Genomic DNA, 121,896 nt, shown 5'->3' with positions numbered 1-121,896 from the left:
ACATTTGGTGTCGTTTTGAGAACAGACAAACAAAATAGCGTAACATAAATAAACATTTGTAATATGGAGATAGAAGACATCGTTGGAGTCCCACAGACACATTAGAGGGCTACAGCAACTTTTCATCTGTCTTCACTGGCATCATTGAGCTGAAATGTTTATTTTAACCTCGTAGATGCAAGGGTACGAGATTTATAGGTTTAGATTAAATATAGTTTAGACTTTAGTTTGTCATGTAAAATTCGTATGTATGATCACTCAACATAAATGTCTTTGATCAGCTCTAAAAAGCCAGTCCAGTTCACCCCTTACAATAAAACGTCTACAGTCATGCTGGAAGAAATAATACGATTTTTAAATGCTTCACTAATGATCTACAATAGTGTGTCTCAGTAATACTGTATTAGAGTAATGTATTATAGTTGCTTAGTGTCCTGAAATAAACTATAATACTGTTTAAATTTACCATAAGATTCATATTGGAATCCTGTGGTTCGCTCGTTATAATAGAAGTATAGCAAAAGTAAACAAATTAATGTTTTCTGACTTGTTTTCTGTGTGTGTGTGTGTGTGTGTGTGTGGGTACACACACATGTATATATATATGCGTCAGAAAACATGAATTGTAAAACAATAAAATAAAGGAAAAAAATATGGACTATGTTGTCATAACCACACCATAACCATAATTACATAGCTTAATTTTTCTTGCAACGAATTTATTTTAAATACACTACAACGACTTCATTGCTAAAAATGTTAACTTTTTTAGCGTATGTAGCGCAACACCTGCATTAGTACCCTAATTAGGGTTTCACTGTATCCAGAGAACCTGGAGAACCGTCATTCCCCTGCGGCTGTTTTTTTTCTCTCTCCAGGTTTCAGATACAGTCGCCACGTGTTCCTCTCCTGTGTGCTCTTCCATTCAGTCCACACACATTATTGTTGATGTCCAGGAAAACGTGACTATCATTTGAGGATGGACACAGACAGCTTATTAAAAGACAATGGAAATTACGCAGAGAATAAGGCTGCCGTTTGCACAGGGAACTAGGTTGGGAAGCGTTGAGAGCTAATTATAGTTTAGCCTTTGCTCTGGGAAAACGTATGTCCTATATAGACCATGTCTCCGGCAAGCCTATGTCATTTCTGTACTGCACCCTGAATGTGTCTATTACACTGAGTCAAGTAGACGTATTGAGTTCACTTTTTAATAAAGAAAATCATCTTCCACTTCCCATAAACAAGATGATGGTCTCTCATTATGTTTTTCTTAGCACCCTGAATGCTGTGCAGTTAGGCCTGTACTCAGCCTGCTGTAGCCTAGCATCCACACCATTTCTAAACACGCCTGGGTCTCCGTGTTCCTCATTTTTTTCTCATCGTTATGCAGTTGGGAGGTTTTGACTTTAAACATGCTATTAGATGAATCTTGCTAATTTTATAAGACACTTTTTCCCACTTAGCAAACCCTAAATGTCCATGTTTAACCAATACAGGTTAAAATGTAGCATATAGACTGAAATGCTGCAAGTGGTATGAACATATAGGCTAAAATGCTATAAAAGATATAAATGTAGCCTACAGAAAATGCTACAGTGGCTATAAATGAAGCAGATAGACTGAAATGCTATAAATGTCATAAATATAGTTCATAGATTAAAAGGATCAAAGCACTATAAAGGAAGCCTACCGACTTAAATGCTACAAATGGCATAAAAGTAGCCTATAGATCAAAATGCTGTTAGCTTTATATATAGAGCCTGTAGATTGAAATGTTATACATTGCATAAATGCAGCCTACAGGTTAAAATGCTGTAAGTGCTTTAAATTAAACCTATAGGCTACAATACTATAAATGAAGCCTAAAGACTGAAACGTTGTAAATGGCATGAATATAGCCTTCACATGAATATTCTACAGGCCATATAAATAAACCTATCGACTGAAATGCTAAGAATGGTATAAATGTAATGTTTAGATAAATGCTGTAAGTACTCTATATGAAGCCAACAGATTAAAATGCTCTAAGTGTTATATGTAGCTTATATACCTAAGTGCTTAAAATGGTAGAAATGTAGCATATAGACTGAAATGCTGCAAGTGGTATAAACATATAGACTAAAATGCCATAAAAGACATAAATGTAGGCTACAGAAAAAATACTACAATCACTATAAATGAAGCAGATAGATTGAAATGCTATAAATGTCGTAAATGTAGTTCATAGATTAAAATGCTCAATGTGCTTTAAATGAAGCCCATAGACTGAAACACTATAAATGGCGTAAATGTAACCTAGAGATTAAAATGTTATCCATACTATAAATGAAGCCTACAGACTGAAATGGCTGAATGCGGACAGCAGGTGTTTTGTAAGGTGTTAAGTGTGTTTTGTCTCTTGTGGCTGACGCTTCTAAGCCTATACACAGAATTAATAAACCCACAGACTGCAGGACACTTGCTAGATTAGAACCATAGAGGTGTTCTCTCACAGGTCGTCTTGAATAACCCAGTTACAGCGGAAAGCAGTGTGTGAGCTAATCATGGCTACAAGAAATACCCCTAAACCAAATGTTAGATGCCAGCAGGCTACAAAAAACAAGCCTAGAATTGTTAGGCTAAAAAAAACAGAGAGGGCCAAAAGATCTGAAGAATGATCTGGCAACAACTAAAGCCGTGAGATTTTTTTAAGTAAAGATTTTGGTGATGTGTATCAGGTTACTTCAGCTGAATTACAGCTAAATGGCACTTACAGATACTTGGAGGTTACTTCTCATGGGTGTAGCACAGAAAAAGCATTCATAATGTTATCTAAATAGCCAAAAGCAGGTAAATTTAACAATCCAAAATTTTAGATGGTCTAACGGTTTTTATCATAACTTTCATGTAAAGGTGGTTTAATCCTATTTTTGAAATCTCAGTAGGAAGTGCCTTTAAAAATTGGCCACACATTTTAACTCTTGACCTCCGGACAGGTCACGGTGCAAGAGAACAATGTTTTAAAACCCCCTTCCCAACACACAAACCAACACCCACCCACAACTCAAACACTGACACTGTTTTTTCCTTCTTCTCCTCCAAGCTCATTAGCATTTGTATTATTGTTAGGCTGCTATTCTTCTCCACTTTGCCGTTGCGGCAGGTTTGTGGGCCGCAGGCCTGGGCCAACCCCCCATCGCCATCCTGCACGGCCACCCTAATGAATATTCGAGGGTGGTGAACCCCAGGACGAGGAAATGGGCCTCAAAGTATGAGCACATCAATCTCTGCCAAAAAAGGACCATACACTGATCTCCAAAGGGCGCTATTGCTTCTGTAGGACATGTAGATGAAGACCAGGCATGCCAAACAAACCCTAAAAGAGACATGTAAATGCAGTGTGGTGAAGATATAAGACTAGGCCTTTGGACTGCTACAAAGCAAAGGTTCATGTTCATAATCCAATGGATCAGGGCAAGAGGTGCTAGTAAGCAGCCTGAAGCGGAAAATGCTAACCCACCACCTTCTTCTAAAAAAGGAGATGAAATGACAGTAAGACTTGAGAACTGGAGCCAGAAATCGAAGCTACAAGACAGTGAACTGAACTGTATTTGATTTAAGTCTTTACATTTGACTTTTCTTTGGGCCTCAAGTCAATAAAGCAGGTAATAGCTTTTTTTATACTCCCAAAAAACTGATATCAGTAAAACACATTTTTTATATATATATATATATATATATATATATATACATACACACACACACATACATACATACATACACATAAAAAAATCATATTTATTTATTCAAAACAAAAGGAGAAAAAGGCCCGAAATGATAAACATCCGCACAAATTAGGGTGTCCAAGCATGAACTAATAAAAATGATAATTCGAACGTTCGAGATGGGAGTGATTGGCGGGCCACGTCTCTGGAGAATCCATCTGGACACTGGCTAGACAGAATGACCTCTGAACGCGCCCAGTCTGACCCCATCCATCTAAAGCAGGACAGGTAATACAGGGACTAGTGGACAAACCGCTTGCTTCTGAGCCCACTCTCCAGCAAGAGCCCATCTCAGTGGCTTACGAATCAAAATAAGTCAGGACCAGCTCTCTGGATTGGTTGAGAGGGCTGCTGCTGGATGGAGGATGGGTGGCGTAGAGCTTTGACAGTGAAGCGGTGTGGATATGTGCATAGTGTTCTTTAGAGTCAGTTAACCTCCATGAAGCGTCGAGATGAACACAATGTTGTCCTGGTCCTGAAGCTGGTACTCTAGCTCACCCTGCAGAGTGCACAAAAAAGGCACGAGTTATTTACCGTTAAAAATATATACATACACCACTATCAGCTTTAATGATCCAAGCTGAATATTCCTTAGAAGGCCTTAAAAAGAGAAGCGCTTGTTCAATGTTTATTGCTGGCTGTACAAAAACAAGAGAGAAAAGAAAAGGGGAGGTCAGCCTAAAAGCTATTACAAATTAGATTTACGTCAAGCCATAAATGAGCAGACCGATCCGAACGGACACTCAACTTTAAATCAACGCTTGATTTGTGGGTTTTAGTCGTCATTGACAGTCGTCAAGACATTGACTTTTTCCTCATTGATTGTGTTTCTTTAAATTACAAGCTGATGCCAATACATGTTTTCCTGAAAGAACAACCCAGCCCGACCTTTGCGCATCAGATGAATGGAGAAGGAACCGAACAAAAAGAGATAGTGGAGTGATTCAGGAGGTACAAACACACACACACACACTCATGCATGTGGATATAGGCACACACACTGCTCACCATTAGCTCCCAGTCTGCATCGTTGATCAATACGAGAATACCAGGTCTCCTGTGTAAGGGGGAAAAGAGAGAGAGAGAGAGAGAAAGAGAGAGTCATTTACCTGATGTGGTCTATACTGATAACACTGACATAAAGCAGCTCCCTGACAATGAATAAGAAATGCCAATAGAGAGTGAGATAGGGAGAAAAAAATTACAGTTCCTGTAGTCTGGAATGCTGTATTGGCACATTTAATAGATGATGTAAAGAATTAGTGCTGAACAATTTCTGAAAATCTAAAGGAATATCTAATGGCGATTTTTCTTACCAATATTATGACTGTGATTTAAATTGCGATTATTTTCTAAGTCTGTTCTTTTAGGCCATGAAGACCAGCTTGTCCACGTTTTCAGGTCTGAGGCTTGAATGTTGAATGTGGTCTACACACGCTAGGGTGTCTGTTTGCTTCTGATCGATCTAGCTCATCTACAGGCAGTTCTCAAGCTCCATGTTGTTCGGTAAAATTTCCCCTTGTTAAAAGTTCCCTCACAGAAAGTTATCACATGAAATGATTACGAATACGCTGCCTGAGGCCTGAGACATTGTTTTATGATTATTCTGTGTTAAAAATATATATTTTAACATACGTGCTGGGTGGAGAGGTACTTGCAGGGTATAATGAGGCAATATAGTCCCTAAAGAGAACTAGTATTTTAGTTTCCACCACTATCAACATTACATGTAATATCTTAGATGATGTATAGGTTAATTATTTATTTTGGATGGTAAATGAAATGGCTATATTAGACACCTAATATAAAGACATCTGGGGCGTTAAGGTTCTCTAGAATATATCATTTCAAATAAAAACACTCTGAATGACACTGTTTACAAGTCAACAACTGAAATATGCAGAACATTTGGGGAAAAAATAAAAGAGTTTTCCTTTAAGACAATGTTAATAATATAGGCTATAATTAAAATGGCAGCTCTTGTGATTCTTGTGTAGAATATTGCAATTTTGAAACAAAAACAATTCATTTTCAGCCCAGCAGGATTCACAGATATTGTGTCTGGTTCCCAGATGTGGATTAAGCCTGGTCTAGAACTGAACCACAGTGTCAATGGTAAACTGCGATTCATTTTTTTAATCTGGGCTTTGGCTTCATTTAGGTCTGAGAAACTGGCTCTATATGTCTTGTTTGACTGTAAATGCCACCACATAGTCAAAGACAATTCAAATACATCTACGATAAAGGCACCAGATCCACAGTATACATTATAATACAGCTAGATCACATTCAATATAATGCTGTGGTTAAACTGAGGATTGTCCATTTTGAAATGTCACTAGTTTAGTGATTTGATGCTTCGTCATGCATGGAAAGCCCATGAAAGAAGAAAACCTACGCAGAGGGGAATCCCACCCCTTGCATTGCTCAAGCAATGGGACACAAAGCGCTGAGTGCAGAGTACACTTTACATCAGCTAGGAGAAGCTGAGACTTCTCTCCTCTGTGTAGGAGCAGTGCTTGGCCGAAGGTTACGCATCACATTATAGGACTAAATGGCAACCCTCCACAAAAATGTACAAGTAAGCAAATAGAACCATGCTCCTTGCACTTGTGATATAGGCATTAATTATGGTAAACAATAAATAACAGCTGATTGTAATGCAGTGTTCTTATGCTAATGCATCAAAAAAAAGCGCACACACACACACACACACACACACACACACACACACACATTAGGAATGCACAATGATATTGGAATCATATCAGTATCAGCACATATTTGCTCAAAAAAATATTGGTATCAGATGTTCAAACATTTTAACCCAATATTTGATGATGGATGCAGAACGTTTAGACAATGCTCAGTTACTGTACTAAAATGCCTGCATTTTATTTATTTTACCACATTTGTCACGCTTTAGAAAAAAGAGTAACACTAATTCAAGTTGATCAAGTCCCATTTTTTACATTCTATAAATATTTATGTACTGGCATTGGCAGATATGTACGTGTAAATACTGGATATCAGCATTTGCCCACAGTTCCCATACCAGTGTATCCATAACAAACATATAATTTAATCTTTAGTAATTAGCTAGAAATCTTCAGACACCCTGCCCATATATCTGGAATAAAAGAACACAAACAAAAAAACAAACAAACATACCAAAATGTCAACACTCCACCAAAATTCCACCTGTTCTTCAACTTATTGATAAAATTCAGTACTTCTTTAGGTTAAAGTATAGATACCAGGTGCATCACACATCAACTGTAAATGTGTGTACAGTAATGTTCAAAAGTCAGAGAACAGCCTCTTCCAGTCAAAACCACCAGTAAGTTATTCATTTTTCAGACATTTTTCTGTAGAGATTAGATACAAGATAATCCACTTGACTAAAGAAATGGAAAGTCAAAGGAAACAAAGTACCATTCAAGACCTGGTAGACCACCAAAGGAATCACCTCAGCATTACTGAATGTGTTTGGGATTGGTTGGATTAGGAGAAGCAAAAAATACAACAAACTTCTAAGACTGAACTTTGTAGGTGTGGGAAAATACCCCTGCAGATTTCTTTGAAAAACTGAAAGCGAGTGTCCTGAAAAGAACAGACACTATAATCAAGGTAAAGAGTGGACGCACTAAATACTGAAAAAATGCTCTTTTTTCAGTATTTAGTTACTGATGCCTCTGTGTAATTTTCTGTTAAATATATGTTTTTTACTTTTTCCTAAATGCCTTGTATTTAATGGCAGTTCTGACCGGAAATTAAATAAATGAATGGTGGTCTCTGACTTTTGCCTAGTACTGTATTCATTCAGACATATTTCCGTTGTCAGACATTGACAGTGTGTATTTCCTAATCATGCATGTGCGTGAGTGTATGTGTGTATGTGTGTATTTATACTCACACAGTGTCTCCCTGCACAAAAAGCTCGGGCCTCTCCTTCAGCAGGTTCCCTCGAATCCACGCCAGCAGCTGCTTCATGTCCCCTGCAAGAGTGCCACCGGAGGTCAAAGGTTAGAGGTCAGAGTTCATAGAGACAGCCCTGCGGTCGAAGTGGCGCGACAGAGCTTCGGCCGGGTGGAGGTTAAGGAAAGGCGCGGCGCAGGACGACTGCGGCACTAACGTTCAGCACTGACGCTGTCCAAACACAACTGAAGTCGGGAGGCCTTTGGTTACCGTGGCTTTGTAGCAACAAAGCATTAAAAACATGTGAGCGGTGCTGAAATCAGCGTTTTTAAGAGAACGGGGCGAGAGCAAGGCGGCCCTAGCTGCCCGCTGGTGTGGAGGAGGGCAAGAATGATTGATGGATACAAACCCAACGGCTCCCCATGTTGAAATTCAAATGAAATGGAGGACGTCTGCGACCCTCCACCCAAAACGTGACGGCCACTGTGGAAGCTGAGGTTCATGACCTTTACGGTGAAAGAGCAGCGCGTCGGCCGTCTCCTCCCATTTCGGCGGGAGGTGAAATTACAAGGTTTTTCGATTTGAGGATGGAAACGGTCAAAGAATATGGTCATTTGTAGAAATGCGCTAGACAAGCACTGATTCTGTAGTCACATCAAAAAACGGGTATACCATCACTGTCAGAATTAAAACTTTTTAAAGACAAGAAAAAAATTAATTTCTAATCTGCATTAATGTAACCAACATTATATTCCAAGTCACTTTGGATCATTCTGTCCATTCACAACAAATTGTTCCCACAATGTTAAAGAAAGCTGGCATTTCCAAATGATGTAAAATGACATAAAAAGGAGTGAGGTTTTGTATCAGAACAACAAAATACAAAACCACAATCACACTGTACTGCACTGCGTCAGTGGTAAGCAGTGCGGTGGTAATGTAAACATCACAAAATGGAGCGTATGTGCTTTGACGATGCTGACTTGTGATGGAGAACGAGCGTGTGTGTGCGCTCAGGCTATTCCACTAACAATGGCGGAACAGTCGGTAAGTCTGTGGTCCAGCATCAAGCTCACCATCAACACAGCATCATCAGCCATCTCCGGATTGAACCACTTTCCTCCACAAAAGAGGGGTGAGGGCGATGCAGGAGGAGTAATAGAGCAAGGGAGTGCAGTAGAGAGAGAGAGAGAGAGAGAGAGAGAGAGAGAGAGAGAGAGAGAGAGAGAGAGAGAGAGAGAGAGAGAGAGAGAGAGAGAGAGAGAGAGAGAGAGAGGAAGGTGGGGTGGAGAGAAGAAAAAAGAACCTATAGAACAGAATTAGTTATACGTTACAAATTAATTTGCTTTCATTAGATGACAGAAGGAAGTGTGGTAAGCCAGCAAGCTTGCAGTGACTAACATTATTTGTCCATAAAGGTGACTATACTGTGTGTATACGTTTGTGTGTGTGTGTGTGTGCGTGCGTGCGTGCTCTAAAAAGGACGGACTCTGTGCTTCTGATCTAAGGGTCCTCCATATGAAAAGCAATTAGTCTTATCAGGAGGGTGACAACAGAACCTAAGCTTTGAAACACAGATCAGTCAGCAGTCAAATAGCAGCACCTTTAACACGCACCACAGTGGTTAGCTGTTCTCCTACGTATGTGCAACCAAACAGAACCCCTACTATGATATTATCACATTATCACTACTACATTATTAGAGCTATTGAAACCCACAGTGTCAAAGAATTGTATTATTACATTATTACTATGCTATTACAGTAAATAGAACACAATATTAAAAACTGTATTATTACATTATTACTACTACTCTACATCTACTAGAACCCACACTATCTAAAACTGTATTATTACAGCAAATAGAACCCTCACTGCATTTTTACTACTACATTACAGCAAATAGAATCCACACTTTCAATCATTATGTGACTATATTACTACTACATTAGTAAAGCAACTGGAACCTACACAAAAAAATAATTTACACATTATTACTACTACATTATTATTTAACAATTAGTGCAGACAGCACAATCTGATTGGCTGAGAAGTGTTCTACACTTGCTGTTATTTGTGATAAACGCATTTTTAAAATAATAACTATAATGACAATAAGCACAGGCTACTAGGTAATGACTCCTTTTATGCTGTAGCTAACTTTCTGTTAATTTCTACACTCTTAAAAAAAGAGCCTTTTTAAAAATGGTTCTACATAGCACCAAAAAGTGTTCTGCTATTGTTGTGAGCTTGATATCCTAACAATAGAAGAACGCTTTTTGGTGCAACATAGAACCATTTCTAAGAAGGATCTATATAGAAGAATTTTTCCACCCTGCAAAGAACCATTTAAGCATTTAATGGTCTTATATAGAGCTCATTCTAAACAGAACCATTCCCTTTACTAAAGAACCCTTGAAGAACCATCATTAAAAGTGAATTTTAGCTCATTAAGAAAACAATACATTTGCTAACTAAAAATAGTCTCTGAACATGTCCCTGACCATAAGCAAGGGCTTCGGTCAGCAGCTGTGAGGGCAAAACAACTGAACAGACTAGAATTAGCCAGAAAATCATAGCACCGTTTGGCAAACAAGACTGGCTGTGAAATGTTTTACTGACTGAAAAAAACATCCAGGTTAATCTGGCAAATACTGAAAAAACTGAGCTGAATCTGATATTGTGAGAGTTTTACGGTTCTATCTTAAACACAAATGACTGCTACCTTTTGGCCAGAAGGAAGTGCCGATTTCAAGAACATTTGATACATAATTCAAGGCTTTCCTGCTTTACTTTGTTGTTGTATAAAAGCAATAAAACACTTGAGGTTGTGTGTTATTGTGAACAACATCACAGCTAGGATGATCTCTTATGTTCTCATCTTTGGTTTGGGCCTGCAACCGAATCAGAGCCATGATGTTATTTTCGATAACACACTTCCTCTTGTGTTCTACTGCTTAATTAGATCATGTTGAAATAGTAAAACATCTTGTTGGATGAAGCCTTTTTATATCATCTCACTGTTCCGCCCTGCAATTCTGTTTTGCTCCAGTAACTGAGAAACTATTTTGTGATGAACTTGAACTATACTGAATTCAAGGTATGCCAAAGAAGGCATTATAACACCTTGCCCTTTCAGCTAAAACCCATCATGGGACTATGCAACACCCACACATTCTGTACCACACACAAATGGCTGGACGAAACCATGCTTGTGCATGCAGCGTCCAGCACTAGCCGCCAGACTGTCAGGCTCATGTAGCCGGAGAAGAAGGGGGACAGCTCCAGTCTCTGGTGGGCTCTGCAGTGGCTGAGAGACCAGGAGAACACGAGCGAGGGGGAGGGGGGGTGCTGGGAAGCCCTCATGTGTTTGAGGAGACATGATGACGTGCCACTGCTTCAACACAGCAGCCGCCATTGATGCTGTAGTTTGCGTGATAAACCTTTTGTCAGGGTGCGCTGTCTAGTAAACAATATATAGGCTAATAAGTGAATGAATAAGTTGATCGTGGTTAACCATTTTGGAAAACTGTGCACAGCTACCAACTCGTGCGTCTGATTTGTTACGGTACCTCCCTCTGTGTTCCTAATGATACACAAGACTAATGTGCAGTGGCTAGTAGGTGTTGATATTTACACTGTTGCTGTAGACATTAGGGGAGGGCAAAGCAAAACTAACATCAGTATGTTTGAATTTTAGAAGTATAATGATACTAATATCAATTATTTTTCATAAATATGCTGTCAGGGACACTCTAGCAGCTTTGTCTTCATGTACAGACAGGGTTTTCACATGGTCAAAAAGGATGCTGGTGCTTCTACGTATAGTTATATGTCTTTTCAACAAAAAATGTACAGTATTCTTTGTAATTTAAGCTCAGAAACAAAACAGTTTGTGCAATTTGTTGTTCATTTTTGGGCTTAATTCAGTTGTTGAGATGTAAACAAAGTAATTCAGAGCGGTTTTATGTGGAATTGTGTATTGTAAAGAAACTGACAGGCTCAGATGTCTTACAGTGAAGGTGTCAGGAACCAGGGGTAGCAATGTCTACAACACAAATATAGCCACTTTGGTGCTATATAGAACCATTTTAAATGACCGTATATAACCCTTTTTTATTGTTAGGGATGGACTATTTGATGCTGCAAAAAAACAGTCAAATTGTTCTGTTCATGTTCCATATACAAGCACTGCCTTTATTAAAGAGCTCTTGAAGACCCATTTTTAGGAGTGTATTGTAAGACAATGTCTTGTAACTATGTGTTGTTAATGCTTCAGACGTCTGGTTCTTAACACCACCACTGCAAACAATTCTGACTTGATAAGCTTCTCTAGAATGGATCATTTCACATCAAACCACTCTGAATGTTTACATCAGACAGAATCACACAGAAATTATGAAAAAAAACAGGAATTCCCTTTTAACACAATATCAGCTTATGAAAATTGTAATGTATAACAAAAGGCACTGAAAACTATACATTAATGAATATTACTCATGAGATCACAACAGGACAAGAAGAGGATGTAGTGTAGTAAAGGCACCAGTGCAGTTCTATTCAGTGGGCAGCTGTACTGGAGATGGAGCTTTTAGGACTGTCAGCACTAGTGTGTGTGAGAGGAGTATATATGTGTGCGTGTGCCTTGCTTAGCTGCGAAAGGCAGGGGGCGAGCAATAGAGGCTGTTTCAGGTTAATTGGATCGCTGTCAGCCTCCTCAGTTGTGTAACGATCGCTGTACCTTGCAGGCCGGCTAGCCCCACACTCCGGCACCTATAAAGAAGAGTGATGCTCACCCCAGCGCAATGTCCAGGCAATGAATATTGACCCGCACCAAAAATCAGGGGGCTAAAAACAGAAGCAATCACTTCTGCCCTCATCGTTCCTCCGCTGGAGCAACTTTTAATAACAAATGTAATAAAAACCATGCGCTAGAACCTGCCTTCCACAGAAAAGAAAAATGTTTGAAAATTTGCAGGTTCCATTGGGCAGAGCTAATGGTGGACAGGATGTCCAACATCTTAATCAATCTTTTATCCAACGCTGAGAGGAGAACGCATTGGAGGAGTGAGGGACGGAATGGAAGGGAGGAGGTGGTCTGCGTCACCGCGCTAAGGTGCATGCTGGGATATCGGCTGTGAGGGAGGGAGAAGGCGCGTAGCGTAGCGTAGTGCAGTATAGCGTAGCGGCTAAGCTAGCATTTGCTTTCTCTCCTTTTTTGTATCCCAAGCATTATCACCATTATTATCTGTGGGTGGGAGGGGATGAAGTTATTCATCATGGCAGCGATATGAGAGACGCCTTCGTTTCTATGACAACTGTGGTGCGTATGTGTGTGTGTGTCCAGCACCACAGGACTCGGCCTTACTCATCAATCACAGGGATTTGGAGCATAAGACAGAAATTTAGGATGGGATGGGATGGGGAGGGGTGGGATTACGACGGACCCCCAATGTCAGTCTGAGAAATCGCAGCCAGTCATCCATGACACAGGCAAATATCTCTTACTCACACAGACACGGACACAGGAGTTACAAGGTCATCCCCTGGCCCCAGTAAGGTCTCTCTGGCCACATTCCCCCCTTCAGTCCACTTTTGTGGACAGGTTGTCGTGGAGACTCCAGTGCCATGGAGATGACCCCACCGTTGTTAGTGCTGCTGTTGTTTTATGGAGGTGAAGACACAGAGTAAAGCACAACCATTTCTGAGTGTTCACTAATGCAGAAAAGGTTCTGATCACTACGGTTGTAGTTTAATACAGTTGCATGCAAAAGTTTGAATACCCCGGTCAAACTGTGTGTTATGTTCTCTTAGAAAATCAACAAATGTTTGTACAGGGAACTTAAATATGACATTATTCAGCAGACTTTGACACACTTGATAAGTGTAAGATATTTGAAAAGAAACTACTAAAGAAATAAAATATGAATTGTGTCATATCAAATATGATAAAATATGATTTGAAAATAAAGTATGTTTTCTGAACATTAAATTCAGAAAATAAAAGGTAATTGGGCCTTAAAATGTGCGGTTCTCTGTAAAGGATGTGTACAAACATGTAATTTACCCAGGGGTGCCTAAACTTTTGCACCCAACTGTACTACAGGCGCTTATGCATGCTTACATGTCAGGCTTGTTTTTGTTATTAATCTTAAAGGGCCCATATCTTACATTTTTCTTGCTTTTTGTATTTTCCCTGAGATCCACTTATAACGTTTGTGTGGTTTTACATGACCATTTTCCTATCTCTCTTTATCTGTGGCTTTAGAACTGATATATACATATATATATATATATATATATATATATATATATATATATATATATATATATATATATATATATATATATATATATATACATACACACACACACACAAATAAATGACCTCTGTTCTGACTGGCTGGCTTCTATTGTTCCTCATTCAAAATTCTGTTCGGAACGAAATGCTCCTTATAACTTCAGTGTGAATGGGTGGAAATGAACTGCTTTAGGCTGAATAGATGGATATGTAAATGTGTTGGATTTCGTGAGGTCACAAAAAAATGTATTTAAGATAGTTTTGTTTTTGCTGATTAGTTTCCATATACGGATTGTATGGATTGGGGCTTGAACATTAACTTTTGTTCACATCCGATCATTGTCGACTGGTACTCAAGGTTTCACTAACGGCATCTGAAAAAAAAAGAGTGGTATCATGCCATCACTACTTATAGTCAGCTCTGACTTATTACTCAGTAAGCACTTTAAAATGAATGTGCAAATTATGTAGTTATGCGAGTGAGGAACCAAAGTGTGCACTTACATAAGTTTAAGAGGTTAAACACTATTTTACTGATGTAGAACCAGACTACTGAGTGACCAAACATGAGGCTCTACCAAGCAGGGGGAGATCTCTAAAGAACTATCCAGCAGTGGGTAGTAACTAGTTACAATTTCTCAGATATCAAGAAAAATTGGACTGGATGGATTCATACTTTCCAATTTTCAAATGACTTTTACTTTGTATTTTGTGCAAACTTGTGAGGAAACTAATCTACTTCTTATTCAGTTACATTTCAGTCTTTAACATTTAGCTACAACTTGTTTAAATTTGTTTCATTTCTTAAAGTTAGTGACAGTGTCTATACTGCCTTGTGATTGGTCACACCTCTGATTTTTTGAGGTTTATTAATTTATTTTTAAAAAGTGCATCAGAAAGAGTAGAATAAGTTGAACAAACTTTCTATGCTGATAGATGCTGGACGCATCACAGCAGTTCTACGGGTCCCTGCTACTTTAGTACTTTTGCTCATGCTATTATTTTTTACTTGAGTCATTATTTCACAGAAGTAACGGTACTTTCACTCAAGTACGGCTTCAGGCTCCCCACCTCTGGGAATCCGTCTCAGCTCTAAGGCAGAATTTGCTGGCCACTCTCACCCTCGGCACCACTTTCACCCCGATGCCCCACCAGGAAGCCTGTAGGAATCTGAAAAGGGAGGGGGCAGTGAGGCATTCGTCCTGCCACCCCCCCCCAAAAAATGATTGCACACAAAAAAAAGGCCTTGGTGCTTTGTCACCACCATCCCTCCCTTCTTTGCTAGGCCTCCTAGTGCCCCTACCCCGCTCCATACCTTTCCAGTGACCCTGGCGCTGGGCATAAAAGACCCATCAACAGTATCACTGGCTGCATTTACAAGTGAAAGAGGCTCAATAATGGAGCAGTTAGAGAGAGAATGGGCGAGCCTGAGGAGGCTCACAGATGTTGGTGGTGTACGGAGGGGGAGGAAGAGGGAGGTGGATGGAGACAGAGGGCTGAACTCTATTGTTGCTGAGCGAGAGAGAGAGAGAGAGAGAGAGAGGAAGAAAAAGAAAGAAAGAAAGAAAGAAAAAGAAAGAAAGAAAGAAAGAATATAGGATATATATATATATATATATATAAGGATATTAGAAAAGGGAGAGAAAGACAAATGAGGAAGTGCGGGAGGGAAAGAGAAGGAAAGAGTAAGACAACTTGACAGAAAGAAAGAAAAAAAGCCAGAAAAAAAAGAAAGTAAAAAAGGAACAAAGAAAGAAAGAAAAAAAAAGACAGAAAAAAACAGAGAGACAGAAAAAGAAAACGAGAGCAAAAAAAACTGAGAGAAAAATGAAAGAGAGAGAGACAGAAAGAGAGGAAAGGAAAATGATGGGGAAAAGAGAGAGAGAGAGAGAGAGAGAGAGAGAGAGAGAGAGAGAGAGAGAGAGAGAGAGGGGAGAAAGTGAAGGAGACAAAAGAAGAGGAATGGGGTGATTATTTTTCAAACCCATGTTTGATGAGAGCAAACCAACACTGGGCCAACGTTGGCTCAGCAAAGAGGCCGAGGAGGCAGGGCTGGGCTGGAGAGCAGGTGTCCAGGGGAGCGTGTGAACCAGGGCTTGTGGAGGTCAGAGAGAGAGAGAAAGAGAAGATAGAGAAATGGAGGGAGGGAAAGAAGCACCGTTTGGGATAGAAGGAGGACTGAAAAAAGATGGGTGTATGCATTGGCCACATGATAGAATGTGTTTTGTGCTTTGGTAAAAGGCGTAAAAAAGGCTTTCTTCGGCTGCAGCAGGGACGAGGGCAGCGCTGACATTCCACTACCCTTTCTTCCGCCTCCAGGAGAGACAGGGGTCGAGATGTATGGAACTAATTAAGTGATCAATACTGGGAATTGTCAGGAATTGATTTGTTGGCGAGAGAGAGAAAGGGGTGAAGTCCCTTCTGAAGTTATGAGGAGGTCCAATCATTTCTAATAGTTTCACTGAGGAATTTATGCCATGCTAATTTGAGGTTATTTTCAAGTCAGCGTGATTGAGTTCACTCGTATAAATCATTTTTTCCTTTCTATTTCAGTAAAACATCATGAGCCATCTGGTAGTGTGACATTTTAACACAAGCCTTGAGAAGAAGAATGTGTTGATGTACTTTTGACTGTACTCACAGGGATCTGATTGGCCAGGCAGTGTCACATGGTGGTCCTTCACTCCATCAAACAGGAGTTCAGCCCCTCCTCTGAAAAGAAGAACACAATGGAAGAATTATAATTTGAAAAATTAGGACATGGCAACTGTTTAAATCAATCAGATGGACATCAGAGGTTAAAAAGTATTCTACCTGAGGACCATGGAGCTTTCTTTTTTTCGCTTCTTAACAGAAAATCATCAGCAAGAAGACCCAATTCCACCAATTTCTTATGCCTTATACACAAAGTACTTGCTTTATAGCATTGCCATTGGAATAACATTTTTTTTCATTTTAGTACATGAAAACTCCAGCTGCCATTTCATGATGAATAGACCAATAGAAATAGTCCAAAATTACTTGAACAAAAATCTTTATACTTTAAAGTCCATTATAGTAATTTTATTTTGAACTATCTCCTGAAAAGTTACTGTTTTAGAGGTTTTGTTCCAACAGCAATGACATACAATACCTGCAATACAGTTGCACATGATCACTTTGTGATCATGCTGACAGCAGGTAATAAGTTAAGGAGCTTTAGATAAAGAGAAAGTTGCAAATGAAAGCATCTCTGGTTCCCCTACAGAGAGAGGTCATTGAGATTCATTGGAAGAAGTGATCGTCCAACAAAAGGATGAGTTCCTCTTGTCCCCGGTCGATTCAGTCATTAGGATGACTAGCTCTGGCTATTGTTACCCAACAGGAAGCTCCATCTGCTCCAACAAGAGACCCTGAAGATGCCTTCACTAAAGCAATGGTCACTAACTCTCCTCCTGTATCTGCCATCCTGCAGAATTTATTTATAAGTAACAATTATCTCTATAATCACTTAACCTGTCAACTATTCTCCAGTTAACTGACTAATCAAGCTTTGGTTGCTCTCCCATTGCTGATGTCCAGATGGCCAAAGCACTGTTTATGTGACAAGAAACCTTTTTGGTGCAAAAAAGCAGACGCTACATCGCCCCCTAAACTTTTGCAGTCTACTGCAATCTGCTGGAATGACCTTATCGCTGTTGTCGGAAGAAAACCTCGTATCTCCAAAATGATAACTTTAGGAGAAGAAAAAACCTACTTTACTTTTAATGTAAGTCAGTGGAACCAGACTTTTTTCATTTTAGGTCATTTCTTTTATACCATTCATCATGAAATTTACATACAATGTAATGGGTAACAGGTATCTTCAAATAATGTAAAAAACTGAAAAACGTAAAAATGGAGATTCGAGGTTTTCTTTCAACAACAGCGATATGTATTATTTCATGTAATCCTTGTCCTGGTGACCCCATGCTCAGCACATTTTTGTGTTTTCCCTTCTCTACACGCATGGCCCAAACACTGCTTGCTTGCTAATTAGTTAATGAGATGAACTAAGTCTGCTATCTAAAGACAAAGCACAAAAATCTGCAGTGTGGGGTCACCAGGACTGGGATTGGGAACCTCTGATTTAAAGCACGAGCGCCTGTATTCCATCCTGGTGATCTACTGCCTTGGTAAGTTTATTGCCAACAAACCTGATGGAAAACTACACCAACATGAACCTAGCAGCCGAGGTAGGAGAGACTTTGCTAGCACTGGTATACGAAGGCTTCTTCTCAGTTCTCACTCACACACAATCAAGATGGCGAGCACGCTGTACTGACACAACGTGGCTTACTGATATAAACAAATGTTTAAAAACTTTTAAACTCATATAGTTACAATTTGTATTACATCATTCCTCTGGTGCCTCTGGTATCCTTAGCTTTAAGGCACAGTTTATGGTAACTATATAAGAATTCAATTAAAATTGACTTTAATAGTGCTTTTTACAGCTGTCAGGGTCACAAGGCAGCTTTCCAGAAATCAAGATCCAAGCCAGGACTAGGATTGGGAACCTCTGATTTACAGCAGGAGTGCCTGTACCTAGTCCTGCTGATCTACCGCCCTGGAGAGTTTAGCGCCAACAAACCTGATGGAAAATTACACAAACCTAGTCTCGTGGGGCCAGGCGAGAACAAGCATGATAGATTTTGGCCAACTATGTGTTATTAGGGTGTAAAATTCCTCAACAAACCCAATGCTTGGTGAAAGCAGAGCTCCAAGTCGGAAGCAACAGTGTGCTCATCAACACTGTCCAACAGACAACAGGCCTGTCGTTAGCACATGGATGTAATGTAAGTTGGTGTGACTAAAAACTAACCCAAAAAACTCCAATTATGTATGTAGATGTGTGTCGCAAGAGAAACATCAGCTCTTGCTAGACAAAGTTTTTATTAGTTGATGTTAGCTAGTAGAATTTGGGGGTGGATTTTAGAAAGGGGCTTACATCCAGCACCAAAAGTCTAAGTTGTTCCTAGATGTGTTTTCTCATCACAAGACTACATCCGGCCCAAAAGACACCAGTAGCCTATATCTTTATATACAATATAACATCCCACAACCAGCGAGGTCAAGTTTATTTAATAATTGTTGCAAGATTAGTGTTAACCCTAATCCACCACACCTGATCGACTATTTGAGGTCCCAATATTTGAACACTGAAATCACCATTCGGGTCTTTGTTACATTTCATCACAAGAACACAAAGAAATCCTAATAGCGAAACACAGTGGTTTTGATGGTATTTGCAAGTATGTTATGTTACACTTTGCTACTCTGAAAAGTGTGTTCATGCATGTTGTTAAGGACGTGACTGAAAAGGCAGCGATAACATGGCTGTATCATTAACTACATTAGCTACTTAAGCTAAAGTAAGCTATGAAAATACAAATAACATGTTGGCAAAACATTTACAGAGACAAGTCCTCATCAGCATCCAGCATGACACTAGTTTTCTCTGTTAGCTCATAAGCTCATCTGAGGAGACCTTTGTTTCTCACCCAACACAAAAACCTACCGATTTCCCGCAGCTGTTTTTGAATAATAACATGTTTTTGAGTGTATTTTGTGTGCTTCTGTATTGTTGTGCAACACCAGAGCAGTCACCTAAAAAAGGTAACTGTTTTTTTCCCTTAAAAGATATTCATTTATGAAATTAGGTGGAATGCACATCCCACGTCTCAGCGGGAATGCTGCAGTTGAGATAGAAGAGACCTTGCGAGCAGTGGTACATGAAAGCTCCTCCTCAGTTCTCACTGACACACATTACTGACACATCATGGCTTACTGACATAAACAAACGTTTTAAAAACTTTTCATTTCACAATTTGTTTTACATCTTTGCTCTGGTGCCACAGCATCTGACCATTTATAGTTGCTTTTTTGAGCATAAAGGCCACTTTCAAAGGATCTTGACAACCTTCAGTGACGTGACGGCTGAGAAACACAGCCTTTCTCTGCTGTATCCTTAGTTTTGAGACACAGCTTATGACAACTACATTTCACTTCGATTAAAATTTGTTTTCATAGTGCTTTTTACAGCTGCCACGGTCACAAGGCAGCTTTCCAGAAATCGAGGTCCAAACCCCAAGTGAAGCAAACCTTGAGAAGAACAGAGACTTAAAAGGGCAACCCATCCTCCTCTGATCAATACCGGGTATCAAAGCAGTAACAGAACAAAACAGAAATTTTGCATTGGACTTGAACATGGAAGGCACAGTTTAAAAAAAACAAAAACAAACCATGTTCACCATAGCTATTGACCAAAGACTTAAGATGGTGGTATAAATTAGAAACCTCTACATGATGTCTGAGATCAAAGCCTTAATCAGAAATTGCCGAAACTGCTCTACAACCACCTCGGGTCTGGTGAATATGATAACAAAGAGCATGGCAGACCAGTTTAAATTCCACAAGATCGAACTGTGTTTGGTCTTCAGCTGGGAAAAGAGCGAGTGAAGGAAAGCAAATAAGCGACTGAGAAAAAGAGAGTAACTGCAGACATTCGAAGAAAGATTCACATATTTGGGCCTCCTTCCATCTTTGCTGATATATATCATTGCTGTCAGTCAAAAACCTTGCATAGCCAAAATAGCAACTTTTCAAGAGAAGGACAAAACATTCTAAACTTTCAATGTAAGTTAATATAAAAATAAATATTCTAGCAATTTTGAATCACTTCTGTTGGTCCACTCATCATGAATCTTAAGCAGAGTGTAAGGAACAGCTTCAGATTATGCCCAACCTGACAAAAAAATGGAGATGCAAGGTTTTGTTCCATCAGAGACGACATACATATTTACAGTCAATAAAGGCTCAAATATGAGGTTTAACGAATCCAGCAAACGGTGGTCTATGAAAGCGAGATGGTGTTGATGTTAGTGAAGCAGCACGTCAGCGAGAGATGCAGCGAGCGAGAGACTCATGTAGCAGGTGCAGGCTCCATAAAGAGCGCTCACATCTCTTGGAGAATGCACAGTTGTCCTCCAGATCCTCAGGGTTGGCCGGCCGCCCGCGTTCGAGCCGTCCAGAGAGACACTGCCACATCAAGCCTGCATGCCAGGGTCAGTAAGGCTACTCTCAAACACCATCTCTCTTTTTTCCGTAGAGAATGACAGAGGATTCTGTGATGACTTAAATGCTGGGAGGTCTTTTATATGGTGCCAAATGTTAACTTTTTACTTCATGCTTGACCTCAATCTATGGTTTGTTCTGAGGGTAACAAGCAGTGGCTAGCATCTCTGGCCGTCATGGTCAAAACGAATGCTAAATGTTGTACACCGAATGAAGACAAATGGTAGGATGATGCAGTCCCTGTTTTTTTGAGGACAGTTTCTGATTTAAAACACACTGCACAATCAAAACGTCTGCCTGGAACAGTCCAACAGTCTGCCCTTCAAGTAAAATTAAAATGTGTCACATAAAAATGAATAAATAAGGTGATTTCTAAAGGTCAAAACAGAAAAAAAACACTGTCCACCAAAAATGACATTTTTCAATTCTTACAGCTTGCCATATGCGATCATCTACTGGTCCAACTAGGCTACAAATACATAAATATATTTAATACAGGTATTTGTTTATTTAAAAACCTGTTTATATTTCTAAATATAATTGAAACTCAAGCTAACAACACATTTTGCAGAGCTGATTGTAAAAACAAATACTCTCGCTTAAAAGTCAGAGTAAGTCTAGACTATTAAAGCAGCTAACCTGGCAGCGCTGTGCTCCAAGCTGGATAACACTACGTTATTCATTACCCTACTGTAATAACTGATGCCCTGGTAGACAATGATAAGAAAAAAAGAAAATTAAAATATCAAACTGGCTTAAAGCATGTGACAAGTACGACTCAGTTTAGTACAGAGACGAAAAACACAGGACAGATAATACAGTATGGAAATTCATACACGGAAAGATTTTTATATGGAAAAGGCAACAAAATGCTTTATGCCTGTATTCTTTTCACAATTTTCACAACATTTTAGGCTTGTTCTTAATTCTTATGTTTGTTCTGTTTTCTTAGGCTCATTCTTAAGTCTTTTACTCATTTCTTAGGTGTCTTCATTTGTTTGGGCACTGTTCGTGTTACTTAAACTTATTCTCGAATGGAGAGTTGGCTGTCCAGTGAGCTATGAGTCTGAACACCAACACAAAACACATAAAAATATAGCTGCTTTCACATCTGCTCAAGCTTTTACATACTGCATAACATACTCCAACTTTTCAAGTACAGCATAGTCGTATGTAGACATTTGAACACCTCTGGTGTTTTGTTGATTTTCTAAGTGAAAAAAGTTAACACCTCCTCTACAGGGAACACACTTGAATATTGCATTATTCTGCAAATTTTAGTGCACCATTTTTATTTATTTGCAAATTTTTGCATATTGGAAAAAATAAAACATCTAATATACAACATGTCTTAACTTTTGCACAGCCTACAGTTTGTTTTATTTTTTCCCCAATATTTAAATACAGCAAATAAACAGTAATTGTGCATTAAAATGTACAGAAGTGTGTTCTCTGTAGACGATGTGTTTTGTTATTTGACCATATCATGTTTGAAATAAGCATGCTGCACGGCAGTGAAAGCAACATGTATGAAAGACAAAACAAATTCATTTTGGACTGAAAAAGGTGTTTAAGTAATGCAGGGCACAGCAAAAAACACACTACTGATTATTATGTAACACTATGTAACTCACTACATAATCTGTTTGTAGAACATTATTCAAAGTGACTGTCACATGTTCTGTTTTCTATGTTCATACAATGCTTTGGCAAATGAAAGATATTCTGATCCTGGTTATTGACATTCTGTGGAGAAGGAGTTTTCTTAAGTATGAAGGCGCTCAAAGAAGCATTTACTTGTATTCTCTGCAGCTCAAATCAAGCTGGTATTGTTCTCTCTCTAGTGTACGCCTCAGAGCATTAAACCTTATAAAATGACACCTGCATTCACTTAAGACAGTGAAGTAAATGGTTAGGATAAATAGAATAATGACTAAATTAAATGTTTTGACTTTTTTGAAGTTAAGGCAGTGTGCAAACTGAGTAGTCTCTGTCATTTACCCACAGATATCTTATCCTGTGCCAATCAGCCACAAACATTACAGACATCCTGTGGTAAAATTACCCCATATCCCCATGGAAAAACTAGTCTTGTCCAAATAGTACTAAAGTTCTAAAAAGGTACCACTTACTGTCCATATATGGAAACAGACCATTTGTAATTCACTGTTTTTGTGATATTGCAAAAACAAACACACTGAATTCAGAATACAGCAGTTTAGTCTTGCCCACTCACACTGAAGGTATGTAGACTGCTTTCTAAATGAGGCACAATACAGGACAGTCAACCAGAACTGGACTGACATTTATCAGTCATAAAGGCACAAAAACAAACAACCTGTTAAATTCTAAAAGATAAAAAGAGGTCGTAAGTTTTTGGTACATGCAAAAGTTTCCACCAATAGAAAATAACTTACATAGCCATTTAGTAATCATAATAATGAGAAAGTTTTCTATAATTACAAGGTAGTATCTCATAATAATGAGGTTCAATCTCATATTTATGACTTAGCATCTCATAATTATGACTTAGCATCTCATAATTATGACTTAGCATCTCATAATTATGACTTACTTTCTCATAACTATGAGATGGTTTTCTCATTATTATGAGATGGTATGTAATGAGTATGAGTCATAATTATGAGATAGAATCTCAATTTATGAGACAGTCATGAGCAAGCCATAATTATCAGATGCTGTCATAATTATGCAAAACATTTTCATTATTATGACTCATTAAATAGCTAAACATTTTTAACTAGTGGCAGAAATAATACATTCAGGCAGAAGCAAAAAATTATACATACAAAAAAAAACAAAAAAAGTGTAGGATATGGGTCATCAAAAGCTATTTCAGAGCACTGTACAGAATATGCTGTAATGCGCAAGGTGGTGTGTTTTTACCCTCTCCACCCTCTGTTTTCTTCTCTTCTCTTTTTGTTTTACTCCTCATAACCTCCAAAAACATTCTCAGCAATCAAACTTTAACACTCAACACCTGAACTAAACTGGCCACAGCAGCGCTGGCCCCAGGATTAGCGACTCAGTGTCAGAGTCTGAACAGACAGCAGTGGAAACATCACAGAGCCCCAGCTGCTCCGTCTGAAACAGCGCCTGTTCTGCTCTTTAACCCAAACACAGAGACGGACACTGTCCTGCAGGCGAGCTAACGCCGTGCCGAGTGCAGGGAAGCTCGGCTGAGTGACTGTAAACGCTTTCCACGAGAAAAACACAGAGGTAAATCACACCAACCCGAACTCCAGATGGACCGCTAAGGGCGCCGCCATGTTGCCGCTCTAACAGGAAGCAGTCACGCGTCCTCACCGGAAGGAACGCCTTCATGAGCGCGGCGCTCTTCCGGTGAGTCAGAGAGGTACCTGAGAACACGGAGTTACTGTATTAGACACTTTTAAGTCCTCTTAACTCCACATTCACATTCAAGATATGAAGGACATACACAGGAGTCTATATATATATATATATATATATATATATATATATATATATATACATACACTGATAGGTATATAAGAATAGCCTGAAGTAGAGGGACCCTTTCTGTGTTGGGTAATTTTCCACAGCATGACTAAAATAAAAAATTTGAAATGAATGGATAAAAACTGAGAAAAATAATCTCAACATGTTCACACTAACACACATAACCTCACACGCCAAGGCTTAACAAAGGCAAAAGCATGAAAAGGAAATCAGCAGGCTGAAACCAAGAGGAGAGAGAGGGAGAGAAAGAGAGAGAGAGAGAAAGTGGTGGGGGTGAAAGCACACACAGGTGTCTTCCTCATTTGACACAAACTGATTAAAGCAGTTATAGCTGATTATATGTAAAATAGACGATCTACATACACAAATGAAAAGAAGAAAAATAGAAGTATTGGTTCCAAAACTGTAAGCTTTTATTTTTTTTATTCTGTTCAAAATAATAAAGTAAAGCTGTACGTGTGCTAATTTCCTCTGATTGCTGTTTATAATCATATAGTAGTAATGCTAGCCGCCCCCCCACACACACACACTATGTTAAATTCAGCAAATAAACAGTAATTGTGCACAGAAGTGTGTTCTCTGTAGAGGATGCGTTAACTAATTTTCACATAGAAAATCAACAAAACGTAATTTGACCAGTGGCCTTTGCATACAACTGTCTCCATCAGATAAACAGCATGGGTCTGGATGTGTAGCTGTCAAAAAGCCTCCCTGAGAAAAGGAAATCAAACAAAGAAACTGCTGGTGTTCTCAGATCAATGGACTGACCACCCCAGAGTCCAGACCTCAGCATCGCTGAATGTGTTTGGGATTACTTGGATTTTGAGAAGCAGAAAATGCAACCAACTTCTAAGACTGAACTTTGTGTGTAAAAAGATCCCTGCAGATTTCAATGAAAAACTGAAAGTGAGTTTCCTGAAAAGAATGGAAGCAGTTATAAAAGCAGTGAAGAGTGGACACACTAAAGACTGATAAATATTTAAAATATAAAAACTGATAATATATTTAGCTGTTGAGGCTTTGAGTACAGTTCTGTAAAAAATATGTTTCCTGCTTTTTTTTTCCCTCATACTGAAAAGCAAATAGGTTGTATTTAATGGCTGTTTTGATTGGAAATTAAATATAAATGAAGGGTGGTCTCTGACATTTGCTCAGACTGCATAGACTGTATGTGTATGTATATATACATATATGTAGACAGGAAGTGCAGAATATGCTGATGCATCAAAAGCGTTGTTCCCCCTACAGTTCTCCAACACTCACACTCTTTTTCTCTTTCTCTCTCCACAAACTCCCTGAGCCTCCATCATATTACTGACAGGTCTGTCCCAATCGGGGGTGAGCAGATTGAATTGCAAATCTTGTGCCTTCTGTTGCCGTCCGAAGCCGCGCTGGCCCTTTGCAGTTGGCCATTCATGTGGTAATGTGGAGTGTGAGGAGGAGCTGGAGAGGGCTGAGGGGGGCCAAGGGGCCAGCGAGAGTCACACGAGGGGCCACTATAGATTGACATCCAGGGGAAGTAAGCGGCAAACTGAAATAGTGTTTTTGTTTATATTTGAATTTTTGTGTAGGCAATGACGTATAACAGGGTATATGTAGTTCGAAGTACAGAGCATAAACCTAGAACTGTATGGACATTCCTATAAAATAGATGGATGTGCATATTAGCCTGTTGGGATATTAGCCTGTAACATATTTGGAACTAGGCTGGAGAGAAAAGATGGTATGGTGTCGTCTCTTGTTACCTTGATGTGCATAAGAGTTATATGATATTCTCAATACACTCTCCAAAACATTGTTCAAAATTAAATGCATATCATGAGCCACAATGCATAACTGCCATTCAGAATATAAATAAAAGGGAATTACACCAATTTTTCAAAATTTCTGCATAATTCAATCGTTTAGATATAAACAAAGTCATTCAGCGTGGTTTAAGGTAAAATGCATTCTAGAGAAACTTACAGACTCAGATTTCTTTTTCAATTGTGGAGATAGGAGCCACGTGTCACAATGTCTACAATAAATGGACATTTTTTCAAATGATCCAAAATCACCAGTGAATCTACACGTTGTCTGAGTTTTTGCTTTTAATGTTGATGATGGTGAAATAGTGGTAAATCTAAAAAACATTTTGGAGATATTTTGCATTCGAATGCCCTGCATGCACTTCTTTGCCATGAATGCATTAAATAAACAAGTTTTAGGCCAAAACCTTCTCAAAACTATCATAAAACAATATCTCAGGCCTCAAGCAGCATATTCATAACCATTTTGTGTAACATCTTTCTGTGAGGGAGCTTTTAAAAACATGAGATTTCTGGTTCCTATTGTGAGTTTTTGTGACTTGGTAAGGTTCTGTAGAATGGAGCAAATCAAACCACTCTAAATAACTGTTAATAACATCTAAATGATTTAATTTTGTAGAAATTTTGAAAACTCAGTGGAATTCCCCTTTAACAACTTAGACATCAAGATGTGCTCTCTGTTGTTTGACACTAACAGAGGCTGTGTGACACTTGCATGCTAATGAATGATACAGCAGATTTCTGCTGAAAAGGCTGAGATAACGACATACAGCGGGGAATTTTAATAGCACTTGCATGCACTTCATAATCCTACAGATCACAAAAATGGAAAAGCTGATTTGCTCCTAATGTGCAATTTCCAAACATGCACAGTGCATACTGTAGTGCATGGCTGAGAAAAATAGCAGCGTAATGTCTGAGATGTTTCCAGATGTTTGGCTTTGGCATGGCTTTGGCAGACATGTATCAGTGTGTCTGATCCTGATGTTTTCTTTGAGAACTAATTATCATATAAAAATAGCAATGCTGAGTGTTTCAGCATACATTATAGTAACAAATTTCTATAAAATGGAATATATTTTCGATGCTGAAAGGATGTGTGTTGTGCTGGTGTTCTCAGAACAATGGACTGTCCACCACAGAGTCCAGACCTCAACATCAGTTAATGTGTTAGGGAGTACTTGGACCGTGAGAAGCAGTAAATGCAACCAACTTCTAAGACTGAACTGATTTCTTGTAAATAACTTGTACATAATGTACATAATAGCTACATCATGAAATTATATATGTGCATATATGTGTCCATTATGTATCAGTTATGTACATTACATACAAGTTGGAATAATGTTCTTACTTAGATTACAGTTGGTATTTTCCTTCTTCCTTAATTACCATTTTTGAAATGTAATATATGCATGCTAGTAATGAATGGCCTCACAAATTTCACCTTTTTGTGCACAACAACATTTCGAGCTGTATCATGACTGCTACCAGGATACTGCCTTGTGATTCCTTGGTATCGACTCAGAAGGAAAACTGTAGTGATCAGTGACTGAACTCATCCCGTGACCTGCTGAACACGATGACATGTGACAGACAGCTCTGCTGTGTCTTTTTTTCCCCCCTCATCTTGGCTGACGGACCCCGGTCTGTGCCTCTGTGCCCCTGTGTGCCATTCTCTAGAGCTCATACAGTGTACTGGTGTGCCCACTCTGCCAGTGGTGCCAGGAGGCCCTGTCTCTGGCTGGCACACAGCTGCCTGGATGCACAGCTGTGAGAGAAATGAGGCATTCTGTTCTACACACACACACACACACACACACACACACACACACACACACACACACACACGCACTGAGATTGCATCATGGTCTTGCTGCTCCACTCCCCCACCCCAGCCACCATCTTGACTCTGTGAAGTCACAACAGCCTGACACTCAATTCAGGATGCCAGCGCGCATGTTCAGTGCTGAGGTGCTTTCGACAAGAACATGCACACATTTGTGTATTAAAAGAAGTGCAGAGGAACACACTAGCAATGTAGCTCTGCATATATATACGTATGTATGTGTGTATATAAATTCATATATATATATATATATATATATGAATTTCATCCACACTTGTGTGCCTTGCTTGTTTACATGTTAGACATACATGTATCATACAGATAAATGAGAGTTATACGAGTTCAATCCAAGTTCAGTGTCTTTTGGGCAAACGTGACATCTGCCCCATTACACAGTAACTATCCTGATGGCGTGGGGAGGGCCTGTAAGGGACCCCTGTGGACTTTTAAAAAGTCGTATGTAAAAGTTTGAACGCACCCAGAGAAATTATTCTGTTGATTTTGTTAGTGAAAATAAGTATAGACCCTCTGCAGCGAGCAAACCTACATATGGTATTTCTTCTAATTTTAGTGCAAAATTTCAGTGCCTATCAAAGCTGCTGGTTCCCATAAGAATTTTTCCATTTTTGGGTGGAAAATAGAATTACACTAAGCTTGCTGACAGACGTATATCACTTGTTGAGTCATTCAGTATCTGTCTACTGAAACCCGCATTACAAACCTGACATTGCTACCTGAACAAAGGTTCTTGCTGACACAAGAAATAGTATTAGAGTTCATGCCAAATAAATAAAATATACATACTTTTTCAGCAGGGAATTGTGTTATTTAAGTTGCTTGGGCAGTAGTAGGCTACAGTTTGAGTAGCTTATATTAGTATAGTATAGGGTTTAATTGTAGACTTACTTTCATGTAACAAACGTCAGTTCGTTTGCTTGAAGCTTGCATATCTTATTGATATGCATTACATTTGTGGCAAACCCAACAAAACCTTCACAACCTGCAACATGATATATTCATTATTTATCATTTAAAAATCTAAAATACGTACTCTATTGTAAACATTTAGGCTAACGTTAGATGCTAATAGGTGGAATGGCATAACTTGAAAGTACCAGCTTCTTTGGGACATAATATTGAACAAGCAAATTCCATTGTAATTGGTATTGACTGAAAGTCATTTGTATATGGGGGCAGCCTATTTTTTGTGGCCCATACAATCCTAGTTACAGGACTGAAACAGAATTGTTGAGGTCACCGAAATGGCTTTATGTAATCATTCAACCCCATCTGTTTAGAAAGATTAATCCAATGTATTAAAACTTGTGACTACATCAAGCAGCAAGTGAAATGTGAAGCATTCATGTAAGGTCAAGAGCAGGAAGTAAGACAATGGTTGCTCCCATCCTTGTAGGCTAAGGAAGCTGACTGAAGCCTCAGGGTCACTCAACAGTTAGATGTTAGAACCACCTACTGGTTGAAGTGAGGAACTACAGTCAACAAGTAGGTTCATATAAAGTACCCTCAATATTCCAGTTGAGAAACCTTCTAATTTATGGATCAGCTCTGATGCTCTATTACTGCATATAAAAATCAACATTAATAGCATTTTGAGTTTGAGAAGGTGTGAAAGGAGAAATGGGGAGAAAAGTAAGATTAAAGACAAACAAGCTTACTGTATTTTATTTCCTGGAAAAAAGATTGAAAAACATATGACATACTCATATGTACAGCACATAAGAAAGAAGATGCAACCACAGCAACCTAAACCTGTTATCCACCAGAGTCCAGCCACTATTTACATCATACAATAAGCACACATCAATCCGTCTGTACAAGAAAAAGAGAGTCCGAGCAGACATTACAGTCCCAGACCAGCAGGCGTTATTTAAAAACAAACAGTCCAAATGTCTCAGGCCTCTTGTTTTTGCTTGCTATGCAGAGCCCTCTGCTGGCTTGGAGTGGAATTGCATATGGAGCATCTCCAATCCTCAAAACTTCCAGATCTCCACAGCGCTAATTGCTTTTAACGTGTGTGTGCCTCTATAAAAATACCTGAAATAGTGCCTCCAGTAATCAGTTTTCCCTGGTAATGATCTTTGACAGGCTGCCTGTAAATAGTGGCAGCCTGCATATGAGAGCTACTGGTTCCCATGAGAAATAAATAAATTTTTTTCATCATTTTTGGGTGGGAAATAGAATTACACTAAGCTTGCCGTCAGAGGTATATCACTTTGAGTTGTGTCATTCAGTATCTGTCTACTGAAACCTGCATTACAAACTTGACATTGGTACCTGAACAAAGGTTCTTGTTGACGCTGGAAATAGTATTGGAGTTCAAGCCAAATAAATAAAAAGAAAAAGAAAAATAAGGTTAACAGTACTGGTACTGCTCACCAAACTACAGCATGAAGACTGTCACCCAAAAAGGTCCCACATTTACTGTATGGTCATTTGGGGTCAGTGCTAAATCACATTGGCCTACATATAAAACTTAAATTAAATGGGTGGGCGTTTTAAAGGGAAACTCCACCAATTTTCTGCAAGTTTTGTATAATTCAGTCATTGAGATGTAAACAAGGTCATTCAGAGTGGTTTGATGTGAAATTGTTCATTGTAGAGAAACTTACTAACTCAGATTTCTTTACAGTGGTAGTGATAGGAACCAGGGGTCCCCATGACTACAACACAAATATACCTATTTTATTTACTATCCAAAAAGGAACCAGTGAACCTTCATGTATTCTGAGATTTTGTATGTAATGTTGATGACAATAAAATAGTGGTAAAACTGAACCAAAAAGCTTTCTTTCACCTTGTAACACAGTGCATGTAGCTCTCTGCCAAGAATGTATTTTTTAAAATGTAGATTTTAAGCAAAAACCTATGTAAAAAAAATGCATATATATGCATATTTATAACCATTTCATGTAATAAATATTCTGTGATGAAGCTTTTAGAGACATTAAAGTCCTCAGATGTCTGGTCCTATCACCACCCCTGTAAACAATTCTGTACATTTCCCTAGAATTAAACATTTGACACCAAACCACTCTGAATGACTTTGTTTACATCTTAATGATTTCACTATACAGAAATTTTGACAACTTAGTGGTATTCCCCTTTAAAGGAAACGTCTAAAATATAAAGCAAATGGATTTTATCCAGACTGACACTGTGTTATACACATTCAGATTCATGAATGTCAACTTATGTCAGCAAATCATTGAAGTTTTCTTTGCCACACATACAGTAAAATATCATGGAGTTTGCCCACTCTCTCTCTCTCTCTTGTCTCTCTCTCTCTCTCTCTCTCACACACACACACTCTCATGCACACACAGAATTAAGTAAATAAAGCATGATCTAACATACATATTCAGTCCAAAAAAAGCATGTAATGTCCAAAATGCACATCAAATCCAAACTACTCACAGCTTTTCTCCTGTCTTCACTCTCAGTAAAGCCATCACAGAATTAAAGGGGCAATGTGTAGCACTTCAGTGTGATTTTTTGACTATCAATGCACTCTTCAGAATGGTTCTCCAAGGGTTCTTTAGTAAAGAATGGTTTTATATAGAACCATGAATGCTCAGAGAACCCTTTGCATGATTAAAGGGTTCTCTGCATCATTAAACTGAGTGTTCATGGCTCTTTATAGAACCATTTTCTTTACTAAAGAAACCTTGAAGAACCCTCATTTTTAGGTGTGTGGCTCTTTGCTGGTCACATAAGCTAGCTAACAGGAACCAAGATCTTTAGCTCCAAAAAGAAACCCACACTCTTAAAAATAAAGCCACCATAAAAGGGTTCTTTGGTTCTAAAACGAAGCCTTTGGTTCACCAAATCAGTGGTTCTCAATCTGCTCCTCAAGGACCCCAGACGGTTCTTATTTTTGCTCTCTCCTCATGTGTCGAGAGTTGGGATTGAGCAAAGATGTGTGTTCGAGAACCTCTGCCCTGAAGAACTTTCTTTAAAGGACCTCACCTGTGAATGAGATGTGTGAGTCTGACTTTGCATATAATGTAAAAGTTATAGACCCATATCATAAAAAAAAACAAAACTGTCCTTATCATGTAAAACGAAACTAGGCTGCAAACAGCTGCCTGCTTTGACTTTACTGTTTTATGAGGTCATGAAAACCAAAGCAGTTTCATACATTCAGCCTACAGCAATTTAGCCTCACATATTTAGGAGTATTTCAGCCTGGACTGCTTTCTGAATGAGGCACAATGCAGGGCAGCCAATCAGAACAGAGGTTATTTACATATATCAGTCTTAAAGGCATAGCAACAAAAACAGCCTGTTTAATGTTAAGGGATAAAGAACGGTTGAAATATGATTGTGTAAAATGAATTACATTTGTCAATGATACACTAATAAACATTGAGTGTGTTTACATGCACTTAATAATCCGATAACTGCAGAAAATTAGATTTTGTAAGTAATCCGATCAGCGCATTTACATGCCTTCAGTAATCAGATAATGTAAAACCCCAGGTCTACATGAATCTGGCACTAATCAGATTTTTGCATTTCATCCATCTAGAAGATGAAGCATATTTAAATCCTTCTTCAAGCATGTAGTTGGTTTCAGCATCACTCTAAAAGTGTTTTGCTGCCATCTCGCAGCACCGCTGCTTGCTTATTTCCGATACCACCGTCTGTTTTGCGCTTGCACAGGACTGAGAAATCTGAAAGGAATCAGAATAAAAGTTTACATGCACTGAGAAATCTGATTACTAAGATAAAATCCAGCCCTTTTATCGGATTTCTTAATAGGATTTCTAGACCTTACTCTGATCTAAGAATGATGAGTATGTTGTTACATGACCATTTGAATAATCAGATAACTGCAGAAATCAGATTGTGATCGGATTATTGAGGGAATGTAAACGCACCCAAAGATAATACATATAAATAATAACAATAATAATAAAGTATGAGAAAAATGTAGGATATGGGCCCTTCACATGACTTTCTTAAAACTGCTCATGCAATCCAAGAACCAAAGAGGAAGGTTTATTTTTAAAGGTGTGCTTCCACATTAATACACCACTGTGTTCCTACTGCAGCATTACTTCACTGATTTTTGATCAAACTGTCACACAGGTTGCTACACACTGCCCTTTAAATGCAGAAATGAAAATAGAAACATAATCATTATAAAACATAAAAAAGTAAGACTTTTTTTCTTGTCTAGCAAGTGTCTGTTTGGGTTATTGAGATTTGGCAACATACATTCAAACATTTGATACGTGAGCGAGTGTCCTAGCTCGGAACAGTGACGGTGTGATGACCATGCAGTCTGAAATCACACAAAATCTTGAAGATGGTTGAAGCACTTGTTTTTTTTTCCTCATCCTCCTCTTTCCTGAAGTGAGAGAAGGTGATTTGGCTTCAGACTTTTAAAAAAATGCACTCCAGCTGTAGTTCTCAGCTGTCCTGTGGGGGGGCAGGGTGCAGTCATGCCTGGATAAAGTCCGCCCTCTTTTGTGCCTTTTAGTTTTTTTGGGATTTAACGTGAACCTCCTGTGTCTCCGTCCTCCCCTGTGTCCTTATAATGGTCTCTCCCAGGTTTGGGGTAACAGTGAGGTGATGGATCGTACCATACATGGATGGGGGGGGTGCTATAACTCGCTGTGGCGTACAGGAGGCTCCAGCTTGTGAGAGAGGGCTGTGAGGACTTTGTCAAACTTCTCGTAGCGCTCGGCCTGGCTGCCCTCCGAGCCTCTGCTGCCCCAGAGCAGCCTCATCTGGAACTCGGTACAGAAAATCTCTAGCACCTCTTCCCTCTCCTGGAAGTCTGTATACATGAGAAACAGAGATTTCAGAGTGATGTGGACTGGGCCTACAAAACTCACTGTCACTGAGCACAGTTGCCAGCAAAGTCACCATAGCTGTGCTAAGGTACGCACTGTGCTTAAAGATGGTTCTTTGGAGTGATGCTTTTGGTTCGCCAAAAGAACACTTTTTTAAAGACAATATATGTAAATAAATGTGTGAGTGTGGAGTTTAAAGAACCTCCATGTAATGTAAAGTTTCTATACCAGTAAAAGAGCTCATATAATGGAAGCTAAATAAAAGTGTTTGATGTAGTATGTGTACAATACTGCTTATTCCTCATGTTATACAGCTGTATGCAAATGTTTTGGCATCCCGGTACACTTTGTTAATGTCCTGAGTGAAAATAAATTAACACATCCGCTTTACTGTTAGAAATAAAGGTTCTGTGCAGGTACATTTTTCATTCATCAAGGTATAAACAATGTAAATGTGCCCTTGAAAGTACAACAGTGGTTTTAAGGTCCAATTGTGTACCTTAAATAAGTTTTTCCAGGTGAAAAGTACATATTTGTACATAACCTGATTTAGAACAGAACAATAAAATGAAAAGCCTGGAGACGAGACGGGGTGTGGAGTCAATACAGCTTAGAAAATATGATTTATATCAATTATGGTACAGTTATGTTCCCTGACTAAAGGTACTGAGATGTACCCTTGTAAGTGTACAGAGAACACTGCACATTTTATTGCACAATTACTGTTTATTTTCTGAATTTAACATATTTGATATAGACAATATATATAAAATATGGCCTGTGTGAAAGATATGGCATGCTTTGTATGGTGTGTTTTATTTTTTTCCAATATGTTTAGCAAATACATAGAAATTGTACACTAACATTTTCAGAAAAATGCATTTTTTAAGCTTATTCCCTGTGGGGGAAACTTATTTTCACGTATGAATATTACACGTACCCTGTAGCTTGCTCTCAGCGTTGGTGCGGTACAGGCCCCCATGGTGTGCAATGCTGCGTGCGGCTTCTAGGTGGCTCATGACCACATCCACTCCACACTCAGAGCTCTCCCAGGGCTCAAGCCCCTCCCCCACGGCCACACCCCTCTCCAGCAGAGACAGCAATGGAACAACATGGGGGAAACAGGTACTGGACAGGACAGAACTCTCTGCCACACACATACAAAACACATACAAACACATACAAAACCAGATCGTTAGAGTTACCCTAAAGGAACTGCCATTGTCCAAAAATGCTAATGTTGCTGATTATTGTTTAGCACTATGCCATTTACATTCTGCTATTGATGGCTTTGAGTTCATTATTAGCCATGCTTGCCTGTGTTTGACCATGCCTTTACTGTAAGTGACCGTCCTCACCTTTTCCTTCATTCATGGCTTTCATGAAGGGTTTGAGCTTCTTCTCGTACAGTATGGCTCCCTCTGTGTGTCTCTGTCTCAGCGTCATCCACGTTTGCTCCAGCCGTGCGATCTGAAAAACCCAGCACACAAAACAATCAGACATCCAGGGAATCATACTAGAGACACTTCTAATGAAGTACACTCTTAAAAAGATGGTTCTTGAAGAGTTCCTTAGTAAAGACATAAGTTCTATATAGAACGCTTTCATGCTTTAATTGTTCTTTGCATGGTGAAAACATTGTTCAGATTGATGTGTTGTATATTGTTCTATATAGAAGCTTTATAAAAAAGGGTTCTATATAGCACCCAAAAAGGTTCTTCTATTGTGACAATGTCAGGCTTGTTACAATTGAAGAACTCTTTTTGGTGCTATATAGAACCTTTTTCATTAAGCTTCTAAATAGAACCATCTAGAATACATTCTCTATCAATCTGAAGAAAGCTTTCATGATGCAAAGAACCATTTAATCATGCAAAGGGTTCTTTGAGTGTTCAGGGTTCTATATAGAGCCATTTTCTTTACTAAAGAACCCTAGAAGAACCATCATTTTTATGTGTAGAAACACAAAAGCCATTTACAAAATTGTGCCTTATTCACTACACACTCATAAAAAGATGGTTCTTCAGGGGTGCTTTAGTAAAGACAGTGGTTCTATATAGAACCATGAGCACTTAAAGAACCATTCGCACGATTAATTGGTTCTTTGCATGGTGAAATTGTTCTTTAGATTGATGGAGAATATGTTGCATATGGTTCTGTACAGAACCTTTTTGAAAAATGGTTCTATTTAACACCAAAAACGGTTAAAAGGTTATAAGCTTTTTAAAAAGGTTCTATACAGAACCATCTTTTTAAGAGTGTATATAAAGTGCCATTTTAGGAGGCAAGCAGTTTGCAGTGGTGTCCAAGAACACAATGGCAAGTATCTAAAGCCCTCTTACAAGCCTACAAAGCACTGCATGGGTAGATGTACCCCAGCAGATAGTGAGTGCGTTTCCATGCCCTCAATAATCCGATCATTATCAGATTTCTGCAGTTATCTGCTTATTCAAATGCTCACGTTAACAGAATACTCTGATTTCTTAGATCTCTCACCTGTGGTAATTCTAGGGCCCTCATGATGGCAGCAAAGCCAAACATGTTTCCCATGGTGCTCTTGAGCTCGGCAGCCAGTTGGATGGTTTTATACAGCAGGGCGGCTCTCTCTTCTGTACTCCCCGTACAGCCCAGCAGGTCAACGGCCATCATTATTGACATGGTGTAAAACCTGCAGAAAGAAAGGAATATTATGTATAAACATCCTGTGATGGTGTAAACTGTGTTGTTGTGGTTTGTTGTTGTCATGTGATTGTCTGTGAAAGTCTCCCCATCCAAAGTAGCCACTGTGATGCAGAACTAACTTCAGAGAAACTTGGCAATAAAGTGAATCATACTCTATCATATTGTGTCATATTGTATCGTATCTATGTATCTTCACTGTCCAAACAAAACTTCTATCTGCAAAATGACAACTTTCTTAGGAGAAGGAGAAAATGTCCTCCATTTTTAATGTAAGCTCATATAATTGGCAGCTGGCATTAAATGACGGAGATTAATTTGACAGTGACAATACTAAAGGTGGAAGAAAATATCAATACAGTATTATATAGAACAGTACTGATACGCAGAGGCCAAAGTATTGATATTTTATTTTATTTTATTAACTTTTTTGAATATCTATGAAGCCCATCAATAGACCAATGCTGGGGTTCTCAATCCCAATCCTGGCGACCCCACATCATCTAGCACACCTGATTCGACACATTATCTAATTAACAGGCTCCTAACAGATCTAATTAACAAATTCGTTAAGAACATCGGGTCGCCAGCACAGTGACGCCCCCAGAAATGTTTTATAGGGGTGAGCAGATGGGGCCACTGAAAATCTTGTTGTGAATTTCAAGAACTCTAATTTGCTGTTGTAGTATATAGACTAGTTGAGAATTATGCCAATTTGAGAGTTAAGGGGTTGCAAACTGATACACTGTTTCCTTATTTTACAGTTAATGGTACTAATTATCTGATGTACAAGGGCTGCCACAATTGCCCAAAAATAATGTTCGATTATTTCTTCTGGTTCAAACTAATATTCCAGTAACAATTTTTGCCCATTTTGTCTCTAATAGGGCAAACCAATACAACAAGAGTGTTGTATTGTTCCCCCTCAAATTCACATTCCTCTTCATGAATCAAGTCCCCAGGAGCCACATTCACTGAGAAGAAATCGGTGTCAAACAACACTGCAGTTAAAGAAAGTAAAAAAGTTTCAAGAAAGGTGTAAATCTTCACAAGACAGACAGCTGCAGTAATGCTGCTTTTTTCACAATCAAGTGTTAATTTTCATAATCAAATGTCTGTTTTTTTTACTATTCAAAAACATAACTGAATTTAGAACATTCATTGACAGCCCTACTGCTTAAAGTAGCCTAATATATCAGATAGAAGCATATTTTGCAGCATTTTATGCATATGCGACTCACTGGGGGGCCACTGCAGGGGCCAGTGATTGTATCAAGTTGGCTGTGGCCCCTCTTGGCCCCCCTTGACAGTGCTATTGCACCAAAACTGACACTGGGACTAAAAGTTTACCAAAATACATTTCTGTCTTAATCCACAAGATGGTGTTATTTCTTTCAGTTGAGTCCAAGGCTCATGTTAGTGGAGTGATCGTTCAGAACAGTTAGACTGAATTACACTTTCACCCCCCCAACATGGGAGAATGGGCTAGTATACCAATGGGGTTCAGGCTGGAATCAAAAGCTCCACTATAATATACTCATTAAAGTGATTGGGAGAATCCCCTAACAATACATTCACCAAACACTGTAAACTGCTCTGAATAATAGCATTGGTTAGGATGTAAGGACTATAAGGACAAAGCTTGTTAATGTTCACAGATATCTGCTAAATATGTACATGTAAGGACAGTTTATGTAAAAGGTATTTTGTCTACTTCATCTACTTTCCATTAAAAAAACAAGAACACAGAGTGTTATTAATGTGAGGCACTGCTCTTATTAAGCATCACAAACAATTTGACTGCTCATAGAGAGTCTTCAGCCTGCTAAACTTGAGTGAGTCACAAGCCATTTCCATGAGGTGCTTCACATTTGAAAAGATTTTCTTTTGGAGCAATAATTCACAGTAACCCACAAAATATCGCAAGATGTCAAATCACAATACTTAGAATGCCAAAAATCAGGTCGCAGTAGAATTATATTGTGGCTTAAGTATCGCATTGTTGGACCTGTAGCGGTGCATACAAATGTATATTTATATATGTATGTAGAAAGGAGGGAGATGAAAAAAAGAAACAGCATGAAGAAAGTTCACTCTAGAATCCTAAATAAATCCATACTCCTGCACTTCTAATTGCTCCTCTTTAGCCAGAGGAAATGTTAGCAGGTGTCCAGCAGAACGCTAGTGAGCTAAATGCTAAAGTGGCACAGATGGCCATCAGGTCAGTTCACAGCAGTACATCTAAGACGTTCTCTGGCTAAAGAAGTTGAAGAAGCCTGCAGAGGGACAGAACGTCCAGAAATAAAGTGATTTTACTGTGTACAAGAGTGTGTTAATTACATAAGTCAAAATAAGTTAACACACCCCCTACAGACAACACACTTCTGCACACTTCAATGCACAATTACTCTGCTTATTTATTAGCTTAATTTAACATCCTGGAGAAAAAAAAACATTATGACATATTATATATTTTGTTTTTTTCCAACATGTTAAACTCAGCAAATAAACAGAAATTGTCATATTTCAGTTTGATTTAGAAAATCAACAATACAGGTAATCTGATTGGCATGTTCAGTGTTTTGCACACAATTGTAAACATAGTATATTTGCCAAGGTTTCTGAGAGCTTATGAAGGTGACTATATATAAAAAATCAGTTTGTGTGCATGTGAATCTGTTTCCATATATGCTTGTGGGTGAGTGTGTGTATACATCTATAGAAGTGTTCAAAAGTTTAGAATCACTCGGCATATTAACAATTGCTGATATTTCATTCTGTTTTAAATTATACAGTGTATTTTAAATGGTTTTATTGAATATTTAAAGTATTTATGGAACAGCAAGAAGTTAAGTAGTTTCACATTAACACAATTCTTGCCAAAAGAAGCAAATTTATTTGCTTAATTAGCTTATTTAGAACTAGAAAAGCAACAAAACATCATTTGACCGTCGGTGACCAAACATTTGCACAAATCTGTATGTGTATCTCTGTGTGTGTTTGTAGATGAGGCTTGTGTTTGTGAATATGGCATCACCGTCTCGCTGTCTAAGAATGCTAAAGTTGCTAAAGCATGTTAAAAGAATACACCAGTACTTTTCAGCTAAGTCTCTTGTTGCATTTGTAGCGTATGGTTGATTACTATGGACAATAATTTGATTTCCATACACTTGGAAAGGAACAGAAAACTGACTGACTAAAATATATGTATAATAGAAGGTAAAGGTATTTCAGCACCTGCCAAATGGGATATATTATAAACGTGTTTTGAGTTAGCAGCATTTCACTTCTTTTGTAAGTACAGGGAAATGTGCCAAATGTATTTTCTATGGTAATCGACCATATGCTACAGAGGCAGCAGACAGAGACTTGGTTGAAAAACGCTTAGTATTCCTTTAATGCTAACACTGACAGTACTGTATGCACATGCATGCCTCTCTGTATGGGTTCGAATGCATGTGATTGTGCATCTGTGAGCGTGCATGTACGTGTGTTTGTTTCACCTCTCGAGCAGATCCAGTCTCAGCTGATGGCCATGTGGCAGAGTCAGCAACTCCAGCCCCGAGCCCACTCCCATCATCCTCTGCATCTCCTTGGTAACGCCCAGTATCCTAGCAACCTGCAGATGGCCACATGGTTAGCGGAGAAATATTTCCCCTCTCGCTTTCTTTTCAAATGTATTCACACTCAGGACTAAAGACATTTAATTAGTCCTTAATTCAGGCCTTATCAAATAATGACAGTGTTAAATGGTGAATTGGATGGAGCGGGAGCGTGGATTCTTTCTGAGCGCAGCGGAGATGTTAATTGGACCAGACTGAACATCTGTAAGCCTGCTGAAGACTGAGGTATTACAGTCATTGCCCACTGAGGTATGAGGTAAAGGGGAATTCCACTAATTTCTGAAAATTTCTGCATAATTCAGTGGTTTGGAGTGAAATGGTTCATAACTTTGTTTATCAATAAAAAATTGTTTTTGTATTATTTCTCTTTCCAATTTCATATATTTACAACTTGTGTCCCTTTAGTTTTCCTGACATGCCCATAATTGTATTATTTTTTCACAAAATACAAAAATCTCTATTATATTTACTTTGTAAAATGATCAAGAAACCAATACATTTCTTCAGAGTTTTTACATGCAGTTTTGATAATGGTAAAGTAGTGGTAACTTTACAAAGAAAATTGTGGGGTGGGGACTATTTCTTTGAGGACCTTACAACACCCTACATGTACCTCTCTGCCCTGCATGTGCTTTTAAAAATCTGTTTTAGTCCGAAACCTTATCTCAAAACTACTGTAAAGTGGCTTACAGCTTATTCTCCTCCTTCAGAATAATACATCATGATGCACTGATGGACCTTTACACCCTCTTATACACACTAAATATTTTCAAGTCTGTTTTATTTTGAGTGTCTTACCGTGCAGTCGACCTTCGTGATGTGTTTAGCCGCCGTTTTGGGGTCCACCTCTGCCAGCAGCTCCTTCACCCTCTTTAACACCCCCATCTCCAAGGGTTTGTTCTCAGATGGAAGCAGTGCGGACTGGTACTTGCCCGGCCTGAAGGAGGACATGGTCTCCACCAGTGGGAGCGTGAAGCCCTCTCCACTGTCTGGAGGGGTGGAACCTGGAGGTCTGCACTCCTCCACTCTCAGCCTCTCCACATAGCTCTTACAGGGCGGGGTTGGGGGTGGGCCAGGGCGGAGCTCACAATAACTACCCCCCACCTCTGAGCCGTCTGAGGGGTAACTGTGGGCGGGTGTAGACTGGGCGTGGGCAGGGGGCGTGTCTGAGCAGGGCAGGTTGTTGTTAGAGGAGGACGGGGAAAGGTGGGGCTCACTGGAGCGACGCATCACTGGGGAGGGCGGGATTACAGCTAAGACACGCCCACCTGAGCCATGTCTGTGACGAGAAACTGAAGACGGAGAGAGGAAAAGGAGAGAGAGAGAGATTTTAAAGACCCTTTATTTACTAATCATTTAGGAAGAACAGTACGGATTTATTTTAAAGAAGCGTATAACATTATGACTCATGACCTCAAGTGTTCTATGGCTTTAGTACATCAGTTTTGCAAAGTAAAGAAAAAAGTCCCCAAATATGTTTTTAGGTATTTAATATGTTTTTAATGTGTAAATTCTTCCACCAATTCCAAAAGTACTTTCATCAGCATAAAGCATTGTTATTACTACGACACTGAAATAATGCAGCTTTGATGTAATTAAAATTAGGTATGTTAGATACGTGAAGAACAGCTTTCGACCAATCAGATTGCATCTATGTCCTTCCCTTTAAGACACCAATCTGAAAGAGTTGATCATTACTTGTTCTAATAAAACAGTGGGGGGGGGGAGAAGGAGACACAGTGAGAAAAAGAGAGAGAGAAAAAGAAAGACTAGAGAGCAAGGAAAATATTAGAAAGAAAGAAAGAAAGAAAGAAAGGAGCAAGGAAACAAGCAGAAATGAAGGAAGAAGGGAGAAAAAAGACAGTGATATGAGAGAGAGAGAGATGTGAGGAGTAGAAAGAATTGACAGAGAGAGAGATAGAAGTGAGAAGTGGAAAGAGAGAGAGCAAGGAAGAATGTAAACAGAAAGAAAAAGGAGAGAAAGAAAGAAAGAAAAAGAGAAGAGAGCAAGAAAGAAAAAAGGAAAAAAGTAGAAAGGAGAGAGAGATTGCAATAAAAGAGAGAAAGAAAGAGGTCGGAGTGTTTGATATTGACAAAGTAGAAAGAAGAGAAGGGAGTATAAAAAGAGAGAGAAAGAAATAACAGGAAAAAAACAGAGAGAGAAAGATAAATAAGAAAGGAGAGAATTAAAGAGAATGGGAGTGATGAGAAGTGACAGAGACGGAGGGGGAGAGAGAGATGAAGGGGGAATCACTAATTACCTCATCAATATTAATCAGAATTTCCGCGCTTTCTGTGTCTAATGAGTTGTGCAATCTCTGTAATCTGTAGATAAATGAAGGCCAGCTGTGTCACTGTGCTGTGTGTGTGTATGCGAGTACTCACTGGAGCTGTACGCAGGTGACAGAGGGGTTTCCCCCACAGGGCTAAGGGGGCAGCGGAATTCCTGTATCTGATCCATGCTGAGAGCGCAGTTCCTCATGGCATCCTTATGGTGAACAGTGGAGGGGCTGCAAGGAGCACACACACACAGACACACAGCCTTTAAAATACAGCACAATACATACACTGTCCACTGACTCGAAATTAAAAAAAAGTTCAAAAGCTTGGAATCATCACATTTTCAATCATATAAAACCAATTTGGTTGCAGAAATGTGTGTTAAATGATTTAGTAACATTTTACTTAAAGGCAGCACTCATAAAACTACACGACACCTACATAAGCTTTTCATGACAACTTACATAAACCTACCTAAAGGCTTATTTCAACAAGCAGTGGTTTTAAGGGTGTTTTTACCCCTTTCAGTGTCTTTTATAAAGGCATATTCCAACAAGCAGTTGTTATAAGGATGTTTTTATCCCTTTCAATGTCATTTATAAAGGCTTATTCCAACAAGCAGTTGTTATAAGGGTGTTTGGTAACACTTTCTATGAATGTCACCTTTGTAAGCATCTATAAACACATTCATAACATGTTATAATGCATTCATAAGACATTATAAACGTAGCTATAAATATTTATAAAAATGCATTATACATTATAACCATGCTTATTATGCATTATGAATTGTTAACATAATACATTATAAGTACTGATCATAACAAATTATAAGAGCTCATAAGTCGTATTTGTCCGCTCTAAGTGAAGCATACTGTACTAAAGCCTCCTCCAGTGTTAAGAGTGAGGCTTCAAGCTGACGTATTCACTGAAGAATTTACTGAAACAGTAAAACATACACAATAAAACACATTACAGGCTTCAAATGTCAGTGTTTAAACTATTGCTGCCATCAGTGTTTTACCCAATGTGGGAAAGTCAATGTACACCACCGTTAGCTTGGTATTTGTCTTTATGCTCTCCAAGCTGGGACTGACTTCTTTGGCATTATTATAACATGTTATTAACACTACTTATAATGCATTATATAAACAATTCATAATGTATAATAAACATGGCTATAAAGTGTAATTCAGTGTAATTCTTTTTTATAAATATTTATAACCATGTTTATAATGCCTTATGAATACATTATAACATGTTATAAATGTGTTTATAGATGCTTACAAATGCGACATTCATAGAAAGTGTTACCGGGTGTTTTTATTCCTTTCAATGTCATTTATAAAGGCTTATTCCAACAGGCAGTTGTTATAAGGGTGTTTTTATCAATTTCAATGTCATTTATAATGGCTTATTCCAACAAGCAGTTGTTTTAAGCATGTTTCGATCTATGTCAATGCCATTTATAAAGGATTATGCCAGAACAGAGGTCTTAAAGGCACAGTAACAAAATTGCCCTATATAGTTCTAAGGGATTAAGAGAGGTTGGAAAATGGTTGTGTAAAAATAAATGAAAATGTCTGTTTTTGGTACATAAACCCACACAAATGACATGGGCTCTTTAATAATCATTGAACAAAACTCCTAAAGTTTTTATTTCATGTAAAATGCCCAGAAGTATTAATATGATAGGTGATTCCAAAGTTTTGAATGGTAATGCATATAGTCAAATACAGTTCACAAAAGGGTGCAGCTACAACTAGCACATCACAAAACTAATTGAACTAGTGTTTCTATTAGAAAATGACTAAAAAACAAAACTGCAGTCTCAGTAGACATATTCAGTGCCCAGTGGAGGAAGCATTGCATGCTGGGACTTGAAGTGCAAAACAACCACTGTGGAGAAAAAAGTGTGAGGCAGTGAAACAGAGGGATTAGTGAGAATGAGGGGTCTGTGCTACAACACACACACACACACACACACACCAGCTGCATCCCTGCTCCGTCCTCACTTCAGTCTCTGACACCAGAGGCTCAGCTGGTTCTGTCGGCGCATCACCACTGATAATGTAATAATGAGCAGTTAGACTCCTTTCCACTATTGTAACAATAAGTCCAAGTTTAGTCCAAGATTTATGCAGCAAACATAGATCACATAAAACCCCATTTCCAAAAAAGTTGTGATGCTGTGCAAAATGTATAGGTATAAAAGAGCATCCCAGAGAGGATGAGTCTTTCAGAAGTAAAAGTGAGGAGGGACTCACTACTCTGTGAAAGATTAATGTTTCTCAACATAAAATAGCAAAAAAACTGGAGATTTCCTCATATACAGTATATAATATCCAGCTTGTTATCAGCACACAGTTCAAAAGCCAGCCTCTGTGATGGTAGGGTAGTGCATTAGTGCACATCTGTGAAGGAACCATTAATGCTGAACAATACATACAGGTTTTGGAGCAACATGTGCTTTTGCAGTGAAGGCCATGCTTATTTCAAAAAGACAATGCCAACATTCTGCATGTATTACAGCAGCACGGCTCCGTAGTAAAAAGGTCCGGGTGCTAATCTGGCCTGCCTGCAGTTCCCAAACACTTGCAGAGTGTTGTTAAAAGAAGGGGTGATGCAGCACAGTGGTAAACATGCTTCTGTCCCAACTTATTTGGAATGTGTTGCTGGCATCACAATCAAAATGGTCATATATTTTTCAAAAACAGTAAAATTGCTCAGTTTCAATAGTTGATGTCTTTTAGTATGTTCAGTTAAATATTAGGTTTAAAGGATTTACACACTGTTGCATTCTGTTGTTATTTACATTTTGCACAGCAGCCCAACGTTTTTGGAAATAGGGTTGTAAAAGGCTCCAAAAAATGCATATTGCTACAATTAACCTGGCTGGTAATCCGACTGGTATTCAGGTTTTAGACAATCTTTAACGGTTTGACATTCAGTGCATTATCATGATAACCGTCAACATCTTTATCACCAAATAGTTTAAAATTGGCAACGAAACATCATGAAATATGGACATAAATTAGACAGTGATCAGTAATCAGTAAGTAGTCCTTCCATCATCATCATAAGCAAAGCCAGAACATACAGAGCCAACATTCCCCAAGAAACATCAACAAACCCAAATGTCAGGTTGATGTGAAATACCTGTATTTGACCACTGGGATATTTTTTAAATGAAATAGTCCATTCGTGCTGTTGTAGAACGCTCTACCTCATTCACACTGTTTTAGTATGAGTTCTCATTCACATTGTTCTACAATGTTCTCCTTCATTTCTGCTAGAAAACCAGCAAAGACCTTCATAGATGGTCACCAGTAAAAGCAGCATTTGCTGTGTTTTGGATGCCGGTATGCTGGACAACCAAGCTAAACCAGCAACACACCAGCATAAACCAGCACAGTGCGGCTTAGACCAGCATTACATTCATGCTCTTCTATGCTGTTTTTTTGAGCAGAGATTCCACAAAGCTTTGCAATGTCTGACCCTATTCACACTGTTCTAGAGTGTTGTTTCTCATGCACAATGTTCTAGAATGCCCTCCCCATTCACACTGCTCTAGAATGTTCTCCTCATTCACACTGCTATGGAATGTGCTCCCCATTGACACTGCTCTAGAATATTTTCCCCATTGACACTGTTCCAGAATGTTCTCTCCATTCACACCACTCTCCTTCCTTCACAATAGTCCAGGAAGGTCTCCACTATTTACAGTGTTCTATAATGTTCAAGACCATTCATGCTGTTCTACAAAAAAAAATGTTTCTCTTCCATTCACACTGTTCTACAATGTTCTCCCTCATTCACACTGTTCTACAATGTTCTCCCTCATTCACACTGTTCTACAATGTTCTACTCTATGCACACAGGTTTATTTGGCTTGTCTGTTCTTATTCTGGAACAGTATAAAGTAGACAGCCTATATTATGGCGTAAGTGTTTGATGAGGAATGTTGGGTAAGTGTGTACTGGGCTTACGACTGTGTAATCATCATGATTATCATCTCTCACCTGTGTGGTATGATCTTCTCTGTGGTCAGTCCATCGGTCATGGTGACACTGCGTCTTTTGATGTGCGCCCCCCTGGGGCTAGAGGGTGAATGTGCAGATCCTGACCTGCCGCTGGCCAGAGCAAAAGTGGCCTCCAGGTACCTGAGGGGCAGCGTACGGTTCACCGGGCAAAGCAGCTGGGCGCTGGTGCGCGGGCACACGGGCCGGCCGGTGCCAGCATGGTGCCGGACCAGTGTGGGCACCGAGTCAAACGGCTCGTGCTCCAGGAGATACTGGACCCGCGTTTGTCCACTTTTCACCAGGACCTTACTGATACGACAGTGGACCACTTCCTGCTGCCAACGGCAGGTGATCACATAATCACCCATGTTGGCCAGAGAGTCGCGCACCAGGAAATCTCCACTCCGCAACACCAGCGTCTCAGACACCTGCATACAAACATGCACAGACACAAAAAGAGGGTAGCAAAATCACGTCAGTGTCACTGCAGTGCTCAGAATGATCCACCACCCAAATAATACCTGGTCTGTAGTGGTCCTGTGGGAGTCCTGACCACTGATGAACAGGGTGAAAGGGGGCTAACAAAGTATGCAGAGAAACAGATGGACTACAGTCTGTAATTGTAGAGCTACAAGAGAAGTGTGCATGCCCAAGGAAGAAGAAAACAATGGAAAACAAAAGAAATCCAAACAGAAGAGAAAAGTTTAACCACTAAAATGAACAATGTGAGAAAGACTGACTGAAGAAGCACAAAAAGGGAAAACAAACACAAAAACAACAAAGTTCCAAACCACAAAGACACGGCAACATCCAACAATAAACAGCAGGGAAACAGAGAAAAAAAACATATATATCACAGGTGAGTCTGATGACAAGGGGGCGGAGTTAGGGAAACAAAGCTAAGAGAGAGTGCAGAGCCTGTTAAGGGGAACTATGGCTTGAATGTGAAGTTACTATTTTGGAGATACTTGTTTTTCTTTGGATAGCGACGTTACAGTATGTCACAGATTATTGGTTTTGAAAATGTACTGGTGGATACTGGACACACGTACGTGCCCGTTCCAAATGAAATCTTTAACCTAAAGAGAATTTCCTGACTAGATAAAGCCTAAAATGCATATTTGTATAAGTGCATTTTTGAATATATATATGTATCTCCATTTTTGTTGAAAATTTTATGATGATTAGACCAATAGAAATGCTCCCAAATCACTTGGAATAAAACCTCTTTACAATAACTTACATTAAAAGGTAAGAGTATTTTTGCCTCTCCTGTAAACTTACTATTTTGGAGATACTTGTTTTTCTTTTGACAGTGACAATATGCATTTTTGCATTATGTGCATTTATAAATACATATTTATGTGCATTTTTGAATAATATATCTTTATATATGCATTTTCAAATGATTAATCTGTTCATATCCATTTTTATGTTTTATGTGTCTCTATACATTGCTACATTATTTTACAGAATTTGAAAATGCCGGCTGCACTTTGTAATGTATAAAATTGAATGTAAGTCTTTTTTATAAAAAATACCTATATATATATATATATATATATATATATATATATATATATATATATATATATGCATCTGAATAAATGTATGTGTATTTTATTTATAAAGTATTTTATTACATAGTCAGTATCATACATCACATATGCAACCAAAGCATGCCTTGTCTCTATCTGCCACCAGATGGCGCTCGGTGTATGTGTGTGCAGCACTGCCTAGGTCACTACTTGGTGTCCCATCTGCATGAGGAGCAGATAAAGTTTTAATAGGATAGGGTGTGGAGATCCCTCAGTGCTCCAGAAACAAATGCATTACACTAAAGCACAGATGGCTGAAGTCTCACTACAGACAGCGTAGGCAGCTATCATAGTAAGCTACACTAAAAATGATACAATAATATTTCTACACCCCCACACACACATAGAGAAACACACACTAATTATATTACTATAATTGACGTTAGTGTAGCCATATTAAACCAAAGTGTGATCTATACACATACAGTGCACACATACAGGTTAATACAGGTATTTATTTATGCAGTGTTTTTGTTCAACCATTCCCAAATCTCTCCTTGACAATGCCCAGTATTATTTGTAGTTATTGTCAAAAACCTTGTTTGGCTCAATCAGTCCTTCTTACACTCATACCTATGCAAATATCTCATACCTATATACATATATACACATACATACATGGATATGCACAACCACACAAACACACACCTCTCGTGGGATGTGGCCATGGTACCAGCCGTGGCTCCTCATGTCACTGCTGCTGAGTTTGAGCTCCTCCTCCAGTTCCTTCCGCAGCTTCTCCGGTGGAGACTCCAGCAGGTACTTCTCCTTGGAGAACTGAGCAGACACAGAAAGAGATATGAGCTGCACTCATACAAACACAGCCATCGTTCTAATACATCACATTCTAAGACTTGATTAAGAGAAGAGAAGAGAAGAAAAGAGAAAAGAGAAAAGAAGAGAAGAGAAGAGAAGAGGACATGATAGAAGAGAAGAAACAAATGCACAAACACCGCCAATGAAAACAAGGTAGCAAAGAAGAATATAACTGAAAATGTAAATGTTTAATTAAATATGTAATTACATTTGAACAGCTTAGTAAAACAAAAGAAATAACTTTAAGGATTAATTCCTTCACACATTTGTCAGCAAAGTGAGAAACTGATGAGCCAGGCACTTTGTCATCACAGCCAGAGACTCATCTCTGTTCACCTAAACCCAGCCTAATATACCTCCCGCTCTTTTACGTAACGCCCCACCGCTCTGGAGACTGCAGACATCAGAGACAAGCACAAAGCACTGACACAAACCCACACATTCAGCAAAGGGAAACTCAGATTGAGTTATTTAGGACTATTTCCGTCGTCTACATAGATACAGAGGGAGTGACAGTGGGAGACGGCTGTTTCAGACAATGGCCTCACTGAGTGGGTCACTGTCAGAGTGTGAGGCCGTGACCTTGTGTGAGACAGACAAAAGGCTCAGACCAAACACAGAGTGCACTGTAATAAAGTCAATAAAAGAGACAGCAGCCATAGCCGAGGGGATCTGAAGCGAAGAACACCCAGGCGTAGAGGACGCAGGTACACATGTCTGTATGTGTCAATGAAAAAGTAAACAAAGCCATTCCAAGTGTTCTGAGGTGAAATGCTCCGTTCTAGAGACCCTTACCCAGTCAGAATTGTTCACAGGGGTGGTGATAGGAACCAGACATCCACCTCTAAAAGCTGCCTCACAGAAAGTTATTACATGAAACGGTTGTGAATATGCTGCCTGACGTCTGAGATATTGCTTTATAATAGTTTTACAATAAGCTTTTGTCCTAAAACATTTTTTAGGCCAAATAGGCCCCAAACAAGATTTACCACTTTTGTATCATTTCTAACATTACATATAAACTCAGGAGACACGTGTAGGTTCACTGGTCATTTTGGGTAGTAAACAAAATGTCTATGTGTGCATAGACATTGGGACTCCTGGTTCCTATAACCACCACTGTAAAAAAATCTGACTATGTAAGTTTCTCTGAATTAGATCTCCATGATTAAATTATGCAGAAATTTCATAAATTCAGTGGAATTCTCCTTTTTTGAATTGATGTGTCTGTAAATGTCAAGGGAAGCTTGTGAGATTATGTGTGTTGTGTGTGAGTCACTCTGCTGGGCTCTTCCTCTCTCCCTCAGAGAGACACATTGATTAGACATCTGTCTCTGTATCTTTATCTCTCTATCTCTGTATCTTCATCTATCTCTTTCTGTGTTTTTATATATCTCTGTATTTCCCTTTCTTCATCTCTTCATTTCTGTATGTTACTTTCTCCTCCTTTCTATCTCTGTATTCATCTCTCTCTCTCTCCTACGCTTCATCTGTCTCTCTCTCTTGATCTGCCTCTCAGTATCTTTCTCTTGCTCTCTATGTATCTGTCTCTGAGTCTCTGTCTTTGTCTCTTTCTGTATCTCCCTCTGTTTCTCTCTGTCCATCTACCTGCGTCTCTCTCTTTTTCTATTTCTTTCTCCTGATCTCTCTCTCTGTATATATCTCTATATCTGTATGTTTCTCTCTCTCTCTGTACCTGTATCTCTCTTTCTTTCTCTGTATGTCCTTCTCTCTCTGTACTTGTATCTTTCTTTTTCTGTATCTGTCTTTCTCTCTCTGTACTTGTATCTTTCTTTTTCTGTATCTGTCTTTCTCTCTCTGTACCTGTATCTCTCTTTCTTTCTCTGTATGTCTTTCTCTGTCTCTCTCTCTGTACCTCCCTCTGTGTTTCTCTCTCTGTGTACCTGCGTCTCTTTTTTTCTCTATTTCTCTATCCTGATCTCTCTCTGTATATCTATATATGTCTGTTACTCTTCCTCTCTCTGTACCTGTATCTCTTTCCTTCTCTGTATCTCTCTCTCTCCATACCTGTATCTCTCTTTCTTTCTCTGTATCTGTCCCTCTCTCTCTCTGTACGTGTATATCTTTCTTTTTCTGTATCTATCTTTCTCTCTCTCTGTACCTGTATCTCTCTTTCTTTCTCTGCATGTCTTTCTCTGTCTCTCTATCTGTACCTGTATCTCCTTCTTTCTCTGTATCTGTCTCTCTTTCTGTACCTGTATTTCTTTTCTTTCTCTTTCTGTACCTGTATCTCTGTTCTTCTCTCTATCTGTCTCTCTCTCTCTCTTTCTGTATCTGTCTCTCTTTCTTTCTCTGTATCTGTCTTTCTCTCTTTTTCTGTACCTGTATCTCTTTCTTTCTCTGTATCTGTCTTTCTTTCTCTCTTTCTTTCTCTGTATCTGTCTTTCTCTCTTTTTCTGTACCTGTATCTTTTTCTTTCTCTGTATCTGTCTTTCTTTCTCTCTTTCTTTCTCTGTATCTGTCTTTCTCTCTTTCTCTGTACCTGTATCTCTCTCTGTATCTGTCTGTGTTTCTCTCTGTATCTCTTTTTCCTACTTCTCTCTTTGTACTTGTCTCTTTCTGTTTGTCTATCTCTCTCTGTACTGGTCTCTCTCACTCTCTCTGTCTTTCTCTCTCTGTATTGCCCCCCCTGTCTCTCTCTCTGTATGTCTGTCTTTCGTTCTCTTTCTCCCTGTACATCTCTCCCTGTATCTGTCTATCTCTCTCTCTGAACCTGTATCTTCCTCTCTGTCTATCTCTCTCACTGTACCTGTATCTCTCTCTCTGTCTATCTCTCTCACTGTACCTGTATCTCTCTCTCGGTCTATCTCTCTCACTGTACCTGTATCTTCCTCTCTGTATATTGCATGTTTTCCCTCTGTATAACTCTCTTTGTATCTGTCTCTCTTTCTCTCTGTATCTCTCTCTTTGTCTCTATCCTCTCTCCGTCTGTATCTGTAACCCTCTCTCTCTCTACCCTCTCTCCCTCTGTATCTGTATCTCTCTCTCTCTCCTTATAAGAATCATGAGCGTTGGAGGTAAGAGCTGAATTGCTGCAGTCTCCACTCAGATTTGATTAGCTTTGTGCGTCTGTGTGTGCGTGTGTGTGTGTATGTGCAGTTGTGTGTGAAAGAGCATGGAGGTCAAGTGTGTGGAGTTATTGCTTTTGCCTGTGTGCCTCCAGGGAGGAGCCCACCTCCACAACCCAGCGCTTCATAATCTCATCCTGCTGTAATTGCCTTTCACTGCTAAGAGGGGCTACAAGGGGGGATATTTTGTGACTCAAGCTGTGATACAGTAATCTGGCTTTAGGACCGTGGGGAAAACCCCCAAACAGGAGCCAGCCTGATATAACGAAGTTTATATTGAGTTAGAAAAGAGCAGTAGAGAGTGGAGTGACCATTACAGAGTTTCTGACCTGCTTTTATTCCCACTGTTTGTTATTAACCCTCAGAAGTCACTGATATCCCTGACAATAATAAAAGCACAGTGTATTCTGATATGAATTATTTCTCACTCGTAGCTCATGAAAACAAATGGAGAAATTCTGTGGAAAGTTCAGATTCTAAACTTCCAATCCACACCACACTCGCATTTGTAAGAAGAATTATGATTTGATTTCGAGGAAATCATTGTTGTGTGAACAGTCTTGTTTTGCAGAAAGTTGAAATCTGTTTGACACTTAAATGAAGGGAAAAAGTTGCAAGCAAAAAGTTGTACACATAATGCAACTGTAATTCATCATGTAACTAATTTACTTACATAATTATAATTATAATGGTTAATGTTTCTCTCAGGACTGGACAGAACCAGAAAAGCGTGAGCTAGAACTTTTGCCCCCCCGGTTTGGTCTACATTTATCATACAGGAGAAGAAGTGAAGAGAAGAGAAGAGAAGAGAAGAGAAGAGAAGAGAAGAGAAGCAGAAAGGAGTGAACATAAATACAATGGAAGACAGAGAAGAAGAAAGGAGTGAATAGAAGTATAATAGAAGAAAGAGAAGAGAAGAAAGGAGAAGAGTTGAGTCCTCATTGTGAAACAGTGTAGTACTGAATAGTATTCCTGTAAAACAGCTGTGTGTCTTTGTGTTTTTTAAATGAAGATCTTAAATGAAGACGTGTGTCTTTGTCCTGCCACTCAAACTCCTAGTGCAGCATGAGAAAGAGGAACGTTCCTCAGAGGCTCATTCATTCATTCAAAGAAAAGCCTACAAGAAGAGTGAGAGAGAGAGAGCGACAGAGGGAGAGATGCCGCCCTCTGACCCCCAGAGACCTGCCACCTTTGGCTGTGGAGCATTACAGAAGGAGAGGAAAAGACAGAAAGAGGGAGATAAATGGACTACAGAAGGGTGTATGAGAGAGGGATGGCGAAAGAGGGAGAATAAAGCTGATGAGAGAGAGAGAGAGTAAGAACAAGACACAGGAAGAAAGGGACAGAGTAAAGAAAGAAGTAGTGTGAGATGGAGAGATGGCAAGAGAGGAGTAAAGAAGAGTTAAAGGGAATAAATGAGACAGAGAGAAAGGTGGTGAAATGATAGAGAGAATAGGTGAATAGGTTAGAAGAGTATATAGTGACAGAGATAAAAAAACAGAAAGAAAGAAAAGGGAGGGTGGGGACAATCCATTCATGCCCCCCACTGCAGCCCTGGTTACCACAGAAACCACCTTTTGTGAGTGAGTTGGCCCAGTGCCCTGTTATGTGTGTGGAGTTCAGTGGTTTAGCTCTACACTATCCCCGCTAGCGCACACATCCTCATTTACAGACACAGCAGTTCAGGCATTTATCTTAGTGAACTGGAAGGTGACGCACCGGGCAAATTCTTCTTCACAATCAGAGAGAGAAAGACAGAAACAGAGAGAGAGAGAGAGAGAGAGAGAGTAATAGCAACTTTTACACACTTTCACTTTGCCATTTCTCATTTGGACTACAAGCTATTGCTGTGTCAGGGCTAGAAGTCTGCCACCTGACACCAGCCTGACAGGACCAGACAAAATAATGGGTTTCAGGCCTCGTTCGGTTCAGTTTCTCACACATAAGTATATTTTGTACACTCCCTCGCTAACAACTCTCTCGCTGATCCGAGCTGATTCTCACAAAAATTCCCACAAAACTTTGCTGATAATAAACACTGTTAATGTTTTACAGATGTGTAAAATACCAGTTTGTCCTGTTGTAATTGTTTTTTCCATGCCAAGGAAAGAGACAAGAGACTGAGATGCAGAAAACCTGTCTTTATTCGAAGAGCGCAGGAACCCAATCTGACAACAGTTCCAGCATCCAGCCTTTTATACCTTGTATTTCCCCTACAGCTATTTGTATGTCTGCTAAGGATTAAACTAGGACAACAGACATTCATTTCTTAGTCAGGAAACACCTACAATCAGTAGTTGAGGTGGACATCAGCTAGCCATGTGATCGGTCAGTGGTGAGTAATTAAAATAGATAGCATTTTTTGTCACTCAACTCAAGCTCAACTCAAACCTGTCTGTGATAATCCACCACAGTTAGTTCAGATTTAGCAGTAACATTTCTCAAAGTCATGGGTGCATGTCGGGTCCAGGCTTCCCATGCAAGCCTTTAACCAGAATGGAGGGTCAGTGCTGTGTGTGCACTCATAGACACAGCGGAATAAGAAAGCTGCTGGATCACTTTTCTGCCTGGCCTCACTGCACCAGCGAAAAGTAGGGCAAAAGTGACCCACACTGACCCTCAAAGTCCCTCAAGATATTGAGATAGGAGACTTGAGTCTAACGTAGATGTCTTAAAGTTTTAAAAAATCAAATCTGAACGTATTTCACCCCTTTCCAATCAGCCAAGACTATTAGTTTTAAGGCTAACATAACTAATAAATAATAGAAGCTTATACCCCACCAATTAGCACTGTGCAAACTGCATGTCTAAGTCAACATATACTCGACTTAAGTAGTTTCTGACACTGCATGACATACTGCTACCCATAACAATGGACAAACTTACACTGCATAGCTAAAAACTGTAGTACATGCAAAGGAATGTATTTCTATATATTGTTTCAAGGTATGTGTAGTATATTTCCATATATGTCAAACATAAATGGAAATATACTACACATATTTTGAAAAAACAGAAACATATTTCCTTATTTTTACTTTTATTTATTTTTCATTCACATGCCATTTAAGTCTAAAGTCTGCACTTTGGTCCATTTCTATTGATAACAGCTGACTGGCTGAGCAGAACTGAAATGAACTGAACTGAATTTAACTGAACTAAATTGAACTAAACTGAATTGAAATGGGCACAATTTAGCCTTATAACATGAGACACTGAACATGCGTATGGCCTCCCCACAACACCCCCTCCCGCCACAACCACACACACACTAATGGGGTCAGTCTTTGCCCGTATCCCCCGCTGGCCGTCATAACCAACAACCAAGCATGATTCATCACCCAATTCCACTCCAGCATCCCCTTTAGACCCAATCCCATTCCATCTCTCTTCCTCCAGCCGTCTCCACCAATCAAAGCAGCCGACTGCAACCTTCTAAACTCAGAGTGACTGAGTGCAGCTGCCCCGCCGAGCCACAGTGCTATCCCAGAATGCCACGGATGCAAAAAGCCATTAGAATGGCCTGCGGCGAGTAGATGGGCGATACGCAGTCACGGGTCAGTGGACGCTTTTGAGCTTCTCCCTGGGGAAGAGCTAATCTGGTAAGCTCCAGTGAAGACTGGCGCAGCGCACTGGGACATAATGGTGGGGGGCTGGTGTGAAAGGCAGCTGCTGTTTTGAATTAGATGTATGATTAATCATATCACCACTATGGCTAAAGAGGTTTGGACAATTACTAGGAGCTCAAGTAATTACAGTAAGAGTGTCTGCTCACGTGTCTGTGGAGGAAACTGGAAGCACATCATGATCTGTTATGAAGGAAGTGAGATCTGATATGTTTTATTGATTGTAACATAATCATATACTTTATTTGATTATCCATCCTGGTCATTTTGATCATCGCTGAAGCAGATGATCTTAAATTAAAATGAAGCCACTCTAGCCTAGTAAACACACATGACTTCATCAAGGGTATTCAAAATTTTGGATATGGGTCATTCTCCATTTGGAGTGGGAAACCATGTCACAAAGGTTGCAGGGCTTAAAAAGATGCTTCAAATATTAGGCACTGCTCCAAAAGTCAGTATGTAATTACACAGTTAATGTTAGATTAAATAATACTTTTCCCTTATGATTTCTCTGATTTTTCTTTTTTATCCTGTTTCATAGTTGCTCTGCATCTGTAAAACAAAACTAATTTTCAACATTTGAGAAATCATTTTTAATAAAAAACAATATTTTTAAGAGGTTTAACTCAGGAATTTGTATATAACATTCAGGTTTACTCTTTATATCATTAATGTTATACTACATTTAAAAAATATGTATTTTATTAAAAAAATGTCAGAGATTTTGGTCACTGGTGTTATCAGGACTCTTATTTTACATTTTTAACACAGTATGTTCAGCTCTATTAAACTGCTTCTTTGGTCAAGGCTCATCAGAGAGGAAGCATCTCAATGAGTCCACACTTGCTTACTATATTTTATTAATTTATTAATAATTTTTTTTATCAGTCAGCACGTAAACTGTATGTGTCACTGGCATTATGTGCTTTAATGGCTGGGTAATTAAAATTTTGTCAAAATAATGCCATTTATCATTGACCAATGAGTCAGTCAATTTACAAAATCCTCAATTTTAACCAGAATGTCACTGGTGTCACTGTCACTGGCGTTACACCATATTCATATAACACCAGTGACGGTAAAATATGTTTGCTCTCCTTTTTGCATATGTAATAATAGGAGATGTTACATATTAAGATTATTTAGTTTTGGGATGAAAGAAATTAATTTTTTTAAATATATCCACTTCAATGCCCACAGAATGACCCATATTTAACACATATTTAACAGAAATTTACACAGAACTAAATATCATTTTTTTCCAATTTCTATGTATGTCCACACTTTTCACAAGAGTTGTTTTTCAAAGAAATCTGCAAGAATATTTTTGCACACCTTCAAAGTCCAGTCTTAGAAGTCGGTTGTACTTTTTGATTCTCACCATCTGAATAATTCCAAAAAGGTTTTGGCTTATCAGTCCATGAAACCTTACTCCATATCTTGGATGTCCAGTTTTCGTACACTAGTGTATACTAAATTTTCTTAATTTTTAGGGGTCAGATAGGCACCGTACTTCATACAAACGTACATCACTGCGTGCACACTCTCATACATACACTTACACACACACACAAGCAGTTTAAACCCTCTGCTGCTCTGACCTCTTTTCTGTGTCTTGATGTGGGGTCTTGATTTCCACTTTGTGTCCATCTGCCAGCCATGGTGTGTGTGTGTGTGTGTCCTGTATCATACTTTAAGCTGCCTTATAGCCCCCTGCCCCCTCCTTTCTCATTTTCTTGCACTCCCTCTCTCCTCCATTCTTCCATCTTATATCCCTTCATCCCTGCTTCCTTACACCCTACTAATCTTCACTCAAGCCCCTTATCAAAGATCGGCTCGCTGGCCTGAATCTCCCCATCTTATCACCTCCTTCCTTTTGTGCGTTTCTCCCCATCTTGTCTTTCACTCTGTCTCTCTCTCTGTCTGTGTCGAGTTGTTGTCAGTGTCATGTGTTTGTTAGCTGATGAATATGTTTTTCTTGTAGTCTTATCTGGATGTTTTGCAGGTAGGAAACAAGGAATCAGCACACACTGTATAAGACCAGTGCCTGTATATTCATTATTCTTGTTAAAGGGCAATTCCACCCATCATTAAAATGTGAACAATGTCATTCAGAGTGGTTTGGTGTGTGTGTAGAGAAATTTACAGACTCTGATTTCTGTACAGTGGTGGTGATAGGAACCAGGAGGTGTGACGTCTACAACACAAATATAGCCATTTTATTTACTATCCAAAACCACCAGTGAACCTACATGTGCCTTCTGAGTTCTTATATGTAATGCTGATGTTGGTTAAAATAGTAATAAACATGAAACAGTAAGTATTCATGTGGACTATTTTGACTGACAACAGCCTGCATGTACTTCACCACCAAAAATGAATTTTTAAAAAATAGATTTTAGGGCAAGATCTTATTTCAAACTATCATAAAACAGTTTCTCAGACATCAGGCAGCTTATTTGTAACCATTTCACGTAACAGCTTTCTATGAGGGAGATTTTAGAGGCATTAAACTCTTCAGATGTCTGGTTCCTATCAAAACCACTGTGAACAATTCTGATGTCCCTCCAGAAAAGAGAGCAGCTCTGATTTTGTTAACATTTCAATGATTAAAAAAACTGAGAAACTTTTAAAAATTGGTGGAATATCCCTTTCACAACTCACTGCAGTCTGAGGTGGCTATGAGCGTCCACTACTTGTTAGCCAGTGCATAACTAAAGAAGCAAACTTTAAACACCAAATATGTCTTGATGGACTGACCACATTGGGGTAAGGGGGAAAAATACGTCAATCTGTCCGCATTGCTGGAAGTAACTTCAACATGCAGTCATGATGTCTGAAAACTTTGGAATATTGTGGCTGGCAAGTTTACTTCCTCAATAGAGAAAAAAAACCCTGCTACACCAATAAGAGTCCTTGGATTAGACTCCTAGAAAAAATGAAGAATTAAACATTTATTCAAATTATTCATTAAAAAATAAGGTTCCTGAATGCAGGGCTATTTCCTGCTATCAGCAGTACAAGCAGATGTTTAGGGCCCCCAAGCCATCCTTTTAAAGGTTCTATAGGGAACCAAAAGCGGTTCTTCTTGGGCATCGCTCCATAGGACCCTTATTGGTACCTTTATTTTTAGGCATATACATTCACTCACCATGTATGTGATTTTACAAAACCCATAAAAGTAGGGCCTAAGCCTAGTTTTGGACTACACTGCAATCTCTTTAGTGTTTCACCATTATAAATCCCATTTAGTCTGGGATTAGGCTTAATCTGGCTCTGGGAAACTATGCCATAATGTAATGAGATGAATTAGCACCATCATTTGGGAAATAGAAGCATCTTTTAAACACAAGGCCATAAATATCCAATTAGTCTCTCCTCCTTAATTCCACAGTGAAATGATACCAGATCCAGACGTCACTGTGGAAGTTAGGAGCTTGGGGCTTGCTGAGACTCTACTGGAGGACTGGGGTTAAGACACACTGCCACTCTGCATCTCTTCAGTTCAACATTAACTCCACACATTTCTCCACAGAGCACTTCTCTACTGCCACTAACAGCTGCCAAACCCTCACTGACAGTCTTTGTCTCTCTCTCTCTCTCTCTCTCTCTCTCTTCTCTCCCTCCCACAGCATCTTTTACTCTCATATCTCTTGCTCTCCCACCCGCTCTGCAGATGTGCACTCCGCTAATGCATCCTGACACTGAAATCTGGAGACACACACACGCACATACACACACACTGCCGCTAGTTCCTCAGTCAGACCCTGCAGGGATAGCGCTCACTTCTCTGAGAGTGTGTCTCTCACGCATAGAAACAGATTCACACACATACGCGTACTCGGACCCCCCACAGAGGAGCATGAGATACTAATACTGGCAAAAAGAACAAGAATAGGAAGAAATAGCATGTACAGAGATTTATACACATGTTAAAACTCACTTTCCCATTCGCCGGACCCCTGCCATGATCCCATGATTAGACATGCAGTGGCCTGGTGGCTGCAGGTTAAATTACATGTTTGAAGTGAAAATAAGTTAACCTGTCCTCTACAGCAAGGGGGTTAATCCTGGTCCTGGAGATCTACTACACTGGAGAGTTCAGATACTGACACACCTGGCTCTAATATTCAGATTCTCCTGAAAGCCTTCATTATCTGGATCAGCTGTGTTCAATTAAGGCTGGAGCTAAACCCCTCAGGGTTGTTGATGTCCAGGTCTGGGGCTGAGGACCCCTGCTTTACAGGAAACAAACTTAGGCCCAATCCCATTTCTTATTTTTACCTCTACCCCTTGTTTTCGAGTGTCACCTTGCCCCTTGGAACTGAGCTGCAAGGGATAGTAGTTGAAATTCATTAACAGGCTACTAGCGGTGCTCTGTAGGCGACCCTGCCAGTCTGCAGTGATAGCAGAGGAGGGTAAAGTTCAGCAATCATCGCTGCTGGTCTTTAGTTCAGCTTAAGGAAAGCATATTCCTTCAAAGAATGGAAGAACTAGCTTCTTATGAATTTTCCCATTTCACTTTAAATGGTCCATGTAAGGTGGAATGGGAAATTTAGCTAGCTAGCTACCGAGACGTCAGCATACTACTAGTGATTTTTTATGCTTGTTATAAAGAAAAGGCCATAATACATCGAAACGACATTAAACTAAGATAATACAATGGTTATGGTAATTTTTAACTGTGAAAATACTCACATTTGTGGGTTTCTTTGGTCGCTTGCGCTGCCGTCTTGCTGGTTTTTCTTTTTTTCACAACACTCCGTTTGGAGTGTGCCCCTGACAAAACCTCTGTCTGGAGGACCAAGAGGCCCTAACATTTCGCCCTACCACTCTATCTCAACAAAAATCAGGACACGCCACCCCTGGACGTGAATGTGCAAAACAGAAGGGTAAGAGCTGAGTGGTAGGGACAAGGGATGAAATGGGATTGGGCCTTAATCTGACATTTGTTCTGCAAATTTGGGATCACAGTTTCTATTTATTTGCAGCAGTTTAGCATGTCGGGAAAAAATCATAAAACATAAAGTATAACTATAAATATAAAATATATAATGAACGTTTCGCAAAAGTGTATTCTTTGTGAATGTGTTAACTTGTCATTTGACCAGGGGCAATGCAATACTTCATAAGCAATGCTTGTTAGCAACCACATCTGAGCTAATAGGAGAATACTGCAAACTTGCTTTTTTCCTGAAAGTATTGCTCTAACTAACTGGAACTTTTAGCCTAAGGCCTGGCAGGCCTTTTCCTGCCTCATTGATCTATCTGTATAATATCTGTATGTATGCTAGTTTGACATAATATCACAAGTATAATATGATGGATTACAAAAAAACAACGAAAATGCTTATTTGCATTAATAAACAAAAAAACTTCTGAAAAGCTAGTTGTGCCTGAACTTTTGTTGGGCAGTTTTGCATGCACTCTACTTCTACTTGTCTTTTCATGACCCTCTAAACCCTCCAAGAAGGGAAACAGCCAAACAAAATGCCCCCTGCAGCAGGCTGCTGACTGATTGTGTCTGACAGCAGCATGAGTGGGTGTGGGTGAGTGGGGGGGTGTAGGATCGGGGGCTTTATTGAGATGCTAAGGAGAACTCATGAATAGGGCTACCAATGGCGGCGGGTTTGAGCTGACCCAGAACTGACCAAGCTGTGCGTGTGTGTGTGTGTTTGTTTCCAATGCTTAGACTGCATTCCACTCTGGAAACCCCTGCTGCCTCTAGGGGGGGTTTGCCAGAGTAAGGGTGGGTTTGTAAGGAGAGGTGGTGATTGGCGAGTTAATGAGTGAGTATGGACATGTGAGTGAATGTCTGTGTGTTTGTGACTGTGAATGGGACAGCACTTTTTCGTATGTGTGCACGCTAGGGGCATATCCACGGGTTGGCCTGGACTGGCCTACCCAAAGAAATAAAGAAAGAATATTTAGCATTTTTTTAAGATAATAAAATTGGATATGTTATATTTTTCTGAATCCTGTCATTGTCAATGAAAATCATCCAATCATTACTTAGCAATTGTGGCTATCCACCACTGCTTCAAGTTTTTGGTTCTTTCTTAGAGCGCTAGTGTTTGAATTTCAAGCTCCAGCTGTGGGCAAAAGACCATGCCTGGAGGACCTATAAAGGTGAGATGCCATCATAGATGCAAGTGATTGCATGATTAAGGCATGCCTTTTACATGATGCTAATTGTTTGATGCATTGGCTTCCATTATGTGCTAGCTACATTAGCCTCATAGTGTTCAGACACGTAAGCTACTCATGCTCTACCTCCATGACTCTGATTCCTCACACCTGGCCATGCTGTCGTCACGGAAACACTTGTTTTCCCCCACCCCCAACCTCTGGGGCAAGTGTGTGTTTGTGTGGTGGGGGAAATGAAGGGGAAACACAGGCAGGATGTGGAAAAATGCCTCTGTGCTCCCGGCTGATCTTTCTGCAACACCATGTCAACACAACATGTCAGCTCACTGATCCATAAACAGACACACAAATGCAATCACCAAGTGTTCTCTGCACTGTACAGAAGGGATGCACTCTACACTGTACAGTAGACACTGATATTTGTATTTGTATTTGCAGACAAAATTATTTGCACATGCCAGTGATGGGGACTCGAGCCAGCGACTCAGCACACAGTGTTGTCAGGTTTGATACAGATCAAATAATGAGCCTTTCATTATAGAAGAAACTTCAATCTGATGGACAGAACAAAGCAGTACATACAGTGAGCACAGTGTTTAAAGAAAAAAGAGAAACAACTTGAAACGGTTGGCTAGTATGTAGTTAGTGTAGATAGCAAGTACAGTAGCTGGTGCACTAGTTATTATCACTGAAGTTTTTTAGCTAATCTAGCTGAAATTACAGATCATATTCCTTTAAAATGTTAAAATTAAACTGAATTAGTTACTGTGCTAGCTAGCACAATAGTATGTAGTTTACATACTACACAAACTACAGACTAGAGGCCTGTGCAGCACAGTGTTTTAGTCCCTCTCCCACCCGCTCCCGCAGAAAATCTGAATCATTTTTCCTGCTCCCATCCGCAAGCAAAGCGTTTTGTCCTGCTCCGGCCTGCGGGAATCCCATGAAAGTGAAGATCTCTATTACAGACTAACCAACCATTTCAAGTTCTTCCTCTTTCCTTAAAATACAGCATTTACTGCATGTGGTGCTTAAGTTCTGTCCTTCAGACTGAATGTTTTTCTATAATGAAAGGCTCATAATTTGAAGCCGTATCAAACGTGACAAACGTTCAGTAGGGGTCACTTCTGTAAAACGCAATGACTGCAGCAAATAATGAGGTTAAATTAAAATTCCCTTCTAAAGACTTGAGATTCGACTCACACTCAGAGACTCAAGACTCAACTGAATCGACTAGTGAACATCTCTGGTACTTCCATTTGGACAGGAATTGGTACATGGCGTGACTTAAACCGTAAATGGGTATGATGTGCTGGAACAGCATTTTAGAAGTGCTAACATAAAATAATGGCTGCATTTCAGAAACTATAAGCATAGCTGTGATGATGTGTATTAAGTATGTAACAATGCTGCAAATTGGACAGACAAAATAGAATATATGGATTGGACAGTAGTTTGCAGCAGGCTCGGTGTCAGGGGGTCGCTTACTGCCAATACCCCATCAACTAATCATCAAGCCCAAAGGGGCAAAAGACAATCAAAGTGAAACTAAACTATGTGCATGCTGCTGTACTGCTTGCTGTACTACCGGAATAAAGGCTACATCTATTCACACAGGAGGGTTTTGCATGCATGAGTGTATTGGCTGCATTTTAAAAATGTATGGGGGTCAGAACGCACACTATGTTTCAGTGCATGCTGGGGACTATAGTGCATCTCAGGGTGAAAAGGGTTAATAAGAACAGAAAATTAAAATAATTTTGTGGGCCGAATAGGACTGTGTCATGGGCCTGACTTGGCTCGCGGGTGTTGTGTTTGCCACAAGAGTTGCAGAAGATACACAGGTGTCATAAATGTGTCAATATTTGGTGAATTGTTGTAAATGTGGCTCTACTATCGACTTTCTCCTGAATGTGGGGCTTCTCTGGACAGATCTACTGGTCATTTCTTGCTCTACATTTTCATTTTTGTGCGTAACTGTTTGTAAAAACACTTCATGGATGCGCTACCTGGCAACCCCCCAACGCAACCCCAGGTTTCTGGATGCCCCACTCATCATTTAGTTCTGCCGCCTGGCCAGGTTTGCAGATGAACTATACAATCTGTGAAGCGAACACAAAGTCTGCAAATGTGTTTAAACTCCATCACTGTTCTATGGGAAGTCCAAATAATAATAAAACAAACAAAGACAAAAATATTCTTAGGGAATAGATATTTGGATTGCACCCACTGTTTACAGCACTTACTGTAAAGCATGAGCTGAAAAACAGTTAACGCTGTGGATCTCAGCAGTCTTTCTAAATGTACTACTGTGCTGCAGATATTTCAGGCCTATTTCAAGCTACCATGATTCATTTTAACACTGGAAACATGCCTCCAATTACAGAATATCCATGTGCTCCAGTATGATCAGGGGGGTAATTACTGAGATCGTGTACAGCAGTATCGACTGGACTGTTTAACTGTACTCTTAGTGCTGCAACGTTAATATTGCAGAGCAGGGGTGCGTGAATGCTGGGAACGGTGCATTTTAAAATCGACCACATCTGTGGCTGTGTGTTCTGAGCTGCTGTATCTACTCCTGTATCTACATTCACTGTATGCTACCAGATTCGCTCATTATCACTTCTTCTCCTTCCTCTTTCTCACCATGCCATCCCCCCCTTCCCTCTGTCTCTCTCTGTGTCTGCTGCCAGGTCTCGGTGACACTTTGGCCCATTACACTGTCAAGAGGAGCGGCAACATCCTGATGGCTGTCCTCCCTCTGGAATAACGAGAGGCAGAGAGAGAGAGCGAGAGAGAGAGAAAGAAAGAGAGAGAAAGAGATACTGGCAGTATATGGGGTCTAGAGTGAGAGACAGAAGGAGACAGAAAAAAGAGAGAAAGAAAGAAAGAAAGTGTGAGAGAAACTGATAGATATATGGGGTCTAGAGAAAAAAGAGAAGAGAAAGAAAGAGAGAGAGAAGGAGAGAGAAAGAAAGAGAAGAAAGGGAGAGAGCTAAAAGAAAGAGAAGAGAGAATGAAAGAGACAGAGAAAGAGAGAGAGAGAGAGATTTTGATTTGATTTTTAACAGAGACTTTTATTCAGTCACTTCACATCATAAACACTAATGCATCGTCCATAATATGAGTGCCCCTAACCAATGTCAGCCCCAAGGACTGGCAAGGACTAACTCGCCCTCCACCACTGTACAAAAAACATCATTGTAACACCATTCAGACTCGAATACCTCCAGGTTGTTCATCGCTTTGTAGAACTTGAACTCAAAAACAATCCTGGATTTAACTAAAGCAATAAACAAAGGCAAAGCATCATAACCAGCTCTGCTCTCTACTTTGTTTCGTCTTGAATTGTAAACAGCGAGTTTAGCCTGACCAACAACAAAGTTAAGCAGTTGCCATTTTGTTCTTTCTTTTCTGTTATAACCGGCCCCCCCAAAAAAAAAAGAGAGAGAGAGAGAGAGAGAGAGAAATACTGACAAGTGTTTGGGGCCTAGAGAAAGAAAATGAGAGAGAAAGAGAGATAGAGAGAGAGACGCTGATTGACATATGGGGTATAGGGGTGTCTCTTTCTGTGTTAGCATGGCAGGACAGACAAGTGAGAGAGAGAGAGAGAGAGAGAGAGAGAGAGGGAGAGAGAGAGAGAGAGAGATTCAGGCACATAACTGTACTTCTGAGGATTTAGAGCATATGGTGGTCTACAGGGGGGCCAGTTGGACAGGAAAACAGATCCAGCTCATCTTTTACTGCGGCCTAGAAGCAACACATCACACTAAACAAATACCTCTACAACAATAATAATACTGTTTAGAGTGTTAAATCTGAAATAATCTGCAAGACTCATATTGCCGGATTGAATGATTCAAATAGTGTGGTGGTTCAGCTCAGTCGGCAGTTTGTATGAAAAGAAAGAACACCATTATACCAGTACTAGCATAAATCACCAGTAGGGATGGTGGCATACTGCCACATAAAACCCAATGAAAATCTCACAGTTTTCATTTTTAATAATTTTAATAACCTCATATGATTACTGTTTTTTTAAACAATTACAGTAAAAAGTACATAGTCTACTACTACAGCCTTAAAGGACAGTGCAGCTGCAATATGGAATATGAGTTTGGTAGTTTCCTGATTTGTGAAGACCACAGGGGAGGGAGATCTTTATTTATTTATTTATTATTTTCAAAGGTGATTTTTTAGTATGTAAGGAAATATGAGGGATTCAATAAAAAGTGTATCAATATAATACCAGCGGTGAAATGATTTCAGTGTCAGATTCTAATTACAATGCCGCAATATTACCAAAAAACGTTTTTTTTTGGAAACCGTTTTCTGGTCAGTTTTAATCCCATCCCATGCCTAGTCACCAGTATTACAGTCGGAGAGAGAAACTAGACTTCAGTGAAAATATGAGTACTTTGACAAATTATTACCAGTCAAAAGTGGAAGTATATGTACTCAGTAATCCAGGCATGTTTTTTTGGAATTGTTGCAGTAACATGTAAATCAAAATAAATCCAAAATAATACTACAAGGGGTGTTCCACCAATGTTTCAAAACTTCAGCATGATTAAATCCCTAAGATTCAAACAAAGTCATTCAGAATGGTTTGGTGTGAAATGTTCCTTTCTGCAGAAATTTACAGAGCCAGATCTGTTTACAGTGGTGGTGATGGGAACTAGACATCCTAAACAACTAGTGCTCCAACAGGTACATCACAGAAATGGTTACAAATAAGCTGCCTGATTTCTGCTTCACAGTAGTCTTGAGTTAAAGTTTTGGCCTAAAATGTATTGCAACATTCTCCGCTATTCAAAGAGACACAGCTTTTGCACAAGTCATAGTGCTTTATTAACCTGCTGTTGTTGGCCACAGTCATGCATAGGCAACATTTTCTCTAACAGTTCGCTCTAAGCCTCAGATAGGCCTTATTCTCTCGGCCATCCGCTCTTAAATGATTCTCGGTTCTTCATGATCTACACATAAACACGGCCAGCAGGCTAGCACTGCCTTCACAAGAAGAGTCCTTATAGAATAACCCAGAGAATGAATGTTGTAGAGCAATCAATCTAGAAATAGCATGCCAACATTTTGGCAAAGTAGTACATGTAGGTACAAGCAGGGCATTGTAAGGCAAAGTACAAACTTTTTTTTTATTCAACACTTTTATCAGCAACATTACATAGTATGTTACATATAATACCTCAGAAGACACATGTAGGTTCACTGGTGGTTTTGGATAGTAAATAAAATCGCTATATTTGTGTTGTAGACACTGTGATCCCTGGTTCCTATCAACACCACTGTAAAGAAAACCCCAGTCATATGTTTCTCTACAATGAACCATTTCACATTAAACCACTCTGACTTTGTTTACACTGAATGGAATTATGCAGAAATTTTGAAAAAAATTGTGGATTTCCCCTGTAGATCTTTGTAGGCTTAGCTGCACTCAGGCCTAAGTAACATTGGTTCCTTCTGTTTGCCTTTAATCTGCGCTGGTCTTATCGCAGGTGCGTTTCTATCTATTAGCTTATGACCCCTTCCCCCCCTAAAAAAAATAGCCTATTAAGGGCCAATTTGCAGCCGCTGAGAGGGCAATGGGTCAAGTCAGTGATGGATTTTGGTTGTGGGGCATCAGTATCACCTTTCGGCCACTGTACTATCACGGAGTCAGCCATAGAGGACTTAACTACAACTTTTCCTTTCACATGTCCATCTGTATGACTGTGTGCAGCGGTCTACAGGGATTGAGCCGCGATTTCATTACACCGTGACAAGTGTGTGCACTAACACGTCTGTGTCTTTTGTGTGCCGAGTGTCAAGTGTGAAAGTGCAAGGCCAGAGGCTTTTACACGCTCAGATAAACCGCAAATCCCACAATGCCACACTGCGCTCAGCCCCCAGAGGAGGAAGCAGCAAAAGGAAAGAGTCGGTGGAGGAATACAGAGATGCAACCAAATTGATTAATCAATAAGTGTCAGCGTTAGATTAATTACACTGCCTGGAAGACATACTGGCTGAAATTATGAAGACACTGAATCCAATAAGGGAAGTTTAAGGCACTGCTGTTTGATGAAAAGCATGCAGGGACCCCGAACAAAAAGAGATGCGTGGAATGTGTGCATTATTTCAACATGAATAAAATATATTACATCCACACAATACAATGCAGTACATAACTAAGTCACTGTGTTGATATATCATTGCTATCATAACAATTTTTTTCAACTGAAAATGTCAGCTGTCCTTTACAATGTGTGAGCATTTATGATGAATGTAATAATAAAAATGGTCCAATATTGGCCAGAACAAAATTTTGTTAGAGTAATGTGATTATAAAGGAGAATTCCACCGCTTTTTCAAAATTTCTACATAATTTAATTGAAATGTCTACAACACAAATAAAACCATTATATTTGTTGTCCAAAACAGTAAACCTGTATATGTCTTACAAGTTTTTATATGCAATGTTGATTATGGTAAAATAGAGGTAAATATGAAGAAATACAATTTATTTGGATGATATTTTATGCATAACACCCTGCATGTTATTCCACTCATGTATTTTAAAAACACATTTAAAAAGCTGTTCTCAAAAGCATCCTAATGCAGCAGTTTCATGTAATAGTTGTCTGTTAGGGAGCTTTTATAGGGCATTAAACTCTTCAGACATCTGATTCTCATCACCACCACTGTCAACAATTCTGACTCAGTAACTTTTCTAGAATGGCACATTCACACCCAACCACACTGAGTGAGTACAACAGAATGATTTAAGACAAATTTTGAAAAACTGGTGGAATTCTCCTTTACAAATCTTTCCCCTCTCCTGTAAAATAGCCAATCCAGAGATACGAGTTTTTGTTACAAAGGCGACAATCTATGGATATGATGTATTTGTTTAAATTGAGTACATTCAGTGCACCATTTATGGAAGAATCTTTTGATTCATGCAGCCCTGAATGACTGTCCAAATGAATCAAATTTAATAAACCACTTATGATTCAATGTCTGACCTGATTCACCTGGTTTAACTGATTCTATCAAGATGTAAATTTAAAGCAAACAGATGCATGGACGGTTCTGGCTCACAGACAGAGAGAGAGAAAGCCACGTTACAGTGAAAGACAGGGAAAGGTCAACACAAGCAGATTTATAAGAGCGACCTTAAGGGCATCTTCCATAACGCAGTCTATCCATCTTTCAAGAGGAGGAGGAGCGAAAGAGAGCAAAAGAGGAAGAGAGAAAAGGACAAAAGGGGAAAGATAGAGATGGACAGCAAGAGAGAGACAGAGAGACTCTGCCACCACAGGGAAGGTTATGCAAAAGACACACATCATCTCATTCTGATCAACACAGACAGACACTGTTCAAATACAGTCTGGAAGGACGGCGGGTGAGAAGAGATGATGATGGCCAAACTGGCCCTTTGACAGTAAACACATCACCCATAAACAAACAGCAGTAACCTTATCGACAATCTGACACTAGAGTTAAACACTGCTCATCATGAGAGAGAGAGAGAGAGAGAGAGAGAGAGAGAGAGAGAGAGAGAGAGAGAGAGAGAGATAGAGAGAGATGCATTTTGCCACTATTTCTCTTATTAGTACGTAAAAGAGAAGTAAACATAGATAATTTGCTATTGATTATTATTATTATTTTGTTTGTTGTTGTTGTTAAGCACCTCATGGAACAGGCTTGAAACCTATTTACTCACATGCTCACTCACTCATCCATGTTTAGCAGGCTGAAAATTCTCCACAAGTGGGCGCCATTAGCAGTCAAATAGCTTCTGATGCTACATTAGAGCAGTGCTCTGAACTGAACTGAATTAAAGAAAGAAGTGGGTGGGGGAGGAAGTGTGAGAGAGAAAAGGAAAAAGAACTAGAAAGGATGTTTGAGAAAGCAAAAGAGAGAAAGGTTTATAGGTGTGAGAGTAAGAGAGAGAGAGAGAGAGAGAGAGAGAGAGGGGTTTATAGGTGTGTACTCCTTTATGCCCTTTTTTCTCCATGCTGATAGGATCATATGGTGCCGTGACTGCTCTGGTTCAGGTCAGTCTAATGGAGCTGAATGCTAATAAGGCCTGAGTATTGAACTCAGCCACACACAAGCAGACTGGAGCCTTTCAAGCTGGCCAGCATGAGAGTGGAGCCTTTCAAGCTGGCCAGCATGTTTCACACACACAGACACACACACACACACACACACACACACACACACACACACGCAGGCTGCGTCCACACACTAAACTATCCTATAGATACTATACCTACTATATTAAAGAACATAGTACTAAAACATGCCTGCACACACACACACACACACACACACACACACATAAGATTTTTTTTTATGGTCAGAAATCTAGGCAGTGGGGGGCTGGCTTCCAAGTGGGAACAGCTTAAGTTATAAGAAGTGTTTCAGTCTGGACTGATTTTTGAATCCGGCACAGTACAGGGCAGCCAATCAGAACAGAGATGATTATGTTTCTGGTACATAAAACTACACAGATTTTGTAAATGGACTTCAGGGAGAAAAAAGTATGATGCATGAAAAATGTAGGATGTGGGAAGAAAGCTTTAAACAAAGCTTAAATGTTCTTTCCTTGCATGATCTCTTTCTAACACATTTTTGTCCTGAAATTGTGCAAACACATCCTCACACACAGCTGGAAGAAGCTCTGAATAATGCCTGGTAATGCTGGTTGGCAACACACACACACACACACACACACACACACACACACACTGACTGTTATCTCCCTCTCTCTCTCTCTCTCACACACACACACACACACACACACACACAAACATGCAGCCACACAGACCCGCACTTGCCCCCGTCTCATGTTCCCCTGATAGTGTCCAGAATGCTTTTGAAGATGTTGAACTGCCTCAAGTTACTGACCAATCTCTCCTGTACACTGACAGACAGCTTATCACTGTCCCTTCACAATCACCACCATTCACTCATCCTCCAAATCCCTCTCTGTCCATCCCTCATCCTCCTCATCCTCTGCACCCCTCACTTCCTCTCCTCTCTCCATCTCTCCTTCTCCACATCCCTCACTTTCTCTTCTGTCTCTCAATAGTTCTCCACATCCCTCACTTCCTCTCCTCTCCATCTCACCTTCTCCACATCCCTCATTTTCTTTCCTCTCTCATCTTACCTTCTCCACATCCTCACTTTCTCTCCTATCTCCATCTTTCCTTCTCTACATCCCTCACTTCCTCTCCTCCTTCCATCTTTCCTTCTCTACATCCCTCACTTTCTCTACCTCCTCCATCACTTTCTCCACATGCCTCACATCCTGTCTTTCCACTCTTTCTCTACATCCCTTGTTTTCTCTCCTCTTTCTGCATCACACCCTCTCTCTTCATCTCTATCTGTTCCTTGTTGCTCTCTTTTCTTCATTCGTTCCTTCTTTCTTTCATCATTTTTCTCATAGAATCTCTCTTTCTTAATGTTCTCTCTCTGCTTCACACTCTCTGCTCTCACCTTTTATTTTCCATTCTTTCTTCTCTTTCTTCATCATTTTCCATGCATCACACTGTCTCCTTATTCCTTTCTATCTCTTCCTCTCTTATGCTCTCTCTTTCTGTTTTCCTTCTTTATTTCTCCTCTACATCACTGTTTCTCTTTGTATCACCCCCCTCTCTCTCTCCTTCTCTCTCTCTCTCTCTCTCTCTCTCTCTCTCTCTCTCTCTAACTCTCTCTCTGTCTAACCCCACCTCTCTTTTTCTCATTGCATCGTGGAGGCTGCAGCAGCAGGCCCTGGAGCTAAACCGCTATTGGCTGATGATGATGTCATCGCTTCCGGATCTCTCTATCGCTATTGGCTGGCGGCGGAGAGAGTGAGGGAGTGCTGATCTCTCACTTTCATTCATGCGGAGCTGGGCTTCCTGCTGACTGGGCGGGGCCAGCGTTTGATTGACTACCTCCAACCCCTGGCAGACCGGGTCAGTTTGGTGCACTGTGGGTCTTTTTGGGACAAAACAAAGACATCAGGACAGTACAGGACTGAGACAATATACAGATATTACAAAGGGCATTCAAATGGACCTGACCGGTGAATTATGGGAGAAAAGGAAGACACTAAGGAGAATACTGAAGCTTAATAAATGTCACACCCATTCACACACACTATGAACAGTGAAAACCATGCATAGCCTGCAAAAAACACACTAGCTGTAAAATATAACCATCCATCCATCTCCATCTCTCATCCTCCACATTCCTTCAGTAACCTTACAATAATTAGTGATGCACTAAAATGAACATTTTTGGCTGATATTGAAACTGAAATTCAGTCTACACTGAGCTGAAAACCAAAAAAAAAACCAATTAAAATCAGTTTCCATAAAAAACACAATTATTACAGTGTTTGGGCTATAATGTGTGCCACAAATCCAACGTTTTCAACAATACAGAATGGTTGATCATCAAAGGCAATGACTTGCATTATGTTAAGTTCAATTTTCCCTTACGGCACTGTTCTTTCGTTGTTGTTGTTTTTTTCATCATATTCAGACTGCGGCTTTTTAGGAACTTTCTTTATTGCTTCTGCAGTTTTGCTGCATTCTGCATATTTGGCGGTTTTCAAGTGGTGTTAAACCTGTAGTGGAGAAATCCTTTGGTGTTGTACCTTCCCTTAATAATTAGAATGAACAGTGATTACAAATTTCTCATCTAATGTCATTTGTAGAAACTGTGAAATGCTTCCAAACAGCTGACATATTCACTGCTGATCCGCTACTGCACCAACCGTTTGAAGGTGTTTGCACTGAGCAGCACAGGAAAGCATTAAAAGTGTTTTTAGTCACTGTTTCTCTTTCATTACTAATCAAATTATTTGAAAAGTCTTATATTTTCATGTCACTGTAGGCCTATTTTTAAAAATGCTCCAAAAACTACCCCAAGCTGAGAGATACAGCCATAAATTTGGCAATTATAAGACTGTTTTACTGTTTATTGCCCCACACACACTCACAGTCACATGCACACACAAATTGAACTGCAACGCTCATGCAAACAATGAGACGTCTGCAAAAGCAGATGAAGCCTCAGAAATAATGATATACAATTTTGCTGTCCCAGTGTCCCCCCACCAAACACGCTCTGTCTGAAGCAGGCTAATCAGTGTGGGCTGATGGGGGTTGGGATAAGGGGAGGGTAAGGGGGGCGTTGTCCTGGAGCATGAGGCTGTCGCCATGGTGACATGCACATGAGGCGCTCCCTGAGGGGGGGTAAAGAGCTGAGTAAGGAGGGGGGGTGACAGGGGAACACTTTCACAACCTCACACTCCCCGACACCCCCTCACACCCCCCCACACCCACCCATATACAGTCACAGCCCATCCTCTGTGTACACATGTGCTAGCGTTAATCTCCCTGCTCACCATGTGCTAAAACATGCAAAGCTGGCAACATCAGCCAACGATTCAGAGTAATGGGTGAGGTCACTCCTTTCTCTCTCTCTCTCTCTCTCTCTTTTCTCTATTTCCTCCTCTGTTTTTCTCCTTCTCCACCCTGCAAATGATGTCATTGTTTTCTGTTGTTGCTACGGAGGCATCTGGATGTGTTTCCCTCCAGCATCTCAGAGGACACACACAGCCACACACACCCCGTCCCCTCCTCCACTGATGTCTCCTATAGACCCCCCCAGCCAACCTCGTCCCCACTGTAACACAGATGTAGGACAATGCCCATCCCCAGCAGAAAAAACTGGGTTAATTCAATTTACTATACAATGAAAACTAAAGATTACATGATCCAAACAACCCCCAACAACTCTTACTAATCCAATCTGCACAACTGTCTCAAAAAAAGATTAGCAGACCCAGGCTTGGCCTTTTTTCTGCGGGAATTTCAAATGGTGCATTATCTCTGAACATCCACGAGGCACAGTTGAAAATGAATTAATTCGTTGTAATTATCTGGCACATCTCGTTTAATTGCTTTGTAATTTCAAGTCATTCTGCAGCTTCCTGTTTTATTGGAAATTGCAGTACAGTCTCTGTGTATTATCACAATTTAAAAAATAAAAATCCCAGTTCTGATATATTATGTGTTTGGTGCTGGGTTTTTCTGCAGTAGATCAGCACTATGGCACATGCAAGGCAATAAAATGCATGAGCAGGGGTCTAGCAGGGGTCTTTGGTGATTTAAAGTAAAACAGGCCCGCAGTATTCAGTAAAATGTCATAGTGTTATGAAATACACGCTTCCAAATGTTGTACACACATATGCTCACGATCATACTATATACAGTGCTGTGCAAAAGTCAGAGACCACCCTTCACTTATTTAGTTTCCAGTCGCAAGGTTCATTTTTCATCATCACAGAAGCCTCAACAAATATATTTTTTTCAGTATTTAATTTCCGCTCTTTTTTACTTTTTTACACCTTCCTTTCTTTTCAGGAGACTCACTTTCACCTTTTCAAAGAAATCTGCAGAGATATTTGTCCACATTTCCAAAGTTTAGTCTTAGAGGTTGGTTGCATTTTCTGGTTCTCATCATCCAAAATCTCAAACACATTCAGTGATGTTGAGGTCAGACTCTGGGGTGGTCAGTCAATTATTCTGAGAACAACAGCAGCTTATTTGGTTGATCTACACATTTTCTTCTTTTCTGTCTATTTCTTTTTCTCATTAACAGCTTCTTGACAGCTACACATCCTTTCAGACTAATAGCGCTGAGTTGTCTTCTCACTATGAAAAGATGGACAGAAATACCTTCAAGTGTTTTAAGTGAGCTTTAAGTGCTGTTTATTTTATGGGGACAATGTTGATGGTCTACTATGTCTTGCACGGTTGTTAGGAGTTCAATTTTTTTTGTAATTTTTAATCATTTTTTGGAAACTCCTGTTTTATTCACTTGTTTTCCTTTGACTTTTTTCCTTTCTCATGTAAGTGATTATTTAATACTTAATCTCCTTAGAAATTAATGGAAAATAAATCATTAATAAATAATAATTAATAAATAATAATTTTCCTATTTCACGTTAAATGGTGCTGTAGTTACATTCTGGCGCCTCGGGCACCATTTAAGGTGGAGCGGGAGAATTTCAACAAAAAGCTGGTGAATGAGAAGCTGACTTTAGCCTAGTAAAAAATTGAATGTTGACAGACGTTTTACAAGAAACTATTCTATTTTTGTGGAAAAGTTTCCTGCTGATGATGTGAGAAAAACGGCTATTGCAGAGCTAAAGCTTAAAGCAGAGCAAAGTAAGTCTGTGTTTTTGTTTATATTATAATTTTAGCCTGTACTAGTACATTAGCACATACTGAGACATATTTACAGCCAAGATGGTAAAAAAGACTGTTGTGGCTCCCAAGGTAGTTTGATTTTTGTTAAAAGGACAAAATGGCTCTTCCTAACATTTGGGTTGCCAACCCCAGTATTAGACCCATACTAACACCTATCTTGGATATAGAACATAACAAAATAAAGGCTGATCATGAAAAAAAAAGTTCTAAAAGAGATTTCAGGTAAAAAAAGCTAAAGGTTTAGCAAGCCCGAGCATATCTCTCTCATTAGCAGCCATGTGCAGTCATACAGAGCATAACAAAACATAGATGCAAACAGATATGGCAGATTTTCCTTTCACAAAATAAAGGCCCTTTATATAGAAAGTTTTGCCCAAGAAAAGACCCCAAAAAGACTACAAAAATCAGGCCTATACTTTCCCCTTAGCAGTCATGTGCAGTGCTCATGCGTGACTGATTCTAACTAGCCTTCCCTTCTGCCTGCCGCTTCACTGAGAGCCTTGAAGTCATGCTTTCTCTTGTGACCAAAACAAAGGTTTAATAAAGCTGTCAATCACTGCCTTTAGATGGTCATAATACATTAGACTGCTTGTTGATGCTTTTCCTCCAAGTCTATCTCCTCTAGCTCTAGGCAGACACTCACCAGCACATACATGCACATGCACACACACAGCTCAGGGCTTATCAGTGAGATGAGCACTGGTACCTATTTCCTGATTGACATCTGAGGCTTTGGCTGGACAATAAGGTCAAGTGGATCTACAATACAGGCCCTTCTCCAGCCTGAAGTCAAGAGATAGCCCCCCTCCTCTAGACTGAAAGCTAAAAACGTAAAAGTTAAAGTGACAGCTTGGGAAAAAAATCCAATTTACACAAGATTACCTTTGTCCTGAATGTAGTGAGTCAGCCAAGTCGCATTTTGTGGAATATAAAATAGTCATTAAAAATAAAAATTTTAAAAACTGTCCACATAATGATGCCCCATTTTACAGTGTATCACTATTACACAAACATTTTTGCAGTCACGATTGGAGTTGTGAACCCTGCCATAGAGCACTGAGGCATTTACCAAGAGCGGTGAAGCTGCTCCAGCATAAAATACAGCATGAAAACCCCTACTGGCATCTGTACTGTAAAAATGCATGATACATTTACTGCACTGTGTCATATAATCATCAGGTACATGCTGTGGAAGTCATTGTATGACAGTGTTTAATGCATTTACTTCAGCAGCAGACTTTGTTTTTCAAAAAACACTGGTGACCAGAATGCTAATTTCTGCTAGCAAGAAAGAGAGAATTTTTCATTATATGTTAGCATCAAGCTAATGATGATGGAGCTTTTTCCATACTAGGTTCAATACTACACAGCTGAAGTTGAGTTCGGTCAACTGTTTTAACTTTGTATGTTTCAGTTTTACAGTAAATAATTTAGTAAACATTTAAACTTAAAGCCTGACTCTGAGCATTACTAGATTAGCCTGTTAGCTCATTAGCTGTCTGCCGAACTGCTTGTTCAACACAACCAAGTTCTCAAGTACGGTTAAATTTGGCATGGTTTATCATCTTTTCCTTTAGTTCGGTTTACTTTTTTCCCCTGCATGAGTTAAATGTGGTCAAGATCTGTCTCTGTCCACCTCTGAGTGTGGTTTGAGTGATGTGTCCTGAGGGTGTTTGCACCTGGCTCTTCATGTTGGCAAATGAAGAAAATGCATGTTAATGGAAGGCGTAAACAGACCCACAATGTTTTGCAGCAGAAACCACATAAGCAAGTTTATCAACATGGTTTGAAGCATGTGAGATGATCATGCAATGTGAATGATGCAAATTTTTGGAGTTTAATCTTCCATTACTTGTTAGCTACATTATCCTCATAGCTCCAGTGCAAAACTAAAGAAGCAAACTTCAGATCCAGAACATGTCTTGGCTGCATGACTGCATTTATGATACAAGCAAAATTGTGCAAATTGTGTGATTTTTCACCCATTTTTTTTTGTTAACATTTTCAGCTTCAAGGACTACTAAGTGCTAGGTGATGTATTGTCTTTGCACTGTTATGATCTGACACAGAAATGAGTGGGAGGCTATTAATGGCAATCTACTGGTGACCTTTACAGAGGTGGGTGTGATTGTTTTGGCGTTAGGAGAACTGCAAGGTGGAAGAGAGGAGTGGGGGATGGAGAAAAGAAGGGGGGGTGGAAGAGAAAAGCTGAGCCAGGGACAAGCTGAAAACCTCTCTCTCTCTGTCTGATCTCCCCTGGTCTCTTATAGAGACAAAAACACAATGGGCCTGTGACGGGCATGCAGGCTCCAAATCTCCCCCTATGATCTCTGCTTGGAAAATATATAAAACAAAACCACTAACACCACCATGATCATCACCAACACTAGTGGTGCCAATGCCCATCCAAAATGCATTTAACTCCCCACCAGCTCCTGATTTATTACTCAAGCAGATCTTATCATTCATACACAAATAGACCATGGTTCTGCCAATGCAAGCTCTTTGGGTGGAACTAAAGCACAAACATGCATTTTATATGTTGTCTAATAATGGTTCAGTGTTTAACATGATAGAAAAGAAAAGCGTGTGAACCAAACAGATCTTTTGCTGTTGTTGGAACAAAACCTCATATCTCCAAAATTTAACTTTACAGGAGAAGAAAAAACCTTCTTTACTTTTAATGTAAGTCAATGGAACCAGACTTTTTCCAAGTAATTTTTGGCCAATTCTTTTGGTCCATTCGTCATGAAATTTAGACACAGTGTAAAGGACCACAGGCATTTTCAAATTATGTCAAAAACTGAAAAATGGAGATACACAGTTTTGTTCCAACAGCAGCGATATTTAACTTGTGGTTCAGGCAATTCTAATTTTTTGGGACATGAACTCACAACCTGCAGTGCAAAAGTGTTATTATTTGTTGCAGTATTAAAGATGACTCAAGAAGAAGAATCAAATTTGCACAAATCTCCAGTAGATAGATAATGGATAAAAGCTTTGGATGAAATAGAGATCAGCCATATTTCACTCAATGCTTTTTTTGGGATGTGACCTCATGACCTACAGTGGTTCACTTGTGTGGCCTAATTATGATCCAGTATTAAAGATGAATGAAGATGAAACATTCAGAAAACATCATTTATTCAGTGCTCATGTTTCAGCCAAAGGTGGTTACTTAGAATGTGACCTAAAAACCTAGTGCCAACGTGTTTACTTTATATGTTTCCAGTTCTAGCCCAATATTAAAGACATTTCAGAGGAAACTGACTGTGAACCAAACATGTCTTATCATTCATATGTAGCTTATCATTCAGCCAATTCTAGGTTTTTTGGGATGTAACCCACAGTATGAAATATGGCTCAATGTTAAATATGACTGAAGAGTAAACAGATTGTGAATTATATCTTATCATTTATGTAGTTCATGATTCAGCCAATGCTTGTATTTTGGGACATGACCTCATGACCTACAGTATAAATTTGTTGACTTTATATGTTGTCTGGTTATGGCTCAGTATTCACAAACAAGAGGAAGCAAACTGTGAAACAGACATTATCATTTCTTTGTAGCTCACAGTTCAGCAACTGCAACTATTTTTCTTGGGGTCATGAACTCATGATCAACAGTGCAAACATGTTCACTTTATTTGTGGTCTACTTACAGCTCAATAGTAATGAGGACTGTAAAGGAAACAGACTGTTATGATCCAGAGGAATAGATAAAAGCCACTGAACCAAATTATCAACTTCAGCTGCAAAAAAGCACAAGAGACAGTTTCAAAATTTTCCTTCTCCGGTCTTAAAGACGTGCCTCCCAAACGGCGCCTAAGACGCAAATCAAAGCTTCATCTACGCTCTTGAATCCTCATTCTGCATGGCAAAGGCGAGGAGAGCAAACATAATTAGCTCAAGTGGTAAGCACAAAATGAATGAGTACTAATCCTAGCTCAGGGGTTTCTGAGCTTTACGCAGCGTTCATCAAACCAACAACACGGAGACTCGCTGGGGAGCGAGGGAGGAACAGAAGAACGAATGGAGCGAGTTTTGGAGTGGGGTGGAGGGGAGGGGGTCCTGAAACCGCGTGGCGCTCATTAAGAGAGAAAACAGCCCTGTGTAATTAGGTTAACCTCTCTCTCTTTCTATCTCTCTCTCTCACTCGGTCTCTCTCTTGGTAACAGACAGATTTACTCTTGAACTTTTTCTGTTAACAGCCGCTTAGCTGCCGCAGCCCCAGGGGGAAGTGACAGTGGCTCCAAAGAGGATTTAGAAAGGGGAGAAAGAAATGGAGAGAGAGAGAGAGAGAGAGAGAGAGAGAGAGAGAGAGAGAGAGAGAGAGATGTGCGAAGAGTGGTGCAGAAGACTTACACAATTAAAGGGATTACAACCATGTATGTCTGAATAATATTAATGTACGTATTACCTGAAATGACTGAATGACTGAGAGACACAGAAAAGAGAGAGAGACAGAGAAAGAGGCATATAGAGACAGACAGGCAGACAGATGAGAGAGAGAATGAGCGAAAGAAACAGAGAGAGAGAGAGAGAGAGAGAGAGAGAGTGAGAGAGAGAGAGAGAGAGTGAGAGAGAGAGAGAGAGAGAGAGAGAGAGAGAAGTTTGAAGTAGAAGTTTGCAATCTTTGCTCAGTTACACAGTGTCATTTATGCACTCTCAAGCAGCTATTCGAATCCAAAAATTTCAGGGCAACTACAGTAGGGCATTGGCTCTAAACCCCCTGTGTGAGTGGGGCTCATAACCCACAGGAGAAAGAGTGCATATGGCAGCAGGGTGGCAGAGAAAAGAGGGATTAAAACAGGACAGACACAATCAAAGTGCAAGTGCGGAAGGGCAGATGGGGGATTTGGGGTTAAAGCAAACACGCAGTGCACTGGCCCAAAATTAATCACGCACTGCACTGTCCGCTCCTCTAATGAGACATATAATAGTACCATGTAATATACACACACCAAACAGACGCTTGCTATGTGCCAGTCAGAACAAGCTACTTGATTTAAACCTTTTAGCTCATGTTTTTCTCTTTTTTCACTGAAGCATTTTGTAAATTAGGCCTATTTGGTTTTATGTGGAAAGTAGTATTTTGGAAAGTAGTAGGGATGCATCAATATGGATATTGTGAGCCGATGGTGATACATCTACCTGGATTTGAATTACAGAAGAATGTAACGTGTATTTCTGTAGGGTTGCAACTGCAATAAAATTAACAAAATACATATATTTTGAAACAGTAGTAAATACACCATCAAATATGAGTTTAAAACATCAGTCAAGTCTAAACATCTGCCTGTGGCTAATCATTTTTACACAATTACCTATCGGATACTGATATGATTCCGATATCATTGTGCATTTCTAGAAAGTAGGCCTGTTTGGTACAATAGGGTGGATCTGTAAGACTGATTCAACAGACAGAAACTGTATTATAACATGCTGATTGATAAAGTTCCATATGAAATGTATCGATCACCCATTTTCTTGGATATCCCATTAACACCAATTGCACTAGTCATGAGTTATTAAGTCTGTTTAGCTCAAAATATTGTCATGAAATCACCTTAAACATGTAAAATACTTTTGACCGACCTCATTTTGTTCGATTTTAGAGTCCTAATGAAGTATTTAGATCCAACAGAACTATTTAACAGATATGATCCATGCTAAATCTAAGTGGAGCATTTGCATTAGAAAGTTTGCATGGCTAGCTAGTGAGCTTGCTAGTTAGCTAGTTATCCTAGCTGAGTGGAAGTGCATCCTTATTAAAAAATCTGCTTCTTGTCATTCCTTGACAGGACCCCAGGATCCTAACCATGACTTCATGAACGCTTTCATAAGTTCCCTTGATGTATCATATTGAGTTTTGATGCTTGAGCTAAGGGGAGGTGGAACTCTGAGAACATAGGTCCTAGGACCTAGGTATGTTCCCAACCTTTGGCATTCAGTGAACTCTCACTTGAAAGAGTGTATCCAATGTTGGCACTGCAGTTTAACTTGGAATCAACATCAAACTCAAACACACACCACCCGAACAATTCCTCAAACCCCAAGACTGTACAGCTGAGCCAAAGTGCTAGCATCTAGAGACTGCCATACACAAAGAAAGACACACTCTTCTGTCTGTCTGGGCCAAAAGCCTATTAGCAGACACCAGCTGAGTCTCCTGTCTTCTGTCCCTGAGCTCAGGTGGCCACAATCACGCATAAATCACTACACACAACCCACAGATACATCATTACACACCAGCCATAGTCTTCTGTGGCACTACACTGCTATGGTAAATACTGACACTCTATTCTTAAGTGTATGTGTTGTCATATGTGTGTCATGGTGTCATTGTTTTGTGAGAGTCAAGTGTACCATTTGTAGCGTATGGCTATATGGTAGCACATTTTCTATTCCAACTGAAATGACTGAATATGTAGTACTGCCTGAATTTGTATGGTTATACCTCCAGGCAAGCTAAGCTAAGCAAAATGAAAGCTTGTGAATGTGTAAAACTGCACCAAATTATCTGTGTGCTGGCCCCAACATTGCATCCTAGGTTTGTCTTTGAAAGACATTGTAAAAGACTGAGTCATTTGGCAAATAAAAGATTGAGAAGTGGTATCAATTTATTTGTTTAAGAAAGCCTGGTTTATAGGCCTGAACCCTGCACTTCTCAAGCACTCTGGCAAAAAACAAACTGAACGCTTGAGAAAGCGAGAAAGAGGCACCTTTTGTAATTAATGCTTAGCACATCGCCCAGTTACTATAAAGCCAAATTAACATAATGCTTTGGCCTAAAATCAAATTTACACAAGTTCCTCTTACCCAAATATAGTTCATCAGCCAAAACAGGTTTGCTGTCTGAAGTTTGCTACTTTAGTTATGCACTGCCCTGCATAGGAGCCTCTCAACCATATGTGCTAACAAGGTTACCAATGAATCTAAGCTACCACCAGTTAGCACTGTATAATTTGCCTAATACTAGTAACAAATCGCTCTAATATTTTGTTAGCAACATTACTATTTTAGACTGTACAACGTTATGCGGTTTTGAGGTAAAATGTGTGTGATTTAGGTATGCAGTTTGCACAATGCTAATTGGTAAGTAAAAGTTTCCATTACTTGTTAGCTACCACTGCTAGAAAAAACAGCATAGACCAGCATGGATGATCACCAATAAAACCAGCATATGTTGTGTTTTGGATGCTAGTGTGCTGGTCAACCAGCATGACCATGCTGGGTGACCAGCCTAACCAGCACTAGACCAGCATAAACCAGTTTTGACCAGCATTAAATTCATGTTGGTCTGTGCTGTTTTTTCAGCAGGGACATTAATGCTGTAGCATGTTTTAGTTGATCAACTACATTTGAGATAAGGGAAGAACTGTGTGCATTTTTCACCAAAACATGTTCCACTTATATTACTTGTTAGCTACATTAGCCTTGTAGCTCCAGTGCAAACCTGAAGAAGCAAACTTTGAAAGCCAAATATGTCTTGGCTAATTGACTACATTTGGGGAAAACAGGGGGTTGTGTAAGGTTTTGGCATTTAACATTGCTGTTCTCATCTCCAATTGAGGTCAAAAAGACAACACCCAGTCTCAGTTCTCTACCATACTGCTCAGATCTCTGGACATTGGCTGATCGTATATCTGCCTGGGACCGAACACAGCAGGCTTTTGAGCTCGGAGACAGCAGCTGGGAAACAATATATCCTCCAGTTTGGATATAAAAAGCATGACCTCCAGCGCTGCATTAGATTCTCCTGTTTCTCTGAGCCTGCAGCCCTGTTACAACCCACTACAAAACCACAGAATGACAACAGAGCCTACTGGCTCATCAAGCCTGCACTTTCTCTCTCTCTCTCTCTCTCTCTCTCTCTCTCTCTCTAAGCACAGTGAGATCATCTGCCAGGCAAGTGGGTGACACATCCATACAAATGCACGTGAGCTTGTATGCACATATCTGTGGAGCAAAGCATAACATTATACCACACATATTCACATATTCTCAGACTGTCCTCAGACTATTCTCACACCAAAGCACCTGACAACACACACATATACATGCCTTCTTCATTAAGATGTGTGAAGAGATAACTGTAGAGCAGTTCCACACAAGGGTGGGCAATATGATGATAATTTATCATCATTATAAAGATGCCACAGCACCCTGCTGAAAAAGTCATAGCAACTATTTAACGTTTCTGTTGGGTTTTGGTGGTGTCCAATAGTCACTAATGGTATTTCATGTTTTACTAAAGGGCTGGTATCACAGTGTAAAGGATTCTGATGGTTTAAGAGGTGTTCTGGGACTGATACCACATGCATTTGATGGGTTTTTAATGCAGTCTAAAAGTGTTCTACAAGAAAACACTGTTCTCTGATTAGAACCTGACCACATTGTGGATACTGTCAGTATTTAACTCCTCAACATCCCAGACTTATTACAGGCACATAAAGCAGTAACTACAGTGAATTCAGTGCAAACTGGCTGAGCTATTCTTAGGCTATAGAAGTGTATAATAACACTTAAAAGGTTAAAGAACACTGACCAGCATGGTTTCTTACAAAGAGGGCATAATTAGTCCTGTTTAACTGGATTTAGCGCAGCACAAACATTGAATAAAGATCATTGTACTCATGGGTATTTATACTTTTTTTTTAATGTGGCAGAGCTAATGCATTCCGTCAGTTCCAACTTACTAGACCTCAGAAAAACTAAACATCATGATACATATCGAATATCGTGAAAACGTCAAGTATCGCGGTACGATGTTTTTAGCCATACCGCCCAGCCCCAGCACACCTGTTCTCACATACATGAAGCATCTATACCTTACACATAAACACAAATGGAGCGTGTGCACGCGCACGCGCACGCGCACATGTATCCAGCTCGCTGTTACATGCTCTATGTCATCTGGCACCAAAATCACCTGAAACGCACGCACACGAGCACGCACACACCTGCACCTGCATAAAGGATCCCCTGTAGAAGCAGCATGCGGCTGCAGACAGAGCGCTCCAGAGGCTGCATCTCTCCGTCATCCTTCCTCCTCTTCCTCCTGTCTTCTTCTCTTCCTCTCTCTTTCTCTCTCTCTCTCTCTCCAGTCCGCTAGAAGCCCCGGGTCATGCCCCTCCTCGCGCGCATACAAGCACCAAGCCGGCAAACTGCTGCTACCGCTGCAGCCCGCTGATCAGTGCTATTGCTGCCTCACTACCGCCAGTGTCATCTCTCTCTCTCTCTCTCTCTCTCTCTCTCTCTCTCTCTCTCTCTCTCTCTAGCTATATCTATCTATCTATTGCTGCTTCGCTCTCTCTCTCTCTCTCTTTCTCGCTCCCTCTTTCCTCACTGCCTCCCTCACTCTCACTCACTCCGGCACTTGCAATGCTTCACAGCGCTGGCAGGGATTACCTCATCGCTCTTGGATGAAAAGAGTGGGTGGGGGGAGAGAGAGAGAGGGTGGGGGGAGGGAGAAAGAGAGAGAGAGAGATGCTTGCAGGCACTGAAACCCCACCCACTCCCTCCTCCAGGGTTCTAAACAATACTGAGAGCGAGAGAGAGAGCGAGAGAGAGAGAGAGAGAGAGAGAGAGAGAGAGAGAGAGAGTAAACGAAAGAGAGAGGGAGAGAGAGATGCAGAAAGAGAAATAAGAGAAAGAGAAAGAAAGAAAGAAAGAAAGATTGGAAGGCAAAGGGATAGAGAGTAAACAGGAGAGAGAGAGAGAGACTGAGTAGCAGAAAGAGATAGGAAGACTGAGTGGCAGAGATAGAGAGTAAACGAGAGAGAGAGAGAGAGAGAGAGACAGAGAGAGAGAGAGAGAGAGAGAGGCATTCAGCACCTTCTCAAAGGAATTTTCTCTTTTATTTCGTATTGAAAGGAAGCGAAGCAGGGTGGGCTGAAGGAGGGGGTGTCAGGAGAAAAGACTTTTTACACACTCCCACACAAGTGTTCACCCTCACACTCCAGTGAAGTCACATATAAACAGTACTCACGCTCGTTTGTCTGTGTGTTGTTTGTAGAGCAGTGCTGTCATTGCTGTGTGTGTGTGTGTGTGTGTGTGTGTGTGCACTCAGCTTTATATATAAAACAGTGCGATCTCCAGGAACGCGCCAACATAGTCATGATGAGCTCCTGCAGTGCTCTCTCTCTCTCTCTCTCTCTCTCTCTCTCTCTCTCTCTCTGTTTCTCTTTCTCTTTCTTATTCTCTGCAGTCTCTTTTTCTCTTACCTTATTCCCTCTTTCTGCTATCTCTTCCTCTATCTTTCTCTATCTGCTATCTCATCCTCTCTCCCTCTTTCTTTCTACTATGACTTTCTTTTTCTCTTTCTCTGTGCTCTCTTTCCTTCTCCCTCATTCTCTCCACTATCTCTCTCTTCCTCATTCAACCTCTCTCTCTTTTCCTTTGCTATATCCTTTCTTTCAACTTCATGCAATTTATCTCTTTCTCTACCTCATTCTCTCTCTTACTGCTTTTATTTTCTCTCTACCTCATTCACTCTCTCTCACTACCTCATTTGTTCTCTCTACCTCATTCACACTCTCTCTCTCACTACCTCATTTATTCTCTCTCTCTCTCTACCTCATTCAGACTCAACACAGACACTCAGCTCGTCTCGACGGCACCCTGTCTCCGGGTGGGGCTCGCTCCCTTGGGAATGAAGAGCAATGACATCACACAGGACGCCTCGCCATGGCAACCGTCTCACAGTCTTCGAAGTAACAGCCTAAAATACGACCAGTGATCTGAAACCAGACGGCCGGTCACCTTCACAGCACATGCATGTGTTCATGTGTGTATGTGTGAATACATGGACTGTCCTGCTGATTTAGTTCAAACTGCAGAACAAAAATATTTAAAAAAAACAATTGGGTATTCAGACCTTAGATTACGTTATGATCTATACAAATATGATTTATACAGATATATATTCTGCTATTGTTATGTCAAGAACCATATACAACACAGAGACAGACAGAGAGAGAGAGATGAGCCAGGTGGGAGGTGAGAGCTCAGGTGTCGTCCCCACCCAACAGACAAAGCAGTTATAGCTTTATGCAGATTGTATGTAAATGAGACAAATGAGACAGATTGTATGCATACAACTGCTGATTCATCAGTACACAAATGCCAAAGAAATGTAAGAAATTTGTTAAAATTTCTTAAAATATTCTATATTAAAAGATATTAACTTGATCACAGTAGATAATCCATTATCCATCAACACAGCTTGTATGATTTCCATAGAAAAGCACTGGCAGTAGAATGGGACACTCTGGAGCAGCAACGCATGAGCCTAAGATCACCATGTCCAATGCCAAGCGTTGGTTAAAGGGGCATAAAGCCCTCCAGCAATGGGCTGTGGAGCAGTGGGACTGCATTCTCTGGAGTGAAGGAACTCCATCCAATACCTTTGGGATGAGTTGGAGTGATCAGAACTGATCATCCAACATCAGTACCTGACCTCACTAAAGCTCTTGTGGCTAAACGCAATCAAATCCTCACAGCAATGCTCCAACATCTAGTGTAAAGGCTGTTACTGCAACAAACTCCCTATGAAGACCCTTAAATTTAAAAGAAATGTTGGAGGATCTCGTGTCTACAAACTTTGATATACAGTGGTTTCTAAAAGTCTGAGACATGCTTCTGTTTTGCATTTGTTTTTAGTTTAATAGTTATTAGAAAAAAAATCATTATATATTAAACCCTTTGAAATGAAATTTCAGATTTCGTAGTATTTGATATGTCCTTCTTTTGCTTTAATGGCAACGTGCACTCGAGCTGCACTGACTCCACAAGTTTGTGCAAAAGCTTCTGATGAGCAGATCAAATACACCTGAGAGTCGTCTGAACACGAGCTTCAATGGAAGGAATACGATTTGTGAAAAATCTCACTGCTTTGTACAAAGACCTTAACACTGTCTGTGTCACAAATTTGCTTAAATTTCAGTAGTGACCTAGAAAAAGTGTAGAATCTTTTCATTTTACTTCTCATAACTTCTCTTAATAAAAAAAAAGAAATCACAGATTTGCAATGTGCTCTCAGACTGTTGGACCCCACTATAAATGTGTGTGTGCGTATATGTGTGCATGTGTGCATGTTTATAATGAGCCAGCTGATCTGTTCTGTGAATTAAACAGACCTAACGTCATTTACTGAAGGCACACAACAGAAGACAAAGGAGGAGATAATCGTTAGCTTTGACTCTTCTTCCACAAATGCAGGCAGAATCGCATAAATGCTTTTGTGATTTGAGTATAATCCCATAAGCATGAGCTCTGTGTAACACACTTATTTGCTAAAGACAAAAACAGAAAAGAAACTCTACTACTCCTCTTATTCTCTCTGTTGGCAAGGGAGGCATAATATAGTGTAATCCTGAATGATTTGTGTGTGTGTGCATGTGTGGGGGTGTATTTCGGTCTTTGTGGGGACCCAGTGTCCGCAAGATGATACAAAACATGACATTTTTGACATTATGGGGACATTTGGATGCCATTTGTGTTTGAAAAAGTAGGAGCTTGACAAATTCTCATGAGCCCTCTTGAGGTCAAAGCTCTTTAGCCAAAAATAAATATGTTGCCATTACTAACATTACTGTTGTACAAAATGCCTTCTGACCTCTTACAGTGATGCCACAGGAGTGTCTAAAAGATATTCTGGTTTAAAGACTAGGAAAACCCTGTTTCTGATGTTTCATCCTGAAGGCAAGAAGAACTTTAGAAAAACTGCAAGCGCTTTAGGGCAGATACTTGAAGACAGGCTGTTTTAACCCCTCAAAATCCCAGGCTTATTAATACTGAGGCTTATTATTCAGTAACTACAGGGACTTAAGTGCAACTGTTTGAGCTATTTTTAGATTATAGTGTGTAATAAAACTTTGGGCCCTGGCCATTTAAGGGGTTAAATGTTTTTTCCTCTAACTGGCTAATGCAGAAGAAATGCAGATAGCTGACGTTTCCTGTTAGGAAGCTGAATATCACATCTGCATTTATTAGGTTCTGCATCAGTAGCTATGCCAGCAATCAGGATTTCTTTATGACTGGGGGGATTCCCAGTGGTTGCATGACATATTTGCATAATGCATGCTGGGCTGTAGCAAAACACCGATGGATGAAAACACAAAAATGATTAAAAAAAACATGAATTCTGTCAAACCAATGAGGCTGAGGGATGCAATGCTGCGTTACGGACTATTACATGACATCACCTATTGTCACTGTTCGAAAAAATCTCCAAAATGTGAGACAAAAACATTCTTTACTTTTAATGTGCACTGTAAATGGTTTGTCAGTTTAACTTAGAAATTACTTTACATGGTAACAAGCAGTTGGTCTAGTTTTATGCATCTTAAATAAATACTTTTATAAATTTTGTTTTTTAAAGTTGAACTGACAAACTAGTTTTACAGTGTAAGTCAATGCAATGAGATTTTTTTTCTAAATCATTTCAGACCATTTCTTGTGATCTATTTATCATGAAATTTTGACACATTGTAAAGGACAACTACTGTGCTCAAATGATGCAGAAAAAAATAATGTAACTAAACAAATGACAGTTTTAATATTAAGTGCTATTTTTAGGCAAGAATGACACATTAAGGTTGGTTAGATGGGGCACAGCAGCCCTCAGCTATAGTAGCAATAACCCACAAGGAGATAAATATGTGTGTCTGATGATGTGTAATCAGGTTCAGGGGACATAAACATAAACAACATCAAAACAACATAACTGCAAAAAAACCCCAAAAAAACACTTTTCATAGTTTTCACCTGTATGTGTATTATCTTTCTTCTCGTCTTTCTCCTGCACTCTCTCACCTCTCCTGAGTTTTTCACACTCTCCTGTCCTACTTCTCCACCTTCTGTTTATTCTCCACTCTCTTTCTCGCTCTCTCTCTCTCTGTCACACTCTCCTCACACTGCTCCCTGTCTGTGTTGATCACGACTCTACCTCCAACTGTCCTCGCTCGCTCATTCAAACTCTCTCTCTCTCTCTCTCTCTCCATGTTAAACATTAATTACTCAGTCTGTGAGCTGCAGGCAGAGTAAATTCTCTCCTTTCTCTTATAGCCTAAAGGATCCAGCTGCCTCTCTTTCACATTCCTTCATTAACATTAATTATTTTATTTATTTATTTATTTATTTATTGGGCCATGGCCCAAGCTGGAGACTGATTTGCCACTGAATGAGCCTGCTGAGTGTCTATAAAAATGGACACTCATTGAGGCAAAATTCAAGATTCAAGATGTCCTCAAATACTGTTTTTTAGCCATGCAACATACTATTTTTATAGATAACAGTGTGTCATAAGGTGCCACAAATCACATAAGCAAGTCTGTTAAAGATTCCTTAACAACTCCACATGGTTTGAGGAAAGTATGTGATGATTTAGGCCTGCAGTTTGCATGATTCTCATTGGTAGACAGTAATATTACACTACATGTTAACTGCTTCAGCCTCGTAAACTAATAAAGCACACTTCAAATGCCAAACATGTCAACTACATTTAAGATTTAAATTAGATTTTTGGCCAAACATTAACGCATTCACTAGCCACAACACCTGCTGGCATTCTGGGTAATGTAGTTTACTTGGAGTATGAAAATGGTCCAAGCCAGGGACTCTGAGTGTGCTATGAGTGTCTCTCTCAGTCTCTTGGTTTTGATCTGTTAGGGTAATACAAGATCATGAGAGGCATGTTAGTGAGTGCAGCCAAGTCGATTTACAGGCCTAATCAATGCAGCGCTGTGTCGTGATTGGATTTAGGGCAATAATCGGCACCACTGTATGTATTGCCATCCATAGAAAAAGGAAAGAGGTAGAGGAGAGAAAAGAATGGGATACGCTTCTGAACCCAGCTGGATCTAAGTCACCTCTAAGTCACATCTGTTTGTGTGTGCGTGTGGGTGAGAGCATGCATTGCTGGACACTTACCAGGCTGTGTGCCAGACACAAGTTAATTATCCTAAATTAACGCGTAAACTCACCCCTCCCACTCACACCATTACCTCTTTGTGTCCTCCACCCATCCATTTCTCTCTGTCTCATCCCCCACCCCTTATAAATGCATGTGTTTAAACACCAGTCACAGTTTCAGCCTGTAATTCTACTTCTGGGCTTACAGTGATCTAATGTATGATGATTTAGGCATGAGACTTACATGATGCTAATTGGTGCAGCATAGCTATATTAGCCTCAAAGTGTACATGCATTGTAAAGAAGCAAATTTCAAGCACTAAAACTTGGTAAAAAAAAATGTGTGAATTTGTATGTGTAATATATTTAACTTTGGTTTTGCTGAACTATTACTTTAAATGCATCTATTTCGGTGGGAACCTTCAGGGCCTTTTAGGCCTTTAGAAGCCTAACAAGTTCTGGGAAGTTCAAAAATATATCTTTTCAGGTTATTTTTATTGAATAGGAACCTCATGAAAGTATTGTAATAATATTCTTATTGCATTGTTATGTTTTGGTTGGAAACAAAAGGGTTGACACCTTGAAATGCCCACATGAAAATAGTCCAATCAGGATTTATTTTTCTCTGTGGTATCAATAAAGATTCAGCCAAGCAAGCTCTCCCATTGTTAAGATCCTCAGGAGCTGGACTAAAGATTAACTACTAACATCAGAAAGCGACTGAGGAATCAACCAATCACATTTTGATTTCAATGAGTGGGACCAATTTTGATAGAAAGTATGTTGCTCTATTCCAGCTGTTGGCAACCCAAATGTTAAGCAGAGCCATTTTGTCAAGTTTCAACAAAAATCAAACCATCTCGGGAGCCACAACATTTTATGTCCATTTTATCATCTTGGCTGTAGGCTAAAAAATGTAATATTTACTTTTCTCACATCTCTGGCAGGAAACTTTTCTATACAGAGTGGAATAGTTTTCTTGCAAAATGTCTCTCAAGGTTTGAATTTTTGATGAGGCTGAAGTCGCTTCTCATTCTTCAGCTTATTGTTCTAATTTTCTCATTCCACCTTAAATGGTGCCTGAGGCAGCAGAATGTAACAGCTGCACTGTTTAAGATGGAACAAGAAAATTTGAACAAGAAACTGGCAACTTTGAAACTCACCTTAGCTTCATGATTTTTAGTGTTTGACAGTTTCTTGTTGCAGATTAAACGTGTCAGGAAACCAGCTGAGTAATTCTAAATGCAAATACATTGTCTCCAAATTACTGATGTTCAGCTTAAATCTCTTTAAATCTCTCCCCTTTTCGTTGCTAAACTGTTGTCTGTGTTGCTGTGATCAGCAATCTGCACACTAACCTTCTGTGTTAAGGGGTGAATTAGCAAATATAGGCTATATTAACTCCATTATTTAAGATAATTTATTGTTAAAACTGTCTTAGAACGATCAGCAGAGCTTTATTTTACTTTATTTTATTTTTACCTAAAAATCTAATTCTGCTGTGGAGCCGCAACAGGGCAGTAAAAGAGTCTCTGAGCTAGGCCATCTGAAAGTACTAAATACACTACTGTCTGTGAATACAAGGCATAGTCTAACCAGGTTTTAGCTATTTGTTAGAAATGTAAAACAGCAGTCGCAGAGCTCTTTGCCTCCAGGGTATAATATATGTTAATGTTTGTAACAAGCTTCTAATAGCATATATAAATGTCTTTTACATGCTTTAAATGTCTATGTTTAATTTAGAACAGATAAAAAGTGTTTGTCACAGCTTACCACTGATCTATATGTATATGTGTATGCATAGACAGAAATAATCCTTTCCTTACCACCACTACGTAACCTCAAACCCCATTTCTTCAAGTCTCCTTTTGTCAGTATTTCACTGCTTACCTCCTCCTCCTATCTACTCTTTCTCTCTTTGTTTCTCTCTCTCTCTTTCTCTTTTTCTCCAGCATCTGTCCTGTTTTCTATCATTTCCCGCTGTTTATATTTCCATCTAATTTTCCTCTTGCTGTGAATTGAGCATAATGAGGGACCGACACTAACTCACACATCATCTGTCCGCTCTTCTCTCACAGCTCTTCATTCTCTAACAGTGCGTACATTTCTGTTAGCTTTCACACTGCCTCCTCACCCACCCAAGACCACCGTACTTAATCTGCACTCAAGGAATTGAACCTATTGGTTGGTTGACTTACAAACTGAAAATATGTTGGTGTTAAATATGTCAGTATTTTATGTTGAAGTAAGTCTATAAATGCTGAATCTATTCTATGTTATTCAATTGAACGTGTGGCACTATTAATTAAAGGAATTTTGCAGTGCTTTAAAGATTATGTTTATATGTCACATCTGCATCGTAAGGCAGACAATACTGTACTGTACTAAGTAAAAGAATAGAAAATATTTTGTCTTGAAACAAACTTTTAATGGACGTCAATGCAGCAACTGCCCATTGACCTTTATTATAAGCGTGTTTTAAGCCAACGTGTTTTGTGACACTGCAAGCATAGATAGCTTATGTTAACAGGACTGTATGTTGTACACATAGCATATAGAGATTAAGCTGAAAAACACTGGAGTATTCCTTTATATTCAAAGAACAATTTATTTTTGAATGCATCTCAACTCCACCTGCACCACACACTCCATGTAGGTCATTGGCACCAGTGCACCATGGGAAACTTCTGTTTATAGACGCAAAAACACTTCAGCTCCCATCTGAGCTGTTACCACTCAGAGAAAACTCCTCACTCAGTAACAGTGAGCATTCAGGCCGCATCCTCAGCTCAACCCAAATGCCATTAAAGTTTTACAGCGATGGGGAGTGAGGGAGAAGTGAAGAGACGGGGTAGAGTGGGGGAGGAGAAAAGAAAGTGGGGTGGATAAAAAGGTAAGGACGACACATCAAGATATTGGAGGAATACTTTGGCTAGAATTGCTAACATGCATAATAAATCATCGCTAGTTAAGGCTAACAAACCTCTCACTACATCTCATTCGTTATGAGCAATGCTAGCAGTTTAAAAATGAAATATTCCTTTAAAAAGACTTGATGAAAGACATGCACCAAGACAGGACAAGACATCAAGAGTGTGTGTGTTTGTGCGCAGCTTATGTTGAAAAATGAGGTTCACAGGTCTGACCGCACCTAAAGTCTCGCAATGATGAAGAAAAGTGAGTTTTGCAGCACCATCTAGTGGCTGAACATTGTATTACAGTTGTAATCACTTAAGAATCAATTATCTAAATAGCACAGCAAATGAGCCAAGAGTTCAAAGAGAGCAAAAATGTTACACTGTAGCTAATCATTACAAGGCAAAAAAGGCCCAGTCACTTTTCATTACATTCCTAAATACCGCTTTTAGTCAATGATTACAGGGTTATAAATTGATGTTTTGCTTAATTAAAGTACTGAATTAAAAACATTGCATGGCTTTGGGAGGAAAAGCAAAGAGCAAAGGAGATGCTAAAGTATACACACACACTCACACAGATGACTTCAAAAGACATGCAAACTGCCCATAAGCATATCATCACCGTCTCATCAAAATCTTGTATCTTTATTTTTTCTTCAACCATTTGAAAAGCTACCTTTTACATTTATGAACATGTAATGATGTATAAGGCAACACAAACGGTCCAAGATTACTTCGATTAACATACAGTAACACACAATGGCAAGAAAATGTATGTGAACCCTTTGGAATGATCTAATTTTCTGCAGTACATCATCAAAAAATGTTAAAAGTCCAATGTATGGACACAATATGTTAAAGCTAATGACACACAACCAGTTATAACATTTCATGTCTTTATTGTGCACACCAATTAAACATTCACAGTGCTGGCGGAAAAATTAAGAGTTAAGTGTGAACCTTCTTTGGCAGCAATAACCACAAGCAAGTGCTTCTGCTAGCTGCGGTTCAGACCTGCATGATGTTCAAAAAGAAAACTGGGCCATTCTTCCTTACAGAACTGCTTCAGCTCAGCTGTGCTCTTTGGAAGTTTGGTGTGAAAGGCTTTCTTGAGGTTATTCCAGATCATCTCTGTTGGGTCTGGGCCCTTACTGGGCCACTCTAAAAGGCAGATTTTTTTTAAGCCAATCTGTAGTAGATTTACTTCAATGTAACTTTCAGTTCAATTGAACTGAAATTTGTGTGTTTGGGTTCCAGTGTAAGTACACTGGTGCAATATGGCTGCCGGTTAACATTGTTTTTTCATTTATTTTGTATTGTTTGTGTATATATTTGGGTATTTCCCCACTGGCAGAGGAATTTGCCATCACATCCACCGAGATAGTAGTTGTTGAAGAGACACTACATCACAGCTATGAGGCTGCTCGAATTGGTCACCTGTTCTACGCTACATCGCAGGCACATGCCTACTTGGGTGAGGCTGCCTGGACTGGTGGTGTCAACTGCATAAAAAAATTGTTACCCCTTCATGGCTAAGGACATTCCGAGGCTTTCCGGGCTAGCCGCCTGTGTGACGCTACACTGTGAGACCTTCTCTGCAGCTAAGGACTCTTTCCAGGCTAGCTAAGTGACTCTATACCACGGTCTGGGGAATCCCGTTTGACAGCTGTGGGAACTCTGAGAATGTGTGTTGTTTTATTTATTTTTGATTATATACTTTGTTACTTTTGTAAAGTGTCTAATTGTAATTCATCCTTGAGCATGGAAAAGGTGCTATATGAATGAAAGTGATGATGATGATGATGATGATGATGATGGCGATGACGACGATGATGATGATGATGATGATGATGATAATCATTTAGGGTCACTGACTGGCTGCATTACTCAGCTTCTATTGGGCATTAACAGGTGAACAGCCACCCTGATATAAATAGGTAGGATACATTATTATACATGCCTTATTTTGTGTTATTATGTTAAACAGATTCAAAATTTTACAATTTGTTTGTGTTATTATTTTCAACATGTTTAATATTTTAAAATGACTTTATACCCAACTGCAAGTCATTCCAAAGGGTTCACATCCTTTTTCTTGCTACTGTGCTTTCAAGTTAAAAAGGTTTTTCTTTCTTCTGTAAAGTTACCTTTATCCCTTTTCTGCATAAATTATGAAACACACATGAAATAAAAGTTTTCTGGTATTAAAAAATGGCATAATTACTATAAATATGTTGAGGTGTAAAAAGTGTATTTTTGGGAAGGGTGCTTTGCATTTTGTTGGTTATGGCATGCAACAACGGAACTGAACTCTTCAATGCATACAAAAAAGTACATAAATGTACAAAAAAGTACATAAATGTTTGAAGAATATAGAAAGTAATCTGACAAAAATTATATACAATATACTGATAAAAACAACAGCTTGATCTCTAATGGACCTATAGTACGCTCCCATTGTATGCACTGCATTGCAGCTCCATTGTTGCATGCTGTTGCCATATGGCAACGATAATATTTTAACATTTTACGTAATATCTTTTGCTTGTGCTTAGATTACTCAGAAGGCCGTCTTTTCCATAGAAGAAATGAAAAAATGGACTTTTATATTATAATTAGGCTGAACATGTTATAAAAAGCCATTGTTGCCATACGGCAACATGATTGTTAAGGTTTTGTATGAACAATGATGTTAGGAAACACTGCTCATAAACATGCTATTCCATTTTCTTCATCATAAATAGTTGCATGTGGTCATGTTTGCTGTTTTGACCTCTAAACCGGAAATAGAGCTTAGAGGGTTGCACACAATCTGATTACTAACTTCAATTAGCGCTTCATACACTCTGTGGTCAAACGCAGCACAAGGTTAGTTCTTCAAGAGTTCAGCACTGGCTGACAGTAGGCTTATTATAGCACTGTAAGAGGTGTTAGCAGACAACCTTCACATCTTGCACAAGTCGCAATACATTGTGAAAAGAGTGGGTGGAAGAAAGATACGAGTGAGAAAGTGAGAGAGAGAGAGAGAGAGAGAGAGAGAGAGAGAGAGAGAGAGAGAGAGAGAGAGAGAGAGTGAGAAAGAGAGAGAGAGAGACAGACAGACAGACAGACTGACTGACTGACTGAATGGTAGATGTCTTACCTCCACGTACTCTCCATGGTTGTTGGTGGTGCCTGTTTGACTGTGAGGAGAAAAAAAAATCTTTATTAAAACTTAAGACCTCTCAAGCAGATATTTAGGCCAGTCCAGATTGCATCAACAGTGCAGAGAAAGAGATATTGGACCCCATAAGCAGTGAACAGTAAAGGCTGATTTGTAGTTTAAACAAAGCAACAAAAAATGCATTTTACTGAATTAGCTAGACCTACATGTAGGTCTCTGTGTCTCTTTATCTCTTTTTCTCTACCGTCTAGGTTTTTTAAGCTAATAAAAATATAAAGCTTATATTTAAACCTAACCTAACCTTAAGCCTTACCCCTCTATAAAGCTTTGCACATACCTGTTTGACAAAGACAAGATATGTATGACTCGACATGTAATATATCTAAACATTTATTATATATACTGTGTGGTATGTACACCTACGAAAGTCAGGGTGAAAAGTGACAAAGTACAAGTGAGTTACTGTACTTAAGTACCTTACTTAATCCATTGTACTTTTACTACATTTCAAATTTTCAAAGAAAAATCTTTATTTTCTACTCACTATATTTAAAATTCTCAATTCTCAATTTACAATTCTCAATTCTTGATGTATGCCCTACAAAAAAACCCTGATATTAAAATATATCATTTATATGATTTCGCAGATGATCCATACAACTCTACACTCTTAGAAAATATGGTTCTTTTAAGGTTCTTTAATAGAACCAGGAACACTCAAAGAACTATGTTTATGCTTAAATGGTTCTTTGTATGGTGAAATGGTCCTTCAGATTGATGGAGAAAGTGTTGTATATGGTTCTATGTACCACATATTTAAGCTTGATGAAACAAAGCAGAACTCTTTTTGGTGCTATATAGAGTGCACAAGTCCCTTGAGGAACCATCACCCCTGATGTAAGTCTACATGCATAACTGTGTATCTTGCTGGTTTAAAATGAAGTGTCTAAATGTTTTGATCTCTTATTTTCGCTTATTTTAAAGTCTGTCAGTGCCAAAGCAGGACAGAACTCTCCTCCATGTTACTGCTGACTGACTTCTTACACTGACCTCTTAAACTGACTGAACAAACATTCATAACATTGTTTACTGAACACTTAAGTATAATTTACACACTGGATCTACCTCAGAGAATACCACACACATTTTGCACATTTTGCACACACACACTGTCAGTACACTTCTGTGTGTCTAGTTTATCCTAAATTTACTATCTATTTATTCTTTATTGTATCTATTGTGTATACATGGTGTCTTCACAGGAGAAAGAAAAAACATACTTTACTTTTAAAGTAATTTTTGGACATCTCTTTTGGTCCATTCATCATGAAATTTAAACACAATGTAAAGGCCAATAGGCATTTTCAAATTATGTCAAAAACCGAAAATGGAGATTTTTCAGCAGAGACATTCAGGTTGTCTTATGAAATTCAATTAAATTCAGTTTTATTGGCCCACCCTTTATTTGTTATCCCACTAGGACATCTGCACTCATGTCCTAGTCTTAATGTTTATGCACCAGAGAAGTAGCCAGAATGGTTCGTTATACTGTACTCCTATATATGTATAAGGCCCATAAAGTTGAATTGAATTGGATTGAATTTCATAAGACAATCTGCATATCACTGCTGTTGGAACAAAACCTCATATCTCCATTTTTGATGTTTTTCAGTAAATTTCATGATGAATGGACCAAAAGAAATGGCCTAAAATGACTTGGAAAAATGTCTGGCTCCATTGACTTACATTAAATGTAATGTATGTTTTTTCCTTCTCCTGTAAAGTTACCATTTTGAACATACAAGTCTTTGTTCCGACAACAGTGATATACTTCTCCTAGATCATGCTGTGCAATCCTTTCCATTAACTCACTGTCGTAAAAATGCAGAGGTGGGAAATAATAATTTGGTACTGTACTTAAGCGTTATATTGGAAGATTTATTACTTGAGGATTATTAAAATACTTTGATTCAGTTACATTTCCAAGAGAAAAGCACACAAATACTTTTTTCCTTTAAAAAAAATTAAATCTTAAATTTTCCTTTAAAGCTTTTATATCTTTTTATAAAGCAGATCCGGTCCTGAAATCTGATTGGCTGAGCCACTTTTGAAGCTGATGTAAAATCCACAATAAACACTATGACCGCCTCACATTTATTACTGCGCCACAGCATGAAAAAACCCTTGTGCTGATAATAGAATAATCTTTGACTCTAATGCTGCTCACATGGACCACTGTGTGTACTGATAAAGTAAGAATCTGTTTTTTTATTTAAACTGAGGGGCTGAAAACTTATGTTCTTAACTAGAACTAGGCTGGTCAGCCCGCCAACAGGCTAATAGATAGCCAACAGCCTAAACAACTCCATCATTACTATTACAGGCACTAGGCTGAATCCCAAATGGCTCTGTACTCCCTAAATAGTGTGCTAGCTATGAATGTTTAGAAATACTACTTGATGGCAATTTAGTCACCAAAAAGCCATTATACAGCAAAAGTTTTTGCATTAAACAATGTTATGTTATCATATGTTTTGATACATTGATATACAACAAAAAGGTTTAAAAAATTCATAAAATGACAGCAGTATACAGTTATGGGCGACCGAATGTTATCCTCAAGCAGCGGTCCATGGTTGCTTGGCAACCATTCCATACCTAAAGGAACTTTCCTGGCGGAATACTTGTTTATGTCTTTTATTATTACTAATAACTTAAATTTTTTTCTGGACAATTGTTTATTTTATCATATTGTATGTTGACCGCCATTTAATAAAAGCAATAAGCCACTTGAGGCTGTGCGTTACTGCGATTTTATCATAGGGAAAAACTCCCTTCCCTGTAATAAAATCGCAGTAATGCACGGCCTCCAGAGGCTCATTGCTTTTATAATATAAACTTTTTAGGTGATTCACTGTTGCAGTGTGTAATGTTAAAAGATAAAAAAAAAAAAGAATATGTTGAATCTTAATTTTTTTTGTTTTGGTGAAAACTGTTTTAAAAATATTTTTACACGTTTTTTTCAAAGACTGATGAAGTATGTAAACATTGTACACGTTTTAAAATGTACCCTTGACTCTCCAGACTATATAGTCTATATATGGACACTAAGCAGCCTGTTTTAAATTCACTGCTTTTGTGATGTTACAAGACCAGCATATTTACATATATCTCCCTGTTCAGCCTTAGCAGTTTAGCTCCGCCCATTCATGCTGAAGTTATGAAGAGCATTTCAGCCCACACTGCTTTTTGAACAAAGCACAAAGCAGCCAATCAGAACAGAGCATATTTACATAGATCAGCCCTAAAGACACAGTAACAAAAACAGAAAATGGTCATGTAGAAGTGAATTATGACCGTTACATAAACTCACACAGACCTTATAAGTGTAATAAGTCATAAAAACTGGCGTCCCACTTTAGACACCAAACTATCAAAGCATCTGTTCACAAGCTTTGCTAAACCAGTTACTGGTAAATGAACCCTTTGAAGAGTTACTTGTCTTTCGTGTTTATGTAATTACATAATCAATTACATATTTAGTCACATAACAGGACATTTTCTTTTGATGTGCTGCATGGACAGGTTCAAGTCTGCACTTCTGACTTTTTCTGTTCTCATGTCAATAAATGACCAAAATTATGTTTTGGAACATTAAACTCAATTATAAATATTCAATACGGTATGCACACATTTTTTGATCAAAACAAAAATTTCAGGCTATTTTCAAATGTAAAAATATTTTTAAAAGCTTGGTGTATTGTTTATTATTTTTTATTGTCTGTGTTCCATTACTATACAAATTATTCATCCAATCACATTTGTGTATTCTGGCCCTTTTTAAAGTAATTCTAATTGCACCTGCGTCATTGAGCTGAAATGTGATGAGACTTGATATTTCATGATGCACTGAATCACTGTGAGCTCAGAGGTTTATAGCCCAATAGTGCACACTGATTGAGGAACACTGACTAGTGGGTTTTTGGTGTGATGGAGCACACAATGAACACTCATAACACAGGAGCATGATTTCACCACTGGAACACTTTCTCCAGCTCTAGAGTGCCTCAGTTAGCAATCAGTGTTAAATTACAGCTTTTGAGGCCCACTACTCTAAATTACACCATTATGGCTGCTTTCAGAAATTGATGTTTGTAACAACAAAAGCAGATCTGCAGTATAACAGTTCAGGAGATGACTGGCCAAAATATAGAATAACACAGTTCGGTTTAATGTTAAAACGATTGTGTTGTTAACATTTTAACATCACCCTGAACACGAAATGCAGCCTGTGAAAAAGTTCTGTTATATTTTGTTTTTTTCCCCCAATATGTTAAAGAGGATGTGTTAATTTATTTTCGCTTAGAAAATCAACAAAACATGCAATCTGATAATTTGACCAGTGGTGTTCAAACTTGTTCAAATATGTAAGTAGTGTTGAATTATGTGAATAATGGTATTGTGGAGTTGTGTATACACATACATACACACACACACATATATATATATATACATATATGTATATATATACATGTAAATAATACGTTTAATAATAATAAAAACATTTTACATTTTTATATTTTTTCAGTATGTGTGTTTTTTAAAGATCTCTTTGATTTCTTTATTTCTTTTAAGGTGAAGTTAAAAGATTTATATTCATGCTGTCCCATGTTTTTATCACTACTGAAACACAGAGTTTAAATCTGTAGGCGGAGCCTTGTTTTAGCCACATCCCTGCGTGAAGTAAATGTGTCCCAAAGCCTGAAAATCAGTGCGGAGCATTAAGAATTGTAACACATATTTTCTGCAATTAAATACCGTTTTGTGTTCAAAAATTATGATTTTATGTGTGTACAACTCTTCAGAGCTGTGTTTGCTAGTCTTGGCTAGCGTTTTTGAGTTCTGCTCAAAATGGGCTAAAATTGTCACTACTGAAACATTTGGTAAAGTTTCAGTAGTGTTATAATTGCTTTGGTAGTGACAAAATGGAATGTTCAGTCATTTATTTCAGCAAAATAATTAATATAATTAAGGTAGAGGGTCACTCAAAGCAAAGGCTTTTAGTCCAAGTCCAAGTCAGTTAAAAGTCTAAAATGTGTTTTGAACTCTGACTTTGAACCAATTCAGTATATTGATCCATATCACAGTGTTTACTGTAGAAATCTCTACTTTAAAAGAAGCCTTTTCATCCAAGCAGCGCTGCTACACTGCTGATCACTTTCATTGGCATTTTAAAGACGTTTTCAATGTTGGATCTATTTAAAAAAAAATGTATTTGTGATGTGAGAATTGACTCAGAGAATTCAGATGCATTTAAGAATCAATTATTTCTTCCTGCCTAGTGTTCTATATGCTTTAACTCAATCACAGTAATAAAACTCCTTAACTTTGTTGGTTAAACTGCAGCAGCTACAAAAGTGACTACACAGATAATACAGTGAGCTTACTCACCCCACACCCATGCTGCAGCTGCTAAGTTTCTACAAGCAACACTTTCCAAGTGGTCCGGGAAACCTCTGTTTGGGGTAAAGATGCTCTCAGCACCACTACGTCTCCTACAGTCTGATGACTAAAGCTGTTTTAAATCTGATATAAACACCTCCAGGCGAGAGCTCACAGGCTTTAAAACAATGGGAAGAACAAAACAAGAGAACTGAAGGTAAAATTTTCCTTTCCATGGCTTTAAACCCACTGATGTTCATGTCAGCGCGCTCAGCGAGCCCCCACTGAGCTGGACTGATGTAAGCCGCCATGATGTCATCACTGACTCACCCAGATTTGGAGAGGAGGTTCAGCCGTTAAATAGAATTTCACAGGGAGACATTTTTTCGTCATTGCTCAAAATAATTAACTAATCCAATCCAACATAATCCAACCAAATCATTCTAGACTACACATTAAACATTTGCAGAAAAATGGCAATTCTAACTTTTTTTTACATCACGATCTGCTTCTCACAAACCAAGAAATCCCAAACACTTTCACTGATGCTGAAGTCTGGACTCTGGGGTGGACAATCTATTGTTCTGAAAACACCAGCAGCTTCTTTGTTCGATTTTTGTCTGGATCAGATACTTCATCACTTTCCAATTACAGAGCCAACTACAAACAATCCTTTGTCTAAGGTGATGGAAAGAGTTTCTCAGGAGAAGTAGAAGAGATTTTCTTAGTAGAAATAATCTATATGAGTCTTACCAGTCTGGCTTTCACAACCTTCACACTACTCAGTCTACACTGTTAAGAGTTGAAGAGTTCATTTGCAGAAACATCTCCTTTTTAATGAATTGTCATAAATCATGTTTATTTATTTTGCACATCACTTAATATCAATCAAACTGCAGCTGAGTTGTTTTGATTAACTAAAAATAACATAACAAAATACAGATACCTCACAAAATAAAACTTTGCTGAAGAAGTTTTCTTTTATCATTTAATTTTTTTTTTGTTTGTTAAATAAAGCCATGTAATGGATACAAGTTTCTTTTAAGTACAACGTTTAACATTCTTTAACATAAAACAAGCAGGTAAAGTGCTGAAAATTGCAACAAAAACAGCCCATTAATGGTCAATATTAAACATCTGTAAGATCAGACCTCAGAAAATCCTAAAGCTGAACCTCAAATGACTCACTGCTCCCTACACAGTGCACTATGTGAGTTATGAAATGTTGGCTTTACACTTAAATATTGCACTTTGTGTCCAGTATGAATTGTGTACTCATGGCTCAATCTAAAGTGGTTCTTTGTTAGGCGCACTCTGTTCTGTTTAGATGCAGTAGCCATTATTTTAATACCTACGTACTGCACTTTGTTGGTAGAAAAGAGCCTTTTAAGATTCTGCCTAAAACGGTTCGCAGCAGTGTTGTGTCACCTGACCCCTATATTATGTGCTGATTCGCTGATATATCAAGCTCTTCTCAACTACGGCACTGGCGCTTGACCGTTTCTGTTTTAAAATGTGAACTTGACAATGGACAATAACGGCTTTTGTGACAAAAAAGTATTTAGTGTTGTGTATTAAGAATAACTCATGACTGTTAGTTTGTTTTGTTAAAGGATGGCATTTATCATTTTTTTGCAAATATAACTCTTCAGTTGTTGATGATCTACTTTCTACTGATGCTGGTTTTCATAATATTCTCATCCTCCTGGACCTCAGTGCAGCTTTGACATTGTGAACTATGACATACTTATTTCCAGACTTCTGTCCACGGGTATCTGAGGCTTAGCTTTTGATTGGTTTCCTGTCCTATCTTAATAACAGGCAACAGATCGTCTTTATAGGCACACAAAAGTCATTTAATGCCCCAGTTGCTCAGGGAGTGCCCCAAGGTTCTGTCTTTGGACTCCTGCTTTTTAAATCATATGTCTCTCCCCTAGGTCAGATCATTTAAAATCATGATCATCTTAAGATTTACTGTTCTGCAGGTGATATTCACATTTACATTAGCACTGCATGTATTACAGATTTAAAACACTGGAGGGATAATGATTTAACTAAATGCAGACAAAACTGAAGTCTTGTTGGTTGGCCCTAAAACACTGGTTTCAAACTTCTCCAGTCTCAATGTGAATGTTAATTGTGTTCCTATTCAATCAGTTCAAGTCATTAAAAACCTTGGCTTCACTTTTAATTCTTCACTTACATTCAAATTCCCTAAGTCATTCATGAAGACTACATTTTATTATCTGCGCAACATTGCACGCCTCCGCCCTCTGCTCAGCAACGTTGATGCCAAAATGCTGTAAACACCTTCATTTTCTCCCACATTGATTATTGCAACTTCCTGTTTAATGGTTTCCCTGTTAAAGTGCTCAATCGGCTTCAGTTCATTCAAAACTCAGCAGCCAGAGCCCTCCTCCATCAGCTTCACTGTTTACTAGTATCTCACTGTATCAAGTTGAAACTTCTCAGACTTTCAAATCCCTTCTTGGTCTCACCCCTACACACCTCACCTCTTTACTGTCCCTCTCGCTCCTCTGGCACTGGATTTCTTGCAGCATGAGACTCTCATCTGGTGGCAGGTCTTTCAGTGTTACTGCTCCTAAACTTTGGGACTCTCTCTCACAGTTTCCTCCTGACCCTCCCTTCCTTTAAAGCTCAACTGTACTGTATTTCATTTATGTGACATGACAAATAAACATGGAATTTGACCAGGGGTGCCAACTTTTGCATATGACTGTACATTTGACAGAGTTTGTATGTTCTTCATGTGTCTGTGTGGGTTTCCTTTGGGTGCTCTGGTTTCTCCCACATTTTGCCATATTTTTGGAGTTTCACTGCAAAACACTGATGTGCCTAACAACATCCCTTACTGGTAAAATTACTGTAACACATGGCCTCTCATGCATTGTTGCTTTGATGTCAAATTGAAAAGGAAGAAACAGAACTGGTTCTTACCTTTCACTTTTCTCTGCTTTGTCAAATCTCGAACTTATTTTTTCTTCACAACCCTCTACTTTTGGCAAGGTTTCTGTGTTCTCAGGCACAGCACTGAGACTCTTCTGGGGAGCCACAGACTTTCCATCCTTTTTGGAGGCCCGCTTTGTAGGCAAAGCTGGTTTATCTTTAGATTCTATGTTCAGAGGTACATCCTGTGGTATATGTGGATCTCCTGAAGGCTTTGAAGTTCCAGTGGATGGATCTGTGAGACATTGACCAGTGGCCACAGCTTGAGGTTCTTTGACTTGAGTAGGTTCTTGTGCCTGTATAGGTTGGTCCTTGGAGACTTCACTGGTCGACTCAACAGCTGGACCAGAGATATTCTTGGCTTTATTTTCTTCAGGGTCACTTGCTGTGGGCTTGGGGTTTACGGTGGTCCTTTCCAGGGTTGAGAAATCCTTCCCTGAAAGAGCACTCAGCAGAGGAGATTCACACACATAATCCACTGAAGGTTTCATGCTTTGGCTTCGGCTCAGGTGGCTGTTTTTGGTTTTTGATTTAACCTTAACACTCCTCTGCTCTTGCCCCTTAGCTTTGTTGCTCTTCTCCTTCTGCTTCTGGTGACGGGGCATGGTTCCCATGTGTGTGTACATGTCGCTGGAGCGGACGTAGCTGGGGCAGCGAGGGCGAGCGTCCATGTCATCAATGGACATTTCGCCGGCTGAAGGATGCTCAGTGGCGTCATCTTTTTGTGCGCCATCCTTCCCAGCATCAGATTTGCGCCGAAAAGAGAGGTTGGAAAGACTGCCAAACCATTTAAAACCTGGAAAAAGAAGAAACAATTAGCTCAATTTCAACTGTGATTAAAAAAAGGTTTTCCTTCTTATTTGAAAGAATCTTTGGACAAAGAAGACACTATTCATTTATTGTCGACTTGACCTTCCGATTGGGGAAAAAACATTTTGCAATTTTATAGAACTTTTGTAAGACAGGTAAGATGTAATAAAAACCTTGTGACTCAATTTTTTCTCTTTTCTTACACCAGCTGCCCTTTATATGCCTGGGTGATATCTAAAAGTAAGTAGCAAAGTATTTTATTGTTAAACATTTGAGATTATCTATTTAATCCCTCCAGTCCCACAATCCCACACCAGTCCAGTGTAGTTGTCTTCAAGCTGTCTTTAGCTTACATGTTTTTTGCAATAACTTTAAATCAGAGTACTAAATGTGCATGATCCTGTTCTTTACATATTTAAACATTAGGTGTTTTTATCTTTATAGCCATGTATGCTGATAGCTCCTCCTGCTGGAGAAACTCCAGACAGCTAAATGTGAATGAATGAGTGAGTGAGTTCCCAAGTCCATGTGCTTTATATATTTTAAAATGTCATAGCAAAAGACTTCTGGCATTCCGCTATAGAGGCTATAAAGTATTATATTTTCATAAGATCATACATTCATCTGAACAATCAGAAAACTTAAGCTGTACAGAAAATGCTAAGAATTGTCCTCAGATGGTATGTTGGTAGGTGTGAAATTACCAACAGAGACAGTGGAGAATTGTCTATTATTAATGCTCTGTAATGGTTTATTAACGCTCTGTAATAATGCATTTGAATAAAATGAACAAAATCTGCAAGGTAGTTAATATTATTTAGCAAGCTGTTTAAATTTAAAATAGCACATGTGAGTTCTCTGTCAGTTCCCTGTCCGAACATAGTGATTATCACCTCTGAAGCATTGTCAGTGGGTTAGTTGTTAATCATAGCCAACATGTGATTACAGGCCTACCACTTTACATTATCTGACCACCACAAGTGGTCCAAAATTGCTCAGAATAAAATCTCAATATATTTATATATCTTAAAAGATAGAAGAAGGTTTGTTCAGAGGTGTGGACTCAAGTCATATGACTTGGATTCGAGTCCAACTCAAGTCATGAATTTGATGGCTTTAGACTTGACTCGAGAAAATTGAGAAAGACGTGGGACTCGACTTTGACTTGAACACCAGTGACTGAGACTCTGACTCGAGCATGAGCTTCATGAATCAGAAAGACTTGAGACTCAAAGTGAAAGAAATGTGAAGAGTCTGACTGCAGATGGGACTCTCTACACAGCCGATTATGCTTCATGTGAATAAATTTGTTTCCTGCCGTGAATATAATCAACAGCAACATTGTCAGATGTCTGTTACTGTGCTGAGGCTCGGTTTATTTTATTTCGGAAGACAAGCGAAGCGCCAGAACTCAAGTTCACTTCCATAAGCTGGAAACAAGCGAAGCTTCAACAGCATCAATGCGCCCTCACTCAGCTCTTAAACTTTTACTGTAGAAACTCACCCGGTGAACTGACCATTTTCCTTATGATAGCAAAACAAAAGAAACACAGCTCTCTCTATCTGACCTATTTTAACAGCGTCTATATATATATATATATATATATATATATATATATATATATATATATATATATGTATATATAATTAAGTTCAGTAGTTCTTTTAAAATTCTTTTCATGTGTAGTGCACTAATATTTGTGTATACAGTATGCTTGTCACCATATCTGTGTACCATAGATTTTGTATTTTATTGCAAGGGCAAAAAAATAATAACAATAATAAAAAACATATATACAGATAAAAAAAATTAGACATTCAATTATTTAAAAAAACTTTGACAGAGACTAGAAAGAAAACATTTGTTCATGAGGTACACAACCAGGAAACAATTTGGCAACTTTTTTTGCACAAGTCTGGATGCATTCGGCCGGGTTGTTTTAAGGGCAGAAAGAAGCCATTCCATATTTGGTGCTGTCCTATTTGCCCACAGTACAGACTGATGTGATGGAGCGCATGAGATGTTCCCCTGTGGTCACCCCCACACATTCCCCACTCAGATTTCCTTTTACATGAGAGAGACACATTCCAGCTTTATAAATGTAAACCCATAAGCTCTGTTTTCCTCTGTAGGAGAGATTTGTGCTGTCAGCTGACTAAACCACAAAAATTTGTTTTGGATGGTGGCCATTTTAACACACTCCATGGATTACGATGTAAATTGGAATGCAGCCATACTAACTGTGTGAGGGATTCATATAAACCCAATGTGTGCTGTTTTCCATAGTTTTCATGAAAGGAGGGTTGAGTGAGATTGATAAAGCCTAAACATGCAGAAGGTTCCTCAAAATGAACACCTCTATTGAAACTTAGCAGCAATCTCAGAGCATTAAGAGCTGTAAAATAGGGGGGTATTGCTATAAATCATCATGTTTTCCATCCCAGAGAGGATTACTGTTTCCTGTCTCATATTCCCTGTTCTCTTTTGTCACAAATAATCAGACACTAATTTAGTAGGCTAAAAATAGTCTATAGGTTCTCGTGTTAAGCCTATTTATTCTTGGACTGAATTCTAGGAACAACTCATTATAAGTGATAATTAACAATAAATATTGAACATAATGAACATAATTATGTTCATTATCTAGTCTCAGACAAATGGCATACTTTAGGCATGCTATTTATTACATGCTATATTGATAGTAAATTGATACTGAAGTCATGACATCACAGCCATGGCTTAAATAAACTTTCCTTTAGTTTTTATTGTAATTTGGTTATAACATCAATGCAACTTGTTATGAATGTGTTCATAGATTCTGACAGACATGGTATTCTGCTTTTCACCCTGCATGTTATGTTGCCTGCTCATTCTTCAAGATCTGTTTCAGCAAAGATGAGGCCCCTCGAGTAGAGCTCATGAGTCAGCTTGTGTACTACTGACTTGTGTTCAGCAAACCATTTTTGTGTTGATCTGGACATACGTTTTGGATCATTGTCCTTCTAGAAGATATAGTGATGGGCTATTTTTAGTTTCCTGGCAGAGGCAGACAGATTTTGATTTAAATTGTCCTGGTATTTCCAGGAATTCTTAATGCCATGTACTCTAACAAGTTTCCCAGGGCCTTTGGAGGAAAAAACCCCCACAACATTACAGACCCTCCACCGTACTTAACAGTGGGTGTCAGGTTCTTTTCGGTGTAGTTGTCCTTCTTTTTACGCCATAGTGCCAAAAAGCTCATTTTTTGTTTCATCTCATCATAGAACACAGTTACACCCACAGTCCCAGTAGCATTTAGCAAACTCCAGATGCTTATGTTTGTGGTTAGATGACAGGAAGGGCTTTTTCCTGTCATGCCTTCCAACTAATCTGTTGGCATGGAGGTGGTAGTTTTAGAAACTTGGTGAACCCAAGATGCTGCTTTTTTCTGTAGCTCTCCAACAGTGGTCCTTGGGGATTTCTAGCCTTTCTTACCATCCTTCACATGGGGGCAAAGTAAACTTTGTCCAGGCAAGTTATATATAATATAATAAATTAAATTGTGACCTCTACATTATAATTATAATCTTATCAAATCTGAAAATGTGTATAATTACACCCATATTCTTAAAAGGAAATAAAACTGAATTTAGTTTCAAGATGATGCTCAGTTTTATTTCCTATTAAGAATATGGGTGTAGCAATATACATTTTCAGGTTTGATCTGGTTTTCAGACTCAGGGTCATGACTAATTTGATTTTCTATGTTTAATGTGTTGAAATCTCTTTGGAATAAAGGCCAATGAATGCTTCCATAGCATAAGCCCCATCCACTTTACTCTAATAGGCTGCACCGGACACATCACATTCTTTAGAAGCCCAGTGGTTTAGGTTGAAGACTGGTGGGGCTTTCTGTGGGTATTTAAATGCGGTTTAAAGAGGTCTCTTGATGGAAGTGTATATGTACTGAAATACTTGTGCACCAAATGTCCTGATTAATATATAGTCAAGTTTCTGCAAACCGTCTTTTTAAGCTCCTTAGTGCTTGTATGCATTTATCTGCTTGTATGTCTACTTAAAAAAAACTGTTTTGTCATTCCTCTGAGCAACGTGCACACAAAAAAACTATGACTGCACCATTTTACCTCACTACATTGAGGCTTCTGTGGTTAGTCCATATGTGCGCTGTGGTCAAAGCCTTGCAATTTTTCGGGTCATATGAGAACTTATGATCCTGTTTTTATGTTCATCTGTCTGTTCACACAGCCAGCTGTGACTAAGCAGCCTTTTAGTGCCCATTAACGTCTATTATAAGTGTGTTTTGAGTTGATTCATTTTTTTGTTTTTTTTTTGTGCTGTAAGTGCTGAGAAACATTTTTTTGTTTTTGTTTTGTTTGGTAATCAACTATAAGCTACAGATGTGGCAGATAAAGACCGCACTGAAAATGCAGAATAAAGTATCCCTTTAATAGAGTATTCCAAGCATCTGCCCTTTGGCTCATGTTATAAGTGTGATTTAAACTGATGGGTTTTCTGTCCTTTTACTAAAAACTGATATGAAAAAATGATAAGTGATCGGCCATAAGCTACGGATGCAGCAGAAAAATTGTGCCATATTCATTTACATAACATGAGTTACAGTGAAATTCCACTGATGTTTCAAACTTTCTGTAAAATTTAATGGCTAAGATGTAGACAAAGTAATTCAGAGTGGTTTGATGTGAAATGCACAGATCTAAAGAAACAGAAAACAGAAATTGTTCACAGTGTGGTGATAAGAACCAGACATCTGAAGAGTTTAATGCCTCTAAAAGTCTGAAGAGTTTAATGCCTCTAAAAGCCTCAGAAAGTTATTACATGTATTATTTATGAAGAAGACGCCAGATGCTGGAAACATCATTTTAAGAGAAGGTTTTGACCTAAAATGTTCCTTTTTGTATGAACTCATGGCGGAGGGGTACATGCAGGGTCTTGTAAGGCAACGTAGTCCCTAAAGAAACTCATTTTCAGATTTATAACTGTTTTACCATCATTAACAGTACATATAAACACTTACTGATCACTTTGATTAGTAAATAAAATGTCTATATCTGTGTTGTAGACATGGTGACCCCCGGTTCCTATCAGCACTGCTGTAAAGAAATCTGAGTCAGCAAAGTTTCTCTACAATGAACGATTTCACATCAAATCACTCTAATGACTTTGATCTGAGTGACTGACTAATGTAGAAATGTGTTTATTTCAATCTAAAGATCCAGTGCCAAGTCCAGGAGACATACCTCCCTGAAACAAAATACTACCGTCATCCCTGACTGAGTTATGCTAACTTCCAAATTCAAATTTTATTCTAATCCTGCCCCCCACCGTCCCGTCTAAAGTGAACTAAGAAAACAGATAAACATTGGAAGAACAGGTGTCGCCCCGTGGGTATAAAGCAGTCTATATTAGTAGGTCTGTTGCGGTTGGTCACCTTATGGAGTTCAAACTCTTGCTTATCTGTCAGTAACATCTGCCCACGAGGCTGCTCGATGGGGTTATTAGTCTTCCTGTAGAAACACACACACATGCACACCCATGCAGTCAAGTGTACTCACTTAGTTTGCGCTTGATCATGGTGTCCAGCTGTCACCGGGCAGGATGTTTACGGTCTTTCTGGAGTGTACTGGATAACCCTGCTGCCTGCGTATGGGTATGTGGACAGAAGTGCTGGCTGTACACTTCCGTTGCTCAGCGCTGCTGCTGCAGAGTAAGAAGCTTTGGTGTAATGCTTCCTGTGTGAAGCTGCATCGATGCATGCAGCCCCTTTGTGAGCGTGAGTGTGTGTGGTTGACTTACTTTGCCCTCACACACACATTGGACAGACAGATGTGCGAGGAAACCACACAGAAATGAATTTACTTGATTCAGATGTGCACATAATTTCCATATGAACAAAACATATTGCATTAAAACAGTTATAGCCAAAAGTATGTAAAGTGAAGCAACATTGTGTTTGTACATACATTTAGCAGTAAATCACACAGAAGCATCAACAACCAAGAATAATATAATTTTTTCACTGTTTAAAATGTGTCCAATGTGCCTTTATTACAGCTTCCACTCTTATCAGGAGAATGTCTTTCAGTTTTTCATAGACATTTGCAGGGATATTTTTCTATACCTCCAAAGTTCAGTCTTAGAAGTTGGTTGCATTTTTTGCTTCTCACCATCCAAATAATCCCCATTACAAATTTAGGCTCGTCAATTCATAATGTTTTACTTCACATACCAGATGTCCAGTTTCTAATCCAACATTCTTCTTTTTGTCTGTTTCCTTTTCTCAGTAAGAGCTTCTTGACAGCTACACATCCTTTCAGACTCATAGTATTGAGTTGTCCTCTCACAGTGGAAGGATGGACAGAAACACCTGTGGATTTTTTCAGACCTAAAGCAGTTTGATTTTCTCCTCTCTCTCAAAGACGAAAGCTTTAAGTGCTGTTTATCTGATGGGGTCAGTGTTGGTGGACTACCAGGTCTTACAGGTGGTTGTTAACAGTCCCATTGTCGCATTTGATCAAAACTCCAGTTTTGGAAACTCCTGTTTTGTTCCGCCTGTTTTTCTTTTACTTTATCTTTCAAATGCAAGTTTATCGTCTTATATGTGATCTCCTCAGAAATATCTCCATTATAGCCATTTCTTTCACATAAGCATTTAGGCAGCCACTGTGTGAGTGTTTTACTTTTAATGTAAGTCAATGGAATCAGACATTTTTCCAATATAAAGGGCAACAGGTATTTTAAAATTATGTCAAAAACTGAAAAACGATAAAAAAGGAGATACGAGGTTTTCTTCTGACATATATGTGTATATATATACATATATATATATACACACACACACACACACACACACACACACATAAAAAAAAGGTTCTTCCATTTTGGTGCTATACAGAATTCTTTTCATAAGATTTCTTTAAGCACCACATGCAAAATATTCTTTATCAACCTGAAGAACCATTTTATCATGCAAACCATTTTCTTTACTAAAGAACCCTTGAAGAACCGTTTTTTCAAATTGTTCATACTTGCTAACCTACATTATACTAAGTGTTGTAGGCTTCTGTGTAATTTCTGATAAATATATGTTTCCTGCTGAAAAATGAATAACTTGAAGAGATGAATAAATTATTCAACGCAAAATGGCTTTACTGCATTTAAAATAAAAAGTAACCAAACCTGCACATTATATCATGCCTTGAGTGGAAGGAATAGACTGCTTGCTCTGACTTCCTAGGTTTCTATATTTTCTATTTCAACAAAGTCTAAATCAACATAACAACACACAGCCCAAAACTCAGCCCACGATGCAAAATAATCCATGCATAGATTGTGTGTCATAGTGCAGGAAGTTGTGTCAGCCTACGTGGTATTTTGAAACAGTCAGCGCTGACACTGGGTCACAGCACTGGGTCACAGCAAACATTTTGGGGTAGTGATCTACACTCTCTGTGTACACACATTAAAAACATAGGGACGCATTAAAAACAAATGGTTGTATATATATATATATATATATATATATATATATATATATATATAATCATATTACACATACTAGACATTTTATACCGTGTCAGTGGGGAACCCTCAGGGCCTTCTGGGTGTTCAGAGACAACTTAATTTTTGTGAAAGAAAAAAACTACATTTCATAATTTTTTAAAATATTTTTTTAAACTCTCAAGTATTGTAACAATAAAGTTTTGGTTGGAAACAAAAGGATTCAAAAATGCCCAACGGAAAACCTACTATTTTTTTTCTCTGTGGTATCTCGGTAGATATAGCCAGGCTAGCTATTGGAGTCATTGTGAACCTGCCTTAAGTCAAAATATATATTAATATGTATGTTACAAGCTTTTAGTGTACGTGTTCAGTCTAGAACAACCAAAGAAGTTCATGTAAATCGCTGTTAGCTTGAACTAAAATCTCATAGAAAAAAGTGCTAGCAGAAATTAGTGCTATTGTAAAGGTGTTTTTTCTCTCATCTTTGACTGAGCCCAAACTGAAGGCCTAGCTCTAAAAGACCACTGTGTTCAGCATTGTATAACATGATATATCAAGGATAGTTTACATACATTATGTAACATATCACTGCTGTTGGAGCAAAACCACTTATCTACAAAATGATAAATGGTTACCATAAGTGGTAAGTCAATGGATCCAGACTTCTTTTCAAGTCATTTTGGGCCATTTCTTTTAGTCCATTTTTTATAAAAATTATACACAATGAAAAGGATGACAAGCATTTTCACACAGAGTCAAAAACTAAAAAATGAAAATGGAGATACAAGGTTTTTGATAAACTAGATGAACAAGTTTCTTCAGTATAAAATGCAACTGCATTTAATGTCATCTGATATACATTCAGTTTTCAGTTAGTCTAATCATTTTTTTGGTTTAATAGCATTTGTTTCCTGACTACAAAACTGTACCAAGTAGAGCTTAAAAGGTAGTAACTGACTTTACTTCAGCACTTTGACGCCAACACATTAAACATTAAGAAAGACAGAAATGTGCGTTCTTTTCTGCAAGTGTATCTTCACTTACTGCAACTTGCAAGCAGATAAAAAAGTTTGAGAAGAAGTGAAATATTTCTCATCTCACTTCCTCTTCCTTCACTGATCTGCAATGGGTGCGACTTCCTGTTAGAGGCTGTAGTGTATGTGTGTGTGTGTGTGTGGGTGTGTGTGTGTGTGTGTGTGCGCGCATGTCTGTGTGCGTGTGTACGTGCTGCTGTGAGCTTGTGAGAAACGCCTGTTGCATGCAAAAGCAATCTCTGAGTTTCATCTGTAGATATCTAACTAAAAAAGTGTTGATTTTAAATGAAATCTTAGTCTCAACTTAACGCATGAGGTCATCAGAGGGTTATTTCTCAGAATGCACCATCAGTACCCTTATCTCATACCCTTATCTTATGTCTGATAACATGCAGTGGAAGATATTTGAAGGATTTTGTCAAAGAGATCCCTGGTTCTCAGTAGGGCGTTGCTCAGTCGACTAATTGGCTAAGAAATCCTCTGCTGGCCTGAAATACAGCAAACTGCAGTGAACAGGCCGGAAAACAGGCTTAGGGTGGACATACAACAGGAGATTAAACCAATTCTATTGAAAGCCCAGTAAAACTTTCCTGAAACATAGACTTGTAAGCTAGACCAGGCACGTTTTGAGAGGCAACGTCTCTAAAAAGAAAGAACCATTCGACTGACACCAAATCGACCAATCACAGAACAAAAACAATCTGGTGCCAGATAAAGTGGAGTAGCTGTTGACAAACCTATGACAAATGTACTAAAAATGTTTAAAAACAAGATTCATGGCCTTCTTAAAATGATATTGCATGAATGTTTTCTGGTTCTGCGACTGTATCTCGCTCTGATTGGCTTCCCATAGATTCAAACAATTAGCTCAATAAGCAATCATTTCTGACTGATAAAGCCAGCTCACAGAAGTGTGGGCAGCCAGAACCAGTTTAAATTCTGCGTGAGATGTGAGTTCCTGAGAGCTGCGGTGATTCTAGCGTGCAGTTTACTTCAGACAGTCTGTGTATATCTTTATGCAGAGAGTCCGTGGCTGAAACTCTTCTGGAGTGCGGGTCTCACACCTCAAACCACATGTCTGTTTTTTATTTTATATTATTTTTAACCTTCACATATAGTGCACTTTAATATTGTGCAGTTTAGTGTGTATACTTTTCCCTCATCAATATTAATCCTTTTCAGTAATTTTCAGTCATTCTGAAGCCTGTCTTTATGTTTTTAACACTCACTTTTTAGTTCATAATTCAAAAGACATCATGTATGTGAATTTGAAGCAGATGCATGCACTGAAGCCATATTAAATGACAACAACAAAAGTGTCTAAATGTGTTGCATGAATGCAATTCAATTATGCCACACATTTCCAATCAGTCATATAGAGTAGAGTCACTGCATGCAGACTTCAGGAAAACATAAAACTTCAACTGTTGATAGAACAAAATTGAGACATTTCAGTGCAGTGGAATTCTCTATGGGTCAAAATAATAGTTATCACTCACTGAAATGTACTTTCATGCATGCACACCAACAGGTCTTTGTGTAGATGATGGAGACAAAGAATGGATAATGGTCAAGATGTTACGTGAGACAGAGTTAAGAGATTAATGTGGGGCAGGACAAAACACTTTTTAAAAGCTATCAAGGGGTCAGGTCAAGGCAAATTGGTTTGAATATCACATTAGTCACTACTTAATTGAAAATGAACACTGTTTCTTTCAAAAGTCCATTCGCAGTTATAATGTACATAAAATCAGAAATAATCAACAGTCAAACTGACTGTGTTGACTCATGTATGTATCTGAGAAACTTACCACCATTACATTAATAAAACCACAATGAAATCATTTTACCCTGTTAAGAATTTTGTAATATGCAAAACCCCAAACAAGAATTACTGCAGTTGACAGGCCAGCTTTCACCACACAAACAAGCAGAAGTATTTCTGGTACATTCACTACAGCCTCTAGTAATTGGAAGCGCTAGTCATTGGGAGGCCATAGTTGTGCAAGTTGATTGCTTTTTTCTAAATGTGGTTTTACGCCTGAGACCAGGCACAGATATAAACCTCTGAATTTAATTATGACACTCTTTACTAGATTATTCAAGCCCACCTTGAGCTATTTGTGTTTCAACCAGACACGTCTTCACTAGAGCTCATTTATATGAGAGTGATCCAGTAGGGGGAAAAACAAATCAATTTATTTGAAATCTAGCCAAAGGAAATAAAAAAGAACAGCTCCAACATTTATGCCAAATGCAACTGCCAGGACTTTGAAGTATATGACAGGAAGACCTTTTTATCTGCCAGTTTCTGTCACTTGCAATACTCTCTAAGACCACTAGGGGTCAGCAACAGTCTACATTCATTACTACATTCAGGACAAAAGAACGTGTCTTTCAGTAGTGATACTCTGGTAGACTGGCCAGTATGGAATGGCTCAGTGCAATCTAAAGAAAGACACAGGAAGAAATTTTGATACTTCATGAGCTGGACAACTGACCATGAGGCTGGTGCACTGATAGCATATGCTGCTATCACACTCAATTAATACAAAGCTGCATATACATGTATAGCAATCTATCATGAAGCTAGTACTAACAGCTTTATAGGAATCAAATAATGCAGGGAAAATGAAGAAATTTTAGATGTGTCCAGAATGTTGAACAGAGCTGTGGATGATTTCAGTCCAGCCCAGTTTAACGCATATTAAATGCCTTGTATTTGAAAAGTGCACCATTCACTATTTTAACTTTAAAAACGAATTAATCTGTTGGCCTACACTTTTGAATTTATTGAACTTCAAATAATAAGAGAATGTAAAACAGTTTAATGTTCTGCAAATGTACTATTAAAAGTTAATTTAACACAAAATTCTAATACAACTGCATTACTTTTAAGTTAAAAAAATACTCATTTGTTTAGAGTGTAGTGGTCAAATCTCATGCAGGTAACGTATCAAGAATGACTATAATAAGACAATTATAGTATATAATATATCATTAAATACCTTCTTGCTGTTCCCAACCTGAAATATGAAACTATTACACACATTATCTAAACTGTTTATTGTTCTGGGTCACCGGGGAGCTGGAGCCAATCCCAGTGGTCATTGGGCAGAAGGAAGGAAACACCCTGGACAGGTCACCAGTCTGAAATATTAAATAAAATGTCTAAAATATCTCTGCAAGAAAACAGTTATTAAAATGATGAGATTTTCCAAACTTGTGGTGTACAGTCCTGTGCAAAGTCATAAACCCCCCTTCATTTGTTTATTTTCCCAGTCAAAACAGCCATCAAGTTTTTCAGCATCAGAGAAAAAGAGCAAGAACATTTTTAACAGAAAATCGCACAGAAGCCTCAACAGCTAAGTACAATATTATAAAATCAGTATTTCATGTGTTTACTGTTCACCTTTATTACAGCTTCCACTCTTTTCAGGAGACTCACTTTCAGTTTTTCAGAGAAATCTGCAGGGATGTTTTTCACACCTCCAAAGTTCAGTCTCAAAAGTTGGTTGCATTTTCTGCATCTCACCATCCAAGTAATCAAACACATTCACTGATGTTAAGGTCTGGACTCTGGGGTGGTCAGTCCAGCAGCTTCTTTGTTTAATTTGTAAATGTTCTTCTTTGTGTCTGTCTCCTTTTCTCAGTGAGGCTTCTTGACAGCTACACATCCTTTCAGACTCATAGTGCTGAGTTGTCTTCCCACAGTGGAAGGATGAACAGAAACACCTCTGGGTCAAAGATGAAAGCTTTAAAGCTGGTGGGAACAGTATTGGTGGTCTTGCATGATTGTTAGGAGTCTCACTTTCCCTGCATCTTTTCCTCCTTTTATGAACTCCAGTTTTGGAAATTCCTCTTTTTTTTCACTCATTTTCATCTTATATCTAATCTCCTCAGAAATAACTACTGAAAAATTAATAACTTGCATGTTTTTGGTGTTTTGACTGGAAACTAAATAATTAAGGGATAGTCTCTGACTTTTGCACAGTACTGTACATAAAATATACGTATGTCTAGTGATAATTGATTACTTTTTAACTGTTACACCTAAATGTGAGACATGAGTTATGAGCCATGGGCCAGAGGTGCTCTGTGGCTGAGGGTGTGTGATGTAGGCAGACTGACACAGGCTGAAACACGCAGTGTAATATTGGAGTGTGTCTCTGCGCTGACAGTGATACGCAGCGAAGGAGCAAAGGTGACGACACACACACACTGCTGCTGTCAGTACACTGTCAGCTTGCTTTGCCCTTGCCTTGTCAATCATCCTGCATGCATCTGACTGTGGGCACTGCGGAGCTCAGAGACAATGTTAATGGCAGGTCAGGGTCAGTTATATTCCCAGAGCCGCTCAGCCCTGGAGATCTTTGAGTCTGAGTATCATCATAACTATTAACCCTTAGAAGACTAGAGCTGCTACTGCCATTTTTATACATTTGATTTACAATACATAATTATTTCATCTTTAAAAGCCAAGTTTGTGGCTAGGCCATTGTCATAGAGGAGTAATATTCTAGCTCAGCCAGAGCCGAGCTGAGGCAAGCTAAACTCATCCCTCTTTCAGCTAGCTGTTCTCATTTCACTGAGGAAAACATGATGTCAATTATTCATAAGCTCTCTCGCTCGCTCTCTCTATCACAGCACAACAAATGGGTCACTCTTCAGCATGGACATGCACAGAGAGAAAGGAAACCTGGGACAGATAGAAAGAGAAAACCAAAGAACTAAACATCAGTTCAGTCTATGTATGTGTGTGTATATATATATACACACACATACCCAGAAGGATAAGCGGTTTAGATGATGTGTGTATATATATATATATATATATATATATATATATATATATATATATATATATATATATATATATATATATATACACATACACACATCATCTAAACCGCTTATCCTTCTGGGTTGCGGTGGGGTGCTGGAGCCTATCCCAGCTGTCATTGGTCTGTCAATCCATCACAGGGCAGACAGATAGACATACACATTCACACCTAGGGGCAATTTAGCAAGTCCAATTAGCTTAACTGCATGTTTTTGGACTGTGGGAGGAAACCAGAGTACCCGGAGGAGACCCACACAGACACGGGGAGAACATGCAAACTCCACACAGAAACGACCCTTGTCGCCCGTCCGGAAATCAAACCCAGGCCATTCTCGCTGTGAGGCGACAGCGCTACCCACTGCGCCACCGTGCTGCCCTACTATATATATATATATATATACACTAATCAGGCATAACATTATGACCACCTCCTTGTTTCTACGCTCATCGTTTTATCAGCTTCACTTACTATATAGGTGCACATTGTAGCTCTACAATTACAGACTGTAGTCCATCTGTTTCTATGCATACTTTGTTAGCCTGTAACCCTTTTACCTTGTTCTTCAGTGGTCAGGACCCCCATGAGCAGGTACTATTTGGGTGGTGGATCATTCTCAGCACTGCAGTAACACTGAGGTGGTGGTGGTGTGTTAGTGTGTGTTGTGCTGCTGACACAGCAGTGCTGCTGGAGTTTTTAAACACTGTCCACTCACTCTCCACTCTATTAGACACTCCTACATTGTCAGTCCACCTTGTAGATGTAAAGTCAGAGACGATAGCTCATCTGCTGCTGCACAGTTTGTGCTAGTCATCCTCTAGTGCTTCATCAGTGATCACAGGACGCTGCCCACAGGACACTGCCCACAGGATGCCGTTGGCTGGGTATTTTTGGTTGGTGGACTATTCTCAGTCCAGCAGTGACACTGAGGTGTTTAAAAACTCCAGCAGTACTGCTGTGTCTGATCCACTCAGACCAGCACAACACACACTAAAACACCACCATATATATATATATATATACTATATGTCCAAATGTTTGTAGACACCTGCTCATTCGATGTTTATTCCGAAATCAAAGATATTAATAAGAAATCTGTCCCCCTTTGCTGCAGTAACAGCCTCTACGTTTCTGAGAAGGCTTTACACCAAATGTTGAAACATTGCTGTGAGGATTTAATTGCATTCAGTCACAAGAACATTACTGATGTCAGGTACTGATGTTGAATAATTAGTTCAGGATCACAATCATCATTCTAACTCTGGATAGAGCTCAATCATTCCAGATAAGATAGTTGCACTGCTCCATAGCTCAATGCTGGGGGCTTTATACCCCTCTAGCTGACAGTATGGTGACCTTGGGCTCATGCACAGTTTCTCCAGGCTTCCCTTTCTATTGGCAATGCTTTTTTCTAGAGATCACACAAGCTGTGTGTACACAATTGAATGCTTGTGTCAGCAAAGGGGGCACCTTAAAGCAGCCAAATTGACTAATGGCTAATCAGAGGAGGTGTAAATAAATATATAACTGAAGCACTGAAAAACCAATAGTGAACCAATAGTGTGTATACGTGTCAAAATATATGGACTTTTTTTTAACATAGATATGACAAATTTGTACAGTGCAAGCGGTGGGAGTTTTCATTCCATAGGCCAACTAGTCTATTTATTCATATATAAATGTCTGTTTAATCACCTATACCATAAGCTCTTCACAAGCGGGAGCTATTAGCAGTCAATTTTTTGTGCATCATTGAAAGAGAGGAAACCAGCTTCTTTCTAAAAATTGGCTTTAAGTTGCAATATTTACTGATATTATTTCATCTCTGTATTTAAGCCACAGCTGCCACATGTTTTGTTAAACCCATTGTTTGAAAGTGAATGTACACCATCGTTAGCTTTGAGCTAACATACCATGTGATGCATTACTGTAACCCTGATAGACAGATAGACAAAGTTTACTTACAAAGTGACGTTTTAGGGTGTGGGGATGGTTTTAGTGTAATCTTGCTAGTCATCACTTTATTTTTATAATGTATCTGTGATCTGATTAGCGCCTTTTTTTCTTGTAACTGTAATGAAATATAGTTACCTTTTTTGCATCCCAACAATATATAATGCCATTCCATTACTACCCAAGTCTGCAGCAACCATATACTGCTTATTAAAAAAACAAAGACCAATGAAGTCAAATGCAACCTAAAGACATGAAAATGATATTTCTGATATTCATTTTTGAGCTACTGTGGCTCTTCTAAAAATTACACATAAGTAGAAGAAAGATTAGGCTCCCAGATTACTTTTTCTTCCATCAACAATGCACAGATGTCTGGCAAATTTACTTAGAAAATTGCTTGAATTCAGATGGAAAGGGGAGCATGTTATAATCGCAAGATGTTTAAAGGTTACAGGTCTGAAAATCTTCCCTTTAGAAGATACTTAATGTACTTGACATGCCACCATCATTCAAAGTTTTCAAAATGTAAATGAATGGGCTTTCATTCTGTTTTACTGAAGAGATACGAATTAATGGAGCACACTTTTGAACCAAAGAAAATCCACAGCAGGCTTTTAGGAGGACACGTGAGACAAACGGACAGAAACTTCTCAACTTCTCAGAACTTCTCAATGTTACATTCTGCTAAGTCATATTTGTGACATTTTTAGCGTACGTGGCACTGAGTAGTCAGCTAATGGAAGTTTAATTCTGTTCTTTTGTTCTTTTTTCCAGAGAGGAGAACATTTTTTGCCAGTTTGGTGCATACTTATTCCTGCAGAAGCGCTGAGGGCTGCAGGTTTCTGCCCCATTTCCTTATTTTGCCCTTTCACAGATCAGGCAGAGTCAGAAAAATTATCTGCTAAAGACGGCAACATACTTCCCTTATAACTTAGTTTCTCTATGTCTTTAATGATGAATTGCAATTTGCCTGTGTTAGATGACACGTCTCAACTCAGCTTTGTTTACACAAGGCCTAGTGCTTTAAACGTATCACTAGCTTTACATTAAATGTAACAGTAAATAAACAAAGTAGAATGAGTACATATACATATTCTGTATAC

At 39.0% G+C, this 121,896-nt stretch overlaps 2 protein-coding genes across 4 annotated transcripts; both read right to left on the bottom strand.

Moving 5' to 3' along the window:
* Window positions 1-3,765: 3,765 nt before the first annotated feature.
* urm1 (ubiquitin related modifier 1) lies at window positions 3,766-24,401 on the bottom strand. Its single transcript, XM_036595469.1, has 5 exons — window positions 24,337-24,401; window positions 16,628-16,698; window positions 7,684-7,765; window positions 4,776-4,824; window positions 3,766-4,266 (listed from the first exon to the last, which is right to left on the bottom strand). The coding sequence occupies exons 1-5, from the start codon at window positions 24,369-24,371 to the stop codon at window positions 4,198-4,200; spliced, it is 306 nt and encodes a 101-aa protein (XP_036451362.1). The 5' UTR covers window positions 24,372-24,401; the 3' UTR covers window positions 3,766-4,197.
* A 9,186-nt stretch (window positions 24,402-33,587) lies between these two features.
* sh2d3ca (SH2 domain containing 3Ca) lies at window positions 33,588-111,143 on the bottom strand. 3 transcript variants are annotated; one of them, XM_036595177.1, is made up of 12 exons: window positions 111,015-111,143; window positions 104,622-105,426; window positions 96,201-96,240; window positions 48,912-49,040; window positions 46,666-47,093; window positions 42,749-42,873; window positions 41,162-41,655; window positions 40,244-40,359; window positions 36,558-36,729; window positions 35,420-35,531; window positions 35,002-35,208; window positions 33,588-34,045 (listed from the first exon to the last, which is right to left on the bottom strand). In XM_036595177.1, exons 1-12 carry the CDS (start codon window positions 111,031-111,033, stop codon window positions 33,870-33,872), a joined length of 2,823 nt encoding a protein of 940 aa, XP_036451070.1. In that variant the 5' UTR covers window positions 111,034-111,143; the 3' UTR covers window positions 33,588-33,869. The 3 variants fall into 3 exon arrangements, with proteins under 3 accessions (XP_036451070.1, XP_036451071.1, XP_036451072.1); XM_036595178.1 differs by lacking the exons at window positions 96,201-96,240; window positions 104,622-105,426; window positions 111,015-111,143 and adding an exon at window positions 84,188-84,401; XM_036595179.1 differs by lacking the exons at window positions 96,201-96,240; window positions 104,622-105,426; window positions 111,015-111,143 and adding an exon at window positions 84,194-84,401.
* Between the last annotated feature and the right edge of the window lie 10,753 nt (window positions 111,144-121,896).

This window comes from Colossoma macropomum, unplaced genomic scaffold (assembly GCF_904425465.1).
Source record: "Colossoma macropomum unplaced genomic scaffold, Colossoma_macropomum, whole genome shotgun sequence".
Classification (NCBI taxonomy): domain Eukaryota; kingdom Metazoa; phylum Chordata; class Actinopteri; order Characiformes; family Serrasalmidae; genus Colossoma; species Colossoma macropomum.
This window is presented reverse-complemented; position numbering and strand designations above follow the sequence as displayed.

Bases quoted from the DNA above. Each gene is read 5' to 3' on its own strand.
- urm1 (XM_036595469.1), bottom strand. From the start codon at position 24,371: ATGGCGGCGCCCTTAGCGGTCCATCTGGAGTTCGG. The intron at 7,766-16,627 runs GTGAGTACAGTC...GCACTCTTGCAG, and splicing joins GCCTGGCCAATCAGATCCCT to GGGACATGAAGCAGCTGCTG. The intron at 4,267-4,775 runs GTGAGCAGTGTG...TGCACTCTGCAG, and splicing joins ATGCAGACTGGGAGCTAATG to GGTGAGCTAGAGTACCAGCT.
- sh2d3ca (XM_036595177.1), bottom strand. The intron at 96,241-104,621 runs GTAAGAACCAGT...TTCTCCTCACAG, and splicing joins AAAGCAGAGAAAAGTGAAAG to TCAAACAGGCACCACCAACA. The intron at 40,360-41,161 runs GTAAGACACTCA...GGCCATCTGCAG, and splicing joins TCACGAAGGTCGACTGCACG to GTTGCTAGGATACTGGGCGT.